Source organism: Somniosus microcephalus, unplaced genomic scaffold (genome assembly GCF_052327205.1).
Source record: "Somniosus microcephalus isolate GS21.2 unplaced genomic scaffold, FLI_Smic_1.0 unresolved_chr2, whole genome shotgun sequence".
NCBI lineage: Eukaryota > Metazoa > Chordata > Chondrichthyes > Squaliformes > Somniosidae > Somniosus > Somniosus microcephalus.
Window position 1 is genome coordinate 36,202,316 of NW_028225180.1, and position 116,833 is coordinate 36,319,148.

At 52.3% G+C, this 116,833-nt stretch overlaps 1 protein-coding gene and 1 non-coding gene across 4 annotated transcripts; one reads left to right on the forward strand and one right to left on the reverse strand.

Annotated features, from left to right (window-relative positions):
• Nucleotides 1-8,872: 8,872 nt before the first annotated feature.
• On the reverse strand, nt 8,873-97,852 carry patl1 (PAT1 homolog 1, processing body mRNA decay factor). 3 transcript variants are annotated; one of them, XM_085975937.1, is made up of 19 exons: nt 97,674-97,849; nt 75,576-75,678; nt 65,433-65,596; nt 63,639-63,722; nt 54,480-54,677; nt 50,444-50,551; nt 49,425-49,502; nt 46,820-46,992; nt 40,128-40,223; nt 38,112-38,292; nt 33,959-34,082; nt 32,692-32,789; nt 30,569-30,628; nt 27,876-28,027; nt 27,074-27,233; nt 24,988-25,131; nt 24,232-24,323; nt 16,657-16,806; nt 8,873-13,827 (listed from the first exon to the last, which is right to left on the reverse strand). In XM_085975937.1, exons 1-19 carry the CDS (start codon nt 97,713-97,715, stop codon nt 13,806-13,808), a joined length of 2,229 nt encoding a protein of 742 aa, XP_085832063.1. In that variant the 5' UTR covers nt 97,716-97,849; the 3' UTR covers nt 8,873-13,805. The 3 variants fall into 3 exon arrangements, with proteins under 3 accessions (XP_085832063.1, XP_085832064.1, XP_085832065.1); XM_085975938.1 differs by lacking the exon at nt 54,480-54,677; XM_085975939.1 differs by lacking the exons at nt 8,873-13,827; nt 24,232-24,323 and having other exon boundaries at nt 16,713-16,806; nt 97,674-97,852.
• Nucleotides 97,853-104,305: 6,453 nt separating this feature from the next.
• On the forward strand, nt 104,306-104,378 carry trnak-uuu (transfer RNA lysine (anticodon UUU)). Its single transcript has one exon. It is a non-coding gene; the product is annotated as a tRNA-Lys (tRNA).
• The last annotated feature ends 12,455 nt before the right edge of the window (nt 104,379-116,833 follow it).

The window sequence follows — 116,833 nt, forward strand, 5'->3', positions numbered from 1 at the left end:
TACTCGGTAAAATAATGGGGCTCAAGGCGGATAAATCACCTGGACCTGATGGCTTACATCCTAGGGTCTTGAGGGAAGTGGCGGTAGGGATTGTGGATGCATTGGTAATAATTTTCCAAAACTCCCTGGACTCGGCAAAGGTCCCGGCAGACTGGAAAACTGCTAATGTAACACCCTTATTTAAAAAGGGCAGTAGACAGAAGGCTGGAAACTATAGACCGGTTAGCCTAACATCTGTGGTAGGTAAAATTTTGGAGTCCATTATTAAGGAGACAGTAACAGGACATTTGGATAATCATAATTTAATAGGACAAAGTCAGCATGGTTTTATGAAGGGGAAGTCATGTTTGACAAATTTGCTGGAGTTCTTTGAGGAAGTAACATATAGGGTGGATAAAGGGGAACCAGTGGACGTAGTGTATTTAGACTTTGAAAAGGCATTTGACAAGGTGCCACACAAAAGATTATTGCTTAAGATAAAAAATCACGGGATTGGGGGTAATATTCTGGCATGGGTAGAGGATTGGCTATCTAACAGAAGGCAGAGAGTTGGGATAAATGGTTCATTCTCAGACTGGCAATCAGTAACTAGTGGTGTTCCGCAGGGGTCAATGCTGGGTCCCCAACTCTTTACAATCTATATTAACGATTTGGAGGAGGGGACCGAGTGTAACATATCAAAGTTTGCAGATGATACTAAGATGGGAGGGAAAGTAGTAAGTGAGGAGGACATAAAAAACCTGCAAGGGGACATAGACAGGCTAAGTAAGTGGGCAGAGATTTGGCAGATGGAATACAATACTGGAAAGTGTGAGGTTATGCACTTTGGCAGGAAAAATCGTAGAGCAAGTTATTATCTTAATGGCAAGAAACTGGAAAGTACTGAAGTACAAAGGGATCTGGGGGTCCTGGTGCACGAAACTCAAAAGGTTAGTATGCAGGTGCAGCAAGTGATTAAGGCGGCCAATGGAATGTTGGCTTTCATTGCTAGGGGGATAGAATATAAAAATAGGGAGGTATTGCTTCAGTTGTACAAGGTATTGGTGAGACCGCACCTGGAATACTGCGTACAGTTTTGGTGTCCATACTTAAGAAAGGACATACTTGCTCTCGAGTCAGTACAAAGAAGGTTCACTCGGTTAATCCCGGGGATGAGGGGATGGACATATGAGGAGAGGTTGAGTAGATTGGGACTCTACTCATTGGAGTTCAGAAGAATGAGAGGTGATCTTATTGAAACATATAAGATTGTGAAGGGGTTGGATCGGGTGGATGCGGGGAGGATGTTCCCGATGATGGGTGAAACTAGAACTAGGGGGCATAGTCTTAGAATAAGGGGCTGCTCTTTCAAAACTGAGATGAGGAGGAACTACTTCACTCAGAGGGTGGTAGGTCCATGGAATATGTTGCCCCAAAAAGCTGTAGAAGCTACATCATTACATAAATTTAAAACAGAAATAGGCAGTTTCCTAGAAGTAAAGGGAATTAAGGGTTACGGGGAGCGGGCAGGAATTTGGACATGAGTCTAGGTTCGGATCGGTCATGGCCCTGTGGGTAGCGGAGCGGGCCCAGGGGCCGTGTAGCCTGATCCTGCTCCTATTTTGTGTGTCTAATTCTGTTAGACTCAGGAGATGGTGCTGTGACAGTGGATTGGCGGTTAGGATCAGATCAGCCATGATGTTATTGAATGGCGGAGCAGGCTCGAGGGGCCGATTGGCCTACTCCTGCTCCTATTTCTTATGTTCTTATGTACCAGGACGGAATAGATTGGGGCGACTTGGATAGAAAGGCGGCCGAACGTAATAAGGATGACAATGACTGGGGAAGTTAAGGCAGCACCCATAAAGGTAGAATGTAGACCGGGAACTCCCGCTGGTCAGGAGGTGCCCCGGCCATCCCAGATCAAGAGAAGACGACATATGTATCATTCTCGATAGCAAAATACTGCGCATGCTGGAAATCCAAAATAACAACAAAAAACGCTGGAAAAACTCAGCAGGCCAGGCAACATCCGTGGAGAGGGAAACAGAGTCAATGTTTCAGGTCGAAGACCCTTCGTCAGGACTGAGAAAAAAGCAGGAAATGAAACAGATTAAGAAGCAAGTTTGGGGGTTGGGAAATGGGGGAGGGGATGAAAGAACAAAAGGGAAGTTCTGAGAGGTGAAGAGACATTAAGAGATATTCAAGGCGAGACGAGATGGTAATAGGGCTGGTAAAGAGACAAAGGATGGCTCTAGATGAAGTGTGAAATGCGCTGGCAGAATGAAAGACAGCTGCCACTTGGGAGAGGAAAAAAAGGAAAAGGCACAAACCAAAAGTGTAGATAAAAAAATATATAAAAATATGATAGGGGCCGAGGTTATGATCTGAAATGTATCATTCTCTCCAGGAGACAGATTAAAATTGTTGCAATTATTGCCAGACCTAAAGCCGCGACAAAGTAACGCGGAGTTTTGGCAAAAAACTGAGGGAGATGAGGATCTGTCATAATTTCCATAACTGCGACGTTGCGGGACTGGTCAGGGCCAAGATGAGTGAAGACATGTGGCAACGATTCGGAGCAGACTTTAGGGACGGGACTTGGTGTCAGGATGTAGCCCCCCACAGCCGCACTTCACGACGCTGCTTATACGCAGTTTAGGGACAACTTAACTGGTGTTATGGGAGTCGTACCCGTAAACTGGGGAATAGTCACGGGAATTACTCAAGATAAAGGGGAATCTGCTCACAATTATGAGCACTCCGGGATGCTAGCGTCACAGAGGGACAATTTGGCATTCCTAAAGATGTACAAGGAGGGACTGAGTAATGCCCACCAGGCCATATTAGACAGGATTGGTCACAATGCAGACTTATGAGGACCTGGTCAGGTGGGCGACCGAAGTAGATAACCAACAGAAAGCCAAAAGTAGCAGCCCTAGAGGTGCCAGTCGCAGGGGCAAAGGAAGCAGAGGTCAGTCTTAATTGTAATAAACGTAAATAGGCGTAACGAATGGAGACACCCGGAGAAAGTGCAGGAACTGCAACAACCCGGGACATGAACAGCGGGACCGTTGGGCACCGGGCGGGTAAAGGCCCCCAAGCAACAGGGAGATACCTGCAGTGAGCAGGTAACAGAAGTGGAAGATCTGAACAAGGACCAATTGATCAAAATCATAAAAAATGTCGCAAAAATGCGGCCCCCGGAAACGGCACCGATCCCCGAATGTATCCGACTGCACTGTTCGGGGGCCGGCAGTGTGATATGTCAGTCGACACAGGGGCAGCGGTGTCTATAACCAATTTGGACCTCCCATGTACCAAAACCTCCATGCTAATACAGGGAGTGGGCGGGAAACACACACGCGCGCCTACAAAAGTGAAACGTAATTACTCGAACTGGGAGGAATATTCCTCCCTGTACAGTTATGGGTATGTGAAAATCCTACTTGTGGACAAACTCAGCGAGTTGACTAGTAATCGATGTACGGAATAAGACAGTAGTGCAAAAACGAAGGACAGACCACATACCCTATCACCCGCAGAGCTCAGGAGTGGTGGAACGGATGAACCGGACCATAAAGACGGCACCAACAAAGGCAATAGCTGAGACCAGACAAGGGTGGGTAAACGTCCTCCCGTGTATCCGAATGTGGTTCAGGGCAACTCCTCGTAGAATGACCGGGTTGACACCATATGAACTTATGACCGGACGTGCGATACAGATACCCGTAGGTGTGGCCTCTGGGAGGGAGGAATTAGGACCAATAAGGGACAAAATTAGGAGTTATTTACAAACATTAGACCACCAACTAAAAGGGGCTCAGAAGAGAAATAAGGGAACAACAAGACATTAGAGATAGGGATAAGCAGACTGGAGGAATGTCAGGACCCTTGCCTGTAGTGGGCGACCGAATATTCGTCCAGGTCCCAGCGGAAAGGTCAGGATTCTCCCCGAGGTGGACCGGACCATTCGAAGTGATTATGACCAGTGACACTTGCTCTTGCATCGACATGAAAGGTGGAAACATTGGACACAATTGAAACGAGACAGGAATGGAGGAAAAATGGGCATAAAGGACGCACTAACATCTGGTGAGGACCAGACCTCTGTTAAATTACAGATAAACATGGGCCACGTAAGATGGACCATCACAACTACCCTGATGCTGACACTTGTAAGAAAACATAGAAACATAGAAGATAGGAGCAGGAGTAGGCCATTCGGCCCCTCGAGCCTGCTCCGCCATTCAATGAGATCATGGCTGATCATCCAAATTCAGTACCCTGCCCCTGCCTTCTCGCCATATCCCTTGATCCCTTTAGCCTTAAGAAATATATCCAACTCCTTCTTCAATATATTTAATGAACTGGCCTCCACTGCCCTCTGTGGCAGAGAATTCCACAGGTTCACCACTCTCTGGGTGAAGAAATTCCCCCTCATCTCAGTCCTAAATGGCTTACCCCTTATCCTTAGGCTGTGACCCCTGGTTCTGGACTCCCCGACCATCGGGAACATCCTTCCAGCATCTAATCTGTCCAGTCCTGTTAGAATTTTATAAGTTTCAATGAGATCCCCTCTCATTCTTCTAAACTCCAGCGAGTACAAGCCCAATCGACCCAATCTCTCCTCGTACGTCATTCCTGCCATCCCAGGTATCAGCCTGGTGAATCTTCGCTGCACTCCTTCCATGGCAAGAACATCTTTCATCAGATAAGGTGACCAAAACTGCACACAATACTCAAGATGTGGTCTCACCAAGGCCCTGTACATCTGCAGCAAGACATCCTTGCTCCTGTACTCGAACCCTCTCACTACTAAGGCCAACATACCATTTGCCTTCTTAAACCCAAATAACGAGCTGCAAGAAATGGACTGCAAGTTAAGATCCCCCTAATGGAGACTCCATGGGAGGCTTCATCATGTCAAACAGCTACGAGTGTGAAAAACAAGGAAAGGGGTGCTACAGGTGTAACGGTACCTGGGCGAACTTGGATCAACGAACATGCGGACCATGTGGAATGACAAATGCCAGCAATATGCTAAGGTGTAATAGACACTGGCAGGTGTTGGGTCAAGTAGGGGGAGGATATGTCCTGAGCTGCGCGGACAATGTTATAAGATGGACTATTGCACACGGCACCACAACACCTCACCCGACAATAACAAGGACCACACCACAAAGATTAACCCTAGAACCAACACCACCCCCAATCACAACAACACCTGAAGAACGGAGGTGTCCAAAGTTGATGCCTGGGCCTGAGAATGGACTGGTGCTATTCACTGAAGGAGAATTATTGTACGATAACGTAAAGCACGAGGTTATATCAATACTGATGAATTTGACAATGTCACAGTGGCCGATATATTGCGATGAATTTAGAAAAACTATGAGACTGTATGACGATATGGTACTGAATGTGATAAATAAAGCCACGGATGCGACCGACACTACCACTTTCCGAGGGCTTGCTGCATTCCACCACAGGACTACGAGGGGGTTAGGAACAGGTATCCTCACAGGGGGAAATATGGGAACTTCAATAGTCAATGCACTAGATATCCAAGCAGTCCAGAGCAGCACAGAAAGACTAAAGGGAATAATACAACAAATATTGAAGAGGGAAACGGGCATGTCACCCACAGGGGGCAGGATTAGGGGAGCCAACAGTGGGGGAGCTACTCAAAGGAATAAAGGTTATGGAGAACCAGGCCAGCGCCATCAACCAAATAAATCTAAGAGGTGAAGAACAAACAAGGAATGAGGTTAAGCGGAATCTGTGCCATGTGTATGGTCAGTGGACTGTCGGGCAATTGAGACACAATCTGGCACAGGTACAGCGGGGCGAAGTGCCAGACTGGATCAATAGCACCCAACTCCAAGTCAACCAAAGTCAAAACCCTGGCCCATTAAGCGCATGTACCCTTAAAGGGATTACATGAGCATACCCCGTGGTACAAAGGTGTAAGGCAGCAATGACCTCGCCGATAGGCATGGTACTCTTGGTACCGGCGTTAGGGACAGACGCCACCCCCTCCTCAATACCAGGTGGAAAACAGAGGTGTGATAAGAGGGGAAACTTACCTCCAGTACTATCCGGTCAACACCTATTATGCTATAAAACGAAAGGGCACCGGGAGAGGTGTAACCTTAGACGGATGTGCTAAGAAGGGAACCATCACTGTGTGCCCCCATCCAACAGGAGAGGGCCCAAAGGACGAGTGTGGATACAATAAGACAGAAGGGTGTATGCTAACACTCAGGATACAAGGGAAGAAGGGGGGGGGGGCGGGGAGTACTGTATGACCACTACCGAAACTAGATACCGGTACGTGGATCTTGTGTGTAACATTACCATGCCTAATTTCTGCTTTACACCACTTGTCCCGTATCCATTGGGCATACCAGACTAATATATACAAGCCCAAAGAAGCGCCTAACACATAATGTGACGGAGGAACTAGGAAGGGACTTAGAGGAGTATGAGGATCAGATAGGGGCCCCAATATCTCAACTGCCAAAGGGTTTATGAGAAATAAAAAACTTACAGAAGATGGTCGAGCAATTACCTGAGGATGTTCTCCTTATATGAGGAAGGATGTTCTTGCCATGGAGGGAGTGCAGCGAAGATTCACCAGACTGATACCTGGGATGGCAGGAATGACGTATGAGGAGAGATTGGGTCGATTGGGCTTATACTCGCTGGAGTTTAGAAGAATGAGAGGGGATCTCATTGAAACTTATAAAATTCTAACAGGACTAGACAGACTAGATGCAGGATGTTCCCGATGGTGGGGGAGTCCAGAACCAGGGGTCACAGTCTAAGGATAAGGGGTAAGCCATTTAGGACTGAGATGAGGAGGAATTTCTTCACCCAGAGAGTGGTGAACCTGTGGAATTCTACCACAGACAGCAGTAGAGGCCAATTCATTAAATATATTCAAGGAGTTGGATATATTTCTTAAGGCTAAAGGGATCAAGGGATATGGGGAGAAGGCAGGGACAGGGTACTGAATTTGGATGATCAGCCATGATCTCATTGAATGGCGGAGCAGGCTCAAGGAGCCGAATGGCCTTCTCCTGCTCCTATCTTCTGTTTCTATGTTGAGGGGAAATCGTGAGACATTAGGAAAAGACATAGTTGAAAAAATTGAGGAAAGTCCCGTGGTACCAGAAGATATGGGATTGGGGAATGAATGTCAACATCCACCCCTGGATCCGAATTCTATCACACGTACTAGTGGTAGTACAGCTAGTTTTAGTAGTAGGGTGGGGAATAGCAGCATGCGCCGCAGGCAGGAGGAGAAACAAGGAGATGGCAAAAGCAAGAGTCAGCGAGCACAGGAAACTGATAATATAAGCATGCTGAGTGTGCCGGGTCTCCCAAACCAGCGCCTGATCACTGTGAGGGGCAGGAGACACAGCAACACTCGTGTGTGTGGTTAACTCGGGCAGGGGCCGGGTACCAAAAGAGGGGCTAAAGTGGGGAAAGTGTTAAAGTTAAAAATTTGCTGACAGCTTGCAAAACAGTTGTGTGTGCAGAAACTCATGGCTGCTTATCAGAACAGAAAGCACCTTGACGCGGTTTCGTAATGTGATCAAAACTGACCTTTCAGTCAGCAGCTGTACCCAGTGTTAATGAAATCAACCAAAAGCTGCGTGGCGTCATCCGTAAGTCAATTGGCCAGTTGAATCATCCAGCTTATAATCCAATTAAGCAACTGCAGGAGTCCAATAAGATTGTAACAAGTCACAAGGTCGCCACAAGGTATTTGAAAGTATAAAAAAATGCTGTGAACACTGTAACAAGTTGGAGAAGTCTGTTGGTGAGACTGGCGCCCCGCCGGCGTAATAAAGACCACTTGAATATCGGTCTGAAACCTCGCGTCGAGCGTCAGTTAATACACTCTACAGCATGGGCCAAAGGTGGGTATATGGAGTTAGGTTACAGATCAGCCACGATGATACAGGAAACTTTGGTTTATCCGGAGGTTAAAAGTCCGGAAAGCTCTATCTACCGGTAAAATTCAGGAGCCGTTTCCTATAAGTATTTTTAGTTCTCGTTGCTTTTTTTTTCCCCAGTCAGGCTCTGCAAGGTCTGTAGCTCAGCAACAGCTTCAGCTCGAGACGCTTGCAGCTGCAGCCGACTGTTTTGAAGCTGTTGCTAAGCAACAGGGTTTGTTGATTCACACGGAGCTGAAAATCTCCTGTTTCAACATGTCTGGCAGTTTTGATCCAACGGCAACAGCTCGGTCCCGTCGGTGCCGGATATCACAAAGTTTCCTGCAATTGAAAAGTATAAAATTCTTAAGGGGCTGGACGGGATAGATGTTGGGAAGCTGTTTCGAGCTGGGGGGTCACAGTCTCAGAATAACCGGTCGGCCACTGAGATGAGTAGAAATTTCTTCAAAGGCTTGTGAATCTTTGGAATTCTCCACCCCAGAGGGCTGTGGATACTCAGCCATTGAGTATATTCAAGACAGAGATCGATAGATTTTTGGATACTGGGGAAACCAAGGGATATGGGGATCGTGTGGGAAAGTGGAGAGGAGGTAGTAGATCAGCCAGGATCTCATTGAATGGCGGAGCAGGCTCGAAGGGCCGAATGGCTTACTCCTATTCCTTATGTTTTCAATGAATGGCGAAACAGGCTCGAGGGACTGCACGGCCTCCTCCTGTTCCTCACCCCATCGCACTGAAACTGTCCCAGTCTCCCCATCAGAGAGAAGGGCCAATCATCCCCTCCGCCTGGGACTTGAGTTGTCCCCCAGGGTCCCAGAGGTGACAGGTCAGTGGCTGACCAATCTCGGGGCGATCATTAATCACACAAAGCTCTGTCCAACTTTAGACCGCTCATTTCCCCTTGTCAAATAAAACACCACGCAAAGTTCCCAAGTTATATATTTTTTTTAATGAAAGCAAAAAAAATGTTAAATTTTTGTATTTAAAAACATAACTAGAGTACATTTCGTAAAAGCAAAACAGTGTTTAATAATGTGCAGCGAAATTCTCCTCCGTGTTATGAACATGAACGCAGGAACACACCCAGAGAGAGACGGAAAGGTGGGGGGGGGAGGGAGAGAGGAAGGGGGAAATTAAAGAAAATATAGTCCAGCACAGTCTGTGTGTGTATTTGAGAGCATAGCAAATATCGCCCCAGGCTTAACCAATGTCACCTTCACACACACACAGGTCAGAGGTTAGTAATTCAATGCCAGCTAAACCCTACATCCTTTGAAACCTTATCGTCCATCAGGTACTTAAAAAGGCAACTTTTTAAAATATATTTTGATGATTTTTTTTCCCCCATAAAGTGAGAGTTCGCATTCCCATAAGGTGCACAGTCACAAGGAGTCGACTAACCTGGAGACTGTATTTAGGGCGGCGGGGGGTGGGGGGGAAGTAGCCAGGAGATTTAAGTCAATTATTTTTTTCCCCGTCCCACATTCTCTGGTCCTGAAACCTCAAGGACCGAGTTGGGTCGCTTTGCGCAGCCGAGGCCTGGGGGGGTGGGGGGAAGTGGGGAGAAGTGCGGTGAGGTTTAAGACCGTGTCGGGATGGGAACACAATGTGGGCGGCCGTAGAGAGGTTATCAGAGCGGTCAGGTTGGGAGGGCGGAGATGCGCATGCGCGCTTTCAGAAATGGCGGGACACAACTGAGCAAGTGTCAACAGGCAGCAAGGCCAGCTGGGTATGGTAAGGGCACCGGCAGACGGCGAGCGAGGAGTACGGGAGCCCACTGTCCAAGGCAGCAAGGGGGGACCGGGATGATCCGCAGCCAGTTTCTGTCGCAGGTGCAATCGGCCCACGATCCCGCCGTTGCCTGATGGTAACTGGGTAAAGCGTTCTGCAAGTAACCTCACTCACCCGGCACAGCGGCAAGTGAGATCTTAACCTCTTCGCAGAGTCACCCCGCCCCCCCCAACCCCCAAGCGTTGACTCTTGGGCAACACTACCATGGGGTGCAGTCCCCATCTTACTAACTATCTCTACTGATGATAATCCAGCTCCCTCTCTCTGTCACTCAGTAACCCCTCTCCCCTGCGCCCTGTCTTACTAACTGTATCTCTACTGAAGATAATCCAGCTCCCTCACACTGTCACTCAGTATCCCCTTCCCCCAGCACCGTGTTACTGACTGTATCTCTACTGATGTTAATCCAGCTCCCTCACACTGTCACTCAGTAACCCCTCTCCCCCAGCGCCCTGTTACTGACTGTATCGCTACTGATGTTAATCCAGCTCCCTCGCACTGTCACTCAGTAACCCCCCTCCCCAGCGCCCTGTGTTACTGACTGTGTCTCTACTGATGTTATTGCAGCTCGCTCTCTCTGTCACTCAGTAACTCCCCCATCTTCCCCCAAGCAGGAACCCTGATCAAAAGGTGCTGAGGCCAGTTCAAATCTTTACCAGATCGGTCAACTCTGCACAGGCCAGGATTGGAGCCTGGAACTGTCCTGGTCCGGTACCATTCTGAGATGGTGGCAACAGAGGCTGGACGGGGCGGGGTAAATGGGTGGCGTTTATCAGCAGAGTTCTCGATTCTTAGCATTCCTTCCCCCTGCAAATTCCCAATTACAAACCCGCGCATGGATTTCAGATCACCCCCCCGGGTCAAAGGTGGTGACCCATTCAGCGAGCGACAGTCACACTGATTAAACATAAAATAAAAAGACATATAGATTTCTGTATTTACACAATCAGCCCAGCGACAGGTTATCCCCATCGAATCGGACCCAGTTACACAGCTCTGGTATCCACAATTTGATCCGTCCAATCCCAACCAACGCACAAATCCGCCTGGAGACCGATCCTTGACGCGCGATCCTGGGGTGGAATGTTCCGGAAACCCCCCTGCGCCCTTGTTGCCGCAGCTCTTCCCAACCACTCGCCCGCTTGCGGCTTGGGTGCTAGTCGACCGAGGGAGGCATCGCGGAGCCTAAACCAATCGTGCCCTCGGGCAAACTGTCCACACTCCCTGGCACAGCCGGGGATTGGGGGGGGGGGGGGTTTGAGACTGTACCTGAGGTGGTTGGGGGAATTGAATAAACTTTTTTACATCTTAAAAGGGGGAGATGTGCTAGCAGCCCAAATTTCATGATACATCTGGGATCACTGGGGTCACAGGTCAAACCGCCCCCACCCCGCAGCCATGCCTGGTCTTGTCCCCCCAACCTGAGGTCAACACCTTGTCCCAGCGACCAGGAAACTCCGTCGCAATTCGCCAAACCCAAGGGTGCTGGGGTCCAATTTTATCAGCCCACACCCGCTGGGTACTTGAGACCTTCCTAGTCCCAATGGCTCGGCACCACATTATGGATGGCAGATACCAAATGAGCTAAGGGGATTGGGGGGGCAGGGGCGGGTGGAAAATTGTACCAGCCCACACCTGCTGGGTACTTGAGACCTTCCTAGTCCCAATGGCTTGGCAGCAGACTATGAATGGCATCGGCCAAGTGAGCTATGGGGACGGGGTGGTGGATTGTATGAGCCCACCCCCGCTGGGTACTTGAGACCTTCCTAGTCCCAATGTCTCGGTAGCAGACTATGAATGGCAGATACCAACTGAGCTATGGAGATGGGGGCAAGTCAGTTGCAGGGGATCCTTTACCCTCATCAGATTCAACTGGGGCAACAGCAATATCCTAAGGAGGAGGGGGGTGGCGGAGTTGTCCACTCACTCCATCCAGACACAGATATCTGACATTTATGGGAGCAAAAACCTCCACGCACAGCGAGTTAAGGCGGTAGCCAGACCCAAGCTGGATCAGATCTGCAGTAATGCAGCGGATTAATATACATCTGTTAAAAATGCTTCAGTTAAAAAAGCAGCCCCAAAGCCGTCACTCCTTCATCTCCCAAAGACGACCCAAAACGCACACGGGCTCCCTCTGTCAATAAGAGGATTTGAAAATTCCCGATCGAAGGTGGCAGAGTGAAGCGAAACGGCAGAGCGCACCGGGATTTCTGCATGAGAGGTCACCGAGAATGAGAAAGAGTTGAGCAGTCAAAGCCCTCAAGGGACCAGCCCGCCCCACAGGAATAGATTCCATCCCGCACCTAATCAGACGCACAGTCACACCAGAGTGTGGGCGCAGTCTGACAACAATCTCCTGCCTTCGCTTGCCTTTTTGTCTTGGCTGGCCTAGAGATCTGCACTATCCAACCCAACCCCCACAACTGAGCTGAACCCCCCCCCCCCCAACCCCTCCATTATCTCCAGTACCACACTGTGAATGACAATATTACCAAGTGAGCTACAGCAATGGGGGGGGGGGGGGGGGGGGGGGTGAATTACACATTTACAAAACCCCCTTCTTTTAATGATTCTTCAAAACAAAGATTAAAACCGATAAGAGTTCAAAGTGATTGAAAGGCCCCAACGCGATGAAGAAAGGAAAAAAAAAAACCAAAGCACCATTTTCCAATCGCGACGTGGGCACTTCTGGACAGGTTTCTGCCGCGGTGAACCCATCGGCATCGCGGGTATCCATGGGCACCTACCGATCGGGCAAGCGTGCGCGCGCCCGCACTGACCGAGTTGCACTCTGGTGACCGGCAGTGCCCTCCTGCGACGTTGCCTCGTACCCGAGCGCCGGTGACTGCCCGGTTGGCGGAGAGCGGGCAAGGATGCACCGGTGCCCACCCTGGCATTGGCAGCGAGCCGCTGAGGGGTGGGGGGAATAGTCCGTCACTCCGGACTGGTGAGTTTAAACAACCCCCCACCCCACCCCCCCCCAACTCGGCTCATTTTATACAGCAGGCACAAGAGGACAAAACAAAAGAGATGGTGGGCGAAACCGGGCTGGAAATACAGTGCAAACTGTCAGGTGGGGAGGGAAAGTCTAAGAGGGCCGCGAAACTACTCTCTCTCTCTTCCTCGCCCCCCCTCCTCCGCCCCAACCCCCAAAACATAGCCACCAAGATCCTGGGCAGAGCCGATAACATTCAGGCCAATACCCTGAAAGCTGGCGTGATCAGAGGCTGCCAGCGCAAAGGCACCGAGGTTTTCATGGCACACGCGTGGCCGCCAGTCAGGATTCAATGGGAACTGAAACTCGGGGCAGACTGGACGGGAATTCGACACCAATTCGCCATGGATTGCGTCGACTGCAAGCTGGGCTGGAGGTGAATTCACTCCCAATCGGAAATTCATTGTGAACTGGATGGGAATTCAATGTGAATGGGATGCAAAGTGAATATGAATTCAATGTGAATTGAAGTTCATTATGAATTGGCTGTGAATTCAATGCAAATGGGGCCCCTCAATGTCCCGCGCCAACCGGGCACGTGGAAACTGTGATCTTTGGTGGTGAATGCCTCCTGACTTACAGCTCTGTGCAGTTATCACCGTGACAAATTGCCACCGTGGGCTTTCCCCTCTTGCCGCCACTCACCCTCCTCCTCTCTGCCCACTAAAACCCGTGACCCACAATCCCGCCCCAGGCACAGACAGGCTAGCAGACGGTTTTAAAGGGACACCGCCACCTATTCGTGAGGCGCCGCCCGCTTCCGAAACCAGAGCGCACCGCAAAGCGTCGCACACGCAACCCCCCCCCCAACCCAGCTCCCCCGCACGATATCAGCACAGTGGGGGGGAAGTGGGGCAGGATCAAGCTTCCTTCTCGGCCCACGGAGCCCACCCCCCCACCCCCCACCACCCTCGGGGATCTTAGAAAAATAAAGTAGGAAAGTTTTGGTTTTATTGGAACCCGCTCCGCGTTGCCTTGCTCGTGATCGCCGGGGAAACACACGCCCGGGATGTTGTGGCGGCCGGCGGGATGCCTCACGTTGACCCCAGGGCACCGTTCTGTGACCTCTTCTACCGTGGCTTCGCGGAGAGCCTGCCGAGGGGGAGAGAGACGAGAATGAGCGTCAAACTGAGACAAGACGATGAATAGTCAGCGAGGTGCAAGCGAGCACTCCCGCCAACAAACAGCTGCTGTATAACAGTAGGCGGAGGGACTGGGTTGCACTCTGACCTTTCACCCTCTGGGACCTTTGGGGGGGGGGGGGGGTCAAATCCAGCCCCAGACACAGGGATGATGGGGGATTGGGTGGAGCAGTGGCTCAGACAACAACTTAAATTTATACAGCACCCTTAACATAGTAAAAAACATCCCAAAGCGCTTCACAGGAGCAATTATCAAACAATATTTGGTACCAAGCCACATGAGGAGATATTAGGACAGGTGATGAAAGACGTAGGTTTGAAGGAGCGTCTTTAAGGAGGAGAGAGGTGGAAAGGTTTAGGGAGGGAATTCCAGAGCTTAGGGCCTAGGCAGCTGAAGGCACGGCCACCAACGGTGGAGCGATTAAAATCGGAGCGGGGGTGGGTGCGCAAGAGTCCAGAAGGAGGAGCACAGAGATCTCGGAGGGTTGTAGGGGCTAGAGGAGGTTACAGAGCGAGGGAGGGTGGTAGGGGCTGGAGGAGGTTACAGAGATAGGGAGGGTTGTAGGGGCTGGAGGAAGTTACAGAGATAGGGAGGGTTCTAGGGGCTGGAGGAGGTTACAGAGATAGGGAGGGATGTAGAGCTGGAGGAGGTTACAGAGATAGGGAGGGTTGATGGGGCTGGAGGAGGTTACAGAGATAGGGAGGGTTGATGGGGCTGGAGGAGGTTACAGAGATAGGGAGGGTTGTAGGGGCTGGAGGAGGTTACAGAGACAGGGAGGGTTGTAGGGGCTGGAGGAGGTTACAGAGACAGGGAGGGTTGTAGGGGCTGGAGGAGGTTACAGAGACAGGGAGGGTTGTAGGGGCTGGAGGAGGTTACAGAGAAAGGGAGGGTTGTAGGGGCTGAAGGAGGTTACAGAGATAGGGAGGGTTGTAGGGGCTGGAGGAGGTTACAGAGATAGGGAGGGTTGTAGGGCTGGAGGAAGTTACAGAGATAGGGAGGGCTGTAGGAGGTTACAGAGTTATAGAGGGTTGTAGGGGCTGGAGGAGGTTACAGAGATAGGGAGGGTGGTAGGGGCTGGAGGAAGTTACAGAGATAGGGAGGGTTGTAGGGTTGGAGGAGGTTACAGAGATAGGGAGGGTTCTAGGGGCTGGAGGACGTTAGAGACGGGGAGGGTTGTAGGGGCTGGAGGAGGTTACAGATAGGGAGGGTTGTAGGGCTGGAGGAGGTTACAGAGATAGGGAGGGTTGTAGGGGCTGGAGGAGGTTACAGAGATAGGGAGTGTTGTAGGGCTGGAGGAGGTTACAGAGATAGGGAGGGTTGTAGGGTTGGAGGAGGTTACAGAGATAGGGAGGGTTCTAGGGGCTGGAGGAGGTTACAGAGATAGGGAGTGTTGTAGGGCTGGAGGAGGTTACAGAGATAGGGAGGGTTGTAGGGTTGGAGGAGGTTACAGAGATAGGGAGGGTTGTAGGGGCTGGAGGAGGTTACAGAGATAGGGAGTGTTGTAGGGCTGGAGGAGGTTACAGAGATAGGGAGGGTTGTAGGGGCTGGAGGAGGTTACAGAGATAGGGAGGGTTGTAGGGCTGGAGGCGGTTACAGAGATAGGGAGGGTTGTAGGGTTGGAGGAGGTTACAGAGATAGGGAGGGTTCCAGGGGCTGGAGGACGTTAGAGACGGGGAGGGTTGTAGGGGCTGGAGGAGGTTACAGATAGGGAGGGTTGTAGGGCTGGAGGCGGTTACAGAGATAGGGAGGGTTGTAGGGGCTGGAGGAGGTTACAGAGATAGGGAGTGTTGTAGGGCTGGAGGAGGTTACAGAGATAGGGAGGGTTGTAGGGGCTGGAGGAGGTTACAGAGATAGGGAGGGAGGGGCGAAGCCATGGAGGAATTTGAAAACAAGGATGAGAATTTTAAAATTGAGGAGTTGCTGGACCGGGAGCTAATGCGGGTCAGCGATGGGTGAACGGGACTTGGTGCGAGTTAGGATATGGGGGAAGCAGAGTTTTTGGACGAGCTCGAGTTTATGTAGGATGGAAGATGGGGGGCCGTCCAATCGAGCATTGGAATTGGTGACCAAGGCTTGGATGAGGGCTTCAGCAGCAGATGAGCTGAGGCAGGGGTGGAGTCAGGCGATGTTACGGAGGTGGAAGCAGGCGGTCCGGGTGATGGAGCGGATATGGGGTCGGAAGCTCATCTCGGGGTCAAGCACAACACCAACGTTGCAAAAGTTCTGGCCTTTGAACCCTGGGTTAGGCGAGCACAATCCTCATGAACCAAAACCCATGCCCAGCACGTATGATCCCCAAATGGGCCCTTCTCTTTGCTGTCCACCAAATTATTTTCCACTCACTCCCATTACGAAGAACGGATGCGTCAGCCCAAGTGGCCACTCAAGAGGGTGGTGAATCTTTGGAATTCTCTACCCCAGAGGCCTGTGGAGGCTCAGTCGTTGAGTATATTCAAGACAGATATCGATAGAATTTTGGGCACTAAGGGAATCAAAGGATATGGGGATAGTGCAGGAAAGTGGAGATGAGGTCGAGGATCAGCCATGATCTCACTGAATGGTGGAGCAGGCTTGAGGAGGGCCGAATGGCCGACTCCTGCTCCTATTTCTTGTGCTATGTTCTCCCTGAAGTACCTCAATGGCTGTGAAGTGCCTTGGGACGTCCAGCGGTCGTGAAAGGCGCTGTTTGAAATGGGAGTTCCTGCTTTCTGCTTGCAGACAGCGACAACACCCGGAATTCCGGCGTTCCTCCCCCCACCCCGCCATCCAGATACTCACTGTAATTTGGACTCCAGCACGTTCAGGGTCTGCCTGTCGACGTAATGGGAGAACAGTGCCAGGAGATTCGGAGGCATGAATGAGGGTTTGGCCAGCGACGTCTCTGGCATCTTCAGCAACTCCCGGGTCACGGCAAACACCAGTTCAGTCCTGAAGAGGGAGACAGCGATCAGATCAACAATTACACCGGGGCAGAATTGAGACAGATCCCACCCACGCCCCCACCCTGAACGTAGCCTTCCGATACACCGACACTCCCAGGGCAGGTACAGCACGGGTTAGATACAGAGTAAAGCTCCCTCTACACTGTCCCATCAAACAATCCCAGGGCAGGTACAGTGCGGGTTAGAGACAGAGTAAAGCTCCCTCTACACTGTCCCATCAAACACCCCCAGGGCAGGTAGAGCATGGGGTTAGATACAGAGTAAAGCTCCTTCTGCACTGTCCCATCAAACACTCCCAGGGCAGGTACAGCACGGGTTAGTTAGAGAGTAAAGCTCCCTCTACACTGTCCCATCAATCACCCCCAGGGCAGGTACAGCACGGGTTAGATACAGAGTAAAGCTCCCTCTACACTGTCCCATCAAACACTCCCAGGACAGGTACAGCATGGGTTAGATACAGAGTAAAGCTCCCTCTACACTGTCGCAGCCTGTAAGTCAATCCTGGGTAGGTTATTGTGTGTATAACACCTGAACCCCTCGATTAGATTCCAGTCTGTAACTCACTCACGTGTTCAAAGCAATTTAAAGCAGAGAGGAGTGTTGAACAGTTGTTTTTCAGACTGGAGGGAGGTGTGCTGTGGTGTTCCCCAGGGGTCGGTATTTGTAGCGCTGCTCTTTTTGATATATATTAATGACCTGGATTTGGGTATACAGGGCATCAGTTCAAAGTTTGCAGATGACACAAAACTCGGAAATGTAGTAAACAGTGAGGATAATAACAGGCTTCAGGAGGACAGATACACTGGGGAAATGGACAGACACATGACAGTTGAAATTTAACGCAGAAATGTGTGAAGTGATTCATTTTGGCAGGAAGAATGAGAAGAGGCAATATAAACTAAAGGTTACAATTTTTAAGGGGCTGCAGGAGCAGAGACACCTGGGAATGCATGTACACAAATCTCTAAAGTTGAGAAGGCTGTTAAAAAAAAAAAGTACTTGGGATCCCTGGCTTTATAAACAGAGGCACGGAGTGCAAAAGCAAGGAGGTTGTACTAAGCCTTTAAAAAAAAACACTGGTTAGGCCTCAGCTGGAGTAGTGTTCAATTCACCTTCTCAACGGCAATTAGGGATGGGCAATAAATGCTGGCCTTGCCAGCGACGCCCACATCCTGTGAATGAATAAAAACAATTCTGGGCATCACATTTTTGGAAGGATGTCAAGGCCTTGGAGGGGGTGCAGAGGGAGATTTACTGGAATGGTACCAGGAATGAGGGACTTCAGTTATGTGGAGAGACTGGAGAAGCTAGGGTTGTTCTCCTTAGAGCAGAGAAACACAGAAGATAGGAGCAGGAGAAGGCTATTCAGCCCCTCAAGCCTGCTCCGCCATTCAATGCGATCATGGCTGATCATCCAAATTCAGTACCCTGTCCCTGCTTTCTCCCCATATCCCTTTAGCTTTAAGAAATATATCTAACTCCTTCTTGAATAAAATTAATGAATTGGTCTCAACTGCCTTCTGTGGTAGAGAATTCCACAGGTTCACCACTCTCTGGGTGAAGAAATTCCTCCTCATCTCAGTCCTAAATGGCTTACCCCTTATCCTGAGACTGTGACCCCAGGTTCTGGACTCCCCCACCATCGTGAACATCCTTCCTGCATCTAGTCTGTCTAGTCCTGTTAGAATTTTATAAGTTTCAATGAGATCCCCTCTCATTCTTCTAAACTCCAGCGAGTACAAGCCCAATCGACCCAATCTCTCGTCATATGTCATAGCAGAGGTTAAGGGGAGATTTAAGAGAGGTATTCAATAAGGAGAAAGTGTTTCCAGTGGCAGGAGGGTCGGGTAACCTAGCGGGAACAGTAGCATAATAGTAGTGTTACTGGCCTTGTAATCCAGAACCCTGGACTAATGATCCAGAGACATGAGTTCAAATCCCACCACAGCATGAATCCCACCACTGGGGGAATTTTAATTCAGTAAATTAAATAAATCTGGAATAAAAAGCTAGTATCAGTAATCGTAACCATGAAACTATCGGATTGTCGTAAAAACCCATCTGGTTCACGAATGTCCTTTAGGGAAGGAAATCTGCCGCCCTTACCCGGTCTGGCCGATATGTGACTCCAAACCCACAGCAATGTGGTTGACTCTTAACTGCCCTCTGAAATAGTAAGCCACCCAGTTGTAATAAACTGCTATGAAACACAATAATAAAACTGAACGGACCTCGGCACCGGCTATGGCACGCCCAGCCCAGTCGAGCTGTCCCACAGACTAATCAAGCAACAGCCTGACATAGTCATACACACAGAATCATACCTTTCAGCCAATGTCCCACCGGCAGGACAGACCCACCAGGGGTGGCGGCACAGTGGTACACAGTCGGGAAGGAGTGGCCCTGGGAGTCCTCAACATTGACTCCGGACCCCATGAAGTCTCATGGTTTCCGCTCAAGCATGAGCTGCTGATTACCACCTACTGCCCTCCCCTCAGCTGATGAATCAGTACTCCTCCATGTTGAACACTGAGAGTAGCTAAGGGCACAGAATGCACTCTGGGTGGGGACTTCAATGTCCATCACCAAGTGTGGCTTGGGAGCACCATGACTGACCGAGCTGGCCGAGTCCTGAAGGACATAACTGCCAGACTCGGACTGCGGCAGGTGGCGAGAACCAACGAGGGGAAAAACCTACTTGACCTCGTCCTCACCAGTCTCCCTGTCGCAGATGCAGCTGTCCATGATGGCATAGTTGTAAGAATTCGCAATAATTTACAGTTCTGAAGATCAATTTTTTTGATTAAAGAATCCCTGGGCGATGTGCTTTTAAATTTCCAGGGATAAAAATGGCTGTCACCACATGGCCGAAGACAAAGGACAATGCTTTGTTTACAAAGCAACTGAATGCTATTAGCATTTGTTTGTATATCGAGTGGATACATCTAAACTGCAGAAGAGACTCTTGTATCTTGAATGGGAAACGTTTAAGATTTGAATGGGTTTTAAATCACCCAGCACTGGACAATAGGGCTGTTGCATTCTCTTTGTTTCAGCCCAGGGAGCTCCGGAAGACACATTAACCCAGTCTAACCACTTTGAGTTAGCCAATCACAGCTTTCTCTTGTGTATTGGACTCTTTTGGGCGGGGAATTTTGCACACAGCCCTTGCAAGGCAGAACTGCAGGGGCCTCACCAGGTATAAAGATAGCGGCTGAGAAGCTAGCTCTGGCTCTTACTTCGCTGGACCACAGGTGAGCGGAGTTTCTGACTCCTCAACAAGGCAACCTAGCAGGAGTTAAGGGGTGGTGATTTAAGGGAATTGCTAAGATTGTTCGAATAACATTGTAGCCATTGTATCCCTCGTTTTCGCCGTCTGCAACCCCGTTATATAGTTTTACTGTCATTACTGTGTTCGTGTGGTATAGTTTATTCTTTTGATTGTAGTTCATTTAGGTAATAAAACTTGATTTTTTTCTCTCATCCAAACCACTTGTTCCGTTTTAATATCATTAATTATAAGTTCCTCCACTCAGAACTAAAGGAGGGGTAGCGATTCGTGACCACTGTAATAAAATTGGTTTTATTGGAATTGGTCCTGCAAGACCAGGAAAATTACTTTAAACCAGTTTAAAGAAGCCCCCAAAATCCTTACATAGTCATTGTGGAGATGAATTCCCGCCTTCACACTGAGGACACCCTTGTGTTGTGTAGCACTGCCACTGTGCTAAATGGGGTAGATTCAGAACAGATCTAGCAGCTCAAAGCTGGGCATCCATGAGGTGCTGTGGGCCATCAGCAGCAGCAGAATTGTATTCCACCACAATCTGTAACCTCATGGCCCGGCATATCCCTTATTCTATCGTTACCATCAAGCCAGGGGACCAACCCTGGTTCAATAAGGAGTGTAGGAGAGCGTGCCAAGAGCAGCACCAGGCGCACCTAAAAGAGGTACTAACCTGGGGAAGCTCAACGCAGGACTACATGCATGCTAAAAAGTTGAAGTAGCATGCTATAGACAGGGCTAAGCGATCCCACAATCAACAGATCAGATCAAAGCTCTGCAGTCCTGCCACATCCAGTCGTGAATGGTGGTGGACCATTAAACAACTAACGGGAGGAGGAGAGTGCAAAAGACAAGGCTGAAGCGTTTGAAACCAACTTCAGCCAGAAGTGCCGAGTGGATGATCCGTATCAGCCTACTCCTATGGTCCCCATCATCACAGAAGCCAGTCTTCAGCCAATTCAATTCACTCCACATGATATCAAGAAACGGCTGAGCGCACTGGATACAGCAAAAGCTATGGGCCCCGACAACATCCCAGCTGTCGCACTGAAGACGTGTGCTCCAGAACTAGCCGCGCCTCTAGCCAAGCTGTTCCAGTACAGCTACGACACTGGCATCTATCCGACAATGTGGAAAACTGCCCAGGTATGTCCTGCCCACAAAAGGCAGGACAAATCCAATCCGGCCAATTACCGCCCCATCAGTCTAATCTCAATCATCAGCAAAGTGATGGAAGGTGTCATCGACAGTGCTATCAAGCAGCACTTACCAATAATCTGCTCACTGATGCCCAGTTTGGGTCACAACCTCATTACAGCCTTGATCCAAACATGGACAAAGGAGCTGAATTCTAGAGGTGAGGCGAGTGTGACTGCCCTTGACATCAAGGCAGCATTTGACCGAGTGTGGCATCAAGGAGCCCGAGTAAAACTGAAGTCAATGGGAATCGGGGAGGAAAACGCTCCACTGGCTGGAGTCATACCGAGCACAAAAGAAGATGGTTGTGGGTCAATCATCACAGCCCCAGGAGTTCCTCAGGGCAGTGTCCTCAGCCCAATCATCTTCAGCTGCTTCATCAATGACCTTCTCTCCAACATAAGGTCAGAAATGGGGATGTTTGTTGATGACTGCACAGTGTTCAGCGCCATTCACAACTCCTCAAATAATGAAGCAGTCCATGCTCGCATGCAACAAGACCTGGACGACGTTCAGGCTTGGGCTGATAAGTGGCAGGTAACATTCGCACCACAGAAGTGCCAGGCAATGACGTTCTCCAACACGAGAGTCTAACCGCCACCCCTTGACATTCAATGGCATTACCATCGCCGAATCCCCCACTATCAACATCCTGGGGGTCACCATTGACCAGAAACTTAACTGCACCAGCCACATAAATACTGTGGCAACAAGAGCAGGTCAGAGGCACAAGTAAGGAGTGTGATGGAATACTCTCCACTTGCCTGGATGAGTGCAGCTACAACAACACTCAAGAAGCTCGACTCCATCCAGGACAAAGCAGCCTGCTTGATTGGCACCCCATCCACCACCTTAAACATTCATTCCCTCCACCACCGACGCACCGTGGCTGCAGTGTGCACCATCTACAAGATGGACTGCAGCAACTCGCCAAGGCTTCTTCGGCAGCACCTCCCAAACCCGTAACCTCTTCCACCTAGAAGGACAAGGGCAGCAGGCGCATGGGAACACCACCACCTCCAAGTTACACACCATCCTGACTTGGAAGTATATCGCCGATCCTTCATCGTCGCTGGGTCAAAATCCTGGAACTCCCTACCCAACAGCACTGTGGGAGCACCTTCACCACATGGGCTCACCACACCTTCTCAAGGGCAACTAGAGATGGGCAATAAAAGCTGGCCTTGCCAGCGACACCTACATCCCATGAACAAACATTAAAAAAAAAGAGGACACAGAGTTACAGTAATTGGCAAAAGAACCAGAAGGAAAGACGAGAGAATTTAAAAAAAAACACAGCGAGTTAGGAATGTGCTGCCTGAAAGTGTGGTGGGAGCAGATTCAAAATTAACTTTCAAAAGGGAATCAGATAAGTACTTGAATGGGAAAGGGCAGCAGGGAGTGGGTCTATTTGGAGAGCTCTTTCAAAGAGCCAGCATAGGCACAACGGGCCGAATGGCCACCTTCTGTGCTGCAGGATTCGATGATAAACCATCAGAGACTTTAATCGCTCTGTCTGGTGTGGAACACGTGCTGAAGCAGAGATCCACAATGCAGCAGACCCTGGGCATCCTACCTTGCTGCCCTATATGGCTCAGAGATGGAGACTCTCTCATCCAGTTAGTAGGCAGGTAAATGGCGATAGACTCTTCCCTCTGCCAGAATGCCTTGCCAGAGTCCCTGAAGCAGTGAGGGACCCTCTGACACAACAAGAACTTGCATTCATATCGTGCCTTTAGCGAAGTAAAATGCCCCCAAATGGCTTCACAGGAGTGATTATCAAACAAAATTTGACACAGAACCACATAAGGAGATATTGGGGCAGGTGACCAAAAGCTTGGTCAAAGAGGTAGGTTTTAAGGAGCGTCTTAAAGGAGGAGAGAGGTAGCGAGGCGGAGAGCGTTAGGCAGGGAATTCCAGAGCTTACGGCCTAGGCGACAGAAGGCACGGCCGCCAATGGTTGAGCGATTACAATCAGGGATGCTCAAGAGGGCAGAATCGGAGGCGCGCAGAGATCTTGGAGGGGTGCAGGACTGGAGGAGGCTACAGAGATAGGGCGAGGCCATGGAGGGATTTGAAACTAAGGATGAGAATTTTAAAGTCGAGGCGTTGCTCAGCTGGGAGCCGATGAAGGTCAGGAGCACGGTGGGGGGGGGGGGGGGGGGGGGGTGTGAATGGGACTTGGTGCGAGCTAGGACACGGGCAGCCGAGTTTTGGACGATCTCAAGTTTATGGGGGGTGGAAGATGGGAGGCCAACCGGGAAAGGATTGGAATAGCCGAGTCCAGAGGTAACAAAGGCACGGCTGAGGGTCTCAGCAGCAGATGGGCTGAGGCAGGGGCGGAGTCGGGCCGTGTTATTGAGGCGGAAGTAGGCGGTCTTTGCGATGGTGCGGGCGGGGAGGTGTGGCCGGAAGCTCATCACGGGGTCACATATAACACTAAGGTTGCGAACAATCTGGTTGAACCTCGGGACAGCTGCCAGGAAGAGGGATGGAGTTTGGTGGCTTGGGAACGGATTGGAACATATAAAATTCTGACTGGGCCGGACAGACTGGATGCAGGGAGGATGTTTCCCCTGGCTGGGGGCTCTAGAACGAGGGGTCACAGTCTCCGGATACGGGGTAGGACCTCTAGGACTGAGATGAGGAGAAATTTCTTCACTAAGATGGTGGTGAACCTGCGGAATTCTCTACCACAGAAGATTGTGGAGGCCAAGTCACTGATTATATTTAAGAAGCAGATAGATAGATAGATTTCTAGACACAAAAGGCATCAAGGGGTATGGGGAGAGAGCGGGAATATGGTATTGAGATAGAGGATCAGCTATGATCATATTGAATGGCGGAGCAGGCTCGAAGGGCCGACTCCTGCTCCTACGTTTCTATGACAGGCCAACGCAGATGGTAAAAACACTGGGAGAGACTCACCACCTGTTGTCCTGCATGAGTTCACTGGCTGCCTCGGAGCTCTGTAACCTCTCCCCTTGGCTCAGGATCAGGTAGAACAATGTCAGTCCGAACTGGCAAAACAATTCGAAAAACGTCACTCCAAGGAAAGAGAGCTTGCACTTTATCTACATAGTGTCGTTCACGACCTCAGGACGTCCCAAAGCTCTTTACAGCCAATGAAGTACCTTTGAAGTGTAGTCACTGTTGTAATGTAGCAAACGTGGCAGCCAATTTACCCACCGCAGCATCGCACAAGCAGCAATGTGATAATGACCAGATTATCTACTTATTTCTTTAATTTAGGTTGGACGAGCGATAAATGTTGGGCTGCAGGGCACCAGGGAGAACACCCCATGCCTTTCTCCCAATTAGTGCCACGGGATCTTTTACACCCACCTGAGCTTTTACGCCCACCTGAGGGGGCAAATGGGGCCCTCGGTTTAACGTTCCATCTTAAAGACGGCCCCTCCGACAGTGCATCGCTCCCGCAGTACTGCTCCTCCGACAGTGCAGCTCTCCCTCAGTACTGCCCCTCCGACAGTGCGGGGCTCCCTCAGTACCGCCCCTCCAACAGTGCAGCGCTCCCTCAGTACTGCCCCTCCGATAGGGCATCGCTCCCTCAGTACTGCCCCTCCGACAGTGCAGCACTCACTCAGCACCGCCCCTCTGATAATCCCCACCCCACCCTCCTCCAATTGCCCCACCCACTCTCAGCCCACCCACCCTTCCCCATACCTTGTTCTGCAGGATGGCGGGGAAGTGGCTCCCGGCTCCGCCGGGCTGAGGAGAGCCGGTCAGTTGTTGCAGGAGCTCAGTCAGCGCGCTGGAGGGGAGTCGGCCGACGAGCAGGGAGCACGGCTCAGCCAGGCAGGGCAGCACCTGCAACAGGACAGGACAGCAGGTTGGCGGCATGACTTAATTCGCACAACACACTGAAGCACAACCTCAAACTTCGGCCGGCACACACAGACGCACGTCAACCTCACACACACACACAACGTAACGACGCAAAAACGTACACGCCTGCGTACGAAGACACCCGGAAACAGCATCGGACCGCCTCCTCTCTCCCGCCCGCCGGTCTCCCTCTACACTGTCCATTCAAACACTCCCAGGGCAGGTACAGCACGGGTTAGATACAGAGAAAAGCTCCCTCTACACTGTCCCATCAAACACTCCCAGGACAGGTACAGCATGGGTTAGATACAGAGTAAAGCTCCCTCTACACTGTCCCATCAAACACTCCCAGGACAGGTACAGCACGAGTTAGATACATAGTAAAGCTCCCTCTACACTGTCCCATCAAACACTCCCAGGGCAGGTGCAGCACGGGGTTAGATACAGAGCAAAGCTCCCTCTACACTGTCCCATCAAACACTCCCAGGGCAGGTACAGCACGGGTTAGATACAGAGTAAAGCTCCCTCTACACTGTCCCATCAAACACTCCCAGGGCAGGTACAGCATGGGTTAGATACAGAGTAAAGCTCCCTCTACACTGTCCCGTCAAACGAGGTTAACAGGGAATTGTAATCGGCCTTGCGTTCCCGTGACTGCGGCAAACCCACTTCGATGAGTGTGGCCAGTTTACAGTTCTGGGGATGGATCCTGTTCCAGCCGGAGGATTCCGAGAGAGATCTGGGAACCTTGTCACCAGAAGTCAATGTCGGGCAACAGGCTTCAACGACCTACGAACCTTGGCATCAAGAATGACCCCTTGGAGCGGTGGAGGATTCTGGGAGCAGACGTGGGTGATCTAATCGAGCTGTTAAAGGGTTAGATTAGGTGGACAGGTTGCACAGACTAGGCTTGAGTGCAGAAGATTAATGGGTGATCTAATTGAGGTGTTTAAAGGTGATTAAAGGAGTTGCTAGGGTAGATAGAGAGAAACTATTTGTCCAGAACAAGGAGTGTACCCTTAAATTAGAGCTAGGCCGGGCACGGGCGACTTCGGGGTGCACTACTTCATATGAAGACTAGTGGAAATCTGGAACTGTCTTCCCCAAAAAGCTGTTGAGGCTGGGGGTGAATTGAAGGGTTCAAAACTGAGCTTGATAGATGTTTATTGGGTAAGGGTATTAAGGGTAGACAAATAAATAATCAAGACTTGCATTGCTGCAGCGCCTCACATGACCTCAGAGCGTACCAAAGCGCTTCACAGCCAATGAAGTACGTTGGCAGTGTAGTCACTGCTGTAATGTGGGAAACGCAGCAGCCAATCTGCACACAGCAAGCTCCCACACACAGCAATGCGATAATGACCACATAAGCTGGTTTAAGTGATGCTGATTGAGGGATAAATATTGGCCAGGGCATGACCACCCGAGAGGCAAGGCGGGGCATTGGTTTAACATCTCGTCTGAAAGACGGCAGCTCTGACAGTGCAGCGCTCCCTCAGTACTGCCCCTCCGACAGCTTTATAGTGATGCTGATTGATGGAGTTAAGATACCTTTCAACCATGATCTAACTGAATGGCGGAACAGGCTCGAGAGGCTGAATGGCCTCCGCCTGTTCCTATTTCTTATGAAAAAGGGGAGAAGTGGGACTAATTGGATTGCTCTTTCAAAAGAGCCGGGCACAGCCACGATGGGCTGAATGGCCTCACACAGCGCAGAAGGAGGCCAATGAAATTTAAACCCGCCAGAACAGACAGAGCCTGGGATTTAATGTCACTTCCAGAGGAACGCCGCTCGGAGCCTGGATCGCGAGCTCAGGCCTCAGGGCACCTCCTGGACATCCTGACCCGGAAACGCTGGTTTGCTGGTGACCGAGCCAAGCATGCTGTGCTGTTGGCCACCCGCCCCCCACCGTCGGTCACTCACCTCATCCTGCATGTCCTTCTTGACCAGGAAGGGGAGATTGCGGGCGGTCGCTAGCACCACGTTGGTGGCCTGCTCAGTGCTGAGGAGGAGCAGGACCTTGGCAGCGAGTCGCTTGCCCTTGCGTATACACATGATCTGCACAAAGTGCTCGTCGCTGACTCTGTGAACGGCAGGATTAGAGCGGGAGGCAGTTACAGCGCTGCAGAGAACTCCCGGACTCGCAGGAGGAGGCCGCTCAGCCTATCACCACCCCCCCCCCCCCGCCCCCACAAGTCCTGGCTCCCTGAACAGAACTATCTACTGAGTCCCGTTCCCCATTCAGCCTGAACCCCATATCCCCAGCGCCCCGAACCCCTCTCCCCATCACCACGGCCCTCCCGATGCTGCCTCCCCAGCCCTGACCTCCCCCTCTCCCCAGCTCCGCCCCCCGCTCTCCCCGGCTCCGAGCTCCGCTTCCCTCTCCCCGGCCCCGAGCTCCGCCCCCCTCTCCCCGGCCCCGAGCACCGCACCCCCTCTCCCTGCCTTCACCACCCCCTCTCCCTGCCCAGACGCCCCCCCCCTCCCTGCCCAGACCGCACCCCCCTCTCCCTGCCCAGACGCCCCCCCTCTCCCTGCCCAGACCACCCCCCCTCTCCCTGCCCAGACCACCCCCCCTCTCCCTGCCCAGACCACCCCCCCTCTCCCTGCCCAGACCACCCCCCCTCTCCCTGCCCAGACCACCCCCCCTCTCCCTGCCCAGACCACCCCCCCTCTCCCTGCCCAGACCAACCCCCTCTCCCTGCCCTCTCCCACGTGCACACACCTCTCGGTGCTGTGAGCCTGCTTCCCTCGCAGGTTCTCGTACATCTGCATGATCTTGATCTTTCTGTGCTCCAGCACGGCCGGCCGCTCCTCCTCACTCACCTGCAGAAACTTCTTCTCCAAATCCTGCACCTCCAGCACCAAACTGTACGTCTGAAGAGATGGGGCGGGGGGGGGGGGGGGGGGGGGGGGAAAGCAGGGAGAGAGCGGTCAGGGCACACGTTACAAGAGCCACACACTGCAAGAAGCAGTAACAGTGCTGCGCAGTGCTCAATCGCAGTCTGGCTCAGGGTCGCGCCAGCGTAGAGGGTTACAAATAAAAAAACTAGGGCAGTGGGTCAGGCTTCTTCGTCAGCACCTCCCAAACCCGCGACCTCTACTACCGGCGTACCGTGGCTGCAGCGAGTACCATCTACAAGATGCACTGCAGCAACTCGCCAAGGCTTCTTCAGCAGCACCTCCCAAGCCCGCGACCTCTTCCACCTAGAAGGACAAGGGCAGCAGGTGCATGGGAACACCACCACCTCCAAGTTCCCCTCCAAGTCACACACCGTCCTGAAATATATCGCCGATCCTTCATCGTCGCTGGGTCAAAATCCTGGAACTCCCTCCCGAACAGCACTGTGGGAGTACCTTCACCACACGCACTGCAGCGGTTCAAGAAGGCGGCTCACCACCACCTTCTCCAGGGCAATTAGGGATGGGCAATAAATGGGACACCCACATCCCGCGAATGAATTAAAAAAAAAAACACTGACCTTTCACACCCTGACAGCTGGAGGTCAAATCCAGTACCACACAGAGGGAAGATGGGCTCCTCTCTTTGGTGGGGGACTGGGTGTGCGGGTCGGGGGCCAGAGATGGCCTTTCACCCCCTGGGACAGGCTCAAATTAAGCCCCATTTCACTGCCACACTCTCTTTTGCCCATAACGCTCCCCTTCCCTTTCCCTCCCCCTCGCTCGCACTCATCCCTCTCCCTCCCTCCATACACTCCTCCCTCCACCCTCCCTCCCTTACTCCACCCCCTCCCTCCACCCTCTTTCTCCCTTACTCCACCCCCTCCCTCCACCCTCTTTCTCCCTCCCTCCCTCCACCCCCTCTCCCTCTTACTCGCCCCCCCCCTCCACCCTCTTCACCTCCCTCTCTTCCCCCCCCCCGAAGGCAGCTGTGACACAAGGGAAACATGTCACACTGCGGCCGAGTAGGGAGAATTTTAATTGGCATTCATATAGAATTACGTAGAACCTTACAGCACAGAATCAAGGCAATTCGGCCCAACTGGTCGGTGCCGGTGTTGAAGCTCAACATGAGCCTCCTCCCTCCCTTGCTTCATCTCACCCTATACGCATATTCTTCTGTTCCTTTCTCCCTCGCGTGCTCATCTAGCTTCCCTTGAATGCATCATTGACTTTAAAATTTCTTAACTGGGGGCAACATGCAGGGGAGAGACAGGTTGTATCTAAACCGAGTCTCCCCTCACCTCAGACAGGGTGATGGGACAGTGATCAACAGCTGGATTAACATCAGTAGAGATACAGTCAGTAACACAGGGTGCTGGAGGAGAGGGGTTACTGAGTGACACTGAGGGAGCTGGATTAACATCAGTAGAGATACAGTCAGTAACACAGGGCGCTGGGGGAGAGGGGTTACTGAGTGACACTGAGGGAGCTGGATTAACATCAGTAGAGATACAGTCAGTAACACAGGGCGCTGGGGGAGAGGGGTTACTGAGTGACACTGAGGGAGCTGGATTAACATCAGTAGAGATACAGTCAGTAACACAGGGTGCTGGGGGAGAGGGGTTACTGAGTGACACTGAGGGAGCTGGATTAACATCAGGAGAGATACAGTCAGTAACACAGGGTGCTGGGGAGAGGGGTTACTGAGTGACACTGAGGGAGCTGGATTAACATCAGTAGAGATACAGTCAGTAACACAGGGCGCTGGGGGAGAGGGGTTACTGAGTGACACTGAGGGAGCTGGATTAACATCAGTAGAGATACAGTCAGTAACACAGGGCGCTGGGGGAGAGGGGTTACTGAGTGACACTGAGGGAGCTGGATTAACATCAGTAGAGATACATTCAGTAACACAGGGTGCTGGGGGAGAGGGGTTACTGAGTGACACTGAGGGAGCTGGATTAACATCAGTAGAGATACAGTCAGTAACACAGGGTGCTGGGGGAGAGGGGTTACTGAGTGACACTGAGGGAGCTGGATTAACATCAGGAGAGATACATTCAGTAACACAGGGTGCTGGGGAGAGGGGTTACTGAGTGACACTGAGGGAGCTGGATTAACATCAGTAGAGATACAGTCAGTAACAGAGGGTGCTGGGGGAGAGGGGTTACTGAGTGACAGTGTGAGGGAACTGGATTAACATCAGTGGAGATACAGTCAGTAACACAGGGCGCTGGGGAGAGGGGTTACTGAGTGACAGTGTGAGGAAGCTGGATTATCAGTAGAGATACATTCAGTAACACAGGGTGCTGGGGAGAGGGGTTACTGAGTGACAGTGTGAGGGAGCTGGATTAACATCAGTAGAGATAGTGTCAGTAACACAGTGGGAGGGGAAGTGGGTGTGAGGGGTAACTTGCTGCATTATTGATTTAAGCGCCTGATCCAAAACCTGAGGTTATTCCCAAAGCCTGCGTGCCTCCCACCCTCCAGGAAGCTGGGATGAGGAGCACTTACCCGCTCAATGGTGTAGAGTGTCTGTCGCCTCTTGTCCCGCACTTGCTTCTCTTTAGTCTCCTACAGCGGGGGAAAAGGGCACAGGTTCAGAGCCTGGAATAAAACTCAACAGGGATTCTCCAACATTTCTCTTCTGTTTCTACGCTGCTCTCTCCGGGAGAACAAGCCCCCACTCCCCTGCGGAACTCCCACGCTCACCTGTGACTTAAAGGCAAAAAACAGCTAGGGCTGAGACATGGGTGTCAATGCGGGGGGGGGGGGGGCAGTCTCCAGATACAACTGTAGCCCTCGGACACCCTCCCCGAGGCTCAGTGCAGGGGAAATGTGGGGGGGGAAATGGAGATACACCCATCGCCCTCGGCACCTCCCTTACCCCATGATGACTGTCTATTAATCCACCGTGCATGCACAATGGCAGAGGGGGCACAGGGGGGCAGAATCTCACACACAGACAGGCTCAGAGATACAGACACAGCAGAAAGACACAGGGTACATCCCCGGTAAGTGTAGAGTTTCCTGGCCCCAGCCAGGCTGTTGTAGGACGGTGCAGGTCGATACCTCAGCCCAGGGTAGGGAAATGGCCCGGGGATAATCAGCCATGGTTCCACATTCCAGTTGCCCAGTGGAACTGTGCACGAATCAGGCTTAACCATGATGCCCCATCGAAAGATCGCCCATTAATATAGAGCCTTACACAACCTCAGGACGTCCCAAAGCACATCACAGCCAATTTGCGCACAGTATCGTCCCAGAAACAGCAACATGATAATGAGCCCATAATTTTTTTTTTTTTTTTATTAAGTGAAGTTGCTCGTGGGATCAATACTGGCTGCAGGACACCAGGGAGAACTCCCCCTGCTCGCCTTCGAAATAATGGCCATGGATCTTTTACGTCTACCTAAGAAAGCAGACGGGGGCCTCAGGTTTAATGTCTCCCCGCAAAAGCTGCCGCTTCGACAGTGCAGTGCTCCCTCAGTACTGTCCCCCCGACAGTGCAGCGCTCCCTCAGTGCTGCCCCTCCGACAGTGCGGAGCTCCCTCAGTACTGCCCCTCCGAGAGTGCAGCGCTCCCTCAGTACTGCCCCTCCGACACTGCAGCGCTCCCTCAGTACTGCCCCTCCGACACTGCAGCGCTCCCTCAGTGCTGCCCCTCCGACCGTGCAGCGCTCCCTCAGTACTGCCCCTCCGACAGTGCAGCGCTCCCTCCGTACTGCCCCTCCGACAGTGCAGCGCTCCCTCAGTACTGCCCCTCCGACAGTGCAGCGCTCCCTCAGTACTGCCCCTCCGACAGTGCAGCGCTCCCTCAGTACTGCCCCTCCGACAGTGCAGCGCTCCCTCAGTACTGCCCCTCCGACAGTGCAGCGCTCCCTCAGTACTGCCCCTCCGACAGTGCAGCGCTCCCTCAGTACTGCCCCTCCGACAGTGCAGCGCTCCCTCAGTACTGCCCCTCCGACAGTGCAGCGCTCCCTCAGTACTGCCCCTCCGACAGTGCAGCGCTCCCTCAGTACTGCCCCTCCGACAGTGCAGCGCTCCCTCAGTACTGCCCCTCCGACAGTGCAGCGCTCCCTCAGTACTGCCCCTCCGACAGTGCAGCGCTCCCTCAGTACTGCCCCTCCGACAGTGCGGAGCTCCCTCAGTACTGCCCCTCCGACAGTGCGGAGCTCCCTCAGTACTGCCCCTCCGACAGTGCGGAGCTCCCTCAGTACTGCCCCTCCGACAGTGCGGAGCTCCCTCAGTACTGCCCCTCCGACAGTGCGGAGCTCCCTCAGTGCTGCCCCTCCGACAGTGCAGCGCTCCCTCAGCACTGCCCCTCCGACAGTGCAGCGCTCCCTCAGCACTGCCCCTGTGACAGTGCAGCGCTCCCCCAGTACTGGGGGATGCCGGCCTGGATTATGAGGGCTCAAGTCACTAAAGTGGGGGTTGAACCCACGACCCTGTGACTCAAGAGGGCGAGCGAGTGCTACCCACTCAGCCCCAGCTGTCCCAGCGTGGAGCTGCAGCGGGCAAGATTCACCCCTCAGGTTAGGTACAGAGGGCAGCCACTGCCCAGTGACTGTCACCCAATGCAACTTGAAAGGACGGAAGAAAAACAAAGACGACAATCGGGAACGTTTCAGTGCCTACGTCATCGTCCGTGCGCGTCGTCACCACAGCGTCGATCATCTTGCGAGGGTTGTTGACGCTGGACACGGTCAGTTTACCCAAGGACCCCTCGAACTGCACTGTAACCAATAAACCAATCGTTAGCACCAGCAACTCCCTCCAACCAGCAAAGCACGAGGCAGGCAATCACTCCTCTACACTCCCAGGGCGGGTACAGCACGGGTTAGATAAAGAGTAAAGCTCCCTCTACACTGTCCCATCAAACACTCCCAGGACAAGTACAGCATGGGATTAGATACAGAGTAAAGCTCCCTCTACACTGTCCCATCAAACACTCCCAGGGCAGGTACAGCATGGGTTAGATACAGAGTAAAGCTCCCTCTACACTGTCCCTTCTGTGGCTCAGTGTTAGAATGATTTATTGATGATAACTTGCATTTATATAGCGCCTGTAACATAGTAAAATATCAAGGTGCTTCCCAGAAGTGTTACCAAACAAAATTTGACAGCGAGCCACATAAGGAGATATTAGGGCAGATCAAAGAGGTAGGCTTTAAGGAGCGTCTGAAAGAAGGAAAGAGAGCTCGTGAGGCAGAGGTTTAGAGGGGGAATTCCAGAGGTTAGAGCCATGGCAGCTGAAGGCACAGCAACCAAAGGTGGAACGATTACAACCGGGGATGCGCAAGAGGCCAGGATTGGAGGAGCGCAGAGAGCTTGGAGGGTGGTAGGACTGGAGGAGATGACCAGGACAGGGTGGGGGAGAGGCCATGGAGGGATTTGAAAATACAGGGTGAGAATTTTAAAATTGAAGGCTTGCTTAACCGGGAGCCAATGTAGGTCAGTGAGCCCAGGGCTGAGGCGTGAAGGGGACTCCATGAGAGTTAGGATACGGGCAGCAGAGTTTTGGATGACCTCGAGTTTACGGAGGGTAGAACGTGGGAGGCCAGTCAAGAGTGCGTTGGAACAGTCAAGTCCAGAGGTGAACAAAGGCAGGCACGAGGGCTTCAGCAGCAGGTGAGTTGAGGCAGGGGCGGAGTTGGGCGATGTTATGGAGGTGAAAATAGGCGGTCTTAGCTCTCGTGAAGCGCCTTGGGACATTTTGCTATGTCGAAGGCGCTGTAGAAATGCAAGTTGTTGTTGTACGAGGGCACAGCTCGTGACTCAGAACCACCCCCCCCCCTCCCCCCCGCCGAAGACTGGCCAGTGTCATTCCATTCTAGCGCTGACCCTTGACACTAGACTGCACTGCACAGACACCTTGATTGGAGGGGGGGGGGGGGTGGTTTACCTGGCCGGTACGTGTGCTCCAGTTTGGCCACTTGCGGCGTGATCAGCTTGGTCCGCTCCTTCTTGGGCCCCTCGTTGTTCAAGTCTGGAGCAGCCTGCTTCTTCTCCAACCTCTCAAAGTAGTTCTACGTTGGGAGAAAGGAACGCCGACAACAGATGAGCAGAGAGACCTTGGTGCCCCATAGACACAAATCCTTAAAGGCGGCAGGGCAAGTTGATCAGGTGGTCAAAAAAGCATACGAGTTACTCGGGTTTATAAATAGAGGCATAGAATATAAAAGCAAAGAGTTCATCATGCTCGAACTTTATACAGGAAACTTTCTTTTAGCCGGCACGGACGAGACCGACGTGGTGCCGATTCATCAAAAATTCCAGATAACCGAACGCTACAGTAAAAGATACGGAGCTGAGAGCTCCGTATAAAGCAACAAACCCTGCTGCTTAGCGACAGGTTCAGAACAATGGCCACAAGTTGCAAGCGTCTTTGTAGCTTAGCAACAGCTGCAGCCACACCCTTGCACAGCAACACATGGAGCAAGGCAAGTAATAAAAGTTACCTGAACCTACTCCTGAACTTTGCCGGTTAACCGACATTTCCGGTTATTTAGGGGCCGGTTAATCGAAAGTTTCCTGTAAGTCACTGATTGGGCCTCAGCTGGAGTATTGTGGACAATTCTGGGCACCACACTTCAGGGAGGATGTCAAGGCCATGGAGGGAGTGCAGCAAAGATTCACCAGACTGATACCTGGGATGGCAGGAATGACGTATGGAGAGAGATTGGGTCGATTGGGCTTGTCTTCGCTAGAGTTTAGAAGAATGAGAGGGGATCTCATTGAAACTTATAAAATTCTAACAGGACTAGACAGACTAGATGCAGGAAGGATGTTCCCGATGGCGGGGGAGTCCAGAACCAGGGGTCACAGTCTAAGGATAAGGGGTAAGCCATTTAGGACAGAGATGAGGAGGAATTTCTTCACCCAGAGAGTGGTGAACCTGTGGAATTCTCTACCACAGAAGGCAGTGGAGGCCAATTCATTAAATATATTCAAGAAGGAGTTGGATATATTTCTTAAGGCTAAAGGGATCAAGGGATATGGGGAGAAAGCAGGGACAGGGTACTGAATTTGGATGATCAGCCATGATCTCACTGAATGGCGGAGCAGGCTCGAGGGGCCGAATGGCCAACTCCTGCTCCTATCTTCTATGTAAATGGTTATGGACGAGGTTTACCAGGATGTAACCAGGGATGAGGGGCTTCCTTTGAGGAGAGGTTGGAAAAATTAGGACTGCTCTCCTAATTTTCAAGATGATGAGGGGTTTGGATAGCGTGGACAGGGGGGGAAAAAAATATTACCTCTGACGTGTGGGTCAAATAACCAGAGGTCATAGATTTAAAATCATGGGCAAAAGATCTGGAGGGGAGGCGAGGGGAGCAGTATTTGTTCGCTCAGAGTTGTCGGGATTGGGAGCGCTCGACCTGAAAAGGTGCTGGAAGCGGATTCCAGGAAGAATTTTCAAAGGGGGTTGTGGACAGTTACTCGAGGATGAGGGACTTCCAGGGTTACGGACAAAAAGCAGGGATGTGGGACCAAGCGCGGCTGCTCGTTCAAAGAGCCAGCACGGGCACGACGGGCTGAATGGCCTCCTTCTGTGCTGCAAGTTTCTACGGGTCAACGAACTTCAAATTGCTTTAGTCAGATCGACACCGGGGGGTGGACCCACCCACTACCTTCAGACTTAGCTACCCATAACGTAAGACGTAGGAGCCCGAGTAGGTCATTCGGCCCCTCGAGCCTGCTCCGCCATTCAATGAGATCATGGCTGATCCGATCTTGACCTGAACTCCACTTCCCTGCCCACTCCCCATAACCCTCAACTCCCTTACCATTCAAAAATCTGTCTATCTCCACCTTAAATATAATCAATGACCCAGCCTCCACAGCTCTCTGGGGAAGAGAATTCCAAAGATTCACGACACGCAGAGAAAAAAATTCCTCCTCATTTCCGTTTTAAATGGGTGCCCCTTATTCTGAAATTATGCCCCCGAGTTCTAGATTCCCCCTCGAGGGGAAACAGCCTCTCTGCATCTACCCCGTCAAGCACCTTCAGAATCTTCTATGTTTCAATAAGATCCCCTCTCATTCTTCTAAACTCCAATGAGTATAGGCCCAACCGGCTCAACCTTTCTTCGTAAGTCAACCCCTTCATCTCAGGAATCAACCTCGTGAACCTTCTCTGAACTGCCTCCACTGCAAGTATATCCTTCCTTAAATACGGAGACCAAAACTGTACGCACTACTCCAGGTGTGGTCTCACCAACGCCCTGTACAGTTGGATCAGGACTTTGCTACTTTTATACTCCATACCCTTTGCAATAAAGGCCAACATTCCATTTGCCTTCCAAATTACTTGCTGTACCTGCATGCTAACTTTTTGTGATTCATGTACAAGGACCCCCAGATCGCTCTGTACCTCAGCATTTTGTAATCTCTCCCCATTTAAATAATAATTTGCTTTTTTATTTTTCCTACCAAAGTGGATAACCTCGCATTTTCCCACATTATACTCCATCTGCCAGATTTTCGCCCACTCACTTAGCCTATCTACATCCCTTTGGAGGTTCTTTGTGTCCTCCACACAATTTGCTTTCCCACCTATCTTTGTATCAGCAGCAAATTTGGCTACATTGCACTCGGTCCCTTCATCCAAGTCATTAATATACTTTTATAAGTCTCTGGGTCTCAGTTCCCATCCAAGTTGTCAATCGAGCTGGTCGTGGGGGGGGTCCCCCTCTCCTCCCACATTGTCCCACCTCCCGGAATGGGAAAACGAGAGGGAGCTCCGTTAAAGGTAGAAGGATCGGGACTGCTGGCACTCTCTCCTGGGACTTAGAGAATATACACAACATGCAAAAAGGCCCAACCAGTCCGCGTTATTGGTTACTCTCTACGCGAGCCGACAGTTGTAGTCACATTTATGTAGAATTACGTTGAATTTTACAGCACAGAAACAGGCCAGTCGATCCATCTACTCCGTGCCGGTGTTTATGCTCCCCACGACCTCCTCCCACCCTACTTCATCTAACCCCATCATCATGTCCTTCTATCCCTTTCTCCTGAATGTGTTTATCGAGCTTCCCCATAAATGCATCTATGCTATTCGCCTCAACCACTCCCTGTGGTACCAAGTTCCACATTCTCACCACTCTCCGGGCAAATAATGTTCTCCTGAATTCCCAATTGGATTTATAAGTGACTGTCTTATAGTGATGGCCCCCAGCTTTGGTCTCCCCTGCATGTGGAAACATCGTCTCTACGTCTACCCTACCAAACCCTTTCACAATGTTAAAGACCCCTCAGCCTTCTCTTTTCTAGAGAAGAGGCCCAGCCTGTTCAGCCTTTCCTGTTAATTATAATCTGGTTATCATCCTTGTAAATCATTTTGCACCTTCTCCAGTTCCTCTATATCCTTTTTGAAATATGGAGACCACAAGTGTGCACAGTGCTCCAAGTATGATATGGAGACCAGAATTGTGCACAGTACCCCAAGTGTGATATGGAGACCAGAACTGTGCACAGTACTCTCAGTGTGATATGGAGATCAGAACTGTGCACAGTACTCCCAGTGTGATATGGAGACCAGAACAGTGCACAGTACTGCAAGTGTAATATGGAGACCAGCACTGTGCACAGTACTGCAAGTGTGATATGGAGACCAGCACTGTGCACAGTGCTGCAAGTGTGATATGGAGACCAGAACTGTGCACAGTACTGCAAGTGTGATACGAAGTCCAGAACTGTGCACAGTACTGCAAGTGTAATATGGAGACCAGCACTGTGCACAGTACTGCAAGTGTGATATGGAGACCAGAACGGTGCACAGTGCTCCAAGTGTGATATGGAGACCAGAACTGTGCACAGTACTCCCAGTGTGATATGGAGATCAGAACTGTGCACAGCACTCCAAGTGTGGTTTAACCAAGGTTCTAAATAAGTTTAACGTAACTTCTCCATTTTTCAATTGTGTGTGTGTGTGTGGGGCTCAGTGCCACACTGGGTGAGACCAGCTAACTCAGCACAGCCGGGGATGGAGCCTGGGACTGGTTTGTTAATGCTGAATGATCCCCTCCACCGACACACCCAGACATTCCTACCTGATAGTAGTAATCATCCAGGTAGGGGTCTGCGCTCTGCAGCTGCATCATTTGGATCTTGCTGACCCACTCCTTCTCACGCTGGGTCATCAGGTTGCCGTAGGGGTCCTTCTTCATCTGCTCATAATAGTTGCCCCTGCTGTGCCTGTCTCCTCCAGAACCATTCTGCCCTCGGTGCTGGCTGAGTGAGTGAGAGAAATAGAATGAGAGAGAGAGCCAAAGTGAGAGAGAGAGAGAGAGAGAGAGAGAGAGAGAGAGAGTGAGTAAGAGAGAGAAAGCGGGAGAGCGAGAGGGAAAGTGAGAGAGAGGGAAAGTGCGAGAAAGCGAGAGAGGGGGAAAGGGCAAGAAAGCGAGAGAGAGAAATGAGAGAGAGAGAGAAAGGAGAAAGGGAAAGCAAGAGAGCGAGCGACAGAAAATAGAGCGAGAGAGAGAAAGTGAGGGGGCGAGCGCGAGAGACATTCAATACTCCCAGGGCAGGTACAGCACACGTTAGATACAGAGTAAAGCTCCCTCTACACTGTCCCATCAAACACTCCCAGGGCAGGTACAGCACGGGTTAGATACAGAGTAAATCTCCCTCTACACTGTCCCATCAAACACTCCCAGGGCAGGTACAGCACGGGTTAGATACAGAGTAAATCTCCCTCTACACTGTCCCCATCAAACACTCCCAGGGCAGGTACAGCACGGGTTTGATACAGAGTAAAGTTCCCTCTACGCTGTCCCATCAAACACTCCCAGGGCAGGTACAGCACGGGTCATATACAGAGTAAAGCTCCCTCTACACTGTCCCATCAAACACTCCCAGGGCAGGTACAGCACGGGTCATATACAGAGTAAAGCTCCCTCTACACTGTGCCATCAAACACTCCCAGGGCAGGTACAGCACGGGTCATATACAGAGTAAAGCTCCCTCTACACTGTCCCATCAAACACTCCCAGGGCAGGTACAGCACAGGTTAGAAACAGAGTAAAGCTCCCTCTAGATGGTCCTGTCAATTTGCCTCCACATTAATCTTAAAATAACAACCCAAGTCATTCAATGTAACATTTCCGTTTTCTCATCAGTAAAAGTACCTTTGACCCCCTCTGTCTGGGACCAGATCTGACCCAAGGACCCAGAGAGAATGAGAGGACAGCGTCTGATCCCACTCCCCCCCTGCTCTTGCCCCAATAGCCCTGCAAATTGTGCCCCATCAAGTATTTATCTAATTTCCCTTTTGAAAGTTACTATTGAATTTAATTCCACCACCTTTTCAGGCAGCGCGTTCCAGATCACCACAACTCGCTACGTAAAAAAAATTCTCATCTTCACTTCTAGTTCTTCTGCTGATTATCTTAAATGTGTCCCCTCTGGCCACTGGAAACAGTTTCTCCTTATTTACTCTATCAAAACCCTTCATGATTTTGAACACCGCTATCAAATCCCCCTTAACCATCTCTGCTCTAAGGAGAACCCCAGCTTCTCCACGTAACTGAAGTCGCTCAGCCCTGGTACCATTGTAGTAAATGGTACTCCCAAACCTGTGACCTCTACCACCTAGAAGGACAAGGGCAGCAGGTGCATGGGAACACCGTCACCTCCAAGTTCCCCTCCAAGTCACACACCATCCTGACTTGGAAATATATCGCCATTCCTTCATCGTCGCTGGGTCAAAGTCCTGGAACTCCCTCCCCTAACAGCACTGTGGGAGTACCTTCACCACACGGACTGTAGCGGTTCAAGAAGGCGGCTCACCACCACCTTCTCAAGGGCAATTAGGGATGGGCAATAAATGCTGGCCTTGCCAGCGATGACTGCATCCCAGGAACGAATAAAGAAAAAAATTCTAGTAAATCTCTGCGCCCTCTCCAAGGCCTTGACATCCTTCCTAATGTCTGGTGCCCAGGATTGGACACAATACTGAAGCCCTTCATCCCTGGTACCATTCTCGTAAATCTCCACTGTGCCCTCTCCAAGGCCTTGACATCCTTTCCTAACATGCCGGATTGGACACAAAGTGAGGAGTTACTTACTTCCTGGAGTTCTGCAGCTGTAGCTGCTGGTTGAGAATGCGCCGGTGCTGGGGATGAAGGTGGGTGGTGTCCGCTCGAAACATGGACTGCGATGACCTGAAAAGCACAGAAGTTCGGGCATCGGTATCTTGGAAACGGCTCAAAAACAACTTGCATTGATTACAGCGCCTTTAACGAAGTCCAATGTCCCAAGGTGTTTCACGGGAGCGATCAAAAGAAAAAACTTGCATTTCTATAGCGCCTTTCAGCACCTCGGGACGTCCCAATGTGCTTCGCAGCCAAAGAAGTACTTTTGAAGTGTGGTCACTGTAGTAATGTAGGAAACGCGGCAATTTGCGCAAAGCAAGCTTCCACAAATAATATCAGATATTCTGTTATTTTTTTTCCAAAGATGTTGTTGATTGAAGGGTAAATATTGGCCCAGGACACCGGGGAAGAACACCCCCTGATCATCTTCCAATAGTGGCCGTGGGAATTTTTATGGCCACGCGAGAGGGAAGTCGAGGCCTCGGTTTAACATCTCATAAGAACATAAGAAATAGTAGCCCATTTGGCCCTTCGAGCCTGCTCCACCATTCAGTAAGATCATGGCTGATCTTCTACCTCATCTCCACTTTCCTGCACTATCACCATATCCCTTGATTCAAAAATCTATCGATCTCTATCTTGAATATACTCAACGACTGAGCCTCCACAGCCTCTGGGGTAGAGAATTCCAAAGATTCTCCACCCTCAGTGAAGAAATTTCTCCTCATCTCAGTCTTAAATGGCCGACCCCTTATTCTGTGACAGTGACCCCTGGTTCTGGACTCCCCAGCCAGGGAAAACATCCTCCCTGCATCTACCCTGACAAGCCCTGTAAGAATTTTGTATATTTCAATGAGATCACCTCTCATTCTTCTAAAGTATAGAGAGTATAGGCCTAGTCTACTCAATCTCTCCTCATAGGACAATCCCCCCATCCCAGGAACCAGTCTGGTGGACCTTCGTTGCACTCCCACAATGGCAAGTATATCCGTCCTTAGGTAAGGAGACCAAAACTGTACCCAATACTCCAGGTGTGGTCTCACCAGGGCCCTATATAATTGCAGTAAGACATCTTTACTATTATACTCAAATCCTCTTGTAATAAAGGCCAACATACCATTTGCTTTCCTAATTGCTTGCTGTACCTGCATGTCAACTTTCAGTGATTCGTGTACAAGGACACCCAGGTCCCTCTGAACACCAACATTTCCCAATCTCTCTCCATTTAAAAATACTCTGCTTGCTTTTCTATTTTTCCTACCAAAGTGGATAACTTCACATTTCTCCACATTATATTCCATTTGCCATGTTCTTGCCCACTCACTTAGCCAGTCTATATCCCCTTGAAGCCTCCTTGCATCTTCCTCACAACTTACATTCCCACCCAGCTTTGTATCATCAGCAAACTTGGAGCTATTACATTTGGTCCCCTCATCCAAATCATTGATGTAGATTGTGAAAAGCTGAGGCCCAAGCACTGATCCCTGCGGTACCCCACTAGTTACAGCCTGCCAACCCGAAAATGACCCGTTTATTCCTCTCTGTTTTCTGTCCATTAACAAATCCTCAATCCATGCTAGTATATTACCCTCAATCCTATGAGCCCTAATTTTGTTTAATAACCTCTTGTGTGGCACCTTATCGAATGCTTTCTGAAAATCCAAATACACCACATCCACTGGTTCCCTCTTATCTATTCTACAAGTTACAACCTCAAAAAAATGTCAAACACGATTTCACTTTCATAAATCTGTGTTGACTCTGCCCAATCCTATTATTATTTTCTAATTGCCCTGTTACTACGTCCCTAATAATAGATTCTAGCATTTTCCCTACTACTGATGTCAGGCTAACTGGTCTGTAGTTCCCAGTTTTCTCTCTCCCTCCTTTCTTAAAAATTGGGGTTACATTTGCTACCTTCCAATACACAGGAACTGTTATAGAATCTATGGAATTTTGGAAAATGACAACCAATTCATCCACTATCTCTGTAGCCACCTCTTTCAAAATCCTATAATGTAGGCCATCAGGTCCAGGGGATTTATCGGCTTTCAGTCCCATTAATTTCTCCAGTACTTTGTTAATTAATATTAATTTTAATCTAATGTTAATCCTGACATCAGTCGTCGGGAAAATGCTGGAATCCAGTGTTAAGGAACTGGTATCAGGGCACTTAGAAAATCATAACATGATTAGGCAGAGTCAACATGGTTGTATGAAAGGGAAATCGTGTTTGACAAATTTATGAGTGTTTTTTGAGGATGTAACTAGCAGGGCAGATAAAGGGGAACCAGTGGATGTAGTATATTTGGATTTCCAAAAGGCATCCAATAAGGTGCCACATAAAAGGTTATTACACAAGATTAGGGCTTACGAGGTTGGGGGTAATATAATAGCATGGATAGAGGATTGGTTAACGGACAGAAAACAGAGAGTAGGGATAAACGGATCTTTTTCAGGTTGACAGACTAACTAGTGGGGTGCCGCAAGGATCAGTGTTGGGGCCTAAGTTATTTACAATCTATATTAATGACCTAGATGAAGGGACCGAGTGTAATGTATCCAAGTTTGCTGATAATACAAAGCTAGGTGGGATAGTAAGCTGTGAAGAGAACGCAGAGTCTGCAAAGGGATATAGATAGACTAAGTGAGTGGGCAGCAAGGTTGCAGATGGAGAATAATGTAGGGAAATGTGAGGTTATTTACTTTGGTAGGAAGAATAGAAAAACAGAATATTTTTTAAATGATGAGAAACTTTCAAATAGTGGTGTTCAGAGAGATTTGGGTGTCCTCATGCAAGAAACACAGAAAGCTAGCATGCAGGTACAGCAAGCAATAAGGAAGGCAAATGGCATGTTGGCCTTTATTGCAAGGGGGTTGGAGTGTAAGAGTGAGGAAGTCTTGCTACAATTGTACAGGGCCTTGTGTAAAAATAAAAATATATTATGATGTGTGATGGACTCGAGACTATTAATATATATGTTTGTAATAAAGATGAATTTAATGTGTATGGATCTCCCTTGGGTGAGTGGAGCTCAAGGCAACGGCGTGAAACTTAACAAAGGAAACCTGCATAACAGGATAACCGCCACATCGAAAACCCACCGAAACTCAAGAGCCATTAAAAGGTGTTAACAAACAATTAACTTAATCAAGAAATGGCACCAGCCATTGCAGACAGACACATGTTCAAAGGAAAGCCAATCACGAACTGCCATGAAACTAAGACCCAATCCTGGGGTCTTAGCAATTTAGACTAGAGACAATGGACTTAAAAAAGATATAAAACAAGGAACCCAAAGGCTCTCATACTCTCTCTGGATGACTACGCATAAAAACAGAAGGCCCTCCCTCTACAGACCTACCAAGAAGCAAGGAAAACTGCCGCGTGCATTGCTTGACTCAGGGAAGTACAAGTCTGTTTAAATCTAACCCATTACCTTACCTGTTGTAATCAAGTAGAGTCCATAGATACCAGTAGGTTATTGTTTTGATGTGCATGAGTGTGTATGTTTAATAAACTTATTCCAAATTGTTTCAAAAGAATTGGTCTTGCTGTCAATTTAATGCCAGTCAAAATAAAAAGCTTACGCTTGGTAAGACCACACCTGGAGTACTGTGCACAGTTTTGGTCTCTTTATTGAAGGAAGGATATACTTGTCTTGGAGGCGGTGCAGCGAAGGTTCACTAGATTGATTCCTGGGATGAGAGGGCTGTCTTATGATGAGAGGTTGTGTAGAATGTGCCGATACTCTCTGGAGTTTAAAAGAATGAGTGGTGATCTCATTGAAACATACAAGATTCTGAAGGGGATTGACAGGGTAGATGCTGAGAGGTTGTTTCCCCGGCTGGAGTGTCTCGAACTAGGGGGCATAGTCTCAGGATAAGGGGTAGGCCATTTAAGACTGAGATGAGGAGGAATTTCTTCACTCAGAGGGTTGTGAATCTTTGGAATTCTCTGCCCCAGAGGGCAGTGCATGCTGAGTCTTTGAGAATATTCAAGGCTGAGATCAATAGATTTTTGGACTCTAGGGGAATCAAGGGATATGAAGATCGGGCGGGAAAGTGGAGTTGAGGTCGATGATCAGCCATGATCTTATTGAATGGTGGAGCAGGCTCGAGGGGCCGTATGGCCGGCTCCTGCTCTTATTTATTATGTTCTCAATTTCTTTCAGTTCCTTTGGTTCTCCACTATTTCTGGGAATTTTTTTGCGTCTTCTTCCTTGAAGACACAAAATATTTGTTCAATTTCTCTGCCATTTCATTATTCCCCATTATAATTTCTCCTGTTTCAGCCTGTAAGGGACCCACGTTTACTTTCGCTAATCTTTTCCTTTTTACATACCTATAGGAGCTTTTACAGTCTTTTTTTATGTCTCTCGCTAGTTTACTCTCATATTCTATTTTCCCTTTCTTTATCAATTTCTTGGTCCTCCTTTGCTGACTTCTAAAATCCTCCCAATCCTCAGGCTTACTCCTCTTTTTGGCAACATTATAAGCCTCTTCCTTTGATCTAATACTATCTTTAACTTCTCTTGTTAGCCACGGTTGGACCACTTTCCCTGTGGGGTTTTTGCACCTTAAAAGGAATGTATATTTGTTGTAAATAATGTGTTAATTTTTTTAAATGCTAGCCATTGTTTGTTTACCGTCATACCCTTTAATAGAAACATAGAAGATAGGAGCAGGAGAAGGCTATTCAGCCCCTCGAGCCTGCTCCGCCATTCAATGTGATCAGGGCTGATCATCCAAATTCAGTGTCCAGTCCTTGCTTTCTCCCCATATCCCTTGATCCCTTTAGCCTTAAGAAATATATCTAACTCCTTCTTGAATAAAATTAAAGAATTGGTCTCAACTGCCTTCTGTGGTAGAGAATTCCACAGGTTCACCACTCTCTGGGTGAAGAAATTCCTCCTCATCTCAGTCCTAAATGGCTTAGCCCTTATTCGTAGACTGTGACCCCTGGTTCTGGACTCCCCCGCCATCGGGAACATCCTTCCTGCATCTAGTCTGTCTAGTCCTGTTAGAATTTTATAAGTTTCAATGAGATCCCCTCTCATTCTTCTAAACTCCAGCGAGTACAAGCCCAATCGACCCAATCTCTCGTCATATGTCATAGCAGAGGTTAAGGGGAGATTTAAGAGAGGTATTCAATAAGGAGAAAGTGTTTCCAGTGGCAGGAGGGTCGGGTAACCTAGCGGGAACAGTAGCATAATAGTAGTGTTACTGGCCTTGTAATCCAGAACCCTGGACTAATGATCCAGAGACATGAGTTCAAATCCCACCACAGCATGAATCCCACCACTGGGGGAATTTTAATTCAGTAAATTAAATAAATCTGGAATAAAAAGCTAGTATCAGTAATCGTAACCATGAAACTATCGGATTGTCGTAAAAACCCATCTGGTTTACTAATGTCCTTTAGGGAAGGAAATCTGCCGCCCTTACCCGGTCTGGCCGATATGTGACTCCAAACCCACAGCAATGTGGTTGACTCTTAACTGTTGTAGTTTCCCAATCTACCTTAGCCAACTCGCCCCTCATACCTACGTAGTTTGCTTTGTTTAGATTTAAGACCCTAGTTTCTGATTTAACTAAATCACTTTCAAACTCAACATAAAATTCTATCATATTATGGTCACGCTTCCTAAAGGCTCCTTTACTACATCTGAAAGACGCCCCCCCACCTCGACAGTGCAACACTCCCTTCAGTACTGGTACTGGCAGTGTCAGCCTGAATTTTGTGCTCAAGTCTCTGGAGTGGAACTTGAACGCACAACCTTCTAACTCAGCGAGAGTGCTACCAACTGAGCCACGACTGACACAAATGTAATTTGATATGAGACCATATTAGGAGAGGTGACCAAAGGCTTGGTCAAAGAGGTAGGTGACATGAATCAGTCATTCTTGAAAGAAAGACTTATGAAATAATACTGAGCAGCTTACGGGTGGGCGCTGTCCAGGGAGAGAATAAACACTCAGGCATGGGCCCAGCTTGTGTAGGACATTCTTTAACAGGAACTAGCGAAGGACACAACTAGACCTCCATGTTGTAAAAAAGTAGAATAAAGCTTTGCTTAACGCTTAGACCAAGTGCCTAGTAGTTTTCTTACGTCAGTAGGTTTTAAAGAGCGTCTTAGAGGAGGAGAGAGCGAGGTGGAGGGGTTCAGGGAGGGAATTCCAGAGCTTGGGGCCTCCACAGCTGCAGGCACGGCCGCCAATGGTGGAACAATGGAAATCGGGGGGGGGGGGTGTGCGAAAGGCTAGAATTGGAGGAGCGCAGAGATCTCGGAGGGTTGTAGGAAGTTACAGAGATTGGGAGGGTGGGGGCAAGGTCATGGAGGGATTTCAACACCAGGATGAGAATTTTAAAATCGAGGCGTTGCTTAACTGGGAGCCAATGCAAGTCAGCAAGCACAGGGGTGATGGGTGAACGGGGCTTGGTGTAAGTTCGGATACGGGGCAGTAGAGTTGTGGCATGAGGCGAAGTGTAGGAAGTGTGGAAGATGGGAGGCCGGCCGGGAGAGCTACGGATTAGCCGATACTGGAGCGGTCGTCAAAGATTCCTCTGGTGATCGGGAGCGAATGAGCAGCGGGCCAACCCACACCCTCGCCAGATGGGCACAGACCCACTCCCCCCAGGCACCTCCCCGCACCCCCCATACCTGACGTTCTGCAGGTGCCCAGCCGTTGCTGGGTTGAAGTAAGGCCGGAAACCGGTGACGGGCGGTATCATCTGTCCCATCCTGCTTTGCAGCAGGTTAGCGTTCATGGCCGTCAGCGGGCTCCCCACCAAACCCGAGACTCGGGCAAAGTGGCTGGGGGACATCCTCCCCGTCTGTTGTGGGGTCAAGAAGGCACAAGGTCAAGCACACACACTGAGGGTCATGTCTGCTCAGGATCAATAAGATACACCCAAGCAAGGGATCAGCCCCGCCAGGAGAGGAGAGTGGGCGAGTTTGGACATCCCGCCAAAAAAAAACAAACTGCCGAAAGATCCCAGGGACAGCAAGTCAAGTCCCTCGACACTGTCCCGTCAAACACTCCCAGGGCAGGGATAGCACGGGTTCGATACAGAGTAAAGCTCCCTCTACACTGTCCCATCAAACACTCCCAGGGCAGGGATAGCACGGGTTCGATACAGAGTAAAACTCCCTCTACACTGTCCCATCAAACACTCCCAGGACAGGTATAGCACGGGTTAGATACAGAGTAAAGCTCCCTCTGCACTGTCACATCAAACACTCCCAGGGCAGGTAAAGCAGGGTTAGATACAGAGTAAAGCTCCCTCTACACTGTCCCATCAAACACCCTCAGGACAGGTACAGCACAGGGTTAGATACATACGCTGCCTCCATCGTATTGCTTCCCCATCAGGTTCGATGGTGGGACCCCCCGTCACAGCGCGCAGGCGAGAGCATAACTCTAGCAAGTCTTAAAATGGGGTGGGAGTGAATCGCCCATCAGTCAGGAGTTTGACAATCACTAAACCAGGCGACAGCATAACTCCAGAGCCGGACGGGTGACGTGGCTCTGCGGCGCCCGAAGGCAGGAGCCACGAGTTGCCGAGCCTCATGTCTGACTGGCGGTGCGCAGGTGACAGTATAACCCTGCTCTGCTGCAGCTCAGGTACTATGCAGGACCCTGCGGCGAAATGCCTGTGTAACAGCCCCACACGCGCGCAGTGCACCAGCAATCTGCATTCCCCATCATTTCAAAATAAAAATGGACAGCAGTACTGGGTGCCAGTATAACTCTGGTCTGAGAGCTGTGCACTGAATACGACAGGTACAAGTCTCGCAGCAGTCATCAAAAGAAAGACGCTGCATTTATACAATGCCTGTCCCAACTTCATAATGTCTCAAACTGCTTTACAGCCAATGAAGTACTTTTTGAAGTGTAGTCACTGTTGTAATGTAGGAAATGCGGCAGCCAATTTGCCCACAGCAAGCTCCCAAAACAGCAACGTGACAATGACCAGATAATCTGTTTTTGTGATGTTGATTAAGGGATAAATATTGGCCCAAGGATACCGGGAAGGAGCTTCCCTGCTCTTCTTCCAATAGGGGCCGTGGGATCTTTTACATCCACCTGAGAGGGCAGACGTTTAGCGTCCCATCCGAAAGACGGCAGCTCCGACAGTGCAGCGCTCCCTCAGTACTGCCCCTCCGACAGTGCAGCGCTCCCTCAGTAATGCCCCTCAGTGCCGCCCCCCAACAGTGCAGCGCTCCCTCAGTAATGCCCCTCAGTACCGCCACCCCGACAGTACAGCGCTCCCTCAGTACTGCCTCTCCTACAGTTGAGCGCTCCCTCAGTACTGCCCCTCCGACCGTGCAGTGCTCCCATAGTACTGCCCCTCCGACAGTGCAGTGCTCCCTCAGTACGGCCCCTCCGACAGTGCAGCGCTCCCTCAGTACTGCCCCTCCGACAGTGCAGCGCTCCCTCAGTAATGCCCCTCAGTACCGCCCCCGAACAGTGCAGCGCTCCCTCAGTAATGCCCCTCAGTACCGCCCCCCCGACAGTTCAGCGCTCCCTCAGTACTGCCCCTCCGACAGGGCAGCGCTCCCTCAGTACTGCTCCTCCGACAGTGCAGCGCTCCCTCAGTACTGCCCCTCCGACCGTGCAGTGCTCCCGCAGTACTGCCCCTCCGACAGGGCAGCGCTCCCTCAGTACTGCTCCTCCGACAGTGCAGCGCTCCCTCAGTACTGCCCCTCCGACCGTGCAGTGCTCCCTCAGTGCTGCCCCTCTGACAGTGCAGTGCTCCCTCAGTACTGCCCCTCCGACCGTGCAGTGCTCCCTCAGTACTGCCCCTCCGACCGTGCAGTGCTCCCTCAGTACTGCCCATCCGACAGTGCAGTGCTCCCTCAGTACTGCTCCTCCGACAGTGCAGCGCTCCCTCAGTACTGCCCCTCCGACAGTGCAGCGCTCCCTCATTAATGCCCCTCAGTACCGACCCCCCTGACAGTGCCGTGCTCCCTCAGTACTAGTACAGGGAGTGTCAGCCTGGATTATGAGGCTCAAATCTCTCAAGTGGGACTCGAACCCACAACCTTCCGACTCAGAAGGCGAGAGAATGCTAACCACTGAACCACAGCCGACACCTGCACAGTATCCGGAACCCCTCGATGTGAGAGAGATGGGAGACGGAGTTGGCATGAACTGGGCAGAGAGACGGCAGACAGGAGTTAAGAGAAATAATGAGCAGCGGTACGGGTCGATTCATCATCTCACTCCCTCCCTCACCCTCCCCAGCCCACCCCAACGACATACCTGGGCTGTTCCAAGTAGAAGCGGGTTGAGCACCTGGGTGACGCTGCCCTGGAAATGGTGGGCACGGAGTGAGGAATTCTGGAGAAAGGAGTGGGGGTGGGGAAAAGAGAGACAGGAACAGTGGGTAAATGGCACGGTCCAGTGATATTCCCACAGCAGTTCAACAGAGGAATCTGTTCCTGGAGTGTCCAGGGCAACAAGGAAGGTGGTTAAACTCGCGACAGGGCACTCGGCCCCTCCTGGTGGTTCTCGCTTGAGCTCCCGATGAACTCGACCCGCTCTGTGCCCCACCCCGCCATGATGGTAACCCACTCTCCCCCACCCCCAGCTCCACTCTCCTCCCGACCCCCAATCTCCCAATGAGCTCTACTCTCCTCCCGACCCCCAATGAGCTCTACTCTCCTCCCGACCCCCAATGAGCTCTACTCTCCTCCCGACCCCCAATCTCCCAATGAGCTCTACTCTCCTCCCGACACCCAATCTCCCAATCAGCTCAATTCTCCTCCCGACCCCCAATCTCCCAATGAGCTCTACTCTCCTCCCGACACCCAATCTCCCAATCAGCTCTACTCTCCTCCCAACCCCCAATCTCCCAATGAGCTCTACTCTCCTCCCGACCCCCAATCTCCCAATGAGCTCTACTCTCCTCCCGACCCCCAATCTCCCAATCAGCTCTACTCTCCTCCCGACCCCCAATCTCCCAATGAGCTCTACTCTCCTCCCGACCCCGACGACACCCCACTGCGCCCGCGCACACACCACCCCCCCCCCACCACCCCCTCTCTCCTCCAGCCTCATGCCCCGGCCAATTGTCCTCTAGCCCCCCCGCGCTTTGGCCCCCTCTCCCTCCCCAGGGCAGCTATTTAACGGAACAGCGAGACACCAGGGATTGTGGGGCACATCAAGGGCTCCCACGGGGCCAGGATGAAGGACTCAGCCACCACCCCCCTCTCCCCCTCCCCGCCAAGGGTGCGTATTTGGAGCAGCGGGACCTGAACGAGCCCAGACGGGGTCCTTACCGTGACATTAAGGAGCTGGGTTGGAGACATCCTCTCGTTGAAGGGGGACGAGAAGCGCTGGTGAATCGGAGCCCGCACGTGGATGGGGGTCGGGCACAGGATGGATGGCTGCAAGAGCGGAGAGAGAACGGTTACATTGCAAGCTCCGAGACACTTTAAATCTCGCAAAACGCCCCCAGGCACTTTACGGAAGCGCTCATCGAACGTCAATTGACTGCCGAGCCACAGGAGATGTTGGGGCAGATGGCCAAAAGCTCGGTTAAAGAGGGGCGTTTTAAGGAGTGTCTTAAAGGAGGAAAGAGCGAGGAAGAGAGGGAATTCCAGAGCTTAGGACCTGAGCAGCTGAAGGCACAGCTGCCAATCGAGGAGCGATTAAAATCTGGGATGCACCAGGACCCAGAATTGGAGGAGCGCAGAGATCAGAGGGTTATAGGGCTATTGCCCTGTCCTGAGTCCCAACGGGTGACAAGCTGATCCTCCTTGGCGGCTTCAACGCCAGAGTTGGAAAGGACGCGGACCTCTGGGGAGGTGTGGTCGGCAGAGAGGGGGTAGGGAAAGCCAACTCCAACAGTACCCTCCTCCTGACGAAATGCTTAAGAACATGGCCTGGTCATAACCAACACCTTGTTCTGTCAGAGAGACAAGTACAAGGCTTCATTGCAGCACCCCTCGCTCCCAGCACTGGCATCTGCTGGACTACGTCGTCGTCCGAGCGAGGGACCGCAAGGACATCCGCATCACCCGCGCCGTGACAGGAGCGGACGACTGCTGGACAGACCACCGCCTAATCTGCTCTGTGATCTCCATCAACGTAGCCCCAAAACAGCGGTGGCAACAGAAGCAATGCCACAGGATAATAATCAACGCTGGAGCACTCAAAGATCCTGCTAAGAAAGCACCATTCAGCCTGCGCCTCACAAGCAACCTGACGACTCCCAGTGATTCAGAGACACAGAGCGTCCACAGCGCCTGGTCTGCACACAAGGCCTCCATAATCAGCACCTGTGTAGAGGTAATTATAGATAGGTAGAGAGGGGGGGCGAGACCATGGAGGGATTTGAAAACGAGGATGGAGTGAATTTTAAAACTCAAAGCTGAGAGCCAGAGCCCCAAAGAGCGGGCGGACTGGACCGTCGCCCAACTTCCCTGCCTGAGGCACAGGCATCTCTGTTATTGCAGAGGTGAGAAGATTGTCAGGCTCCATTGCATCATCAGGGTGTAGAGCTGGCCAACTAATTCTGAATTCGAGAGACAGTCTCACCACTGAACCAGTCTTTTCAAACATCACAACTGGAGTACTGTGTTCAGTTCTGGGCACCACACTGTAGAAATGATATATTGGCCATGGAGGGAGTGCAGCATAGGTTTACCAGAATGATACCCCAACTTCAGGGGTTAAATTACAAGGCGGGATTACATAAACTAGAGCTGTATTCCCTGGAATTGCAAAGCTTAAGGGGTGACTTGATTGAAGTTTTCAAGATATTAAGGGGAACAGATAGGGAGATAGAGAGAAACTATTTCCGCTGGTTGGGGATACTAGGACTGGGGGACATAGTTTAAAAATTAGAGCCAGGCCTTTCAGGAGTGAAGTTAGGAAACACTTCTACACACAAAGGGTGGTAGAAGTTTGGAACTCTCTTCCAAAAACAGTTGATGCTGGATCAATTGCTAATTTTAAATCTGGGATTGATAGATTTTTGTTAACCAAAGGTATTGAGAGATATGGGGCAAAGGCAAGTATCCGGTTTCCAGCGCATGCCTAAAACCAGCACTTTTGTTGGCCCTATGGGCGAGTACACAATGCGCACACACCCGTAGGGAATGGAATTTATGGGCCATTACCTCAGAATATGAAGCTGGAGAACACACATTCCGGATAGTCAGACTTCAAGTGAGGCCACACACTGGTAAGATTATGGGATGGGTGCAGTGGATTCCCCTCCGAGTCAGTCAGTACTAATACACGGACTGATGGATGAGTGGAATGGATTCCCATCAGAGTCAGTGCTAATACACGGACTGATGGATGGGTGGAATGGATTCCCATCAGAGTCAGTGCTAATACACGGACTGATGGATGGGTGGAATGGATTCCCATCAGAGTCAGTGCTAATACACGGACTGATGGATGGGCGGAATGGATTCCCATCAGAGAGTCAGTGCTAATACACGGACTGATGGATGGGTGGAATGGATTCCCATCAGAGTCAGTGCTAATACGCGGAGGGATGGATGAGTGGAATGGATTCCCATCAGAGTCAGTCAGTGCTAATTCACCGAGTGTGAGGGAAATGAATTTGAGAATTGTACCGATAGCAAAGAGTGAATGCCTGGCTTTGGTGGGGGGGGGGGGGGGCAGAAGAAATCGTTTAGAGATTTTAAAAATAAAGTTATCAAAATCTCTATTTTTGGGGGGGGGGGGGGGGGGGGGGGAATCTACCCTCACCTCTCGCTGGGTGCAGTTCCAGGGGGCTGGTTCTCCCCTCTGGTGCCTCACCAAAATATCCAGTCCACCGCAGGTCATTCAACCGTGAGAGGGCCTCGAAGGCCAGCCTGATCATGTCCACGCCTAACCTACACCCACACAGACTGGACAGTGCTCAGCCGCAGGCTCCATGACTGATCTTTGCCCCTTCCCTTCCAGAATCATAGAATGATACAACGCAGAAGGGGGCCATTCGGTCAATCATGCCTCTGCCTGCTCTTTGGTAAAGCTTTCCCATTAGTCCCACTCCCCCCTGCTCTTTCCCCATATACCTGCAAATTTTTCTCTTCGGGTATTTTTATCGAATTCCCCTTTTGAAAGTTACTACTGAATCTGCTTCCACCGCCCTTTCAGGCAGCGCATTCCAGATCACAACAACTCGCTGCGTCAAAGGTTTTCCTCATGTCGCCTCTGGTACTTGTGCCAATCACCTTAAATCTGTGCCCTCTGGTTATCAACCCTTCAGCCATTCGAAACAGTTTCTCTTTATTTACTCTATCTAAACCCTTCATCATTTTAAACAAACTCAATCAAATCTCCTCTTAGCCTTCTCTGCTCTAAGGAGAGCAACCCCAGCTTCGCCAGTCTATTCACATAACAGTAATCCCTCATCCCTGGAACCATTCTGGTAAATCTCATCTGTACCCTCGCCAAAGCCTTTACGTCCTTTCTAAAGTGTGGTGCCCAGAATTGGACACAATACTCCAACTGGGGCCGAACTAGTGTTTTTTTTAAATAGATTTAGCATAACCTATAATGGCCTCCTTTTGTGCTGTATGATTCTGTGATTGCACGCGGGCCGGCTGAAAGGACATAGAAGATAGGAGTAGGAGTAGGCCATACGGCCCCTTGAGCCTGTTCCGCCATTTAATGAGGACCATTTCAAATTGTACAGCTCAGTAACAACTTGCTTTTATACAGCCGCCTTTAATGGAGTAAACCGTCCCAATGCGCTTCACAGGAGCGATTATCAAACAAAATTTGACACCGAGCCACATAAGGAGATATTAGGGCAGGTGACTAAAAGCTTGGTCAAAGAGGTTTTAAGGAGCGTCTTAAAGGATGAGAGAGGCCGAGAGGTTTAGAAGGGAATTCCAGAGCTCAGGGCCTGGGGAGCACGTCAGTCAATGGTGGAGCGATTAAAATCGGGGAGGCGCAAGGGGCCAGAGTTGGAGGAGCGCCGAGATTGCGGAGGGTTGTAGGGCCGGAGGAGATAGGGAGGGGCGAGCGAGGGCCACCGAACACAAGGGAATTGAACTATAAAGAGGGTGAGAGTTTTAAAATCGAGGCCTTGCCGGATCAGGAGCCGATGAAAGTCAGCGAGCACCGGGGGGTTGGGGGGGAGAACGGGTCTTGGTGCGAATGAGGATACGGGGACGTAGAGCTTGGGATGAGCTCCAGTTTATGGAGCTTGGAAGATGGGATGCCAGCCTAGAGAGCGTTGGAATAGTTGAGTCTGTGCTGGGGGGCGGGGGGGGGCGGTTGCAGGAGAAAAAGCACGGATGAAGCTTTCAGCGGCAGATGAGCTGGAAAGCGGAGAAGACGTACCTGCTGGCTCATGATGTGACCCATGTGCTGCTTGGGGGGCGTCCCGATGGGGGCCGTCCGCACGGGGGGGCTCCCAATCACGGGGGAGGAGGACCTGGGAGGGGGGGCCCGGTCTGACAGGTCTCGCTCTTCCTCGCGCCCGAAAGCCGGCCTCTTGGGCAGGATGGAATCCTTGGATCCAGATAGCATCCGATTGTCCTGTCGGAGGAGGAGGAAGCATCACGGATACAGCTGTGCCTGAGAGCGTTAGACATTCCGAGTGCTGCAGGTTACGAAGGAACAGGAGGAGGCCATTCAGCCCCTCTACTGAATACAATAGGAACAGGAGGAGGCCATTCAGCCCCTCTACTGAATACAAAGGAACAGGAGGAGGCCATTCAGCCCCTCTACTGAATACAACAGGAACAGGAGGCCATTCAGCCCCTCTACCTAATACAATAGGAACAGGAGGAGACCATTCAGCCCCTCTACCTAATACAACAGGAACAGGAGGAGACCATTCAGCCCCTCTACTGAATACAAAGGAACAGGAGGAGGCCATTCAGCCCCTCTACTGAATACAACAGGAACAGGAGGCCATTCAGCCCCTCTACCTAATACAATAGGAACAGGAGGAGACCATTCAGCCCCTCTACCTAATACAACAGGAACAGGAGGAGACCATTCAGCCCCTCTACTGAATACATCAGGAACAGGAGGAGACCATTCAGCCCCTCTACTGAATACAACAGGAACAGGAGGAGGCCATTCAGCCCCTCTACCTAATACAACAGGAACAGGAGGAGACCATTCAGCCCCTCTACTGAATACATCAGGAACAGGAGGAGACCATTCAGCCCCTCTACTGAATACAACAGGAACAGGAGGAGGCCATTCAGCCCCTCTACCTAATACAATAAGAACAGGAGGAGACCATTCAGCCCCTCTACTGAATACAACAGGAACAGGAGGAGACCATTCAGCCCCTCTACCGAATACAACAGGAACAGGAGGAGACCATTCAGCCCCTCTACCTAATGATCAGGAACAGGAGGAGACCATTCAGCCCCTCTACTGAATACAACAGGAACAGGAGGAGACCATTCAGCCCCTCTACTGAATACAACAGGAACAGGAGGAGACCATTCAGTCAATCTACTGAATACAACAGGAACAGGAGGAGACCATTCAGCCCCTCTACCTAATACAACAGGAACAGGATGAGGCCATTCAGCCCCCTCGAGCCTGTTATATAGGAACAGGATGAGGCCATTCAGCCCCCTCCAGCCTGTTATATAGGAACAGGATGAGGCCATTCAGCCCCACGAGCCTATTACATTAGGAATAGGAGGAGGCCATTCAGCCCCCTTGAGTCTGTTATATAGGAACAGCATGAGGCCATTCAGCCCCCTCGAGCCTGTTATATAGGAACAGCATGAGGCCATTCAGCCCCCTCGAGCCTGTTATATAGGAACAGGATGAGGCCATTCAGTCCCCTTGAGCCTGTTACATAGGAACAGTAGGATGCCATTCAGCCCCAAGAGCCTATTACATTAGGAATAGGAGGAGGCCATTCAGCTCTTTATGCCTGTTACATAAGGAATAGGAGTAGGCCATTTGGCCTCTCGAACCTGTGGTCCCTGGGAATGTCAGTATTTACAGGGGGTCACTGGAAATCTCTCAATATTTACAGGGGGTCCCTAGGAATGCCTCAGTAGTTACCGGGGGGTCCCTGGAATGTCTCAATATTTACCAGGGGGTCCCTGGGAGTGTCTCAATATTTACTCGGGGGCGGGGTGGGGGCTCCTCTGGGAGTGTCTTAAACATGGTGAAGTGGGGAAAGAGCTAAAAAGATATCGCTGGCAGTTTCACTGAATGGTGCAAGAATGGCAGGGGCTAACATGAAATGCCACATCCAAAGAGAGGCGGTCAAGATAGCTGACCTGTGAAGACTAAAAGAGCAATAAAGTGGAGACAGGGTGTCTAGAATTTCAACTAACCGTAAGAACGTTATTATCTAGCTTGCATTCCAAGGTATTTTAATCAGCTTTCAGCAGTTTGAGTGAATAATTGAGGAGACAGCTTACACATGTTTACCTTGGGATATGTAACCAATCCGAGAAGGTGCATGCGGGCCAAGATCCAATCAGGTTGCAGGAATGAATTGTGCATGAGGCTGCCATGTGTATTTTAATGTATATAAAAATGTAAGTGTTTGCTGTTACAATTTGGAGAAGTCTGGCTCAAGACTGAGCAGACTGTCTCCCCACTGGTGTAATAAAGACAACTTGACTATCGATCCGAAAACCTTGTGTCGCGTGTTGGTTTAAAATACTCCACAACACATGGGATTCTCTGAGAGTGTATCAATACTTAGGTGGGATCGTAGAAAATACAAAGAAGTCTAAGTTGGGTTTGGAGTGCATGCGTGTAAATGCACAAAGTGTGGTTAATAAGGTTGGTGAGCTGCAGGCGCAAATAGCCACATGGGAATAAGCGGTAGTGGCGATAACTCAAAAAAGGGGAGGATTGGATGCTTAATATTCCTGGATATTCAGCAAAGATAGGGAAGGAAACAAAGGAGGAAGGATAGCAGTTTTGATTCAGGAAAATATTACAGTGCTAGAAAGAGAGGATGTCCTTGAGGGATCAAAGACCGAATCTATTTGGTTGGAGTTAAGAAACAATAAAGGAGCAATTTACACGACTTGGTTTATTTCATAGGCCACCAAATAGTGGGAAGGAGATAGAGGAGCAGAGTTGCAAAGAAATGACTGAGAGATGCAAGAGCTATAGAGTAGTGAGAATGGGAGACTTTGACTACCCCAATATTGAAGGGGGCAGTGATTGCGTTATGGGCAGAGAAGGGGAGGAATATCTGAAGTGTGCTCAGGAGAATTTTCTTGATCAGTATCTTTCCTGCCCAGCGAGGAAGGAGGCATTGCTGGATCGAGTCCGGGGGGATGAAATAGGTCAAGTGAAGAATGTCACATTTGGAGAGCATCTCAAGAAGAGTGATCATAGTATCGTAAGGTTAAGATTAGTTACGGAGAAATAACAGGAGCAGTCTAGAATAAAAATACTTAAGTGGAGAAGGGCTAACTTGAGGAGGGATCTGGCCCGGGTAAATTGGAGTCAAAGACTGGCAGGCAAAAATGTAATGGAGCAATGGGCGGCCTTTAAAGAGGAGCTGGCTCGGGTACAGTCGAGGTACATTCCCACGAGGGGGAAAAGGGAGGGCGGAGGAGTTAGAGAGGAGGATGAAGCAAAAAGATAACAGCTTGATAACACAAGGGAGAATCAGGCTGAATATAAAAAGGAAATAAGAGGGGCAAAAGAGATAGTACGAGAATAGATTGGCAGCAAACATAAAAGGGATTCCAAAGGTCTTCTATAGACAAATTAACAGTAAAGGGGCTGCCAGAGGAGCAGTGGGATCAATTAGGGACTAAAAAGGAGATCTATTAGTGGAGGCAGAAGGCAGGGCTGAGGTACTAAATGAGTACTTTGCATTGGTGTTTAACAAGGAAGAGGATTTTGCCAAAGCTATGATAAATGAGGAGTTTGCTGGAATACTGGAGGAGATAAAAAATAGATAAAGAGGAACCAGAAAGGCTGGCAGTACTAAAAGTGGAAAAGTCACCCGGCCCGGGTGGGACACATCCTCGGTTGTTGGGGGAAGGAAGGTTAGAAATTGCGGCGGTGCTGGCCGCAATCTTTCGATCCTCCCGAGATACAGGGGTGGTGCCAAAGGACTGGGGGATTGCAAATGTTACGCCCTTGTTCAAGAAAGGGGAGAAGGATAAACTTGGCAATTACAGGCCAGTCAGTTTCACGTCGGCGGTGGGGAAGCTTTTGGAAACAACGATCCGGGAGAAAATTAACAGCCACTCGGACAAGCATGGACTAATAAAGGCGAGCCAGCACGGAGCTGTTGAGGGCAATTCGTGTTTGAATAACTTGATTGAGTTTTTTTGATGAGGTAACAGAGAGGGTGGATGAAGGCAGCGCCGCTGATGTTGCATATATGGACTTCCAAAAGGCGTTTGATAAAGTATGAGGCTTGTTAGCTGAACTGAAGCCCATGGGGTAAAACGGGGACAGTAACAGCACAGACACAACATTGGCTGAGGGATAGAAAACAGGGTTGCGATGAATGGCTGTTTTTCAGTCTGGGCATTCCCCAAGGTTCAATACTAGGACCACTGGTGCTTTTGACATACATTAATGACTTGGACTTGGAGGGTACAGGGCAGAATTTCAAAATTTGCAGATGACATGAAAATTGGAAGTATAGGGAACAGTGAGGAGGTTAGAGATAGACTTCAAAAGGACAGACAGGCTGGTGGAACGGGAGGACACGTGTTAGATGAAATTCAACGCAGAAAAGTGCAAGTTGATACATTTTGGTAGGAAGAATGAGAGACAATACACACTAAATAGAATTGGGGGTAATATACTAGCATGGATTGAGAATTGGTTAACAGACAGAAAACAAAGAGTAGGGATAAACAGGTCTTTTTCAGGATGGCAGGCTGTGACTAGTGGGGTACCGCGAGGATCAGTGCTTGGGCCCCAGCTATTCACAATCTAGATCAATGATTTGGATGAGGGGACTAAATGTAACATTTCCAAATTTGCTGATGATACAAAGCTAGGTGGCAGTGACAGTTGCGAAGAGGATGTGAAGAGGCTTCAAGGGGATCTTGACAGGCTCAGTGAGTGGGCGAGAACATGGCAGATGAAATATAATGTGGATAAATGTGAAGTTATCCACACCGATAGAAAAAACAGAAAGGCAGAGTTTTTCCTAAATGGTGAAAGATTGGGGAATGCAGATGCTCAAAGGGACCTGGGTGTCTTTGTACACGAGTCACTGAAAGTGAATGTGCAGGTGCAGCAAGCCATTAGGAAGACAAATGGTATGCTGGCCTTCATTACAAGAGGATTTGAGTACAGGAGTAAAGAAGTCTTACTCCAATTATATAGGGCCTTGGTGAGACCACACCTGGAGTACTGTGTACAATTTTGGTCTCCTTACCCAAGGAAGGATATACTTGCCAGTGAGGGAGTGCAACAAAGGTTCACGAGATTGATTCCTGGGATGGCGGGACTGTCGTATGAGAAGAGATTGAGTAAACTAGGCCTGTATTCTCTTGAATTCAGAAGAATGAGAGGGGATCTCATTGAAGCATACAAAATTATTACAGGGCTTGATAGGATGGATGCTGGGAGAATGTTTCCCTTGGCTGGGGAGTCTGGAACCAGGGGCCACAGCCTCAGGATAAAGGGTAGGCCATTCAGGACTGAGATGAGAAGAAATTTCTTCACACAGAGGTTGGTGAATCTTTGGAATTCTCTACCCCAGAGGGCTGTGGAGGCTCAGTCATTGGGTATATTCAGAACAGAAGTCGATAGATTTCTGACCAGTAAGGGCATCAAGGGATATGGCGATAGGGCCGGTGAATGGAGTTGAGGAAGATCAGCCATGATCTCACTGAATGGCGGAGCAGGCTCGAAGGGCCGAATGGCCGACTCCTGCTCCTATTTCTTACGTACAATTTTAAAAGGGGTGCAAGAGCAGAGAGACCTGTTTGTGCACAAATCTTTGAAGGTGGCAGGACAGGTTTACAAAGCAGTTAATAAAGCATCTGGGATCCTGGTCGTAATAAATAGAGGCACAGAGAACAAAAGCCAGGAAGTTGAGCTAAACCTCTACGAAACACTAGTTCGGCCCCAGCTGGAGTGCTGTGTCCAGTTCTGGGCTCCACACTTTAAGGAAGGTTTTGGAGAGGGTACAGAAGAGGTTTACCAGAATGGTTCCAGGGATGGATTCCAACTATTTACAATCTATATTAAGGACTTGGATGAAAGGGAAGGCAAATTTGCTGATGATACAAAGATAGGTGGGTGAGCAAGTTGTGAGCAGGACACACAGAGTCTGCAAAGGGATATAGACAGGTTAAGTGAGTGGGCAAAAATTTGGCAGATGGAGTATAATGTGGGAAAATGTGAGGTTATCCACTTTGGAAGGAAGAATGAAAAAGCAAATTATGATTCAAATGGAGTGAGACGACAAAATGCTGGGGTACAAAGGGATCTGGGGGTCCTAGTACATGAAACACAAAAAGTTAACGTGCAGGTACAGCAAGTAATTAGGAAGGCTAATGGAATGTTGGCCTTTATTGCAAGGGGTATGCAGTATAAAAGTAGGGAAGTTCTGATGCAACTTTACAGGACGCTGGTGAGATCACACCTGGAGTACTGCGTACAGTTTTGGACTCCATATTTAAGGAAGGATATACTTGCAGTGGAGGCAGTACAGAGAAGGTTCACTAGGTTGATTCCTGGGATGGAAGGGTTGTATTATGAAGAAAGGTTGAGCAGGTTGAGCCTATACACATTGGAGTTTAGAAGAATGAGAGGTGATCTTATTGAAACATATAAGATTCTGAGGGGGATTGACAGGGTGGATGCTGAGAGGATGTTACCCCTCGTGGGGGTATCTAGAACTCGGGGGCATAGTTTCAGAATAAGGGGTCGCCCATTTAAGACGGAGATGAGGAGGAATTTCTTATCTCAGAGGGTCGTCAATCTTTGGAATTCTCTACCCCGGAGAGCTGTGGAGGCGGAGTCATTGAATATATTCAAGGCGGAGATTGACAGACATTTGAACTACAAGGGAGTCAAGGGGGTATGGGGAGAGAGCGGGAAGTGGTGTTGAGGCCAAGATTGGATCAGCCATAATCTGACTGAATGGCGGAGCAGGCTCGAGGGGCTGATTGGCCGGCTCCTGCTCCTGTTTCTTACTGCAGTTAGGTGGAGAGACTGCAGAAGCTGGGGTTGTTCGCCTCTGAGCAGAGAGGTTAAGACGAGATTTGATAGAGATGTTTGAAATCATGAAGGGTTTAGATAAGAGTAAATAAAGAGAAACTGTTTACAGTGGATAACCGGAGGACACAGATTTAAGGTGATTGGCAAAAGAACCAGATGCGACAGGAGGAAAAACTTTTTTTACCCAACGAGTGGATGGGTTTGGAATGATGGGGCGGTAGAAACAGATTCAATCATAGCCTTCAAAAGGGAATTGGATAAATGCTTGAAGGAGAAAAAATTGCAGGGCTATAGGGAAAGAGCGGGGCAGCAGGTCTAACTGGATTGCTCTTCGAAAGGGCTGCGTAGACGCGACAGCAGTGTTCCGTGAGGTGCGCGGCTGCACACTGCTCCAGGGAACCCACGCAGCCAGTTTTTCAATGTAAAAACCACGCATGTGCGGTATCTTGAATGGCCCGCACAGTGTCAAAACAAATGACAGGGAACATGGCTCGATGGGCTGAATGGCCTCCTTCTGTGCTGTACTATTCTATCGTTCACGGGGGGGGGGGGGGGGGGGGTGGTCGATGGGAATGAGTCAACACTTACAGGGAGTTCCGGGCGTGTCTCAACATTTACAGGGAGTTCCGCGAGTGTGTACAGCACAGAAACAGGCCATTCAGCCCAATTGGTCCGTGGCGGTGTTTATGATCTACACGAGCCTCCTCCCACCCCTCTTCATCTCCCCCGATCAGCATAATCTTCTATTCCTTTCTCCCTCAAGTGTTTATCTAGCTTCCCCTTAAATGCATCTATGCTATTCGCCTCAACCACTCCCTGTGGCAGCACGTCCCACATTCTCACCACTCTCTGGATAAAGAAGTTCCTCCTGTGGAGCAGGGACACCGGCATGGACCAGTTGTGCCGAATGGCTTGTTTCTGTGCTGTAAATAGTAAGTAATTCTCCGTTCCAATACTCCGATTGAGAGATTTACAGAAACCTCTGGGATCCAACTTCCCCCGCTCTGGGGAGACTGAAGCCAGGACCTCAGACCGTGGGGACTGACAGATACAGCATCTTGGTTTCAGCACGCAATGGGACAGTGCTTAACAGCAGTCCCTGGGGAGCTCAGACTTCTCCCAGTTCAGACTTCCGAGGATGGAGCCTGGGCCTTTCCTGCTGTGTGTGGGGGCTCAGTACCACAGCGGGTGAGATCAGCACAGGCCGGGGATGGAGCCTGGGCCTTTCCTGCTGTGTGTGGGGGGCTCAGTACCACAGCGGGTGAGATCAGCACAGGCCGGGGATGGAGCCTGGGCCTTTCCTGCTGTGTGTGGGGGGCTCAGTACCACAGCGGGTGAGAGATCAGGCTCACTCAGCACAGGCTGGGGATGGAGCCTGGGCCTTTCCTGCTGTATGGGTGGGGGGCGCAGTACCACACCGGGTGAGATCAGCACAGGCCGGGGATGGAGCCTGGGCCTTTTCTGCTGTGTGTGGGGGTCACAGTACCACAGCGGGTGAGATCAGCATAGGCCGGGGATGGAGCCTGGGCCTTTCCTGCTGTGTGTGGGGGTCACAGTACCACAGCGGGTGAGATCAGTACAGGCTGAGGATGGAGCCTGGGCCTTTCCTGCTGTGTGTGGGGGTCACAGTACCACAGCGGGTGAGATCAGTACAGGCCGGGGATGGAGCCTGGGCCTTTCCTGCACTGTGCGTGTGGGGCTCAGTACCACAGCGGGTGAGATCAGCACAGGCCGGGGGTAGAGCCTGGGCCTTTCCTGCTGTGTGTGTGGGTCTCAGTACCACAGCAGGTGAGATCAGCGCAGGTCAGGGATGGAGCCTGGGCCTTTCCTGCTCTGTGTGTGTGGGGCTCAGTACTACAGTGGGTGAGATCAGCACAGGCCGGGGCTGGAGCCTGGGCCTTTCCTGCTGTGTGTGGGGGTCACAGTACCACAGCGGGTGAGATCAGTACAGGCTGAGGATGGAGCCTGGGCCTTTCCTGCTCTGTGTGTGGGGCTCAGTACCACTTAGTTTAGTATAACTTCTCTGCATTTCAATTCTATCCCTGTAGAAATACACCCCAGTGCTTGGTTTGCTTTTTATGGCCTTATAAACCTGCGTCACTACTTTTAATGATTTGTGAATCTTTACCCCCCCCCAGATCCCTTTACTCCTCTACCCCATTTAGATGCTAATTTTCCAAAGCATCCTTATTCTTCCTACCAAAACGCACCAGCTCACACACGCACCTATATTGAAATTAATTTGCCATTTACACGCCCATTCTACAAGTTTATTAACGTAGAGGGAGCAGCAAAGTTCAACTGAAAGAAATTAAAGTGAAATCAAGAAACGGTTCATCTACGTACCTCTAAGTGGGACAGGAAGGGATTCCCAATTCCGCCAAACACCATGGGTCCTTCCCACATACTGGGGTTCAGTCGATGGGGCGCCTGTGGGAGAGAAATCAGCAGGTGAGGTTTAAACAGGCCAGCTGGTCCCTGCAGCGTTGGCATTCTCCGCGAGAACCCGTCCTTATCGCAGGAGGACTGGAGTGGAGCTGGCAAGAGTGCCAGAGCTGGTGCTGTAGGACACTCGGAACAAGCCAGGGGAACTCACCTGTACTGGAGGGAGGGAGGGCTCCAGGTGGACTCACCTGTACTGGAGGGAGGGAACGCTCCAAGTGGACTCACCTGTACTGGAGGGAGGGAACGCTCCAGGTGGACTCACCTGTACTGGAGGGAGGGAACGCTCCAGGTGGACTCACCTGTACTGGAGGGAGAGAACGCTCCAGGTGGACTCACCTGTCCTGGAGGGAGGGAACGCTCCAGGCGGACTCACCTGTCCTGGAGGGAGGGAACGCTCCAGGCGGACTCACCTGTCCTGGAGGGAGGGAACGCTCCAGGCGGACTCACCTGTCCTGGAGGGAGGGAACACTCCAGGCGGACTCGCTGTCCTGGAGGGAGGGAACGCTCCAGGCGGACTCACCTGTCCTGGAGGGAGGGAACGCTCGAGGTGGACTCACCTGTACTGGAGGGAGGGAGGGCTCACCTGTACTGGAGGGAGGGAACGCTCCAGGTGGACTCACCTGTCCTGGAGGGAGGGAACACTCCACGAGGGCTCACCTGTCCCGGAGGGAGGGAACGCTCCAGGCGGACTCACCTGTCCTGGAGGGAGGGAACGTTCCAGGCGGACTCACCTGTCCTGGAGGGAGGGAACGCTCCAGGCGGACTCACCTGTCCTGGAGGGAGGGAACGCTCCAGGCGGTCCCACCTGTACTGGAGGGAGGGAACGCTCCAGGCGGACTCACCTGTCCCGGAGGGAGGGAACGCTCCAGGCGGACTCACCTGTACTGGAGGGAGGGAACGCTCCAGGCGGACTCACCTGTCCCGGAGGGAGGGAACGCTCCAGGCGGACTCACCTGTCCCGGAGGGAGGGAACGCTCCAGGCGGACTCACCTGTCCTGGAGGGAGGGAACGCTCCAGGCGGACTCACCTGTTCTGGAGGGAGGGAACGCTCCAGGCGGACTCACCTGTACTGGAGGGAGGGAACGCTCCAGGTGGACTCACCTGTACTGGAGGGAGGGAACGCTCCAGGCGGACTCACCTGTACTGGAGGGAGGGAGGGCTCCAGGTGGACTCACCTGTACTGGAGGGAGGGAACGCTCCAGGTGGACTCACCTGTCCCGGAGGGAGGGAACGCTCCAGGCGGACTCACCTGTACTGGAGGGAGGGAACGCTCCAGGTGGACTCACCTGTCCTGGAGGGAGGGAACGCTCCAGGTGCTCACCTGTACTGGAGGGAGGGAACGCTCCAGGCGGACTCACCTGTCCTGGAGGGAGGGAACGCTCCAGGTGGACTCACCTGTCCTGGAGGGAGGGAACGCTCCAGGTGGACTCACCTGTCCCGGAGGGAGGGAACGCTCCAGGTGGACTCACCTGTCCCGGAGGGAGGGAGGAAAGGCTCCAGGTGGACTCAACTGTCCTGGGGGGAGGGAACGCTCCAGGTGGACTCACCTGTCCTGGAGGGAGGGAACGCTCCAGGTGGACTCACCTGTCCTGGAGGGAGGGAACGCTCCAGGTGGACTCACCTGTCCTGGAGGGAGGGAACGCTCCAGGTGGACTCACCTGTCCTGGAGGGAGGGAACGCTCCAGGTGGACTCACCTGTAGCGGGGGGTTGGAATGCACGGCTCTCATGATGGCCGGGTCCTCCAGCTCGTTGTCGATGACCAGCTTGCTGATGCTCTCCGCCAGGTTGTTCGCCTTCAGCAGGTCGTCTGGGTCCTCCGCCTGGCCGTCCAGACACTCGTGCTGCTCCTCCCAGTCCTCTGCCGGACCAAAGTTCAAAGGGTCAGAGGGGAGACGTGGCTTTCTTTGCTATCTGCCTTGCCCGCCAAGTGGAGAATCAAACCAATGCATAATCACCAACCCCATAACTCAACCCCTTCTGCTCCCTCCCCTGAACGACAACCTCTGGGCAACCACTGCCCGTAAGCTCAAGCACAGGTCCAGACAGTGATTAATCTGCCACCCAGAAGCCTATTCACCACCGCTGCCAAATTATACAGCATTTACCACACAGAAACAGGCCATTAGGCCCAACAGGTCAGTGTTGGTGTGTATGCTCCACACGAGCCTCCTCCCACCCCTACTTCATCTAATGTGCCGGCTGTGGCTCAGTTGGTAGCACCATCGCCTCTGAGTCAGAAGGTTGTGGGTTCAAGTCGCACTCCAGAGACTTGCACACAAAAATCTAGGCTGACTCTCCAGTGACAGTACTGAGGGAGCGTTGCACTGTCGGAGGGGCAGTACTGAGGGAGCGTTGCACGCTCGGAGGGAGCAGTACCGAGGGAGCGCTGCACTGGCGGAGGGGCAGTACTGAGGGAGCGCTGTACTGTCGGAGGGGCAGTACTGAGGGAGCGCTGCACTGTCGGAGGGGCAGTACCGAGGGAGCGCTGCACTGTCGGAGGGGCAGTACAGAGGGAGCGCTGCACTGTCGGAGGGGCAGTACTGAGGGAGCGCTGCACTGTCGGAGGGGCAGTACTGAGGGAGCGCCGCACTGTCGGAGGAGCAGTACTGAGGGAGCGCTGCACTGGCGGAGGGGCAGTACTGAGGGAGCGCTGTACTGTCGGAGGGGCAGTACTGAGGGAGCGCTGCACTGTCGGAGGGGCAGTACAGAGGGAGTGCTGCACTGTCGGAGGGGCAGTACCGAGGGAGCGCGGCACTGTCGGAGGGGCAGTACCAAGGGAGCGCTGCACTGTCGGAGGGGCAGTACTGAGGGAGCGCCGCACTATCGGAGGAGCAGTACTGAGGGAGCGCTGCACTGTCGGAGGGGCAGTACTGAGGGAGGTGCCGTCTTTTGAATGAGAAGTTAAACTGAGGCCCCGTCTGCCCTTTCAAGTGGATGTAAAAGATCCCATGGCACTATTATAATGGGGAATGAGGAAATGTCAGAGAAATTAAATAAGTACTTTGTTGCTGTCTTCACGGAGGAAGACATAAAAAGCTTCCCAGAAAAATGAGAAAACCAAGGGTGTGATGAGAATGAGGAACTTAAAGAAATTATTATTAGTAAAAAAAACAGTACTAGCAAAATTAATGGGACTAAAAGTCAATAAATCCCAAGGACTGGATGACCTACATCCTAGGGTTTTGAAAGAGGTGGCCATTGGAATAGTGGACGCATTGGTTGTCATCTTCCAAAATTCTATAGATTCTGGAACAGTTCCTGCAGATTGGAGGATAGCAAGTGTAACCCTGCTATTTAAGAAAGGAGGGAGAGAGAAAACGGGGAAGTAGACCCGTTAGCCTCACATCAGTAGTTGGGAAAATGCTGGAATCTATTATAAAGGATTCAATAACTGGGCACTTAGAAACTAATAGTAAGATTTGGCAGAGTCAACATAGATTTATGAAAGGGAAATCCCGTTTGACAAACATTTTGGAGTTCTGTGAGGATGTAACTAGTGGAGTAGACAAAGGGGAACCAGTAGATGTGGTGTATCTGGATTTTCAGAAGGCCTTCGATAAGATCCCGCACAAGAGGTTGCTGAACAAAGTTAGGGCACATGGAATTGGGGGTAATATACTAGCATGGATTGAGAATTGGTTAACGGACAGAAAACAAAGAGTAGGGATAATCGAGTCTTTTTCAGGATGGCAGGCTGTGACTAGTGGGGTACCGCAAGGATCGGTGCTTGGGCCCCAGCTATTCACAATCTATATCAATGATTTGGATGAGGAGACTAAATGTAACATTTCCAAATTTGCTGATGATACAAAGCTAGGTGACAGTGTCAGTTGTGAAGAGGATGTGACGAGGCTTCAAGGGGATCACGACAGGCTCAATGAGTGGGCGAAAACATGGCAGATGGAATATAATAATGTGGATAAATGTGAAGTTATCCGCTTTGGTAGAAAAAACAGAAAGGCAGAGTATTTCCTAAATTGTGAAAGATTGGGGAAATGCAAATGCTCAAAGGGACCTGGGTGTCCTTGTACATGAGTCACTGATAGTGAATGTGCAGGTGCAGCAAGCCATTACATAGAAACATAGAAGATAGGAGCAGGAGTAGGCCATTCGGCACCTCGAGCCTGCTCCGCCATTCAATGCGATCATGGCTGATCATCCAAGTTCAGTACCCGGCCCCTGCTTTCTCCCCATATCCCTTGATCCCGTTAGCCTTAAAAAATATATCCAACTCCTTCTTGAATATATTTAATGAATTGGCCTCTACTGCCTTCTGTGGTAGAGAATTCCACAGGTTCACCACTCTCTGGGTGAAGAAATTCCTCCTCATTTCTGTCCTAATGGCCAACCCCTTATCCTTAGACTGTGACCCCTGGTTCTGGATTCCCCGACCATCGGGAAACAACCTCCCTGCATCTAGTCTGTCCAGTCCTGCCAGAATTTTATAAGTTTCAATGAGATCCCCGCTCATTCTTCTAAACTCCAGCGAGTACAAGCCCAATCGACCCAATCTCTCCTCATACGTCATATTCCTGCCATCCCAGGTATCAGCCTGGTGAATCTTCGCTGAACTCCTTCCATGGCAAGAATATCCTTCCTCAGATAAGGCAACCAAAACTGCACACAATACTCAAGATGTGGTCTCACCAAGGCCCTGTACAACTGCAGCCAGACATCCTTGTTCCTGTACTCAAACCCTCTCACTATGAAGGACAACATCCCATTTGCCTTCTTAACCGCCTGCTGCACCTGCATGCTTACCTTCAGCGACTGGTGCACAAGGACACCCAGGTCTCGTTGCACTTTCCCTTCTCACAATCTGTTGCCATTCAGAAAATAATCTGCCTTCCTGTTTTTGACACCAAAGTGGATAACCTCACATTTATCCACGTTAAATTGCATCTGCCATGCATCTGCCCAATCACCAACCTGTCCAAATCATCCTGTAGTTTCTCGGCATCCTGCTCACAGCACACACGCCCACCCAGCTTTGTGTCGTCTGCAAATTTGGAGATATTACATCTAGTTCCCTTGACATAGAACTTACAGCACAGAAACAGGCCATTCGGCCCAACTGGTCTGTGCCGGTGTGAGTTCTCCACACGAGCCTCCTCCCACCCTTCTTCATCTCACCCAGCAACATACCCTTCTATTTCTTTCTCCCTCAAGCACTTATCTAGCTTACCTTTAAATGCCTCTACGTTATTTGCCGCAACGACTCCCTGTGGTAGCGAGTTCCACATTCTCACCACTCTGTGGGTAAAGAAGTTTCTCCTGAATTCCCTATTGGATTTATTAGTGGCTATCTTGTATTTATGGTCCCAAGTTTTGGTCTCCCCCACAAGTGGAAACATCTAGCCTATCGAACCCTTTCATAATCTGTCTAGATCATTAATATATATTGTGAATAGCTGGGGTCCAAGGACCGATCCCTGCGGTACCCCACTAGTCACTGCCTGCCACTCGGAAAAAGACCCGTTTATTCCAACTCTTTGCTTTCTGTCTGCCAACCAGTTCTCTATCCAAGTCAGTACCTTGCCCCCGATCCCATGTGCCTTAACTTTACACGCTAATCTCTTATGCGGGACCTTATCGAAAGCCTTCTGAAAGTCCAAATACACCACACCCACTGGTTCTCCCTTATCTATTTTACCAGTTATATCCTCAAAAAATACCAGTACATTAGTCAAGCACGATTTACCCTTTGTAAATCCATGTTGACTTTGTCCGATCCTGTCACTGTTTTCCAAGTGCTCTATTACATCTTTTATAATGGACTCTAGCATTTTCCCCACTGCCGATGTCAGGCTTACCGGTCTGTAATTCCCTGTTTTCTCTCTACCACCTTTTTTGAATAGTGGGGTAACATTAGCTACCCTCCAATCCATGGGTACTGTTCCAGATTCCATCGAATGTTGGAAGATGATCAGCAATGCATCTTCTTCCTTAAGTACCCTAGGATGTAGATTATCAGGCCCTGGGGATTTATCAGCCTTCAATCCCATCCATTTCCTTAACACCATTTCCCTACAAATACTGATTTCTTTCAGTTCCTCTCTTTCATCAGACCCTATGTTCCCCGACATCTCTGGGAGGTTATTTGTGTCCTCCTTTGTGAAGACAGAACCAAAATATATATTTAATTGGTCTGCCATTTCTTTGCTCCCCATTATAAATTCCCCTGATTCTGACTGCAAGGGACCTACGCTTGACTTCCCCAATCTTTTTCTCTTCACATATCTATAAAAGCTTTTACAGTCAGTTTTTATGTTCCCTGCAAGCTTACTCTCATATTCTATTTTCCCCTATTTAATTAATCCCTTTGTCCTCCTTTGTTGAATCCTGAACTGCTCCCAATCCTCAGGTTTACTGCTTTTTCTGGCCAATTTATGTGTCCTCTCCTTGGATCTTATGCTATCCTTAATTTCCGTTGTTAGCCACGGTTGAGTCACCTTTTTTGTTTTATATTTATGCCAAACTGGGATGACCAAATTCTGTAGCTCATCCATGCGGTCTTTGAATGTTTGCCATTGCCTATTCACCGTCAACCCTTTGAGTGACATTCCCCAATCAATCCCACCCAACTCGCGCCTCAGACCATTGTAGTTTCCTTTATTTAAATTCAGGACCCGAGTCTGAGTCAACAACTTCATTCTCCATCTTAATGAAGAACTCGATTATATTATGATGGCTCCGACCCAAGGGGTCTCGTACAACAAGATTGTTAATTAATCCTTTCTCGTTACATAACACCCAGTCTAAGATGGCCTGATCTCTGGTTGGTTCCTCGACATATTGGTCCAGCAAACCATCCCGTAAACACTCCAGGAATTCCTCCTCCACAATATTGTTACTAATTTGGTTAGCCCAATTTATATGAAGATTAAAGTCACCCACGATGACTGCTGTGCCCTTATTGCACGCTTCTCTAATTTCCCTTTTAATGCCATCCCCAACCTCCGCATTACTGTTTGGAGGTCTATATAATAATAATTCAACTTTATTGTCATTGTACAATGCACAAGTACATGAACAACGAAATGTGATCTTGCAAGCTCCCATGAGTCCAGTACAAATAACATTAACATTAAACGTAAATAGCACCGTCCTGGGAGAAGCAAAGCCGCTGCGTCTGCGCGCGCCGCCATTCCATTTCCGCCATTCCATTTCCACCATTCCTCCTGTCCGACAATCTTCAGCCCAACGCCCGGGCCTGCTCACCAGCCGCCCCTCCCGGGGCTCCTTCCGTGACCTTCTCACCAACTGGCCCCTCCTCGGGGCTCCTTCCGTGACCTTCTGCACCTGGTCTTCCCTGATGGTCACCCCTCCAGGTACTAACCAGGCCTGGCTCTGCTTAGCTTCCAAGCCTTGCCAGTGACCCTGTCCCTAGTCCCAGGAACAGGGACTCCCACTCCCACTAACATTTTCTGCCCCTTGGTATTTCTCAGTTCTACCCATACAGATTCCACATCATCAGAGCTAATATCCTTCTTTACAATTGTGTTAATCCCTTCTTTAACCAGCAATGCTACCCCGCCTCCCTTTCCTTTTTGCCTATCTTTCCTGAATATTGAATACCCCTGGATGTTGAGTTCCCAGCATTGGCCACCCTGCAGCCATGTTTTCGTAATCCCAATCAAATCATAATCGTTTACCTCTATTTGCGCAGCTAATTCATCCACCTTATTACGAATGCTCCTCGCATTAAGACACAAAGCCTTCAGGCTTGTTTTTGTAACGCTCTTAGACCTATTAGAATTATTATTTACTGTGGCCATGTTTGATTTAAACTGTTGATTTCTCCGACTGCCACTTTTGTTTTTCTCCTTCCTATCTTTTTCTTTTATCCTTGTTTCCCTTTCCTCTGTCGACCTGCTCAGGTTCCCAACCCCCTGCCATTTTAGTTTAAACCCTCCCCCAGAGCCCTAGCAAACACTCCACTAGGGCATCGGTCCCGGCCCTGCCCAGGTGCAAACTGTCCGGTTTGAACTGGTCCCACCTCCCCCAGAATCGGTTCCAATGTCCCAGGAATTTGAATCCCTCCCCCTCACACCATTCCTCTAGCCACGTATTCATCTGAAATATCCTTCTATTTCTACTCTGACTAGCACGTGGCACTGGTAGCAATCCTGAGATTACTACCTTTGAGGTCCTATTTTTTAATTTACCTCCTAACTCCCTATATTCAGCTTTTAGGACCTCATCCCGTTTTTTATCTATATCGTTGGTGCCTATATGCACCACTACAACTGGCTGTTCACCCTCCCATTCCAAAATGTTCTGCAGCCGCTCCGAGACATCCTTGACCCTTGCACCAGGGAGGCAACACACCATCCTGGAGTCTCGTTTGCGGCCGCAGAAACGTCTATCTATTCCCCTTACAATAGAATCCCCTATTACTATAGCTCTACCCCTCTTTTTCCTCCCGTCCTGTGCAGCAGAACCACCCCTGGTGCCAGGAAGTTGGCTGCTGCTGCCTTCCTCTGGTAAGCCATCCCCCCCAACAGTACTCAAAGTGGTGTATCTGTTTGAGAGGGGGATGTCCACAGGGGACCCCTGCACTACCTGCCTGTGCCTAGTACTCTGTCTGTTGGTCACCCATTCCCTTTCTGCCTGTCCAACCTTTGCCTGCGGTGTGACCAACTGATTAAACGTGCTATTCACGACGTCCTCAGCCTCGCGAATGGTCCAGTATGAATCCAATCGCAGCTCCAGCGCCGCAATGCGGTCTGCCAGTAGCTGCAGCTGGACACACTTCCTGCACACATGGTTGTTAGGGACACTGGAAGTGTCCCTGAGTTCCCACATAGCACAGGAGGAGCATACCACGGGCCACCGGGCTGAGCTCTCCTGCCATGACTTACCCTTTAGTTAATTGCAATTAAATTAAATCAAATCAAATCAATACCACCAATTACACTACAGTTAAATGGGATATTTAAGGGTCCTGGTTTTACAAACAGTCCCCGCTACACCACAGAGAGCTTAGAAACTATAAACCACAGAGTTAAAGTTTAAAAAGAGAGAAATACTCACCAACCAATCACTTACCTGCTTTCTGGTGACGTCACACTTCGATTACTTTTTACTTCTCTCCCTCTCTGTGAGATTGGAGATTAGTAAACCTACCTAGAAGTACAAGGGCAGCAGGCGCAGTGGAACACCACCACATCCAAGTTCCCCTCCAAGTCACACACCATCCTGACTTGGAGGTACATCGCCAATCCTTCATCGTCGCTGGGTCAAAATCCTGGAACTCCCTCCCTAACAGCACTGTGGGAGCACCTTCACCGCATGGACTGCAGCGGTTCAAGGCGGCAGCTCACCACCACCTGCTCAAGGGCAACTAGGAGATGGGCAATAAATGCTGGCCTTGCCAGCGATGCCCACATCCCAGAAGCGAATCAAAAAAATGCATTGATGCTATTCGCCTCAACCACTCCCTGTGGGAGCGAGTTCCACATTCTCAGCGCGCTCTGGGTACAGACGCTCCTCCGGATTTGGGACACAGTTTAGGTAGATCAGTGCTGTGGCTGCATTTGATTTGCGGGGCGAATGAAAGGCTGTGGCGAAAGGTCCAGCACGCACCCCCAGGAATCCCTGCCAAAGGCGACTCACTCTCTCGTCTCCTGGGAGTTACCTTTCACAAAGGCAGACGACCTTCCCCTCTCTGGTGAACATTAAAGATCCCACGGCCACTATTTCGAAGAAGAGAGCAGGGTGGGGGGGGGGGGGGCAGTGGGAGTTCTCCCTGGGGCCAACATTCATCCCTCAAAACAACACCGAAAACAGATGATCCGGCCATTATCTCATTGCTGTTTGTGGGAGCTTGCTGTGCACAAATTGGCTGCCGTGTTTCCTACATTACAACAGTGACGACCCTTTAAAAGTATTTCACTGGCTGTGAAGTGCTTTGGGGCGTCCCGAGATCGTGAAACGATCTGAATCGCGAAGTCTTTCTTTTCTTTTTCGCTCCCGGTTGTGTGAAGGCAATGCATGGCATACCAGGGAGATCCCCGGTACCTTGTCCCCACTCTGTGCTCAGGTCCAGGCTAAGGCAGCAGAATTTTCCTGTGATCTCGGTTAGAGAGAGAAGTCAATCAGTCAGGTTCCTGCTCCTCATCACTGCCCCGTGACCCCGGGTTAGAGAGAGGGGAAATCAGCCAGGGTTCCTGCTCCTGATCACTGCCCAGTGACCCCTGGGTTAGAGAGAAAGGGGAAATCAGCCAGGTTTTCTGCTCCTGATCACTGCCCAGTGCAGTGACCCCTGGGTTAGAGAGAAAGGGGAAATCAGCCAGGGTTCCTGCTCCTGATCACTGCCCAGTGATTCCTGGGTTAGAGAGAGAGAGGGGGAAATCAGCCAGGGTTCCTGCTCCTGATCACTGCCCAGTGACCCCTAGGTTAGAGAGAGAGCAGGGAAATCAGCCAGGGTTTCTGCTCCTGATCACTGCCCAGTGACCCCTGGGTTAGAGAGAGAGGGGGAAATCAGACAGGGTTCCTGCTCCTGATCAATGCGCAGTGACCCCTGCGTTAGTGAGAGAGGGGAAATCAGCCGGGGTTCCTGCTCCTGATCACTGTCCCGTGACCCCTGGGTTAGAGAGGGGTGGTAAATCAGCCGGGGTTCCTGCTCCTGATCAATGCGCAGTGACCCCTGGGTTAGTGAGAGAGGGGAAATCAGCCGGGGTTCCTGCTCCTGATCACTGTCCAGTGACCCCTGGGTGAGAGGGTGAGAGAGAGAGAGAGAGAGGGGGGAAATCAGCCAGGGTTCCTTCTCCTGATCACTGCCCAGTGACCCCTGGGTTAGAAAGAGAGCGGGGAAATCAGCCAGGGTTCCTGCTCCTGATCGCTGTCCCGTGACCCCTGGGTTAGAGAGGGGTGGAAAATCAGCCGGGGTTCCTGCTCCTGATCAATGCGCAGTGACCCCTGGGTTAGTGAGAGGGGGGAAATCAGCCAGGGTTCCTGCTCCTGATCACTGCCCGTGACCCCGGGTTAGAGAGGGGGAAATCAGCCAGGGTTCCTGCTCCTGATCAATGCGCAGTGACCCCTGGGTTAGTGAGAGAGGGGAAATCAGCCGGGGTTCCTGCTCCTGATCACTGCCCAGTGACCCCTGGGTTAGAGAGAGAGCGGGGAAATCAGCCAGGGTTCCTTCTCCTGAGACCCCTGGGTTAGAGAGAGCGCGGGGAAATCAGCCAGGGTTCCTGCTCCTGATCGCTGTCCCGTGACCCCTGGGTTAGAGAGGGATGGAAAATTAGCCGGGGTTCCTGCTCCTGATCAATGCGCAGTGACCTCTGGGTTAGTGAGACAGGGGAAATCAGCCAGGGTTCCTTCTCCTGATCACTGCCCAGTGACCCCTGGGTTAGAGAGAGAGCGGGGAAATCAGCCAGGGTTCCTGCTCCTGATCGCTGTCCCGTGACCCCTGGGTTAGAGTAGGATGGAAAATCAGCCGGGGTTCCTGCTCCTGATCACTGTCCAGTGACCCCTGGGTTAGTGAGAGAGGGGAAATCAGCCGGGGTTCCTGCTCCTGATCACTGTCCGTGACCCCTGGGTTAGAGAGGGGTGGAAAATCAGCCGGGGTTTCTGCTGAGGACCACTGCCCAGCTCCTTGGTGGATGCTGGGGGAGGATGGATGATGCCTCCCATGGTTAAATATTCTGCTGAGAACGCCTGGACTGCCAATGAACAAGGGGCCACTAACTCGAACGAGTTACAAGTGGTGGCCGGACCCCAGCGAGAGCCAGCACTGTCAGAAGGGAGGAGGGAAAAGAGAGAGAGAGAGAGAACATCTACACATTAACATTCAACAGGCCGCCAGACAAACCACACAGGCTGTGACTTACCCACCGCTCCGGCCCCAAACGTATCCTCATTGAACTGGTCGATATCGTGGTCTTCCTCTCGGAGGGCTTCTTCATCTTCCTCAATCGGGCTGTCGTCCAGGGACTGCGAGGGGAGAACACGAGGACAGCTATTGATGAGACTACACTTGAGAGTAATGTGCACAGTTAGATTTTTGGACTCTCGGGGAATCAAGGGATATGGAGATCGGATGGGAAAGTGGAGTTGAGGTCGATGATCAGCCATGGTCTTATTGAATGGCGGAGCAGGCTCGAGGGGCCGTATGGCCGACTCCTGCTCTTACGTCTTATGTTCTGGTCTCCATATTACACAGGATTACATAGGATATACAGCACAGAAACAGGCCATTCAGCCCAACCAGTCCATGCCGGCGTTTATGCTCTACTTGAGCCTCCTCCCGTCTTTCCTCATCTAACTATCAGCATAACCCTCTATTCCCTTCTCCCTCATATGCTAATCTAACCGCCCCTTAAATGCATCTAACTATACTATTCACCTCAACCACTCCCTGTGGCAGCGAGTTCCACATTCTCACCACTCTCTGGGTAAAGAAGTTTCACCTGAATTCCCTATTTGATTTCTTGGTGACTATCTTATATTGATGGCCTCTAGCTTTGCTCTTCCCCACAAGTGGAAACACTCTCTCTGTATCCACTCTATCAAAACCTTTCATAATTTTAAAGCCCTCTATTCGGTCACCTGTCAGCCTTCTCTTTTCAAGAGAAAGGAGATGCAGCCTGTTCATCCTTTCCTGAGAGGTATACCCTCGCATTTCTGGCATCATCCTCGTAAATCTTCTCTGCACCCTCTCCAGTGCCTCTAACCTTTTATAATATGGCGACCAGAACTGTACGCAGTACTCCAAGTGTAGTCTAACAACGGTTTGATACAGGTTTAGCATAACATCTCTATTTTTCAATTCTATCCCTCGAGAAATAAACCCGAGTACTTGGTTTGCTATTTTTAGGGCCTTGCTAACCTGTGTCGCAACTTTCAGTGATTTGTGTATTTGTACGCCCAGATCCCTTTGTTCTTCCACCCCACCCAGACTCGCAATCCTCCAAGTAAATTCCTACCAAAATGTAATACCATTTATCTGCGTTGAACTTAATTTGCCAATTATATGCCCATTCTGCAAGTTTATTAATGTCTTCCCGTAATCTGAACTACATGTAATATCTCCAAGTTTGCAGATGACACAAAGCTGAGTGGGCGTGCGTGCTGTGAGGAGGATGCCGAGAAACTCCAGTATGATTTGGACAGGTTGGGTGATTGGGCAGATGCATGAGAATGTGGATAAATGCGAGGTTATCCACTTTGGTGGCAAAAACAGGAAGGCAGACTATTATCTGAACGGCAATAGATTGGGAGAAGGGGAAGTGCAACGAGACCTGGGTGTCCTTGTGCACCAGTCGTTGAAGGTAAGCATGCAGGTGCAGCAGGCGGTTAAGAAGGCAAATGGTATGTTGGCCTTCGTAGCAAGAGGATTCGAGTACAGGAACAAGGATGTCTTGCTGCAGTTGTACAGGGCCTTGGTGAGACCGCACCTTGAGTATTGTGTGCAGTTTTGGTCGCCTTATCTGAGGAAGGATGTTCTTGCCATGGAGGGAGTGCAGCGAAGATTCACCAGACTGATACCTGGGATGGCAGGAATGACGTATGGAGAGAGATTGGGCCGATTGGGCTTGTATTCGCTAGAGTATAGAAGAATGAGAGGGGATCTCATTGAAACTTATAAAATTCTAACAGGACTAGACAGACAAGATGCAGGAAGGATGTTCACGATGGTGGGGGAGTCCAGAACCAGGGGTCACAGTCTAAGGATAAGGGGTAAGCCATTTAGGACAGAGATGAGGAATTTCTTCACCCAGAGAGTGGTGAATCTGTGGAATTCTCTACCACAGAAGGCAGTTGAGGCCAATTCATTAAATATATTCAAGAAGGAGTTGGATATATTTCTTAAGGCTAAAGGGATCAAAGGATATGGGGAGAAAGCAGGGACAGGGTACTGAATTTGGATGATCAGCCATGATCGCATTAAATGGCGGAACAGGCTCGAGGGGCCAAATGGCCTACTCCTGCTCCTATCTTCTATGTTTCTATGTTAGAGAAGGAAAGAAAGGAGGTTGGGTGGCAGTATTGGTTAAGGAGAATATTATCGTGCTGGAGAGAGAGGATGTCCTGGAGGGGATCAAGGACAGAATCTTCTTGGTTAGAGTTAAGAAACAATAGAAGTGCCATTGCACTACTAGGTTTATTCTATATAGGCCACCAACTAGTGGGAAGAATATAGAGGAGCAAATTTGAAAGGAAATTACAGAGAGGTTCAAGAACTGTAGAGTAGCGATAATGGGGGACTTCAACTATCCTAATGTAGACTGGGATAGTAATAGTGTAAACGGCAGAGAAGGGAAAGAATTTCTGAAGTGTTTTCAGGAGAACTTTATTGATCAGTCGTTTCCGGCCCAACGGGGAAGGAGGCATTGCTGGATCTGGTTCTGGGGAATGAGGTGAGTCAAGTGGAGCAAGGGTCAGTAGGGGGTCATTTAGGGAACAGTGATCATAGTATCATAAGGTTTAGATAAGCTATGGAAAATGACAGGGAGCAATCTAGAGTAAAAATACTTAATTGGAGGGTGGCCAATTTCAGTGGATTGAGAACGGATCTGGCCCGGGTAAATTGGTATCAAAGATTGGCAAGCAAAACTGTGATTGAACCTTTAAAGAGGAGATGGTTCAGGTACAGTCGAGGTACATTCCCACAAGGGGGAAAGGTAGGGCAACTAAAGTCAGAGCTCCCTGGATGACAAAAGAGATGGAGAATAAGATGAAGCAGAAAAAGAGCGTGTATGACAGATGTCAAGTTGAGAATACAAGTGAGAATCAGGCTGAATATAGAAAGTTCAGAGGGGAAGTGAAAAGGAAAATAAGAGGGGCATAGAGAGAGTATGAGAATAGATTGGCAGCTAACATATAAGGGAATTCAAAAGTCTTCTATAGGCATATAAATAGTGAACGGATAGTAAGAGGAGGGGTGGGGCCGATTAGGGACCAAAAAGGAGACCTACGCATGGAGGCAGAGGGAATGGCTGAGGTACTAAATGAGTACTTTGCATCTGTCTTCACCAAGGAAGAAGATGCTGCTGCCGAAGTCATAGTGAAAGAGGAGGTAGTGGAGATGCTGGATATGATAAAAATTGATAAAAAGGAGGTAGTAGAAAGGTTGGCTGTACTTTAATAAGTCACCAGGACCTAGGCTGGTGAAAAGGGCGGACAAGTGGCAGATGAAATTTAACGCAGAAAAGTGCGAAGTGATACATTTTGGTAGGAAGAATGAGGAGTGGCAATATAAGCTAAAGGGCATGCATGAACAGAGAGACCTGGGGGTATATGTGTACAAATCGTTGAAGGTGGCAGGGCAGGTTGAGAAAGCGGTTAAAAAAACATGCAGGAGCCTGGGCTTCATAAATAGAGGCATAGAGTACAAAAGCAAGGAAGTTATGAAGAACCTTTATAAAACATTGGTTCAGCCTCAAATGGAGTATTGAGTCCAATTCTGGGCACCGCACTTTAGGAAGGATGTGAAGGCCTTAGAGAGGGTGCAGAGAAGATTTATGAGAATAGTTCCAGGGATGAGGAACTTCAGTTAAGTGGATAGACTAGAGAAGCTGGGGTTGTTCTCCACGGAGCAGAGAAGGTTGAGAGGAGATCCGATAGAGATGTTCAAAGTCACGAGGGGTCTGGACAGAGTAGATGGAGAGAAACTGTTCCCATTGGCGGAAGGGTCGAGAACCAGAGGACACAGATTTAAGGTGATTGGCAAAAGAACCAAAGGCGACATGAGGAAAAACTTTTTTACGCAGCGAGTGGTTAGGATCTGGTATGCACTGCTTGCAAGGGTGGTGGAGGCAGCAGATTCAATCGTGGCTTTCACAAGGGAGTTGGACAAGTACCTGAAGGAAAAAAATTTGCAGGACTACGGGGAAAGGGCGGGGGGAGTGGGAGTAGCTGAAGTGCTCTTGCAGAGAGCAGGCACGGGCTCAACGGGCTGAATGGCCTCCTTCTGTGCTGCAATCATTCTATGATTCTATCTACCCTGTCAATTCCTTTCAAAATCCTAAAAATCTCAACCAAATCACCCCCTCATCTTCTGCATTCCAGGGACTACAAGCTGAGTTTATGCAAGCGCTCCTCAATCATTTTGAGCGTGAATCACTAAGTCCTCAGACAGCTGATTACGGAGGATACTATTCCCCATAGGTGTCATCTGTGGCTCAGTGGGTGGCACGCTCGCCTCTGGGTCAGGAGGTCGTGAGTTCGAGTCCCACGCCAGACACTTGAGCACAAAAATCTAGGCCGATACTCCCAGTGGCAACACTGTCGGAGGTGGCGTCATTCTGATGGGACGTTAAGCCAAGGCCCCTCAGATCCCACGGCCACTATTGCGAATAAGAGCAAGGCGAGTTCGTCCTGGGGGGGCCAACATTTATCCTTCAACCAACATCACTAAAAAAAAGTTTGAGAGCTTTCTGTGCGCAAATTGGCTGCCGTGTTTTCTACAGTACAACAGTGACTGCGCTTCAAAGTATTTTTTTTTCGCTTATGGGATCTGTGCGTCACTGGCAAGGCCAGCATTTATTGCCCATCCCTAATTGCCCTTGAGAAGGTGGTGGTGAGCCGCCTTCTTGAACCGCTGCAGTCCGTGTGGTGAAGGTGCTCCCACAGTGCTGTTAGGGAGTTCCAGGATTTTGACCCAGCGACGATGAAGGAACGGCCGATATATTTCCAAGTCAGGATGGTGTGTGACTTGGAGGGGAACTTGGAGGTGGTGGTGTTCCCATGTGCCTGCTGCCCTTGTCCTTCTAGGTGGAAGAGGTCGCGGGATTGGGAGGTGCTGACGAAGAATCCTTGGCGAGTTGCTGCAGTGCATCTTGTAGATGGTACATACTGCAGCCACTGTACGCCGGTGGTGGAGGGAGTGAATGTTTAAGGTGGTGGATGGGGTGCCAATCAAGCGGGCTACTTTGTCCTGGATGGTGTCGAGCTTCTTGAGTGTTGCTGGAGCTGCACTCATCCAGGCAAGTGGAGAGTATTCCATCGCACTCCTTACTTGTGCCTTGTAGATGGTGGCTATAAAACGCTTTGGGATGTCCGGGGGTCGTGAAAGACACTGTATAAATTCTGTATTTCTTTCCTGGATTCAAAATTCAGCCCAGAGAGAAGCACATTGAAAGAAGCGGCAACCAATTTACGCACTGTAAGATCCCACAATGCATGTGTGCAGCCTCAGTCAAGTCTTTAGTAGACCCTGGCTACAGCACAAAACTGGCCCTAATAAAGTGGTCACAGTTTCCGGTTCACGTGCTACATATTCTCGACTTGTCACTCCAGAAAGGACCTCGGGTCCCCTAATGGAGTGCAGCTTAGCTTGCACAATATCTACAACAACCTACATTTATAAAGCGCCTTTAACGTAGTAAAGTCCCCAAGGCACTTCACAGGAGCGATTAGCAGACAAAACATTTTGACACCGAGCCACATAAGGAGATATTAGGCTAGGTGACTCAAAGCTTGGTCAAAGAGGTAGGTCGTAAGGAGCGTCTAAAAGGGGGAGAGGTAGAGAGGAGAGACTTAGGGAGGGAATTCCAGAGCTTAGGGCTCAGGCAGCTGACGGCACGGCCGCCAATGGCGGAGCGATTATAATCAGGGATGCGAAGAGGCCAGAACTGGACGAGCTCACAGATCTTGGAGGGTTGTAGAGGAGGTTACAGAGAAAAGGGAGGCGGGGGTAGAGAGGCCATGGAGGAATTTGAAAACAAGGATGAGAATTTTTAAAAGCGAGACGTTGCCGGACCGGGAGCCAATGTAGGCCAGCGAGGGTGGGGCACGCTGGGTGAACGGGACTTGGTGTGAGTTGGGACACAGGGCAGCGGAGCTTTGGAATGAGCTCAAGTTTACGGAGGCTGGAAGATGGGAGGCCGGCCAGGAGAGGTTTGGAATAGTCAAGTCTGGGTAAACAACAGCGAGATCGAGAGATTAATGACAGAGCCCTAACTCGAAGCACCGGGTACCAAAATGCAGCAGGCTTTTCTCCAACTATTGAGCGGGTACCAGTCCGAGACTCGGGCTCGAAACAAACAGACGCTTTTCAGTAACGTACAACGGGTCAATGAAAGACCTGCCTTTATATCGCGCTTTTTCACCACCTCAGGACATCCCAGTGTTTTACAGCCAATGAAGTACTTTTGAAGTGTAGTCACTGTTGAAACACAGCAGCCAATTTGTGCACAAACAGCGATGTGATAATGACCAGATAATGGCCCATATTTTCCGATGTCTACGGGCGTGTACGCAGCCATAGGGACCTCGCAAATGCCGGTTTCAGGCACGCGCTGAAAACTGGCATTTCCGATCTGTCAAGAATCCTCTCGACAGATCGGACGCCTACCCTGGAGAAGGGCCTCTGCTGGGGGGGGGGGGGGGGAAAGAGTTCCGCTTTCTGCAGAACCTCCGCCCGCCTAAATCACTTAAAAATCTTATGCCTGGTAAAAAGCAGCCGTAAGGCCTGCGTTTACTAGCATAAGAGTTTTTAAAAAGTTTTTTTTTAATTCTCTTTTATAAATTTAAAATACTTCTAAAAAAGGTAAGTTTATTTTTAGCCACGTAAAAAACTTTCAAAAAATTTAATTTTTGTTTAAAATATTTAATTTAATGTAATTTTAACTCATTTTAAAAAGGTGATTTAAAAAATGTATTTCATGTTTAGATGTGTTTTTTCAGTGATCTCCATTTATATATTTGACAGGTCTAAGCTGTCAAAAGTATGAAGGGAGATTCCCTTCTCCTATTGGCTGCCCATGGCCCACGTGATCCCAGGGATGCTTGCGAACCGCACGCGCCCCCGAGATACCTGGGCCCCGCGCATTTGGTCGTGGAGAGGCCCAGGAGCGGAAATGACCGGACCTCTGGAGCCCTCAGGTAAGGGCGTAGCGTTTTCCCAGATCGGAGGCCTCCGCACGCAGGAAGCCTCCGATCAGAAAATGCGGGCCAATCAGTTTTAACGATGTTGATTGAGGGATAAATATTGGCCAGGACACAGGGGAAAACCTCCCTGCTCTTCTACGATATAGTGCCATGGGATCTTTTACGTCCACCCTAGAGGGGGCCTCGGTTTAACGTCTCATCCGAAAAGACGGCACCTCCAACAGCGCAGCGCTCTCTCAGTACTGCACCGGAGTGTCAGCCTAGATTTTTGTGCTCAAGTCTCTGGAGTGGGGACTTGAACCCACAACCTTCCGCCTCAGGAGGCGAGAGTGCTACCCACTGAGCCACAGCCGATATTGTAAGAGGCACGTTTTAAGGAGTGTCTTCAAAGAGGAGAGAGAGGCAGCAAAAGCCATGGCCGCCAATGGTGGAGCGATTAAAATCGGGGATGCGCAAGAGGCCAGAAGACAGCTCACTATCCTCAATACAAAAAATAACAAAGATGCCACTCACTCGCTCTCTAAACAGAGGTACATTGCTTGCGCTGCAAGTCAGGCCACGGTCTCAAATTGACCGAGTGTCTTTGCTGATCATCCCTATTTTAAGCAAACACCTGTTGACGTTGGTTTGGGAAGCTGGAACATGTCGGAACAGATCGCCCTAAGCTTAGCAACAGAAATATGACCCAGCCCCTTTGAAGTTACACTGAATATAAGGCAATCGACTTTCCCACATTACAATAGTGACTGCACTCCAATAGTACTTCATTGGCTGTAAAGCACTTTGAGACGTCCAGTGGTCGTGAAAGGCGCTATATAAATGCAAGTCATTCTTTCTTTCTCTCTCCCCCCTCGTTATATTCGATCAACCAACACCTAGAAACTCCTTTGTGTCACAGAAAGCATTGCCCCACTGCATACTACTGGAGTGCAAGAGTGCCTTAAAACAATGTGTATCTTCCATGTTCACAGTGCACAGGGGGTTAATTGCTTTTCTATGTCGAGTAAGAAGAAATACAAGTCTCTCTCCCCGTATCGCATTCTCCTGCTCTCACTCTCCCTCTCCCCCCTACCCATCTCATTCCCGCTCTGTCTGTCTGTTCCCTCGTCTCTCTCCCTGTCTGTCTCCCATCTCTCTCCCGCTCCCTTTGTCTTTCTTTCTCTCCCCCCGTCTCCCTCCCCCCTCCACCCGTCTCCCTTCCCCCTCCACCCCGTCTCTCTCCCCCCTCCACCCCGCCTCTCTCCCCCCGCCACCCTCCCCCCCGTCTCTCTCCCACCCCTCCACCCCGTCTCTCTCCCCCCGTCTCTCTCCACCCCGTCTCTCTCCCCCCCCCACCCTCCCCCCGTCCACCCCGTCTCTCTCCCCCCCTCCACCCCGTCTCTCACCCCACCGTCTCTCTACCCCCCCCTCCACCCCGTCTCTAACCCCCCTCCAGCCTCCCCCCCGTCTCTCTCTCCCCCCCCCACCCCGTCTCTAACCCCCCTCCAGCCTCCCCCCCGTCTCTCTCCCCCCCCTCCACCCCGTCTCTCTCCCCCCTACCCCCGTCTCTCTCCCCCCCTCCACCCCGTCTCTCTCCCCACCGTCTCTCTCCCCCCCTCCCCCCCGTCTCTCTCCCCCCTCCCCACCGTCTCTCTCCCACCCTCCCCCCCCGTCTCTCTCCCCCCCCTCCACCCCGTCTCTCTCCCCCCCTCCACCCCGTCTCTCTCCCCCCCCTCCACCCCGTCTCTCTCCCCCCCCCTCCCCCCCCCCCCGGGTCTCTCTCCCCCCCCTCCCCCCTCCCCCCCCCGGTCTCTCTCCCCCCCTCCCCCCGGTCTCTCTCCCCCCCTACCCCCCCCCCCCGGTCTCTCTCCACCCCTCCACCCCCCGGTCTCTCTCCCCCCCCAACTCTCTCCCCCCCTCCCCCCCCCTCCACCCCGTCTCTCTCCCCACCGTCTCTCTCCCCCCCTCCCCCCGTCTCTCTCCCCCCTCCCCACCGTCTCTCTCCCACCCTCCCCCCCGTCTCTCTCCCCCCCTCCACCCCGTCTCTCTCCCCCCTCCACCCCGTCTCTCTCCCCCCCCTCCACCCCGTCTCTCTCCCCCCCCCCGTCCTCCCCCCCCCCCCCCCCGGGTCTCTCTCCCCCTCCCCCCCCCGGTCTCTCTCCCCCCCTCCCCCCGGTCTCTCTCCCCCCCTACCCCCCCCCCCGGTCTCTCTCCACCCCTCCACCCCCCGGTCTCTCTCCCCCCCCCAACTCTCTCCCCCCCTCCCCCCCGTCTCTCTCCCCCCCTCCACCCCGTCTCTCTCCCCCCCCTCCACCCCGTCTCTCTCCCCCCCTCCCCACCCCCGGTCTCTCTCCCCCCCTCCCCCCCCTCCACCCCGTCTCTCTCACCCCCTCCCCCCCCCGGTCTCTCTCCCCCCCCTCCCCCCCCCCCGGACTCTCTCCCCCCTCCCCCCCACCCGGTCTCTCTCCCCCCCTCCCCCCCCCGGTCTCTCCCCCCCTCCACCCCCGTCTCTCTCCCCCCCTCCACCCCGTCTCTCTCCCCCCCTCCACCCCGTCTCTCTACCCACCCTCCACCCCGTCTCTCTCCCCCCATCCCCCCCATCTCTCTCCCCCCTCCCACCCCGTCTCTCTTCCCCCCTCCCCCCCGTCTCTCTACCCCCCCTCCCCCCCGTCTCTCTTCCCCCCTCCACCCCGTCTCTCTCCCCCCCTCCACCCCCACCCCGGTCTCTCTCCCCCCCTCCCACCCCCACCCCGGTCTCTCTCCCCCCCTCCCCCCCCACCCCGGTCTCTCTCCCCCCCTCCCCCCCCCCCCCGGTCTCTCTCCCCCTCCCCCCCCCGGTCTCTCTCCCCCCGGTCTCTCTCCCCCCTCCCCCCCGTCTCTCTCCCCCCCTCCCCCCCGTCTCTCTCCCCCGGTCTCTCTCCCCCCCGTCTCCCGTCTCTCCCCCCTCCCCCCCGTCTCTCTCCCCCCTCCACCCCGTCTCTCTCCCCACTCCTCACCCTCCCCCCGTATCACTACCCCCCCAACCCTCCCCCCGTATCACTACCCCCCCCCCACCCTCCCACCGTCTCTCTCCCCACTCCACACCGTCTCACTCCCCCCCCGCACCCTCCCCCCGTCTCTCTCCCCCCTCCCACCCCGTCTCTCTCCCCCCCCTCCACCCCGTCTCTCTCCCCCCGTCTCTCTCCCCACCTCCACCCTCCCCCCGTATCACTACCCCCCCCAACCTCCCCCCGTTTCTCTCCACCCTCCCCCCGTCTCACTCCCCCCACCACCCTCCCCCCGTCTCACTCCCCGCTCCACCCTCCCCCCGTCTCTCTCCCCACTCCACCCTCCCCCGTCTCACTCCCCCCCTCCACCCTCCCCCCGTCTCTCTCCCCCACTCCACCCTCCACCCCCCACGTCTCTCTCTCCCCACTCCACCCCGTCTCTCTCCCCACTCCACCCTCCCACCCCAGTCTCACTCCACCCTCCACCCTCCCCCGTCTCTCTCCCCACTACCACCCTCCCCCCGTCTCTCTCCCCCCCCGACCCTCCCCCCGTCTCTCTCCCACTCCACCCCGTCTCACTCCCCACTCCACCCCGTCTCACTCCCCCCTCCACCCCCCCGTCTCTCTCCCCACTCCACCCCGTCTCTCTCCCCACTCCACCCTCCACCCTCCCCCGTCTCTCTCCTCCCCCCCTCCACCCTCCCCCCGTCTCTCTCCTCCCCCCTCCCCGTCTTTCTCCCCCCCTCCCCCGTCTTTCTCCCCCCCCTCCCCCGTCTTTCTCCCCCCCTCCCTCTCTCCCCCCCTCCCCCGTCTCTCTCCCCACTCCACCCCGTCTCTCTCCCCACTCCACCCTCCACCCCGTCTCACTCCACCCTCCACCCTCCCCCGTCTCTCTCTCCCCCCTCCACCCTCCCCCCGTCTCTCTCCCCCCCTCCCCCCCGTCTTTCTCCCCCCCTCCCTCTCTCCCCCCCTCCCCCCCGGTCTCTCTCCCCCCCCCCTCCACCCCGCCCTCTCCCCCCCTCCACCCCGCCTCTCTCCCCCCCTCCACCCCGCCTCTCTCCCCCCCTCCACCCCGCCTCTCTCCCCCCTCCACCCCGCCTCTCTCCCCCCCTCCACCCCGCCTCTCTCCCCCTCCACCCCGCCTCTCTACCCCCCTCCACCCCGCCTCTCTCCCCCCCCCTCCACCCCGCCTCTCTCCCCCCCCTCCACCCCGTCTCTCTCCCCCCCCCTCCAACCCCGTCTCTCTCCCCCCCTCCCCACCCCCGGTCTCTCTCCCCCCCTCCCCCACCCCCGGTCTCTCTCCCCCCTCCCCCCCTCCCACCCCGTCTCTCTCACCCCCTCCCCCCCCCGGTCTCTCTCCCCCCTCCCCCCCCCCCGGACTCTCTCCCCCCCTCCCCCCCACCCGTTCTCTCTCCCCCCTCCCCCCCCCGGTCTCTCCCCCCCCCTCCACCCGTCTCTCTCCCCCCCTCCACCCCGTCTCTCTCCCCCCTCCACCCCGTCTCTCTACCCCCCCTCCACCCCGTCCTCTCTCCACCCTATCTCTCTCCCCCCCTCCACCCCGTCTCTCTTCCCCCCCTCCACCCCGTCTCTCTACCCCCCCTCCCCCCCGCCTCTCTCCCCCCCCTCCACCCCGCCTCTCTCCCCCCCCCTCCACCCCGTCTCTCTCCCCCCCCTCCCCCACCCCGGTCTCTCTCTCCCCCCCTCCCCCACCCCCGGTCTCTCTCCCCCCCTCCCCCCCCTCCACCCCGTCTCTCTCACCCCCTCCCCCCCCCGGTCTCTCTCCCCCCCCTCCCCCCCCCCCGGACTCTCTCCCCCCTCCCCCCCACCCGGTCTCTCTCCCCCCTCCCCCCCCGGTCTCTCCCCCCCCCTCCACCCCGTTCTCTCTCCCCCCCTCCACCCCGTCTCTCTCCCCCCCTCCACCCCCGTCTCTCTACCCCCCCTCCACCCCGTCTCTCTCCACCCTATCTCTCTCCCCCCCTCCACCCCGTCTCTCTTCCCCCCCTCCCCCCCGTCTCTCTACCCCCCCCTCCCCCCCGTCTCTCTTCCCCCCTCCACCCAGTCTCTCTCCCCCCCTCCACACCCACCCCGGTCTCTCTCCCCCCCTCCACTCCCACCCCGGTCTCTCTCCCCCCCTCCCCCCCCCACCCCGGTCTCTCTCCCCCCCTCCCCCCCCCCCGGTCTCTCTCCCCCCCCTCCCCCCCCCCCGGTCTCCCTCCCCCCCTCCCCCCCCCGGTCTCTCTCCCCCCCCGGTCTCTCTCCCCCCCTCCCCCCCGTCTCTCTCCCCCCCGTCTCTCTCCCCCCCCTCCCCCACCGTCTCTCCCCCCCCTCCCTCTCCCCCCCCTCCCCCCGTCTCTCTCCCCCCCTCCACCCCGTCTCTCTCCCCACTCCACCCTCCCCCTGTATCACTACCCCCCCAACCCTCCCCCCGTCTCACTCCCCCTCCCCACCCTCCCACCGTCTCTCTCCCCACTCCACCCCGTCTCACTCCCCCCCCGCACCCTCCCCCCGTCTCTCTCCCCCCTCCACCCCGTCTCTCTCCCCCCCTCCACCCCGTCTCTCTCCCCCCGTCTCTCTCCCCACTCCACCCTCCCCCCGTATCACTACCCCCCCCAACCTCCCCCCGTTTCTCTCCACCCTCCCCCCGTCTCTCTCCCCACTCCACCCCGTCTCACTCCCCACTCCACCCTCCACCCCGTCTCACTCCCCGCTCCACCCTCCACCCTCCCCCCGTCTCTCTCCCCACTCCACCCTCCCCCCGTCTCACTCCCCCCCTCCACCTCCCCCCGTCTCTCTCCCCCACTCCACCCTCCACCCCCCACGTCTCTCTCCCCACTCCACCCTCCACCCCGTCTCACTCCACCCTCCACCCTCCCCCGTCTCTCTCCCCACTCCACCCTCCCCCCGTCTCTCTCCCCCCCCCCACCCTCCCCCCGTCTCTCTCCCCACTCCACCCCGTCTCACTCCCCACTCCACCCTCCACCCCATCTCACTCCCCCCCTCCACCCCCCCGTCTCTCTCCCCACTCCACCCCGTCTCTCTCCCCACTCCACCCTCCACCCTCCCCCGTCTCTCTCCCCCCCTCCACCCTCCCCCCGTATCACTACCCCCCCACCCTCCCCCCGTCTCACCCCCCCCCCCCACCCTCCCCACCGTCTCTCTCCCCACTCCACCCCGTCTCACTCCCCCCCGTCTCTCTCCCCCCTCCACCCCGTCTCTCTCCCCCCCTCCACCCCGTCTCTCTCCCCCCGTCTCTCTCCCCACTCCACCCTCCCCCCGTATCACTACCCCCCCCACCCTCCCCCCGTCTCTCTCCACCCTCCCCCCCCACCCTCCCCCCGTCTCTCTCCCCACTCCACCCCGTCTCACTCCCCGCTCCACCCTCCACCCGTCTCTCTCCCCACTCCACCCTCCCCCCGTCTCACTCCCCACCTCCACCCTCCCCCCGTCTCTCTCCCCACTCCACCCTCCACCCCGTCTCACTCCCCCCTCCACCCCCCCGTCTCTCTCCCCACTCCACCCCGTCTCTCTCCCCACTCCACCCTCCACCCCGTCTCACTCCACCCTCCACCCGTCTCTCTCCCCACTCCATCCTCCCCCCGTCTCTCTCCCCCCCCCCACCCTCCCCCCGTCTCTCTCCCCACTCCACCCCGTCGCACTCCCCACTCCACCCTCCACCCCGTCTCACTCCCCCCTCCACCCCCCCCTCCACCCCGCCTCTCTCCCCCCCTCCACCCCGTCTCTCTCCCCACTCCACCCTCCCCCCGTATCACTAGCCCCCCCACCCTCCCCCCGCCTCTCTCCCCCCCCCTCCACCCCGCCTCTCTCCCCCCCGCCTCTCTCCCCCCCTCCACCCCGCCTCTCTCCCCCCTCCACCCCGCCTCTCTCCCCCCTCCACCCCGTCTCTCTCCCCCCCTCCACCCCGCCTCTCACCCCCCCTCCACCCCGCCTCTCTCCCCCCCTCCACCCCGCCTCTCTCCCCCCTCCACCCCGCCTCTCCCCCCCTCCACCCCGCCTCTCTCCCCCCCTCCACCCCGCCTCTCACCCCCCCTCCACCCCGCCTCTCACCCCCCCCTCCACCCCGTCTCTCTCCCCACTCCACCCTCCCCCCGTATCACTACCCCCCCCCACCCTCCCCCCGCCTCTCTCCCCCCCTCCACCCCGCCTCTCTCCCCCCCTCCACCCCGCCTCTCTCCCCCCTCCACCCCGCCTCTCTCCCCCCTCCACCCCGTCTCTCTCCCCCCCTCCACCCCGCCTCTCACCCCCCCTCCACCCCGCCTCTCACCCCCCCTCCACCCCGCCTCTCACCCCCCCTCCACCCCGTCTCTCTCCCCCCCTCCACCCCGCCTCTCTCCCCCCCTCCACCCTGCCTCTCTCCCCCCTCCACCCCGTCTCTCCCCCCCCTCCACCCCGCCTCTCACCCCCCCTCCACCCCGCCTCTCACCCCCCCTCCACCCCGTCTCTCACCCCCCCTCCACCCCGTCTCTCACCCCCCCTCCACCCCGTCTCTCTCCCCCCCTCCACCCCGTCTCTCTCCCCCCCTCCACCCCGTCTCTCTCCCCCCTCCACCCCGTCTCTCTCCCCCCTCCACCCCGTCTCTCTCCCCCCCTCCACCCCGCCTCTCACCCCCCCTCCACCCCGCCTCTCACCCCCCCTCCACCCCGCCTCTCACCCCCCCTCCACCCCGCCTCTCACCACCCCCTCCACCCCGTCTCTCTCCCCCCTCCACCCCGTCTCTCTCCCCCCCTCCACCCCGTCTCTCTTCCCCCCCTCCACCCCGTCTCTCTCTTCCCCCTCGCCGTCTCTCTCCCCCCTCGCCGTCTCTCTCTCTCCCCCTCGCCGTCTCTCTCTCTCCCCCCTCGCCGTCTCTCTCTCTCCCCCTCGCCGTCTCTCTCTCTCCCTCGCTGTCTCTCTCTCTCCCCTCGCCGTCTCTCTCTCCCCCCTCGCCGTCTCTCTCCCCCCTCGCCGTCTCTCTCTCTCTCCCCCCCTCGCCGTCTCTCTCTCCCCCCCTCGCCGTCTCTCTCTCCCCCCCTCGCCGTCTCTCTCTCTCCCCCCTCGCCGTCTCTCTCTCTCCCCCCTCGCCGTCTCTCTCTCTCTTCCCCCTCGCCGTCTCTCTCTCTCTTCCCCCTCGCCGTCTCTCTCTCTCTCTTCCGCCCTCACCATCTCCCTCTCTCTCTCTTCTGCCTCACCGTCTCTTTATCTAGTCATGATCACATTTTTGTTTGTGGGAGCTTGCTGTACGCAAATTGGCTGTCGCGTTTCCTACATTACAACAGCGACTACACTTCAAATGTACTTTATTGTCTGTAAAGCGTTTGTGTGCCACCTCACACTCTGGGCACACAGCTACAATCAACCATTTCTGCCGTGTTAGAACATGTTGTTCGATAATACCAGAATACAAGCCAATCACTGGCAGCATCCTCTAAATCTGTTGCTCCCCGTGCCAGACGGCGAGCCCTGTCCCCGCATTCTTTATCCCCTCACCCGCCCAAACTACAAACTGCGAGTTCCCCAGAGCACACCCAGGAAAAGTCACCACTTTAAACAGCTCCAGGAATTAGATTTTTTACATCTCATCTTCCTCCGACCTTCACACTTCACATATTTCAAGGATTTCGAGTGTCTGTGAATTTGAGGAATGTCGGTTATTCCAGTGTTTTCAAACACTGCCTAAGAAAGAAGAGATAGAGTAAAGCTCCCTCTACACTGTCACATCAAACACTCTCAGGACAGGTACAGCACGAGTTAGATACAGAGTAAAGCTCCCTCTACACAGTCCCATCAAACACTCCCAGGGCAGGTACAGCACGAGTTAGATACAGAGTAAAGCTCCCTCTACACTGTCCCATCAAACACCCCCAGGGCAGGTACAGCACGGGTTAGATACAGAGTAAAGCTCCCTCTACACAGTCCCATCAAACACTCCCAGGGCAGGTACAGCACGAGTTAGATACAGAGTAAAGCTCCCTCTACACTGTCCCATCAAACACTCCCAGGGCAGGTACAGCACGAGTTAGATACAGAGTAAAGCTCCCTCTACACAGTTCCATCAAACACTCCCAGGGCAGGTACAGCACGGGTTAGATACAGAGTAAAGCTCCCTCTACACGGTCCCATCAAACACTCCCAGGACAGGTACAGCACGGCGTTAGATACAGAGTAAAGCTCCCTCTACCCTGTCCCACTCAATACACCCTGGGCAAGTAGTCTTGAAAGCTCTGACTGACCTCCAGCTTCCACAGCCTTTAGGGGGAGATCGCTCCAGATTTCCATTACCCTTTGTCTGGATAACGTGCTTCCTAATTTCACCCCTGAAGGGCCGGGCTCTATTTGAAGATTATTTCCCCACATTCTGAATTACCTCAGCAGGGAAAATATTCACTGCATCTACCCTATCAAATCCTCTTATCATTTTGAACACCTGGACGAGGTCATCCTGCAACCTTCTGTACAAGAATACAAGCCCAGTCTATGCAATCTGTCCTCATAATTTAACCATATCAGTCCCGGTATTATTCTGGTGAATCTGGGCTGCACCCCCTCCAAGGCCTTCCTGAGGTGCGGTGTCTAGAAGTGAACACAGTGCTTCAGATGGGGTCTCACCAGAGCTCTGTACAGCTGTAACATAACTTCCACCCCTTTGTACTCCAGCCCTTTTGAGACAAGAACATAAGAAGATAAGAAATAGGAGCAGGAGTCGGCCGTTCAGCCCTTCGAGCCTCCTCCGCCATTCAATGAGATCATGGCTGATCTTCTGCCTCAACTCCATTCACCGGCCCTATCGCTATATCCCTTGATGCCCGTACTAGTCAGAAATCTATCGACTTGTGTTCTGAATATGCCCAACGACTGAGCCTCCACAGCACTCTGGGGTAGAGCATTCCAAAGATTCACCACCCTCTGTGTGAAGAAATTTCTTCTCATCTCAGTCCTGAATAGCCTACCCTTTATCTTGAGGCCGTGGCCCCTGGTTCTAGACTCCCCTCTAGATAGAGCCCATTAGCCTTTTAAATTATATTCTGTAGCTGTCCACTAGCTTTCAGTGATTTCCGTTCCTAGCTTCCTGCCATTTAGAAGATACACTGATCTATTTTCCTTTGGCCCAAAGTGGATGACCTTACACTTTCCCTACACTGAACTCCATCTGCCACAGTTTGGCCCACCCACTCGAGTGCATTGGAATGGTTAAATCTCGAGGTAACACAGGCCTGGATGAGGGTTTCAGCAGTGGATGAGCAGAGGCAAGGGCGGGGACAGGCGCTGTTACGGGGAGGGCTAACAAGGCAGGGGAATACAGAATAAATGGTCGGACACCGAGAAGTGCAGAGGGGCCTTGGAGTGCAAGTCCACAGATCCCTGAAGGTAGCAGGACAGGTAGATAAGGTGGTTAAGAACATAAGAACACAAGAAATAGGAGCAGGAGTAGGCCATACGGCCCCTCGGGCCTGCTCCACCATTCAATAGGATCATGGCTGATCTGAATCTAGACTCGCGTCCACTTCCCTGCCCTCCCCCCGTAACCCCTAATTCCCTTATCTGCTAGGACAATGTCTATCTCCATTTTAAATTTATTTAATGTTGCAGCTTCCACAGCTCTCTGGGGTAGCAAATTCCATAGATTTACTACCCTCTGAGTGAAGTTTCTCCTCATCTCAGTTTTGAAAGGGCAGCCCCTTATTCTAAGATTATGCCCCCTAGTTCTAGTCTCATCCATCAGTGGAAACATCCTCACCGCATCCACCCGATCAAGCCCCCTCACAATCTTATATGTTTCGATAAGATCGCCTCTCATTCTTCTGAACTCCAATGAGTAGAGTCCCAACCTACTCAACCTTTCCTCATACGTCAACCCCCTCATCTCTGGAATCAACCGAGTGAACCTTCTCTGAACCGCCTCGAGAGCAAGTATATCTTTTCTTAAATATGGAAACCAAAACTGCACGCAGTATTCCAGGTGTGGCCTCACCATACGGAATACTTGCCTTTATTAGCATAAGAATATAAGAGCAGAGGGGTTAGGCTTGAACTATATAAAACACTAGTTAGGCCGCAGATGGAATACTGCGTGCAGTTCTGGTCCCCACATTACAGGAAGGATGTGATTGCACTGAGAGAGGGTGCTGAGGAGATTTACGAGGGTGTGGCCTGGGCTAGGGAATTTTAGCTATGAGGAAAGATTGGATAGGCTGGGGTTGTTTTCTTTGGAACGGAGGAGGCTGAGGAGAGACCTAATTGAGGTGTATAAAATTATGAGGGGCCTAGATAGAGTGGATAGGAAGGACCTATTTCCCTTAGTAGAGGGGTCGATAACCAGGGGGCAAAGATTTACAGTAATTGGAAGGAGGTTTAGAGGGGATTTGAGGAGAAGTTTTTTCACCCAGAGGGTGGTGGGGGTCTGGAACTCACTGCCTGAAAAGTTGGTAGAGGCAGAGATCCTCACAACATTTAAAAAGTACTTGGATATGCACTTGAAGTGCTGTAACCTACAAGGCTACGGACCAAGTGCTGGAAAGTGGGATTAGGGTGGATAGGTCTGTCAACTGGCACGGACAGGATGGGCCGAATGGTCTCCTTCTGTGCTGTAAATTTCTATGATTATAGGTGGAAATAGGCGGTCTTAGTTATGCCTCGGATGTGTGGTCGGAAGCTCATATCAGGGTCAAAAGTGACACCAAGGTAGTGAACGGTCTGGCTCAGCCTCAGACAAATGTTCAGGAGAGAGGTGGAGTCAGTGGCTAGGGAACGGAGTTTGTGGCGGGATCTGAAAAAACTGGTTTCGGTCTTCCCGATATTTATTTGGAGGCAATTTCTTTGCATCCAGTACTGGATGTCGGACAAGCTGTCTGCCAATTTAGAGACCGTGGAGGGGTTGAGAGAAGTGGTGGCAAGCTCGAACTAAAGGGATCAAGGGACATTGCCTCTCTTTTTAAAAATACGTATATGGGATGTGGGCATCGCTGGCAAGGCCAGCATTTATTGCCCATCCCTAACTGCCCGAGAAGGTGGCGGTGAGCCGCCTTCTTGAACCGCTGCAGTCCGTGTGGTGAAGGTACTCCCACAGTGCTGTTAGGGAGGGAGTTCCAGGATTTTGACCCAGCGACGACGAAGGATTGGCGATATAGTTCAGGACGGTGTGTGACTTGGAGGGGAACTTGGAGGTGGTGGTGTTCCCATGCGCCTGCTGCCCTTGTCCTTCCAGGTGGTAGAGGTCGCGGGTTTGGGAGGTGCTGCTGAAGAATCCTTGGCGAGTTGCTGCAGTGCATCTTGTAGATGGTACGCACTGCAGCCACGGTGCGCCGGTGGTGGAGGCAGTGAATGTTTAAGGTGGTGGATGGGGTGCCAATCAAGCGGGTTGCTTTGTCCTGGATGGAGTCGAGCTTCTTGAGTGTTCTTCTCTTACAGTACAACAGTGACTACACTTCAAAAGTACCTCATTGGCTGTAAAGCGCTTTGGGACGTCCTGAGGTCGTGAGAGGCACTATCGAAATGCAAGTTCTTTTTTTTCTATAGTATTTACAGCACAGCAACAGGCCATTCAGCCCAACAGGTCCATGCCAGTATTTATGCTCCTACTCCCACACTCATCCCTCTTCATCTCACCCTACCAACACATCCTTCTATTCCTTTCTCCCTTGTGTACTTACCCAGCTTACCCTTGAATGCTTTTATACTGTTCACCTCAATAAGAACACAAGAATTAGGAGCAGGAGGAGGCCAGAAAGCCCCTTGAGCCTGCTCCGCCATTCGAGAAGATCATGGCTGATCTTCGACCTCAACTCCACTTTCTCGCCCAATCCCCATATCCCTCGATGCCTCAGGAGTCCAGAAGTCTCTCGATCTCAGCCTTGAAACTACTCAACGACTGAGCCTCCACAGCCCTCTGGGGTAGAGAATTCCAAAGATTCGCCACCCTCTGAGGGAAGAAATTTCTCCTCATCTCAGTCCTAAATGGCCGACCCCTTACCCTGAGACTACACCCCCTAGTTCTAGACTCTCCAGCCTGGGGAAACAACCTCTCAGCATCTACCCTGTCAATCCCCCTCAGAATCTTACATGTTTCAATGAGATCACCTCTCATTCTTCTAAACTCCAGAGAGTATAGGCCCAATCTGTTCAATCTCTCCTCAAAGGACAACCTTCTCATCCCAGGGATCAACCTAGTGAACCTTTAGTTGTACCGCCTGCCTCTAAGGCAAGTACAGGAAACTCTTCTTTTATTCGGCAGCAACGGGACCGGCGTGGTGCCGGTTTATCAAAAAGTCCGGATTACAGAGAGGTATAGTAAAAGGTACGAGAGCCCCGTACACGGCCACAGATCCAGGCGTCCCTGTTGCAGGAACCCCGGCCACAGATCCAGGCGTCCCTGTTGCATAGCAACAGGTGCAGGAACCCCGGTTACACGGCCACAGATCCAGGAACAGCCACTAATATGAAGTAAAACTTGCCTGAACCTACTTCTGAATTTTGCCGGTTAACAGAGATTTCCGGTTATTTAGGTGCTGGTAAATTGAGTGTTTCTTGTATATCTTTCCTCAGATAAGACTGTGCACAGTACTCCAGGTGTGGTCTCACCAAAGCCCTGTACAACTGCAGCAAGACTTCCTTACTCTATACATCCTTCCTCAATTATATTTGGGTTTCATACCCTCCATAAATACCAAAACTGAAAGGCTAATTTGGGAGATGGAGACGACTGCTGGGAAGCTATGTTTACATAGGCAGTTGCTATTGTCACAGTCTCAGGATAAGGTGTCCGCCATTTAGGGCTGAGATGAGGAGAAATTTCTTCACTCAGTGGGTTGTGAATCTTTGGAATTCTCTACCCCAGAGAGATGTGAATGCTCAGATGTGTATTTTGAAGGCTGAGATTGATAGATTTTTTGGGCACTAACAACAACAACTTGCGTTTAAATAGCGTCTTTAACATAGTAAAACATTCCAAGGTGCTTCACAGGAGTATAATAAGACAAAAAAATGACACGGAGCCACAGAGATATTAGGGCAGGTGACCAAAAGCTTAGTCGAAGAGGTAGGTTTTAAGGAGCGTCATAAAGGAGAAAAGAGAGATAGAGAAGCGGAGAGGTTTAGGCAGGGATTTCCAGAGCTTCGGGCCTAGGCAACAGAAGGCTCGGCCACCAATGGTTGAGCGATTAGAATCAGGGATGTTCAAGAGGGCAGAATTAGAGGAGCGGAGAGATCTCGGGGGGTTGTGGTAATGGAGGAGATTACAGAGATAGGGAGGAGCGAGGTCATGGAGGGATTTGAAAACAAGGATGAGAATTCTAAAATCGAGGCGTTGCTTAACCGGGAGCCAATGTAGGTCAGCGAGCACAGGGGTGGTGGGCGAACGGGACTTGCCGCGAATTAGGACACGGGCAGCCGAGTTTTGGATGACCCTCAAGTTTACGTAGGGTAGAACGTGGGAGGCCAGCCAGGAGTGCGTTGAAATAGTCAATCCTAGCGGTAACAAAGGCAACGATGAGCGTTTCAGCACCGGATAAGCTGAGGCAAGGGCGGAGACGGGCGATGTTACGGAGGTGGAAGTAGGCGGTCTTAGTTATGCCGCAGATATGTGGTCGGAAGCTCATTTCAGGGTCAAATACGACACCGAGGTTGCGAACAGTCTGGTTCAGCCACAGACAGATGTGAGGGAGAGGGATGGAGTTGGTGGCGAGGGAACGGAGTTTCCGAAAACAATGGCTCCGGTCTTCCCAATATTTAACAGGAGAAAATTTCAGCTCATCCAGAACTGGATGGTCGGACAAGCAGTCTGACAATTGAGAGACCGGGGAGGAGCGGTGGCGAGGTAGAACTAAGGGAATCAAAGGACATTGCCATTCCCTTCCAGTGCAACAGTCAACACACTTCACAAAGTATTTAATTGGCTGTAAAGCGCTTTGGGACCTCCCGAGGTGGTGAAAGGCGCTGTGTGATTGCAAGTTCTTTCTCTGCAACGACTCATCTGGGGGGCGGCCCGGCCAGAGGTCGGGGTGAGGCAAGGGACGGGCCAGGGGTCGGGGTGAGGCAGGGGGCGGGCCGGGGCGAGGCCGGGAACTGGGCCTGCGGGAACCCCCAAGTGACGCGGCTGTTTATTGCTCGCAAGGTCCGAGCCGCCTCGGGTCTCCTTACCTGGCGGCCCGCTCCTCCCAAGGCGAACATCTCTCGGTACATGACGCCGGATCCCCCCGACCTCCTCCTCCTGCTCCTGCTCCTCGGCCGCCGCAGCCACTAACTCAGGGCCGGGGCCGCCATCGCCGCCCCACCGCGCCTGCGCGCACTGGCGGGGCCGAGCATGCGCAAACCACCCCACGCAACCCACTCCGCTCACAGCGACGGCCACTGCGCCTGCGCGCTCAGGCGGGTCGAGCAGGCGCAAAACAGCTCACAGCGTCGGCCACTGCGCCTGCGCGCGCCGGCGGGCCCAGCATGCGCCTAAACGCCTTGCCCCCCGCAACAGAGACCGCGCGCCCGCTCTCTTTCGGGTCTGGCAGAAACCCAAGGAGCATTCGCGAGGGGAACGCAGAGGCCGAAGGAGTTCTCGGCGATCCTCCTGCGCTGGCGCGACACCGTCAGTGCCGTCGGGGGGTTTCGGGGCGGGGCTTAAGCGGTGACGTCACAGAGCAGCTGAGTAGGCGCTCCATGGCCCCGGGGAAATGCAGATTTACGCACACTTTCTTCACCGGCTTCCACTGAAAGATGCACCTATCGCAGTGACTCTTCAGTGCACTGTCAGAGGCGCAGTACTGAGGGAGCGCTGCACTGTCGGAGGGGCAGTGCTGAGGGAGCGCCGCACTGTCGGAGGGGCAGTACTGAAGCAGCGCTGCACTGTCAGAGGCGCAGTACTGAGGGAGCGCTGCACTGTCGGAGGCGCAGTACTGAGGCAGCGCTGCACTGTCGGAGGGGCAGTACGGAGGGAGCGCTGCACTGTCGGAGGGGCAGTACTGAGGGAGCGCTGCACTGTCGCAGGGGCAGTACTGAGGGAGCACTGCACTGTCGCAGGGGCAGTACTGAGGGAACGCTGCACTGTCGCAGGGGCAGTACTGAGGGAGCACCGCACTGTCAGAGGGGCAGTACTGAGGGAGTGCTGCACTGTCGGAGGGGCAGTGCTGAGGGAGCGCCGCATTGTCGGAGGGGCAGTACTGAAGCAGCGCTGCACTGTCAGAGGCGCAGTACTGAGGGAGCGCTGCACTATCGGAGGCGCAGTACTGAGGGAGCGCTGCACTGTCGGAGGGGCAGTACGGAGGGAGCGCTGCACTGTCGGAGGGGCAGTACTGAGGGAGCGCTGAACTGTCGCAGGGGCAGTACTGAGGGAGCACTGCACTGTCGCAGGGGCAGTACTGAGGGAACGCTGCACTGTCGCAGGGGCAGTACTGAGGGAGCACCGCACTGTCAGAGGGGCAGTACTGAGGGAGTGCTGCACTGTTGGAGGGGCAGTACTGAGGGAGCGCTGCACTGTCGGAGGGGCAGTGCTGAGGGAGCGCTGCACTGTCGCAGGGGCAGTACTGAGGGAGCGCTGCACTGTCGCGGGGCAGTACTGAGGGAGCACTGCACTGTCAGAGGGGCAGTACTGAGGGAGCGCTGCACTGTCGGAGGGGCAGTACTGAGGGAGCGCTGCACTGTCGGAAGGGCAGTACTGAGGGAGCACTGCACTGTCGGAGAGGCAGAACTGAGGGAGCGCTGCACTGTCGGTGGGTCAGTACTGAGGGAGCGCTGCACTGTCGGAGAGGCAGTACTGAGGGAGCGCTGCACTGTCGGAGGGGCAGTGCTGAGGGAGCGCTGCACTGTCGGAGGGGCAGTACTGAAGGAGCGCTGCACTGTCAGAGGGGCAATACTGAGGGAGCACTGCACTGTCGGAGGGGCAATTCTGAGGGAGCGCTGCACTGTCGGAGGGGCAGTACTGAGGGAGCGCTGCACTGTCGGAGGGCAGTACTGATGGAGCACTGCACTGTCGGAGGGGCAGTACTGAGAGGGAGCACTGCACTGTCAGAGGGGCAGTACTGAGGGAGCGCTGCACTGTCGGAGGGGCAGTACTGAGGGAGCGCGGCACTGTCGGAGGGGTAGTACTGAGGGACCACTGCACTGTCGGAGGGGCAGTATTGAGGGACAGTATTCACCAGACTGATACCTGGGATGGCAGGAATGACGTATGAGGAGAGATTGGGTCGATTGGGCTTGTACTCGCTGGAGTTTAGAAGAATGAGAGGGGATCTCATCAAAACTTATAAAATTCTAACAGGGCTAGACATACTAGATGCTGGAAGGATGTTCCCGATGGTCGGGGTGTCCAGAACCAGGGGTCACAGTCTAAGGATAAGGGGCAAGCCATTTAGGACAGAGATGAGGAGGAATTCCTTCAGCCACAGAGTGGTGAACCTGTGGAATTCTCTGCCAAAGAAGGCAGTAGAGGCCAATTCATTAAATATATTCAAAAAGGAGTTGGATATATTTCTTAAGGCTAAAGGGATCAAGGGATATGGAGAGAAGGCAGAAACAGGGTACTGAATTTGGATGATCAGCCATGATCTCATTGAATGGTGGAGCAGGCTCAAGGGGCCAAATGGCCTACTCCTGCTCTATCTTCTATGTTTCTACGGAGCGCTGCACTGTCGGAGCAGCAGTACTGAGGGAGCACTGCACTGTCCGGGGACAGTACTGAGGGAGCGCTGCACTTTCGGACGGCCAGTAATGAAGGAGGGCCCCACAGTTGGATGGGCAGAACTGAAGGAGTGCTGCACTGTCGGTGGGTTAGTACTGAGGGAGTGCTGCACTGTCAGAGAGGCAGTACTGAGGGAGCGCTGCACTGTCGGGTGGCAGTACTGAGGGAGCGCTGCACTGTCGGAGAGGCAGAACTGAGGGAGCGCTGCACTGTCGGTGGGTCAGTACTGAGGGAGTGCTGCACTGTCAGAGAGGCAGTACTGAGGGAGCGCTGCACTGTCGGAGGGGCAGTACTGAGGGAGCACCACATTGTCGGAGGGGCAGTACTGAGGGAGCGCCGCACTGTTTGAGGGGCAGTACTGAGGGAGCGCCGCACTGTGAGAGGGGCAGTACTGAGGGAGTGCCGCACTGTCGCAGGGGCAGTACTGAGGGAGCGCTGCACTGTCGGAGGGGCAGTACTGAGGGAGCGCTGCACTGTTGGGTGGCAGTACTGAGGGAGCGCTGCACTGTCGGAGAGGCAGTACTGAGGGAGCGCTGCACTGTCGGAGAGGCAGAACTGTGGGAGCACTGCACTGTCAGGGGGCAGTATTGAGGGAGTGCCGCACTGTTGGAGGGGCAGTACTGAGGGAGCGCTGCACTGTCGGAGGGGCAGTACTGAGGGGGTGCCGCACTGTCGCAGGGGCAGTACTGAGGGAGCGCTGCACTGTCGGAGGGGCAGTACTGAGGGAGCGCTGCACTGTCAGGTGGCAGTACTGAGGGAGTGCTGCACTGTCGGAGAGGCAGTACTGTGGGAGCGCTGCACTGTCAGAGGGGCAGTATTGAGGGAGTGCTGCACTGTCGGAGCAGCAGTATTGAGGGAGCGCTGCACTGTCAGAGGGGCAGTACTGAGGGAGCGTTGCACTGTCCGGGGACAGTACTGAGGGAGCGGTGCACTTTCGGCGGGCCAGTAATGAAGGAGGGCCACATAGTTGGATGGGCAGAACTGAGGGAGTGTTGCACTAATGGTGGGTCAGTTCTGAGGGAGCGCTGTACTGTCGGTGGGTCAGTACCTGAGCGAGCGCTGCACTGTCGGAGAGGCAGTATGGAGGGAGCGCTGCACTGTCGGAGAGGCAGTACGGAGGGAGTACTGCACTGTCGATGGGGCAGTTCTGAGGGAGCGCTGCACTGTCGATGGGTCAGTACTTAGGGAGCGCTGCACTGTCGGGGGGTCAGTACTGAGGGAGCGCTGCACTCTCGGTGGGTCAGTACTGAGGGAGCGCTGCACTGTCGGTGGGTCAGTACTGAGGGAGCGCTGCACTGTCGGTGGGTCAGTACTGAGGGAGCGCTGCACTGTCGGTGGGTCAGTACCTGAGGGAGCACTGCACTGTCGGTGGGTCAGTACTGAGGGAGCGCTGCACTGTTGGGGGGTCAGTACTGATGGAGCGCTGCACTGTCGGTGGGTCAGTACTGAGGGAGCTCGACACTGTCGGTGGGTCAGTACCTGAGGGAGCGCTGCACTGTCGGAGTGGCAGTACGGAGGGGGCACTGCACTGTCGGAGGGTCAGTTCTGAGGCAGCGCTGCACTGTAGGATGATTAGTACTGAGGGAGCACTGCATTGTTAGTGGGGCTGTACTGAGGGAGAGCTTCGTTATTGGATGAGCAGCACTGAGCCAGTGCGGCACAGTTGGAGGGGCAGTTCTGAGGGAGTGCCGCACTGAGGGGCTGTTCTTAGGGAGCGCTGCACTGTCAGAGGGGCAGTACTGAGGGAGCACTGCACTGTCGAAGGGGCAGTACTGAGAGAACGCTGCACTGTCGAAGGGGCAGTACTGAGAGAACGCTGCACTGTCGGAGGGGCATTACTGAGGGAGCGCTGCACTGTCGGAGGGGCAGTACTGAGGGAGCGCTGCACTGTCGAAGGCGCAGTACTGAGAGAATGCTGCACTGCCGGAGGGGCATTACTGAGGGAGCGCTGCACTGTCGGTGGGGCAGTACTGAGGGAACGCTGCACAGTTGGAGGGTCAGTACTCAGGGATCACTGCAATGGCAGAGGTTCAGTACTGAGGCGGGGCTGCACAGTTGGAGGGGCAGTACTGAGGGAGTGCTGCACTATCGGAGGAGCAGTTCTGAGGGAGCGCTGCACTGTCGGCAGGTCAGTACTGAGTCAGGGCTACATTGTTGGTGGGTTAGTACAGAGACAGGTTTGCACTGTCAGAGGGGCAGTACTGAGGGAGCGCTGCACTGTTGTAGGAGAAGTACTGAGAAAGTGCCGCACTGTTGGAGGAGCGGCACTATCGGAGCTGCAGGACTGAGTGAACACCGCACAGTCGGAAGGCAGAACCGAGGGTGAGCTGTACTGTCAGATGGGCAGTTTTGAGGGAATGCCGCAATGTCAGAGGGGCAGTCCTGAGGGGGAGTTGCACTGTCGGATGAGACATTAAACTGAGGCCTTGTCTGCTCTCTCGGGTTGACATTTGAGATTGCATAGAACTATTTCATAGAGCAGGTGTGCAATCCCCGGTGTCATGGCCAATATTTATTCCTCAATCAACATTATAACAGCAGGTTATTTGTTCCTCATCACATGTTTATGGGAGCTTGCTGTGCACAAAGTATCCTACATGACACAGCTATAAAGAGTGTGCAGGGTAGAGGAACCTGGGAGTTAATGTGCATAGGCCCTTGAAGGTGGCAGGCCATATTGAGAGAGTAGTTAGCAAAGTATATGGGATCTTGGGCTTCATAAATAGGGGTATGTGAGGAAAAACTTTTTTACGCAGCAAGTGGTGAGGACCTGGAACTCGCTGCAGATGGAAGTGGTGGAAACAGAGACACTCAATGTTTTCAAGGGGAGACTGGATAGGCACTTGAGGGAAATAAACTTGCAGGGCTACGGGAATAGAGCGGGGGAATGGGTTCGACTGGATTGCTCTACAGAGAGCCGGCACGGACTCAATGGGCCGAATGGCCTCCTTCTGTGCCATTATAGAAACGTAGAAGATAGGAGCAGGAGTAGGCCATTCGGCCCCTCGAGCCTGCTCCGCCATTCAATGAGATCATGGCTGATCATCCAAACTCAGTACCCTGTCCCTGCCTTCTCCCCATATCCCTTGATCGCTTTAGCCTTAAGAAATATCACAGAATCACAGAATCTACAGTGCAGATAGAGGCCATTTCGGCCCATCGAGCCTGCACCGACACATATCCCACCCTATCTAACTCCTTCTTGAATATATTTAATGAATTGTTGTGACCCTATGACATTACAGCAGTGACTACACTCCAAAAGTACTTAATTTGTTGTAAAGCACTTTGCGACATCTGTTGGTCGTGAAAGGCAGTGTATTCCAGATCATAACAACTCACTGTGTACAAAAAGTTCTCCTCATTTCGCTGCTGCTTCTTTTGCTAATCACCTTAAGCCTGTGTCCTCTGGTTACTGACCCATTGGCCACTGGAAACAGTTTATCCTTATTTACTCTATCAAAACGCCTCAGAATTTTAAACATTTAGATTAACCTTTTAACCTCTGCTCAAAGGAGAGCCACACCAATTTCTCTTATATCCCCACGTAACTGAAGTCCCTCATCCCTGATACCATTCCAGTAAACTTCCTCTGTACCCTACATCCTTCCTAAAGTGTGATGCCCAGAATTTGACAATACTACAGCTAAGCAGTGTTTTATAAAGGGTTAGCTTTTCTACAAGATGTCTCTGCCAATAAAGACAAAGATCTCATATGCACTTTTACCATTTCACACATGGTTGCATATGACGCTTTGCTGGCATATTTTCCCCTGTCTGTGTTCAGTCTTGCTCACAAAGTTCCCAGTGCGTGCAATTGCAAAGATCTCCGAATGGATCTGCTACTGACATCTCGTGCACATCTTTGCCCTCATCTTAAAGTAGCAGTTAGCTCAAGATTATTAATTTTTACTTTCACTCGCGCAGCCCCACAAAGCACAAAGCATTAAAGAGCGTGTAGCTGGTGGTGGTGGGCCAGGGTATTTGTGAAGCGTGGGTGTGTGAGAGAAATGCGCTGCACAGACGGGATCAGTATAGAAGGATGTGAACGATGTAATGTTCTATGTCAGCCAGTAAAGGTCGCTGTGTCAAGCAATTTGTATGAGCCCGGATAGCTCAGTCGGTAGAGCATCAGACTTTTAATCTGAGGGTCCAGGGTTCAAGTCCCTGTTCGGGCGCTGCTTTTATCAATGTTATCAATGAAGACAACACCTAATTTACACTTGAAAGCAGCGACTTTATGAAAATACCCTATCAAAAGAATCAGGTTTGCTTGAAAGGTTTTAAAATATTATAATTATATTTGAAACATCAGGTGTCGTGACAAACATTCAACATAAATTATTGAGTTTTATTGAGACAGCAGGTAATAACTGCTTGAAATGCTCGTTTCATGGGACTGCATGAAGGTAAGAATTGATGATCTCAAAAATACCACTCAATGAACCTTTAAGCACTGCGATTGTGACAAATCTTTAAAATATATTGATGAGATCAGCATGAAAGACCTGTGTTTCATGAAACAAGGAGTTGAGAATTTTGGTTTAAAAGCAGCACCGAAACAGGCACTTGAACCATGTCCACAGGTGTGGAGATGCTAGTGTTGAACTGGGGTGGACAAATGTAAGAAGTCGCACAACACCAGGTTATAGTCCAACAGTTTTATTTGAAATCACAAGCTTTCGGAGCGCTGCAGAGAGATAATTACAGCAATCAAAGGTGTGAATGGTGTCCAAACAGGTCAGTCAGGAAAACATTACATCAAAGAACAATGAAATGAGGTGGGGTCACAAGGGGTAAAATGTTGCAGATGCTGGGGTCTGTATGAAAAACAAAAAACAGACAAAGAACATTTTCTTTGCTGGAAATCACAGCAGGTCTGGCCGCATCTGTGTAGAGAGAACAAGCCAACGACGACTCGAGTCTGGATGACCCTACATCAGGTGGGGTTACATGTAGCGCGACATGAACCCAAGATCCCGGTTGAGGCCGTCCTCATGAGTGCAGAACTTGGCTATCAGTTTCTGCTCTACGATTTTGCGTTGTCGTGTGTCTCGAAGGCCGCCTTGGAGAATGCTTACCCGAAGATTGGAGGCTGAATGTCCTTGACTGCTGAAGTGTTCCCCGACTGGGAGGGAACACTCCTGCCTGGCAATTGTTGCGCGGTGTCCGTTCATCCGTTGTCGCAGTGTCTGCATGGTCTCGCCGATGTACCATGCTCCGGGGCATCCTTTCCTGCAATGTATGAGGTAGACAATGTTGGCCGAGTCACATGAGTATGTACCATGTACCTGGTGGGTGGTGTCCTCACTTGTGATGATGATATCTGTGTTGATAATCTGGCATGTCTTGCAGAGGTTGCCGTGGCAGGGTTGTGTGGTGTCGTGGTCGCTGTTTTCCTGAAAGCTGGGTAATTTGCTGCGAACGATGGTCTGTTTGAGGTTAGGCGGCTGTTTGAAGGTGAGTAGTGGAGGCGTGGGGATGGCCTTAGCGAGGTGTTCGTCGTCATTGATGACATGGTGAAGGCTGCGAAGAACATGGCGTAGTTTCTCCACTCTGGGGAAGTACTGGACGACGAAGGGTACTCTGTTTGTTGTGTCCTGTGTTTGTCTTCTGAGGAGGTCTATGCAATTTTTTGCTGTAGCCCGTCGGAACTGTCGATCGACGAGTCGAGCGTCATACCCCATTCTTACGAGGGCGTCTTTCAGCATCTGTAGGTGTCCATCGCGTTCCTCCTCATCTGAGCAGATCCTGTGCATTCGCAGGGCTTGTCCATAGGGGATGGCTTCTTTAATGTGGTTAGGGTGGAAGCTGGAGAAGTGGAGCATCCTGAGGTTGTCCGTGGGCTTGCGGTAGAGTAAAGTGCTGAGGTGTCCATCTTTGATGGAGATTCGTGTGTCCAAGAATGAAACCAATTCTGAGGAGTAGTCCATGGTGAGTTTGATGGTGGAATGGAACTTGTTGATGTTATCGTGTAGTCTTTTCAGTGATTCTTCGCCGTGCGTTCATAGGAAGAAAATGTCGTCGATGTATCTGGTGTATAGCATTGGTTGGAGGTCCTGTGCAGCGAAGAAGTCTTGCTCGAACTTGTGCATGAAGATGTTGGTGTATTGGGGTGCGAATTTGGTCCCTGAAGGTAGCAGGACAGGTAGATAAGGTGGTTAAGAAGGCACACGGGATACTTGCCTTTATTGGCTGAGTTGGGAGGTTATGCTTGAACTGAATAAAACACTAGTTAGGTCGCAGATGAAATACTGTGTACAGCTCTGGTCACCACATTACAGGAAGGATGTGATTGTACTAGAGAGGGTGCAGAGGAGATTTACGAGGATGTTGCCTGGACTGGGGAATTTTAGCTATGAGGAAAGATTAGATCGACTGGAGTTGTTTTCTTTGGAACAGAGGAGGCTGAGGGGAGACCTAATTGAGGTGTATAAAATTCTGAGGGGCCTAGATAGAGTGGATAGGAAGAACCTATTTCCCTTAGCAGAGGGGTCGATAACCAGGGGGCAAAGATTTACAGTAATTACAGGTTTAGAGGGGATTTGAGGAGAATTTCTTTCACCCAGAGGGTGGTGGGGGTTTGGAACTCCCTGCCTGAAAGTGTGGTAGAGGTAGAAACCCTCATTGCATTTAAAAAGTACTTGGATATGCACTTGAAGTGCCATAACCTACAGGGCTACAGACTAAGTGTTGGAAAGTGGGATTAGGCTGGATCGCTCTTTGTCAACCGGCATGGACAAGATGGGCCGAATGGCCTCCTTCTGTGCTGTAAACTTCTATAATTCGATTACTTGAACCGTGGACCCTCAGGTTAAAAGTCTGATACTTTACCGACTGAGCTCTCCAGGCTCCCACATGAAAAGTAACATTAGGTCCCTATCTCGCAATGATAAGGTTGTGTCATCCATATATTGGTGGACTAGATTGTTTCCTGTGATGAGAGGCTAGTGTTATAAATCTCATCATCGTAAAGAACTACTCATGAAATAATGCTGGACGGCCAGCTGGTGGCGCCGTCCAAGGAGTATAAATACTCGGGCGTGGGGCCAGCTTGCCCAAGGACATTTTGTAAGACAGGAACTAGTGAAGTACAACTAGACCTCCATGTTCTTGAAAAAAGTTGATTAAAGCCTTGCTTTATACTCAAACCAAGTGCGTAGTGAGTTTTATTACGTCAGCGAGTACTTTGAGGAGAGATTGAGTAGATTGGTCCTATAGTCTCTGGAGTTTAGAAGAATGAGAGGTGATCTCATTGAAACATACAAGATTCTGAGAGGGGGTTGTCAGGGTAGATGCTGAGAGGCTGTTTCCCCTGGCTAGAGAGTCTAGAACTTGGGATAAAGGGGTCGGCCATTTAAGACTGAGATGAGGAGAAATTTCTTCACTCAGTGAGCTGTGTAGATTTGGAATTCACTATCGCAGAGGGCTATGGATGCTCAGTCATTGAGTTCTTTCAAGGCTGAGATAGGTAGCTATTTGGACTCGAAGGGAAACAAGGGATATGGGGATCAGGCGGGAAGGTGGAGTTGAGGTCGATGATCAGCCACGATCCTATTGAATGGCAGGCTTGAGGGGCCATATGGTGGAAAGCACCATTTCCACCACAGACCCAATTCATGTACGGACCGGGGTCAAACAAGGCTTTCGATAAGGTCCCGCATAAGAGATTAGCGTGTAAAGTTAAAACACAAGGGATTGGGGGTCAAGTACTGACTTGGATAGAGAACTGGTTGGCAGACAGGAAGCAAAGTGTTGGAATAAACGGGTCTTTCTCTGAGTGGCAGGCGGTGATTCTGTGGGGTACCGCAGGGATCGGTGCTAGGACCCCAGCTATTCACAATATATATTAATGATGATCTAGATGAGGGAACTAGGTGTAATATCTCCAAGTTTGCAGATGACACAAAGCTGGTGGGCGTGTGTGCTGTGAGGAGGATGCCGAGAAACTCCAGTATGATTTGGACAGGTTGGGTGATTTGGCAGATGCAGTATAATGTGGATAACTGTGAGGTTATCCACTTTGGTGGCAAAAACAGGAAGGCAGATTATTATCTGAAAGGCAATAGATTGGGAGAAGGGGAAGTGCAATGAGACCTGGGTGTCCTTGTGCACCAGTCGCTGAAGGTAAGCATGCAGGTGCAGCAGGCAGTTAAGAAGGTAAATGGTATGTTGGCCTTCATAGTGAGAGAATTCATGTACAGGAGCAAGGATGTCTTGCTGCAGTTGTACAGGGCCTTGGTGAGACCACACCTTGAGTATTGTGTGCAGTTTTGGTCGCCTTATCTGAGGAAGGATGTTCTTGCCATGGAGGGAGTGCAGCGAAGATTCACCAGGCTGATACCTGGGATGGCAGGAATGATGTATGAGGAGAGATTGGGTCGATTGGGCTTATATTCGCTGGAGTTTAGAAGAATGAGAGGGGATCTCATTGAAACCTATAAAATTCTAACAGGACTGGACAGACTAGATGCAGGAAGGGTGTTCCCAATGGCGGGGAAGTCCAGAACCAGGGGTCACAGTCTAAGATAAGGGGTCGGCCATTTTGTACAGAGATGAGGAGGAATTTCTTCACCCAGAGAGTGGTGAACCTGTGGAATTCTCTGTTATGTTCATTAATAACTAGTCGTTTTTATTCAGAACAGCTAGCTTTTGCTAGACACTTTATTGAGCACATGTGGACTAGGTACAGTATCTGTAGAGGCATCCATCTTGACTGCTGCCTTGTGGGTAGCCTGGTGCATCGTGGGTAGCCCACTCTTATATACATACAGCACCACCTAGTGTACTGTAGTGTCCATGTATAATAAGACACAGACTGCGGAGAGTGGTACAACAGGTGTTTACACAACGTGGCTCACAGTGGAACTGATCTGTACAGATTACTACTCAGGGCTACATACAGGTGTGGTCACTGCCGGTACTGCAGTGTACATGAGCTGTAAAAGATAGTTCCCCACTTAAAGGTATATACATTACAATTCCTCCCCTTTTAGATTAACAGTACCATAACACTCATTTAACAATTAAATATCAAACTAATTACAATTAACACTTTTAACATGCAACATCAGCTGAAAATAGTCTATTTATATATTCAGTCTTTGGGGAGGCTTCCTGATCCTTTCTGGATAGCGCCTTTCCCAAGTGTCTTGCTCTTGGTGCGGAGGCGATTTTGCCCCCCTGTCGTCGGTTGGTTCATCAGCTTCCGATGCTACTGTTTCTGGGGTAGATGTGACCTGTACGTCGGGTTCATCACCAGGTATGTATGGGCGAGGCATGGGGTTGACTTGTTCCTGTGACTCTAGGATCTGGTCAGCATGGCATCTCACGATGCTCTCCCTAACGTCCACTGTGTACATTAGTGGGCCCTGCCGTGTGCATATCGTTCCTGGCTGCCATTTTTCTGTTCGGTAGTCGCGGGCCAAGACTGGTTGCCCTGCATTGAAGCTCCTTGTTGGCTTCTCATGGATGTGCTGGAATTGCTTACTCTCAACATCTCTTCGTACGTTTGGTCTGAGCAAATCCAGGCGAGATCTTAACCTTCGGTTAAAGAACATCATGGCTGGGGCCTGGTTGGTGACTGCATGTGTCGCATTCCGGTAGGCGAACAGGAAATTGTCCACCTTGTGCTGCAGCAGAATGTTGTCATTGTACATAGCCTTTATTGCCTTCTTAAAGGTTTGTACGAACCTCTCAGCCAATCCATTTGTGGCTGGATGATACGGGGCGGATGTGTAATGCCTTACCCCATTCTTTTTCAAGAACCTCCGGAACTCTTCGGACACAAATTGTGGTCCGTTGTCGGAGCAAATCTGTTCTGGCAAGCCATTCCTGGCAAAAATGGTCCATAGGACTGCAATAGTTTTCTCCGTGGTGGTGGAGGACATTTTGATGACCTCAGGCCATTTCGAGTGCGCATCCACGGCTATTAAAAACATTTAGTCCATGAATGGACCAGCAAAATCAATATGCACCCATTGCCATGGAGCTGAGGGCCACTCCCATGGGTGTAGAGGGGCCTGTGGTGGTGCATTTTGGACTCTCTGGCATCCTGAGCAGCTCTTGGTCAGGTCCTCGATTTGTTTATCGATTCCCGGCCACCACACATAAGCCCTGGCTAGGCTTTTCATTTTTACCCCTCCCAGATGACCCTCATGAAGCTCAATGAGCACTCTATCCCTTAACTTGAGTGGAATTACCACTCGGGATCCACACATCAAGGTCCCCCGGCACACTGACAGCTGTTCTCTCCTTGTCGAGAATGCTGTCAACAGTGAGTCGCCATGTGCTGGCCATCCCTTCACCGTCAAATCATATACCTGAGACAGTGTCGGGTCATTTCGGGTTTCCTTTTCGATACAAGCGTTAGTTACCGGTAGGTATTCAACTGTAGTCGAATGGAATATTTCGACAGGATCCACTGCTGGTGCTTCCTCCGCAGTAGGCAGTGGCAGGCATGATAGCCGATCAGCATTTCCATGCTGTTTCGTGCCCTTATATTCAATCTCATAGTGGTGCGCCCCTAGAAAAAGTAACCATCTTTGTAGTCGTTGCGCAGTCATCACCGGAACGCCCTTCTTCGGATTAATAATGGAGAAAAGAGGCTGGTGATCAGTCAGCAAGGTGAATTTCTGCCCGTGTAGATAGTGATTGAACTTTTTCACTCCCCACACTAGGCTGAGGGTCTCCCTGTCAATCTGGGCGTAGTTACGCTCGGCTGAGTTTAGTGATCGTGAAGCAAAGGCTATTGGCCTCTCTGAGCCGTCCGAGAATTTGTGCGACAGCACCGCTCCAATGCCGTAGGGTGACGTATCACATGCCAACCGAATTGGTAATGCCGGGTTGTAATGGGACAATACCTCTTTCGATGTGATTAGTGTTTTGCTCTTCTGGAAAGCTCGTCTACATTCGTCACTCCACTTCCATGGCACCCCAGTTTGCAGTAGGGTGTTCAGTGGGTGTAGTATTGTAGACAAATTTGGCAAGAACTTATGGTAGTAGTTTACCAGCCTGAGGAACGACCTCAGTTGTGACACATTTTCCGGTGCTGGAGCCTTGACTACTGCCTCAATCTTATCTGGGGACTTATGTAACCCCTCTTTATCGATAACGTGGCCACAATACGAGATCTGTTTTCTAAAAAACTCGCATTTGGGACGGTTAGCTCAGAGCCCATATTCCTGCAATCTAGTGAGCACCTGCTCCAGGTTGGCAAGGTGATCACTATCATTTTCGCCCATGACCAGGATGTCATCCAAATAACACTGGGTCCCTGGGATCCCTTGCAGGACTTGTTCCATTGCCCTCTGCCAAATAGCCGGAGCTGATGCTACCCCGAATACCAGCCGGTTGTATTGGTAGAGACCTTTATGGGTGTTGATTGTGAGGTATTTTGTTGATGCTTCTTCTACCTCCATTTGCAGATACGCCTGGGCCAGATCAATCTTAGTGAAGCGTTTCCCTCCAGATAGCGAGGCGAAAATATCTTCAATCCGCGGAAGTGGATATTGTACAGTGTGAAGGACCGGGTTCACTGTTACCTTAAAGTCCCCACAGATGTGAACCTTCCTTGGTTCCCCAGGCGTGCTGCTCAATGACTTTTTCATCACAGGGACAATGGGTGTAGCCCACTCGCTCCAGTCTACCTTGGACAGTACACCTGAACGTTCCAGACTCTCCAGCTCTGCTTCGACGGCTGGGCGGATCGCATAAGGTCTGGCCTTAAAAAATTTGGGGCTTGCGTTTTCTTCAATTTTAATCGTCGCTGTCATGCCTTTTAGTGTTCCGAGTCCTTGCTGGAACACTTCTTTCGCATCAGTTAGGATCTTTGACAGTCACCCAGGTGAGACGTCGTCATCCTTTTTGTCAGCCACAGTCAGTGCCTGTATGGAATGCCAATCCAGTTGTATTTTCCGGATCCATTCACGTCCCAGTAATGGTGGTCCTCCATCTTGTAATACATACAGGTCTAGTTTTGGTGTTTCCTTACCGTTGTGGCGTACCGATCACAGAACGGACACAATCCGCTTTCCGGTCCATAGACTATAAATCAGGCGTCATGCCTTTAAGAAGGTTCACACCTTTAAGAAACTCGATCTGCAACATAGTTAAGCCCAGAGCGGGGGAGGAGCAGTCGAAGCTGTGCACTGATGAAAGAGAGTTGTACTTTGTGTAGTCTCTGACTCCATTTTTTGTTCAGTATGCAGCCTCAACAATTAAACCTTTTCTGTTGAACCTCTCCGAGTTCAGTATTTTTTGCTAGGAGTACGTAGACTCCTACATTGGTGACCCCGATGCTCAGGACGACTCCTAAGCGTAACCATGGCTGACACAAACGCAGTTTCTGTGAAGCTGCCGGAGTTCTGGGAGAACCTGGCCACCGCCTGGTTCCTTCAAGCCGAATCGCAATTCCGACTCCGCGGCATCACCGTCGACGCAATGATGTACGACTACCTCCTTGCCTCCCTGGGCAGCTCCACAATCACGAAAGTCTGGACAACACTACAAAACCCTCCGGAGGAAGGCAAGTATGCACATCTCAAGGCCACGCTCATTAAAAAATTCACAGCCTCCCAATTCGTGCGCAACTGCCACCTCCTCGACCTCCCGGGCCTCAGTGACTCCACGCCGTCAGACTTGCTCTCACACATGCATGCTCTGACCGACGAGAAACCGTCCGGCTCCCTCTTCCGCACGCTCTTTATCCGCCAGCTACCTCCCAGCATCCGCCCGGCGATCATGGCGTCCAGCCTCACGGACCTCGAGGCCCTGGCCGACGAAGCCGATAAGCTCCTGTCCGCCAGCTCCAACCACGCCGTCATCCCTGACCTGGCCTCCGCAGCGTCGGCGCGCGCTCCACCCTCTATCGCGCAGCCACACAGCTCGGCCACGAGGCCCCCCACGTCCCCCAAGCCCTCCGACCCAGGGCTACTGCTACTTCCATACCCGGTTCGGCGCATGAGCATGCCGCTGCAGCCACCCCTGCATGTTTCCAACCGCCCCCACACCGGCCTACACGATGGCCGTGGGGCAAGTAGGCGCGCTGCTGTACATTACGGACAGCGCCTCCGGACGCCATTTCCTATGCCACACGGGCGCGCAGCGCAGCATCATCCCCGCGTCCGCCCTCGAGATCCAGCGAGGCGGCCGCGGCCCTGCGCTGGCTGCCACCAACGGCACCGACATCCGGATGTATGGCACCCGCACCGTCACCATCAACCTCGCAGGCCGCCGCTACCACTGGGAGTTTATCACCACCAAGCTGCTCTCCCCGCTCCTCGGTGCGGATTTCCTGTGCACCCACGGCCTGTTGGTCGACAGGCCTCGGCGCCGCCTCGTGGACATGAGCACCATGTCACCTGTCCCGGGCGCCATGGCCCCCCCGCAACCCGCCGAAATGGCGTGGCAGTGCCGCGCCCGCTCAACGGACGACTACTCAGCACTCCTGGCTGAGTTCCCAGCCCTCACCAACCCGACCTTCTCCGCGAAGGTTGCTAAGCACGGGGTAGAACACTTCATCCCCACCACAGGCCCACCAGTGTATGCCCACGCCCGCAGGCTGGACCCGGCCAAGCTGGAGATCGCGCGGGCCGAGTTCGCCACAATGGAACAGCTCGGCATCACCCGCCGCTCCAACAGCCCCTGGGCCTCCCCACTCCACATCATCACCAAACCCGACGGGGGATGGCGCCCCTGCGGGGACTACCAGCGCCTAAACGACGCCACCACGCCGGATCGGTACCCCATACCACACATTCAAGACTTCTCGGCTAGACTGGCCGGCCGCTCAGTCTTCTCCAAAGTCGACCTGGTGTGCGGTTACCATCAGGTGTCAGTCCACCCCACGGACGTTCCCAAGACAGCCATAATCACCCCTTTTGGGTTATTTGAGTTCCTCCGAATGCCCTTCGGCCTCAAAAACGCGGCCCAGGCCATCCAGCGGCTCATGGACTCGGTCCTCTGGGACCTGAAGTTCCTCTTTGTCTACCTGGATGACATCCTGGTAGCTAGTTCCTCCAAGCAGGAACACATCGAGCACCTCCGCACCCTGTTCCAGTGGCTCAGTGAGCACGGGCTCATCATCAGCCCAGCCAAGTGCCAATTCGGCCTCAGCAGGATCGAATTCCTCGGCCACCACATCATGCAGGACGGAGCCATTCTCCTGCCCGCCAAGTTGCAAGCCGTCCAGCAGTTCCCCCGGCCTACCACCATCAAAGGCCTCCAGGAGTTCTTGGGGATGATCAACTTTTACAACCGCTTCATTTCCGGAGCGGCCTCCCTCATGCGGCCCCTATACGAAGCCCTCCGGGGTAAGAAAGACAGAATGGCGATCGAGTGGTCGGCGGACATGTTGACCGCTTTCGACTCGAACAAAAAGGCGCTCACCGACGCCACCATGCTCGCTCACCCACAGCCCAACGCCAGGGTGGCCCTCACCACGGACGCCTCCGACCACGCGGTCGGTGCCGTGTACGAACAGTGGGTCGACGGGGCCTGGCAACCGCTGGCCTTTTTCAGCCGCCAATTGCGCCCCCCGGAGGCCAAATACAGTGCCTTTGACTGCGAGCTCCTCGCACTGTACCTGGCAGTCTGCCATTTTAGATTTCTTCTGGAGGGCCGCCCCTTCACTGCGTTTGTCGACCACAAACCCCTGACATTCGCGATGCTGAAATCTGCGGACCCGTGGTCAGCCAGGCAACAACGCCAGCTCGCCGCGGTGTCCGAATTCACCACGGACATCCGGCACGTCTCCGGTCGAGACAACATGGTGGCCGACTGCCTATCCCGCCCCGCCGCCCACGGCGCCCACCTGGCAGTGGACTATGCTCAACTGGCAGCGGAGCAACGCACCGACCCCGATCTGCTCTCCGCGCCCACAACCCTCCCAGGGCTGCGACTGACCAACGTCACTTGTGGCCCGTCCGCTGTCACAGTCAAATGCGACACCTCCTTGGCGCAACCCCGCTCCGTAGTCCCGGCGTCCTGGCGAAAACGGGTGTTCGACATCGTCCACGGCCTCTCACACCCCGGCACCCGCGCGTCCATTAGACTGGTGGCCAACCAATTTGTCTGGCGCGGCCTGCGCAAAGATGCACGCGTCTGGGCCAGATCCTGCAAAGCTTGCCAGCATGCCAAAATCCACCAGCACGTCAAAGCCCCACTCGAGGAGTTCACCGTGCCAGAAAGAAGGTTCGACCACGTCCACATCGACCTCGTCGGCCCGCTGCCACCATCACAAGGTCACACGCACCTGCTGACAATCGTGGACCGTACCACCCGCTGGCCCGAGGCCATTCCACTGACGTCCACCACCACCGCCGACATCGCGAGGGCGTTCATCGGTACCTGGGTCGCTCGGTTTGGCGTCCCCTCCGACATGACATCGGACAGAGGCCCGCAGTTCACCACTGATCTGTGGGCCGCCATCGCCTGAAACCTCGGGGTGGCCGTTCACCGCACCATGGCTTACCACCCCCAAGCCAACGGACTGTGCGAGTGATTCCACAGGTCCATGAAGGCGTCCCTCCGCGCCAGCCTCGAGGACGAAGCTTGGATCGACCGCCTCCCGTGGGTGCTACTCGGCCTATGCTCCACGGTCAAGGAAGACCGGCAAGCCTCGGCAGCGGAACTCGTGTACGGCCAGCCGCTGCGCGTACCCAGAGAGTTCCTGCCCACCGCCACGACCCCCTGGTTGGCTGACCAGCAACGCCGCGCTTTCGCCAACCGAGCACAACAGTTCGCTTCGGTACCCACCGGCCGGCACGGCGAACCAGCAACCCGCGTACCACCTAGCCTGCACATGGCCAAATTTGTTTTCGTGCACCATGACGCCCACCGAGGACCTCTATGGCCCCCATACGACGGACCCTACAAGGTACTCCAGACGGGGAACAAGTTCTTCCTCCTCGAAGTGGGCGGCAGAACTGACAAGGTGTCGGTTGACCGGCTCAAGCTGGCGCACCTGGAGCCCGATGAACCCGTTCAAGTGGGCCAACCCCCACCGCGGGGCAGACCGCCTAAGAGCCCGACGCGTCCGACCGCCCTGCTCCCGACACCAACCGCCAAGAGCCGTTCTGGCCGTGCCATCAAGCCACCACACCAGTTCGTACACTCCCTACTAGCAGATTCTGTGGGGAGCTGTGTGGCGTACCGATCACAGAATGGACACAATCCGCTTTCTGGTCCGTAGACTATAAATCAGGCGTCATGCCTTTAAGAAGGTTCACACCTTTAAGAAACTCGATCTGTAACATAGTTGAGCCCAGAGCGGGGGAGGAGCAGTCGAAGCTGTGCACTGATGAAAGGCAGTCGTACTTTGTGTAGTCTCTGGCTCCTTTTTGTGTTCAGCATGCAGCCTCAACAATTAAACCTTTTCTGTTGAACCTCTCCGAGTTCAGTATTTTTTGCTAGGAGTATGTAGACTCCTACAGTTCCCCAGTTAAAGGTATATACATTACATGTACCATTCCAGAATGACAGGTTACTGATCATTACATTCTCTGCCACAAAAGGCAGTTGAGGCCAATTCATTAAATATATTCAAGAAGGAGTTAGATATATTTCTTAAGGCTAAAGGGATCAAGGGATATGGGGAGAAAGCAGGGACAGGGTACTGAATTTGGATGATCAG

Coding starts and splice junctions, on each gene's coding strand:
- patl1 (XM_085975937.1), bottom strand. CDS start 97,715: ATGTACCGAGAGATGTTCGCCTTGGGAGGAGCGGGCCGCCAG. Junction 28,028..30,568: donor CACTCTACACCATTGAGCGG/GTAAGTGCTCCT, acceptor CCATCTCTTCAG/ACGTACAGTTTGGTGCTGGA. Junction 13,828..16,656: donor GTGCTGGAGTCCAAATTACA/GTGAGTATCTGG, acceptor CCCCCTCGGCAG/GCTCTCCGCGAAGCCACGGT.